A 143,864-nucleotide genomic window follows, 5' to 3' on the forward strand; every position below is an offset into this window, starting at 1 on the left:
GAGAAGTAGAGGAAAAATTGGGGCAAGAAATGAGAATGATGCAAGAAAACCATGAAAAACAAGTCAATGACTTGCTAAAGGAGACCCAAAAAAATACTGAAAAAAATATTGAAGAAAACAACACTTTAAAAAATAGACTAACTCAAATGTCAAAAGAGCTCCAAAAAGCCAATGAGGAGAAGAATGCCTTGAAAGGCAGAATTACCCAAATGGAAAAGGAGGTCCAAAAGACCACTGAAGAAAACACTACCTTAAAAATGAGGTTGGAGCAAGTGGAAGCTAGTAACTTGATGAGAAATCAAGATATTATAAAACAAAACAAAAGGAATGAAAAAATGGAAGACAATGAAGACAATATCAAATATCTCATTGGAAAAACCACTGACCTAGAAAATAGATCCAGGAGAGATAATTTAAAAATTATTGGACTACCTGAAAGCCATGATCAAAAAAAGAGCCTAGATATCATCTCTCAAGAAATTATCGAGGAGAACTGCCCTGATATTCTAGAGCCACAGGGCAAAATAGAAATTGAAAGAATCCATTGATCGCCTCCTCAAATAGATCCCAAAAAGAAATCTCCTAGGAATATTGTCACCAAATTCCTGAGCTCCCAGGTCAAGGAGAAAATACTGCAAGCAGCCAGAAAGAAACAATTTGAATATTGTGGAAAAACAATCAGGATAACAAAGGATCTGGCAGCTTCCACATTAAGGGACCGAAAGGCTTGGAATATGATATTCCGGAGGTTAATGGAGCTAGGATTAAAACCAAGAATCACTTACCCAGCAAAACTGAGTATCATGCTCCAAGGCAAAATATGGATTTTCAATAAAATAGAGGACTTTCAAGCTTTCTCAGTGAAAAGACCAGAGCTGAATAGAAAATTTGACTTTCAAACACAAGAATCAAGAGAAGCATGAAAAGGTAAACAAGAAAGAGAAATCATAAGGGACTTACTAAAGTTGAACTGTTTTGTTTATATTCCTACATAGAAAGATGATGTGTATGATTCATGAGACCTCAATATCATAGTAGCTGAAAGGAATATGTATATATACGTATATATATGTATATATATATATATATGTATATATGTATATATATATATGTGTGTGTGTGTATGTGTGTGTGTGTGTGTGTCTATGTATATATGTAGGTATATATATATATATACATACACACACGCACACACACACAAAGGGCACAGGGTGAGTTGAATATGAAGGGATGGTATCTAAAAAAATAAAATCAATTTAAGGGACAAAAGAGGAATATATTGAGAGAGGGAGAAAGGGAGAGACAGAATGGGGTAAATTATCTCTCATAAAAGTGGTTCTGTAGGAAGGGAAGAGGGGGCAGGTGAGGGGGAATGAGTAAATCTTGCTCTCATCAGATTTGACCTGAGGAGGGAATACCATACACACTCAATTGGGTATCTTACCCCACAGGAAAGAAGGAGGAAGAAGATAAAAAAGGGGGGATGATAGAAGGGAGGGCAGATGGGGGGAGGAGGCAATCAAAAACAAACATTTTTGAAAAGGGACAGGGTCAAGGGAGAAAATTCAATAAAGGGGGATAGGTTAGGAAGGAGCAAAACGTAGTTAATCTTTCACAACATGAGTATTGTGGAAGGCTTTTACATAATGATATGCATGTGGCCTATGTTGAATTGCTTGCCTTCTTAGGGAGGGTGGGTGGGGAGGGAAGAGGGGAGAGAATTTGGAACTCAAAGTTTTAAAAACAGATGTTCAAAAACAACAACAACAACAAAAAAGTTTTTTCATGCAGCTAGGAAATAAGATACACAGTCAATGGGGCATAGAAATTTATCTTGCCCTACAAGAGAAGAAGGGAAAGGGGGATGGGAAGGGAGTGGGGTGACAGATGGGAGGGCTGACTGGGGAACAGGGCAGCCAGAATATATGCCATCTTGGAGTGGGGGGAGGGTAGAAACGGGGAAAAAATTTGTAATTCAAACTTTTGTGAAAATCAATGCTGAAAACTAAATATATTAAATAAATTAAAAAAAAAGATGTCTGCAGAGTCTTGGGTTAGGACGTCCTTAACCCACCTATGTTGAAATTCGGTGCCACCCTCTGGGCCCACAGCCCTTGTCCAGTAAAGGCTAGCAATGTACTTGCCATCTGGCTTTTGTCCGGCCCCCGGCTCCACATGCCAATGTTCTGTTTGCCCTGCTGATGGCATCGTTTGTCTGCCCAGGGTCAGACTCCTGGGACTGCTTAGTCTCTCATCCCTTTATTATTTTCCTATACAAGCCCCTTCCTAAAAGAGGCTCGCTCCTATTTATTCACCCCAACATAATTACAAACTAATGCTCATCGTTCCTGCCCCATGATGTTTGTGCTCTGATCTCTCTTCCTCTTTGCTCCCCACCTTTCTATGACTGTATTTTCTTGCTCTCTCTCTTCTTTTGTTTTTCTATTCTCTGAATCTTGCCTGATAACAAAAGCAACCATTTTTATCCCACATTTCTATGTAGCTTTAAAGCTTACAGAGATGCTTCTTCCCTCCAATCTTGTGAAGGAGGTACTGTGGTACAGGCAACATCACGCCCTTTTTACAGATGAGGAAACTGAGGGGCAAGAGGTTTACATGACAACCCACATACACATCAGACCTCTTGAGCCCCAGGGAACTCAAGGCTCCTTCGGCTGCACCTTGCTGTCCTGTATAACTAATGGGTGATAGGAGAGTAGAAAGACTGAAGGTGGTGGGGAGCTCCACAGTGGGCAAAAAGGCTCATGTGTTCAACAGGAATTTGGGGAGGACCCACTCTGGGTAGAGCATGTAGTTGGGGCAGGGATGGTGAGAACTGGGAGGATTATGAACAGCTCTTGGTATAGGAGTTCTGGGGAGGGAGACATGCCCTGGGGGTTGCGGTGGTCAGGGAGCTTTCTTAGAAAAGATATAAGATCCCCTAAAAAGCTTTTAGAAGAATGGTAGGGGGTAATTCAGGGAGAGGATTGTCAGGGTTTGAACAATGGATAGGGGCAAAAGACAGTCAAGGGTAGATGATAGCATGGAGTTGATGTGGTCAACTATAGGGTTTAGAATATGAAAAGAAGAAAGGGAGACCAGGACGGGGGTGTCAGACTGGGAGAACAGGAAGGAATAGAAAGGCGGGAAGTCACAATGAGGAGGAAGGATAGGTTTAAGAGGAGTGAGGGGGGAAGACAGGAGGTGATGATCAGGAGGGGAATTTCAGAGTTTAGGAGCATGGAGGCAGTGGTTGTGACCAATGGTGAGATGTAAGGTATGATCACCACCGTAGATGTCTGAAATAGAATGGAGATGGGGGCCAGAGTGTTAGAGGAGGCACAGAGTCCCCAGGTATGAGACTGGAGACAAAGACAGTGAGCTGGGTCCAGAAATCTTTGAGAAAGTGAACTGGAGGCCAGTGGATCCTAGCAACAAGAGTCTGGATGGATGACAAAAATGGACAGAGGTCATCTCAAGGAAAGAGAGATTGATGCGTGACGGTGACAAAGGAAGAGTTTGAAGGTAGCTGTGAGAACATAATTCCTCCTCTGGACCTATTGTGTAGGAGGCATGAGTAAAGAAGGAGCCATCGCTGGAGAGAGATTTTGGGATACAGAGGACCCTGGGAGATGGAGTGACAGGATGTTGGGACCTCGACTTGAAGGAGGCTTTGTGTCCCTGGCCTTAGATCTAAAATTGATACTAGAGACTTCGCATCTACCAGAAGGAGAAGTTATGGATACCCTCCAATCTACTAGTTCTTTCCCATGTGGAGGACATGTGCCAATAGGAAAGGTCTTCAGTGGTCGAAAAAGCAGTGAAGTATTGTACAAAAAGAGTCAAGGGGACTCTTCATGTGGCACCGCAGGACTGAGCACATGAGCAAAGGATTGGGGAGAAGGGCTTCTGGGAAGAGGAGCCATGAAAGAGATGGGGCAGGGCATTCGAATAATGCTGGTAATGACTAGGAATTTAGAATCAGTTCCTTAAGGCAAACGTGCTTCAAGTAGAGTGGTGAGAAACTCCTGAGCTTAGCTGGGAATATGGAAACCAGGATGTCCTGGAGGTGCTATGCAGAGTGGAGGGCACTGAGAGATGGGGTACAGACCATGTATGTGGATGTCAGAGCAGATGTTTCCCTCACCCTCCATCCCATCCCATTACCCCCACCCGGTGAAGCAGGCAAGCAGCAAGATGTGTATAATACCTTTGGGAAAATCCCCAACTCCAGCAATGTTTCTTGGGGAATAGAGACTGAAGGGATCATACCCTTGTTTTGCTGTTGTTGTTCAGTCGTGTCTCACTCTCTGTGACCCCATTTGGGATTTTCCTGGCAAAGATCCTGGAGTAGTTTTCTACTTCCCTTCTCAGCTCATTTTACAGATGAGGAAACAGAGGCAAACAGGGTTAAGTGACTTGCCCAGGGTCACACAGCTAGTGTGTGTCTTCCTGACTCCAAGCTGGGCACTTTATCCACTGTGCCACCTAGCTGCCCACACATAGCAGGCACTTAATCAATGCTTCTTGAATTGAATTGAACCAAAGAAAACCAGGGAAGTCGGTGGGTAGAGTTGAGGAGGGAGAGCATTCTGGACATAAGGGGCAGCCAAAGAAAATGCTAGGCAGTGATGCCTTTGTCATATAGCTTCTGTTTGAATTGGCTGATTTGGCAGCCACATTTTTACTGTTGACTCACATTAAACTTTTAGTCCACTAAGACCCCTAGATCATTTTCAGATAGTGGGCTGCTTAGCCGTGCATCTTCTATTGTGGATTTACAAACTTGATTCCAAGATGCTACCTTTTCCCCTATTAAATTTCATCTTGTTAGATTTAGCTCAATGTTTTATCTTGTCATCGTTGTGTTGTGGTGGTTGTTGTCTTGTCAAGGTCTTTTTGGATCCTGACTCCAGATTAGTTAATCCTTCCAGCTGTGAATCATTTGTAAATGTGATGAGTGTACCATCTATGCCTTTATCTGCAGCATTGATAAAATTGTTAAACAGCACAGGGCAAAGTGCAAATCCCTACAACCCTTTCCTGGGAACCCGTTTCCAAGATGACATGGAACCAGAAATAACCACTCTTTGAGACTGGCTGTTCAAACAGTTTCAAATCTATATAATTGTCATCCTGCCATCTTTTCTACAAGAATAGCATGAGAGACTTTCTCAAACACTTAAATCTAGGTAAAATTTATCTATGTCAAGCTCCTCTTTCACGACGAGTTTAGTAACTGTCAAAAAAGGAAATAAAATTGAAGTGGCATGAACTATTCTTGACGAAGCCGTGTTAGTGTCTTGAGATCACCACCTCCTTATGATCTTTAATAATGCATTCTAGGATTTCCCAGGAATTGAAGTCAAACTTACTGGCCTATGTGTACTGCAGACTCCATTCTCTTCTCTTTTTTGACAATTAGAACATGAATCCTTGTCCAGTGCTATCTCATCTGTTCTCCATTATAAGACAGATATTTATGAGACATGTCCCTAAGGCAGATCTCAATCTGCAATATTAGCTCTAGGAACCAACCAACCAACAGGTTACATGGTCATCTACATTTACATCTTTGGCAATCAAAAAAAATGCTCTCTTTTTTTCTTTTGTATTTTTTTTAAAAAAGAAAGGTTTCTTTTGGGGGGAGCAGAGATTTATTGATGATTTTTAATTTTTTTTAAATAAGTTTTTATTAATGTCTTTTTTTTGCATTATTGCAATTATCCCAAGTATCTCTGCTCCCTCTCTCAGAGAGTCAACCTATATAACAAATGGCATTTTTCAAAGAGGAAAAAACTCAGCCAACTGATGGATACATTAAAGAACTCCCAAAACATGTGTGATGTGTAACACCTGTGGGCCTCCCACCTCCATGAAGGGGTCAGTTGGGGGTGTCCTTTCATATCTCTTCATTCGAGTCCAGCATCTTTAAATTTTTGTTACATTCACTTTTGATTTTCTGGTGTATGGTAGTTCTTTTCATTTATATTGTTGTAGTTATTGTGTATGTTGTTTTCTGCATCAGTTCATGTAGATCTGTCCAAGCTTTCTGTATTCATGATGTACATCATTTCTTATTGCATAGTCATATTCCATTAAATTCATGTACCACAGTTTGACCATTCCTCAATTGCTGAACATCTACTTTGTTTCCAATTCTTTGCCATTGCAAAAAGTACTGCTATTGATATTTTGGGGGAAATTTTTTTTCTTATCAATGACTTCCTTGGGGTGTAAGCCCAATAATGGAGTCTCTGGTTCAAAAGGTATGAATATTTTAGTCACTTTATTTACGTGATTCCAAATTGCTTTCCAAAATGGTTGTACAATTTTTATGACTTAACCAACAATATATTATTGTGCCTATCATTCCACAGCCTCTTTAATATTGAGTATTTCAATTTTTTGCATGATTTTGCCAATTTGTAGAGTGTGAAATAAAACCTCAGGGTAGTTTTGATTTGCATTTCTCCTATTATTGCTGATTGGAAGCATTCTTTCATGTGGTCATGGATACTTTGCAATTCCTGTTTTGAGAACTGTTTGTATGTGTCCTTTAACCACTTATTTATTGGAGAATGACTATTAATCTTATATATTATTACTAGTTGTTTCTATATTTTGGATATCAGACCTTTAACAGAGAAATGTGATATAAAATTTCTTTTTCCTACTTGGCCACTTCCCTTCTTATTCTAGGTGCATTAATTTTGTCTGTGCAGAAGTTTCTCATACAATTAAAATGATCTATTTTATCTTTTTGTAATTGCCTGTATCTCTAGTTTAATTAAGAATACATCTATCCATACCTGTGAGAGATCTATTTTTCTATTTTTTTATAGTATTAACTTTAATATTAATGTCACTATCCATTTAGGATGTATTGTGGAATATGGTATAAAATATTTACCTAAGCCTAATTTCTGCCAGCCTGATTTCCAGTTTTCCCTATAGCTTTTATCAAATAAGGAGTGTGTTTTTTCCAGGTAATTTATGTTTTCCCTTTTATCAAACACTAGGATATTGAGTTCCATTATTTCCCTCTGAGCCTCTCATCTAGTCTGTTCCATTGATCTATTTTTTAACCAATACTAGATGGCTTTTGTGGGAAGATTTTATTGCATTATTTGAACCCTGGCTCAAACAATGAGTGAGGCTGAGAAACCAGACCTGTTGCTTAGAAACCAGATTTGTTTAATGTTTATCTCAGGACCTAGGTTATGCGCAAGCTTTCAGATCTGAAGATTGATGTGAGTTTCCTCCCACTACACATCTCAAACAACCCACATATCTTATCTGGCAGTTACTAGCTTCCTTGTTCCTTTGTTTACATCCTATATAATCCACTTGGTGTGGAGCAGACCACCCCTTTTTGGCTCTCCCCTTCTGCCAGACAACTTAATAAACTTCTTTCTAAATTATTTCAGTTCTGGATTTTGTTTTTTCTGCCACATCATTTTGATGACTGGTGCTTTATTAATATAGTCTGAGGTCTGGAAGTTCTATTTCCCCCTTTGCCCCATTTCTTTTTGTCATTTTCCTTGATATTCTAGATGTTTTGTTTTTCAAATTGAATTTTATTATTATTTTAACAAGCTCAAAAGTCTCCCCTTGGTAATTTGATTGGTATGGCATTAAAAGTATAGAACTACTTTGGTAGTGTTGCCATTTTAATTATTTTTGGCATAACCTACCCATGAGGGCTGAATATTTCTCCAGCTATTTAAGTTGTTGGTTATTTCTTTAAGGAGCACTTTGTTATTGAATCTTTACAAGTCTTTTCTGTGCTTTAGTAGGTTGATCCCCAGATATTTCATGCATTTGGTAGTTATTTGGAATGGAATTTCCCTTTCTATTTTTTCTTCTTGAGTTTTGTTATTATTATATAGAAACATTATTGATTTTTAATTTTATTTTTTAGATATCATCCTTTCGTATTCAACTCACCCTGTGCCCTCTGTCTATATATATATATATATATATATATATATATATATATATATATATATATATATATGTGCATATTCCCTTCAACTACCCTAACACTGAGAAAGGTTTCGTCAATTACAAATATCATCTTTCCATGTAGGAATGTAAACAAAACAGTTCAACTTTAGTAAGTCCCTTATGAATTCTCTTTTCTGTTTACCTCTTCATGCTTCACTTGATTCTTATATTTGAAAGTCAAATTTTCTATTCAGCTCTGTTTTTTTTTTCATCAAGAATGCTTGAAAGTCCTCTATTTCATTCAAAATCCATATTTTGCCCTGAAGTATTATACTCAGTTTTGCTGGGTAGGTGATTCTAATGCTTTTAATCCTAGCTCCTTTGACCTCCAGAATATCATATTCCAAGCCCTTCATTCCCTTAATGTAGAAGCTGCTAGATTTTGTGTTATCCTGATTGGAAACACTTTGATTTTTAAAGGTATATTTTGTGACCTGCAACTTTGCTAACGCTATTAAATTATCTCAATTAGTATCTTTGCTGATTCCCTTGGATTTTCCAAGTATTCTGTCATTTAGTCAGCAAATAGAGATGGTTTTTGTCTCCTTTAACTTTCTTTATGCTTTTAATTTCTTTTTCTTGTTTTGCCGCTATTGCTAGCATCTACGACGCTATATCAAATAATTCTGGGGAGTGTGGGCATCTTTGCTTCACTTTCATTTATTAGAGAAGGTTCTAGTATACCCCCTTTCCATATGATGTTTGCTTTTGGTTTTAGGTAGATGATTTTTCTGATACTAAAAAAGGCCCTCTATGGCTATATTTTCTCAGGTTTTTAGCATAAGAGTACTTTGTCAAAGGCTTTTTCTGCATCTGTGGGGATGATCTTGTGGTTTTGGGGTGTTTCAATTTTTTAATATGATTGATTATGTTGATTATTTTCCTAATGTTGAACCAACCTTACATCCATGATATAAATTATACTTAGTTATAATGAATGATTTCTTGGATAAATCTCTATAGTCTGACAGGATTTTGTTTAAGATTTTTGAGTCAATATTCACTAATGATGTTGTCCTATACTCTTCTTTTTGTGTTTTTTCTTTCCCTGGTTTAAGCATTAGGATTATATTTGTTTCATAAAAGGATTCTTATAGGGTGTTTTCTCAATATTTGAGAATAATTTGTGAAATGTGGGTACTAATTGTTCCTGAAAAGTTTGATAGAGTCCTCCTGTGAATCCATCAGGACCAAGAGTTAATTTTTTTGGTGGTTCCTTTAGAACCAAATCTATTTTCTTCTCTAAGACTGGGTTATTTAACATCTCTCTCTGGTCTTCTGATAGTTTGGATATTTTATGTTTTTGAAGGTATTCAATTTCTTTAATATTCTCAGTTTTGTTAGCATATAACTGTGCATTGTATGTTCTGCGTATTCTATTTCTTCTTGCTTTGTTGTGATTTCATCACGCTCATTTACTGTTTTATTGATTTGATTTTCTGCCTTTTTTTTTGGTGGGGGTGGGGAGAAGGGAGCTAGATGGCTGCAGATAGAGTGCTAGTCCTGGAATCAGGAAGATTCATTTTCCTGAGTTCAAATCTAGCCTCATTCATTTATTACTGTGTGATCCTGGGCAAGTCACTTAACCCTGTTTGCCTCAGTTTCCTCATCTGTAAAATGAGCTGGAGAAGGAAATGGCAAACCCTTCCAGTATCTTTGCCAAGAAAACCCCCATTCAGGACCACGAAGAGTTGGATATGACTGAAATGACCCGACAATAAGAAAAAATATAAGATAATATGGTGATAAAGACAAAATTCTTCAGACTCTGCTCTGAAGGAGTTTATATTCTAAGGGTCCTGTTCCAATGTCTCCCATGTCTCATAATCTATACACATCTGGAGCATATAAGTTTAATGTTTATATTGGTTAGTTGTCCATGGTTCCTTTCAGCATAATGTAGTTTCTTTGTTTATCCTTTTTAATCTTTTTTTTTAAAATAGGAAGTCACTTTTATTTGATACGTGATTTACAAAATGTTAGAAAGAATAAAAATGAGATACATTATTTTAATTGCAAACAATTATAGCATTTTCTAAAAAAACCAACAAGATTTTCATGCTTTTCCTCCCAGACTTCTCTTGATGAAGTATCCTACTAACTTCTGTGGTTTCTTTTGATACTCAACAAGCACCTCACGGGAGCTGCTAACCTGATCTTCACGGAGAGGATTTAGCAGAGTAGCAGACACGACAGCAGCTTTGATGCCACTGGCACCACACATGGGTGCAAAGATAGAAGATTCCACCTCAATGTTTCTGATTCCCGCATCATAAGCCGCCTGTAAAAATTCTTGCTTATCCTCATCAGTATATGAGCGGAAAGCACCATCCAGCCGAACCTGACCTTCATAGAAGTCTAAGGGACACATTGTGTTTCCTGTAATAGTATTAAACTCATTCATCTTCTTGGCACAGGCCATTATTTCCTGGTTTAGGTCATCACTGAGCTCCGTACTTTGCACTATGCATTTCCCCAAAACAATTTGTTCAAATTTAGGTTTGAAGCAAGAATCCCTAGCTTTTCTAGTTAGCACCTCTGAACCAGACTCTAGACCTATTCCACCACATACGCCAATGTGAATGACAACAACATTGGAACACTTGGCTTTATACAGTAACTTGATGAGTTCATGTAACATGATTCCAATAGAAGAAACTCCCATACCATGGCTAACTGATAACACAGGTCCAATCTTATACATGGCATAGAAGTCAGTTCCTTCACAAATGTTAGCACGGTCCATGCCAGGTGGTGCAAGCCTCAACTCTTCACCGAGATAGCTAATGAAAGCTTTTATCTGGGCAGGACTTCCTTCAACACATACAAACTTCACATCTCCAAACATGGCCTGTAAATCATGAGTTTTAGTTCCACAATTGAAATGGTAAAGAATATTCTTCATTTCTGTGATATTTGGGTTTGAAAGGTGAATTGAGTGTTCATCTGAACACCGCAGATTTCCAGGCTTCTTTTCCTGAGTTGTCATTTTTTGGCTTCAAGCCGGACCCTCTCTCTGCCTCTTTGGAATTCCTCATCTCCGAGACCCTTTCAAATCTTTTGAATGTTTGATTTTGCTTTGTCAGATAGCATAATTGCAACTCTTGCTTTTTTGGGGTTCACTTGATGCGTAGTAAAATTTCTTTCTGTTCTCTCAGTTTTGTTTTACTTTATTTTATTTTTGTTTTTTGAATTTGTTTCTTTTAAGCAACAGGTTGTAGAGTTTTGTTTTCTTATCTAATCTGCCACTCCTTCATTTTATTAGATTGCTTAATTCATTCACATTTAAATTACCAGAGTTAGGTTTATATTTTCTTCTATTTGTCTTTATTCTTTGTATTCCTTATAGAATTAAAACTTTCAAGGTATCCCTCTCTTATGACCTCCCCCCCTAAGCATTTTCTATCATTGCCTTGTAGAGCTTGCTCTTTGGATTCTCCTTTTCCGTTGTGCCTTACTGCTAGAACTATGTCAGTTCCTGCAGATGACATAGAGATCACTGCCCCATGGCAGGGTATGGGGTTGAGCTTTATTTCAAGCCCAGACACGTCTCCTGCCCCTTTCCCTCTCTTCCTCCACTCTCTGGCAGAGATCTTTTAGAGGACAGAATGTTGCTGCCACATTGGCTGTTGTGGCCTCAGCAAATTTCAACAGCCTAGAGCTCAGACTTCCATGGTCCTACAAAGGCAGAAAGGGGGAGGGGTCAAGGTATGGGGTTGGGATTTGGTGCAAACCTGTGAGTCAGCTAGTATGGCCTTCCTGCCGGTAGCATGGTTAACACTGGGGTAGTGGGTGCTAAGTAAGCTCAGAGTATGTATTAGTGGGTTTTTTTAATCTTCTTTTGAGTTCCTAATATCCTAGACAAGGGATGAGGAACTTCCTGTCTCAAGGCCACATGTGGCCCTCTAGGTCCTTTGACTGAATCCAAACTTCAAAGAACAAATACCCTTAAGAAAAGAATTTGTTCTGTAAAACTTGGACTCAGTCAAAAGGCCGCACCCAAGGACTGAGAAGGCCACATGTGGCTTTGAGGTCGCAGGTTCCTCACCCCTGTCCTAGACCATGGAAGAGAGCTGAAGTTGCTTTATCTTTGGTGCATAGTTTCTGTTTTGGGGAGCTTTTAAAGGTTATGGGGATCATAGAAAATGTCTAATCCTCCATCTTGTTTGTCACATAACCCAGAAGAACAGTTTTTGTTGTTATATCACATTAACTTGTGAACATTTCCCTTTCTCCTCCCTACCTAAGGAACCATCTCTTGTAACAAAGATTAAAAAAAGAAAAGAAAAAAGAAAAAACCTCAACACATCAACCAGGTATGACATTATATGCAACATCCCATATACAAAGTCTTCCATCCCTGCAATGAAGAAAGGGAGAAAACCTTATTTTCTGACATGTAAGCAGTGTGAACATGGTGGGTTTTGGAGGTTTCTCTTTTTGTCCATATAGATTCTGTGTAAACATGAGTCTGTCAAAGTAACTTGCAGGGAGGCAAGAATAGATATCTATGGAGCTTTTTCCTTCCTATCCTTCTCCAAGGGTAGGTTTTGATTTCTGCCAGAAGAAGCAGAAGGCTGAGGCCAGAGGCTGGCCACTCTGTTCTCCTCAGAGAGAGGGAGTACAAGGCTAAAATTATATTTGCTCCCTTAAATATTGTTAGTTTTGGGGAAATTGTTCTGGCCCCAAGCTAGGTATCTATCTATCTATCTATCTCTCTAGCTATCTGTCTGTCTGTCTGTCTTTCTGTCTGTCTGCCTATGTCTATGTCTACGTCTACGTCTACGTCTACGTCTACGTCTAAGTCTGTCTTCAAGGCTTAACTCCCTTCTAACCAAATGAATACATATAGAAAATAGCAAATAAATCCATTTTTCCAAACAAATAGCTAACAGAAATCAAACAAAAAATATTATACTCATACATGTATGCATATATGCAGTTATCCCTTCCACATCATTGGGGATAGGGGAATGGCACCCCCAAGATCTGAAAAATCCATGTAAAATTTTTGGCCCTCCCTTTGTACCAGAGAATAAGTCTGAATTATTATAGTATTAAAAGATAAAATATGTTGATATTATACAACACTATATACATATTTTATACATTTCTGAGTTTCTAAATTTTTTTTTGTATGATCTACTGGCCTTCATGTGTTGTCTCCAGCTTCCACAAAATTCTTCCTAAATTCCCATTTAATTTCTTACGTCGACCTGCGATATACTGAAACCACCATGGGGAAAGTCTAAATGCAGAAGGGATAACTGTATGTATATGTGTGTGTGCATGTGTATGTGTGTATCTGTATTCATCTCTCTCCCCTTCTCTCTGTCTCTGTCTCTTCCTCTCTCTCTCTGAAGAACAGAGTGAATGAGTTTTCCCATCGGGAGAGAGATAACTCAGCTCAACCAAGAGAGTCTCAGATATTACTCAAGGGGAAATTCCCCCAAGTCTCTAGTGCAGTAAACTGGAAATAAGGACATGGCTGAAGGGCTGGCTCCTCTATATGTTGGCATCTTCCCAGAGACTTTCTCTTCTTAGGTTGAAGGGAGGTTGGAACCATGTGTCTTCTCTCATGAAACTAGAAGCCAGAACTCTTCAATGTTTCTTCCCTCTGGCTCTCACCAACTCTCCCCCTCACCCAGGTGTGGATCACTGAGTAATCAATCTCTCCCAATGAGGAAAGTCTCCTCCAAATGGTCCTTTGAATCCAGGGTTACTGATCTCTTGGAAATCCATACATCTCCTCTGCTAGGCTGCCTTAGTTCTAAAAAATGGACCCCTACTCATTTCCAGAACTCTTCTCCTAAACCCAACATATCTGTAATCTTCCATGCTGGAGAATCTTCTGTGCTGGAAACTTTCAGCTCCCATGTTGCTTCTCCCTGCTTGTGACATATCAGACTTGCTTGCTAAGCATCTGGCCTCGACCCATAAAGCCCACCAGACCCCATCAGTATTGTTTAGCCCTTTGGGATCCAGATGTTCCTGCATCCAACCACACATTTGTGTGCCAGGGGTTAAGTTTCTGTTCCATTGTTTCCTCCTCTTTGTGACCCCATTTGGGATTTTTTTTTGGCAAAGATACTGGAGTGATTTGCCACTTCCTTCTCCAGCTCATTTTACAGGTCAGGAAACTGAGGCAAACTGGGTTAAGTGGCTAGTAAGTATCCAAGGCCAGATTTCAGCTCAGGTCTTCCTAACTCCAGGCCCAGTACTTTTTCCACTGTTCCACCTAGCAGCCCCTCTCACTGCATCCTCCTTTTTCCTGTTACAGCCCAAAGATCATCTCCTCTGAGGTTTAGCAGTATCCCTCAAAGACTGACTGAGTCAAACAAGTGACCTCTACCCTGGTGTATCTTTGTCCCTCTGGTGACTATAACAACATAACATAACATAACATAACATAACATAACATAACATAACATAACATAACATAACATAACATAACATAGCATAGCATAACATAATGATATGATATGATATAACATAATATAATAATATGATATGGTATAACATAATATAATACAACAATATAACACAACAGTATAATAATATGATATGATATGGTGTGATATAACATAATGATATGATATGATATAACATAATATAATAATATGATATAATATGATATGGTATAACATAATATAATACAACAATATAACACAACAGTGTAATAATATGATATTATATGGTATGATATGATATATAATATGATATATGACATAATATGATGTCATATATCATATATCATATCATATCATATTGTATCATATCGCATCATAATATTTACTTGGAGCCCTTCCTCTCTTATAGCCTTCATTGCCCGCCTTTATGCCCTCCCTTGTACAAGTTAAAATGCACCTATCACTTTTAGTATTACAGGCTAGCACGCCTCCTGTGTGAAGCCACCCGAGCTTGGACCACGAGACCTCGTGAACAGTGGTGGTATCTTCTCCCCTCACCAGACAGCAAGCTCTGTGATGGCAAAGACTACGGCTCATCTAGATTTTGAGTTGGCCTCAGTGCCTCGGACATTGTTGCTGTTCTGTCGTGTCCAGCTCTTTGTGACCCTGTTGACCATAGCACGCCAATACCGCTCACGGAGTTTTTTTGGGCAAAGATACTAGTGGTTTGCTATTTCCTTCTCCAGTGGTTAAATGACTTACCCGGGTCACACAGCTGAGAAGTGTATGAGGCTGGATTTGAACTTAGGTCTTCCCAACTCCAGGCCCAGTGCTCTATCCTCTGAGCCACCTAGCTGCTCTGGATGTAGTTGGTGCTTAATAAATGTTTCTTGATTGGTCATGTTGAAATTGCAAAGTGGGATTTTCTCTGTGGGGCTTCTGATTTCTTCAGTCTTTCTTCCCCTTCATTGTTTTCACATTTCTTCTTTTCCAACTAGTTCTGTGGAAAGGGGCTGAAAAAACTCATTCATGTACAGGCAATTACAATTGATAAGGCTGAAGGCATTTTCCCTCTTAGGGGTATACGTCCTTTGAGGACACATTGAAGCCTCGTACCAAAGGGATTTACCAGGAACTGTGAGAATGCAAGCATTGTGGAAGCAGGTGGAAGAAGGGTTGGGAGGGGATGGGATGCTGAGGGAGAGAGTCGTTGCAGGCAGCCACCCACTCTATGAGTAAGGTTGGCCCTGGTGATGATGGTGCTACATTCTGGCTCTTCATCACACATCATTTGCATTACTCTGGTAGCAAGAGTATAGTGGACAGAGCACTGGACGTAGAATCAAGAGAGATGTGAGTCCAAATCCAGGCTCTAGAATTTATTAGTTATATGCCTTTGGACAAGTCACACACTTTTCAGTTTCTTTCTTTTTTAGAAAAAATTTTTTTGGTCACATTTTGAGTTCCGAACTGTCTCCCTCCCTGCCTCTCTCTCCAACCCACACTAGAGAAGGCAACAATTTGACATAGATTTTATATATGTATATATATATACACACACATACACATGTATATACATACACGCACATATATGTACATATACACATGTGAGTATGTATATCTGTATATGCATGTGCATATATGTATGTGTACATACATACATACATACATACATACATACATACATACGTAAAACCATACTGTGCATACTTCTATTTACCTCTAGGGGTGGATCCATATTCCATCATGAGTCCTTTGTAGTTGATTTGGGTATTTATAATAACTCAGAGTAACAATCACTCGCAGTTCTTTCGACAATGTTGCTGTTACTGGTATACAATGTTCTCTTGGTTCTGCTCATCCAATGCTTCACTATTTCATGCAAGTCTTTCTCTGTTTTTCCAAAATCACTGAGCTCATCATTTGTCACAGCACAGTGCTATTCCATCACAATCATATACCACAGCTTGTTCAGTCATTCCTCAATTGACTGGCATCCCCACAATTTCCCATTCTTTGCTCACACAAAGAAAGCTGCTATGAATATTCTAGAACATATAGGTTCTTTCCCTTCTTCTGTGATCACCTTGGGAAACAGATCTAATAGCAGTATTGCTGGGTCAAAGGGATACATAGTTTCAGAACTCTTTGGGCATCATTCCAGATTGCTTTTCAAAATGCTTAGATCAGTTCACAGTTCCACCAACAGTGTATTAGTGTCTCAATTTTCTTGTATCTCCTCCAATGTTTGCCATTTTCCCCTTCTACCATTTTAGGCAATTTGATAGGTGTAAGATGATACCTCAAAGTTGTTTTAATTTGCATTTCTCTAATCAATAATGACAGAGAATTTTTTCATGTGATTATATATAGTTTTGATTTCTTCATTGAAAAACTGCTTGTTTGTATCCTTTCATCATTTATCAATTAGGGAATGATTCACATTCTTATAAATTTGACAAAATTCTCCACATATGTGAGATATGAGTCCTTTATATGAGAAATTGTGTAAAAGTCCCCTCCCCCCACTTTTCCCCTTTCCTTATAATCTTGGCTACATTGGTTTTATTTTTACAAAATCTTTTTAGTATAATCAAAATTATCCATTTTATGTCTCACAATGCTCTCTATCACTTGTTTATTCATAAGTTCTTTTCTTATCCGTAAGACTGATAGATAATATTGTTCCATGTTCTTCTAATTTTCTTATATCTCCCTTTATATGTAGGTCATGTATCCATTTTGACTTTACCTTTGTAAATGGTATAAAATTGGCCTATATCCAATTTCTGCCAGATTGCTGTTCCCAACCATTTTTGCCAAATGCTGAATTCTTATCCCCAAAACTTAAATCTTTACATCTGTGAAACACAAGGTTACTATAATCATTTGCTCTTGTCTACATTATGTCTACTCTGTTCCTCTGATCCACCTTTCTATTTCTTAGCCAGTACCACATAGTTTTACTGCCTTATAACATTGTTTAAGAGCTCCTTCCTTTACATTTTTAAAAATTAATTCCTTTTATATTCTTGACCTTTTGTTCTTCCAAATGAATTTTGTTATTTTTTTTCTAGCTCAATAAAATTTTTTCTGTAATTTAATTGGGGTGGCATTGAACAAGTAGGCTAGTTTAGGTAGAATTATCACTTTATATTGGCTCTGCCACCTATTCTCCAACTATTTAAATCTGACTTTATTTCTGTAAAAAGTGTTTTCTAATTATCTTCATGTAGTTCCTGGGTTTGTCTTGGCAGTCATACTCTCAGGGATTTTATACTGCTTACAGTTATTTTAAGTGGGGCATCTCTTACTATCTCTTCTTGTCAGGTTTTATTGGTGATATACAGAAATGCTGATGATTTATGTGGATTTATTTTATATCCTGTTATTTTGCTAAAATGATTAATTGTTCCAACTAACTTATTAGTTGACTCTCTAGGATTTTCCAAGTATACCATCCTACCATCCACAAAAAGATAGTTTTATTACCTCCTTGCTCAATCTGATTTCTTCAATTTTTTTCTCTTATTGCTATTAGTAGCATTTCTGATATAGTAGTGAATAACATTGGTGATAATGAACATTCTTGTTTTACCCCTGATCTTATTGGGAAGGCGTCTAGCTTATCCCCATCACAAATAATGCTTGTGAATGGTTTTAGGTAGATGCTTATCATTTTAAGGAAAAATCCATTTACCGTCTCAATTATCTTGACCTGTAAAACAGGGATAATAATAGGCTTCACTGTCTATCTCTCAGGGTTGTTGGGACTATAAAGTACATTATAAACCTTAAGCTATTATAGAAAGGTGAGCTGTCAGAACAGTTGAACTTTAGCTCTGGCTCTGCTGCTAATTAGCTCTATGACCTGGGACAAGTTATTTACCTTGCCTGCTTCCTTATCGGGTAAATGAAAGGGTTGGACTCCATTAAGGGCTTTCTAACCTTTTTGTGAAGCCCCACTTTTCCATTTCCCACAAGTCTTGGGCTGAGCTTTATTGTACTTTCTCCTTTTTGTCACAGATTCTTCCCAGGTTCAGAATACCCTCAAACTGCTTTGATGTGGTATGCTTAGGTCTGATTTCATGAGGCTTCAGATAGACCAGTCTTAGTCAATTAGCATTTATTAAGCACCTACTATGTACAAGGCAAGGCATTAAGCCAGGTTATGGGGATACAGAGGGAAAAATGAAACAGTCCCTGCCCTTGAAGGTGGGATGGTGACTATCATGCACACACAGAAAAATAGGAGGCAATTTTAAGAGGCTGATGGGTGTAGGGTGGGGTCATGGATAGTTTCACAGCCCCAGAGTAGAACCCTGAAGAAAGATAAGATTTCCAAGAGCTGGAAGATGTGAGTGTCTGTGTGAAGGCATGGAGATGAGTGAATATTCACTCTCCAGAAAGTAGTGTGTGTGAAAAGGAAGCATTATGAAATAAGACCATAAAGGCAGGAAGGTGGAAGCCAGATTGTGGAGGACTTTCAATGACAGGCTAGATTGTGGAGGACTTTCAATGACAGGCTAGGCTACATTTATACTATATCCTAGAGACAACAGGGAGCTAATGAAGATATTTGAACAGGTGAATGGCTTGTTCCTTAGGAAGGTTATTTTTGGAAGCTATGTGTCAGGTGGATTGAATAGAGGACAGCCTAGAAGCAGAAAGACCAATTCAACAGTTAGGTTGATGTTGTAGCCCAGGTAAGAGGGGTTAAGGGAAAGAGATTAGGTTTGGGTACATGGATTTGGGAGTTGTGGGTATAGAAAGATAATCACTAAATTTGTGAGAGGAAATGAGATAAAAACTGATGACAGTGAAAGAAGGAATGTAGAGAGAAAAGGGAAGCCTACAGGAGAACTTTTGGGTCTACCTAGGAGCAGGGAATGAGGCACAGATGATAATTTAGCAAAGAACCTAAGAAAGACGGGTCAGATGGGAGGAGAACCAACAGAGAACAGTCAAACAAGCTAAGGGAGGAAAGAATATCCTGGAGAAAAGGGAACAGAGGATTAGAACTGAGAAAAGGCTGCTGGATTTAGCAGTTAAGACATTGTTGGTAGGTTCAGAAAGTAGTTTCAGTCAAGTAATGAGGTTAGAATTATAGAGTCTAAGGCAGGGGTAGGGAATCTGTGGCCTCAATGCCCCGTGTGGCCCTCTAGGTCCTCAAGTCAAAGGGCCTATTAGAGGGCCACATAGGGCCTCAAGGCCACAGATTTACCAGCCCTAACAGGTGGAGTAGGAGGTGAGGAAGAGGGGGTAGCCAATGTAGTCAACTTGTTTTAGGAGTTTGTCTATGGGGCAGCTAAGTGGCGCAGTGAGTAGAGCACCGGTCCTGGAGTCAGGAGGACCTGAGTTCAAAATATGACCTCAGACACTTGACACACTTACTAGCTGTGTGACCTTGGGCAAGTCACTTAACCCCAATTGCCCTGCCTTCCCCCCTTCCCTACTTCCCCCCTGCTGAATTTCTACCTGTAAGCTAATTGGTTGCAGTTCAAACCTATTGAGACTGGGTGCTGATTAAATCCTGGAAAGAAACTAAGCTTCAGCCCAGCTGGGAGGGACCGTTCCAGGTACTTCTCACTACAGAGACCGCTATACAAACTGCTGAGAAAGGGTGGACTCATTACACCAAGGTAAAAGGACCTGTGGGGGAATCCTAAGAATGGACTATTAAGGACAATTCTGATCCCTTGAAGATTATTCTACACCGGAAGGGAGAGGGACACCAGGAGAGAACGGACTAATAACCTTTGTATTAATATTGTTTCCATTATCTTGTTAATCATTCAGTATATACCAGCTTCAATGAAGGATGGAGGGATTATTCCACTAGTTGAAAATTAGGAATAGTGGGGATAACAGGGACAGTGGCATTTTGTCTCCCCTCCATGGAAGGAGGAGAATAAGTTTACTCAACTGATGGAAGTCATTGCCAGAACTTTTAATGTAACCAATTGTTGGATCTGTGGGGGTCCACAACAATTTGAAAATTGGCCCTGGCTACCTGTACCTCTGAGTCCGGCCTGGATCCTTAGTAATCGGTCTCTTCCATACCAGACCTAATGACCTCTTGTGGTATAAGGCTTATGAGTAAGGGTAATATAGGTCGGAATTTCTGGCACTCGGTAGCTATAGCAAGGTGTCAAGCAGAAAGAAAAACTAGTGGAATACTCCTGGATCCTTATAGACAGTGGGGATGGGATAATGGTTCTTATTTTGGACATTTTGACACTTTTTGGAGTAAAAGTAACAAAACAAGTAGCCCCTGGGTAGAAAAGTGTGAGTGAAGAAGGACAGAGCAGCTGTGGAGGTGCCAATATCGAAGGAATGGAACCCGGTCTTACCAAGGAGGGCCCTTGGGGTTCCAAGATAAGCAATATTATCCCTTTCTTTGGAGCGCTTCCAAAATACACAAGACAGAGCAACCAGCCCTCAAAGGACATTATTGGATTTGTGGCCATACGGCCTATGCCCATCTCCCTTTAAATTGGACAGGGGTGTGCTATGTGGGGTTGGTTAGACGAAGATTTTTCTTTTTAGCAGGACAAGAAGGGAACAAATTGGGAATACGGCTATATGACGATCTAATGCCCCCAAGTGAGAGGTTCAAGCGGGGGATAGGTACTTCCCTAACAGTCACCAGGGATGCCAATGGGTGGGGAGATGAGTGGCCCCCACAAAGAATTGTTCAAAATCTGTGGTAGAGATTATCACCAACCAGACAGCCGAGGCATTGGACCTACTGGCTGATCAGGCCACCCAAACCAGAGAGGCTGTCTTATTATTTGCTAGCAGAAGAGGGAGGTGTTTGTGGGAAACTCAACCTCTCTAGTCGTTGCATAAAAATAGATGATAATGGACGGGCTGTAAAAGAAATTAGTAATAGTATCAGGAAACCAGCACATGTCCCAGTTCAGACATGGACCAGTCTGTTCAATCCTTCTTGGTTTGATTGGTTCAAGGGTTCCTGGTGGAAACAAATTATTGGAGTCTTCCTGCTAGCATTATGCGTTCTATTCTTGTTACCTCTATGTATACCCTGTATTATACAATTGCTTACCAAAACTGCCATTCAGGGTATGGGAGCGGTATATTTTAATGAAGAAGGGAGGGTAAAAATGTTGATTGTAAAAACAGATGATGGAAAAGATGATGAAGAATGTGAATTAATGTTAAGACAAATTGAGAATAGGAGTGAATAAGAAGTGCGGGAGCAAAAATCCGAAAAGGGGAGGGGAAGAAGTTTTATGAGATAATATTATTGAATCATCCCATAGACTAAGGCTGGGATATAAAGTTATATTGTATCTTTGTGGGATAGGGTCCTTAGATGTTCTAAAGTGATATAACAGCAATTAGGTATTGATACAAATAGTGTAATTAATCACTGGAACTAAATCAGAGACATTTTCAGTTTAGGGAAAGGAATTTCAAAGTAAGTCTCTTTAGGAGAGAAGTTGTAGAATAGTTATGTATTGATGGAAAAAGTTAAATGTAGATTTGAATTCATTCCATCATCTACAACATAAAGAGAAAAATTATATGGTTCAATTCTTTCAGATCAGGTATAATTAGAGAAGAATAGAGAAATAGAGGAGAAACTGATGCAAATGTGTCAGAGCAGTAACTTATGATCTTAATGGGAAGATTTTATGAAAAAGGGAGGAAATGCTTGCAAGCTATTTAGAGCTAGCTTTAAGGATGTTCCTGAAGCAATGTGACTTTAGTCACCAACTATTGGAACTTGCCTTTAATGGGACTGTTAACTGACTGTTTTTCTGAGTCTAACTCCAAGTGTGAGTATCAAGGAAGGCTGACCCAAGATGCCAGCAGCCCTGTGGGAGGACAGGCATGAGCCGCAGGTATGATTTCTTGGCAAAGTTGAGGGGGCAACTGTTCAGCATGCGCTGAGGTGGGACTGTCTTGACCTGATGCCTCAACTGAAACCTGGCAGACTAGGCCTGGCTCAATGCAGCTTGCAGTTTGACACAGCCTCTGCCTGGAGTTGACAGGAAGCTGGGGAAAATATGGTCCCCTTACTCTTAAGTCCCTACTCTTTTGGTGGCAAATTTCTATAATCAGAAGGTTTTGTAAATCTATTAAAATAATTGATTATGGAATATGTTAGATTACTCTAGGACTGGGACTAGTGTTAAGTTAGGTTTTTTTCTTGGAAATGGTATGGAGACAATTAGGTCAAGGGCTTGTGAGAATATTTTGATCATCCTCCTGGTGAGGAAATGTTAATGTAAAGCATGTTAAGTAAAGTATGTAGGGAGTTAATGTAAAGTATGAGGAACTAGGTTCTGATGTAAAATTTCTTAAACGTGGCAATTGGCCAAAGTTCCAATTTTGAATTTGTAAAAATGATCAGGGTATAAGGATTAGAAAATTGTGCCAAGGTAACTTTTGTAGGAGAATGGAAAGAAAGCTGGTTCCTACAAGAAGGCAAGAAGAAGATGCTGGAGATGGCTGGAACAAATACCAAGGACCAGAAGACTTCACTGATGTTCCCTGCCAGACAGCTTATGGGAAGAGACTTTTGAATCTTAAAGGAACAATTGCATTATCGTTTTCTTTTGGGTCTCTGTATCTGTATTTACAAAGAGGACTGCCCCCTTTGATTTTTCAATGCATCGATCAATCCTTCCCATATTTAAGGGGGTGATGATTAAGGAAAAAATTCAGATGAGAGAGTAAGGGAGTATTAAAAATGTGGAAACAAAAATTTGAATAAAAGAAGAGGGGGAAATTGTAAGAAATGGGAGGAGGAGTTTTGTTTCCACGGAACTAAAGGTGTGCTTCCCTGCCCTCCCCCACCCCAGCTTTAGCAGAGACCAGGCCTCAAGGTCGGTCAGGTGAGAGGTCAGAGGCTTGTAAGCATGTGCATACTTTTTGAGAAGGCAGTCTGGGGAATTAGAGGCCAAACCCACTTGAACCTGATCAAGCTTATCTAGGGTCTGGTCTTGGTCAAGAATCCAGGCCTACTGATTTGCATCATTTGCATATGTTAAAGAGGGAAAGTAGGGGAAGTAAAAGAATATAGTTTAATCCTAAACTAAGACAAGGAAAATCTAATTAACTTCACTTTTGCTTCTGTATCTTATTATCCTATTTATATAAACTGTATAACCTACGAAAACTATGTAAAAAAACAAAGACTAAACTAACCATGACTCTAGCAGGAGTGGAGGGAATGGTTACCCCTGCTCCTGCAGCTGTATCAGTGTGAGTGTTCCCGTGAGCACTACACCCACTCTCTCAGAGAGCGTAATAAAATGCCTTCCTCTGCCCCCCCCAAAAAAAAATAAAAAGGAGTTTGTCTACGAAAGGGAGATCAGACCTGAGTTTGAATATGACCTCAGACACTAACTGTGTGACCCTAGGCAAGTCATTTGACCTCTGCTTCAGTTTCTTCAACTGTAAAATGGGGATAATAATGACCCCACAAGGTTGTTGTGAGTATCAGATGAGCTATTTGTAAAGGGCTTCTTAGCATAGTACCTGGAACAAAATAAATACTTAATAAATTTTTCCTTCCTTCCCTGCCTGTCTCCTTCCTTCCTTCCTTTCCTCCCTGGCCACCATTTTATTTTCTTTTCAATATTATTTTATTTTATTTTTCAACATTCATTTCCATAAGATTTTGAGTTACAAATTTTTTCTCCCTCCCCCCCTTCAAGCCCAGGATGGCGTACAATCTGACACAGGCTCTAGCTACATATTCATATCAAACATGTTTTCACATTAGTCATGTTGTAAAGAAGAATTAGAACCAATGGGAGGAACCATGAGAAAGAAGAAAAACAAAGGCTATCATGTTTCTTCTTTTCTAGGTCAGCAGTCCCACTTGTTTCAGCTGATCCTCATTTGGTCGGCTGCATTCAAGGCTCTTCATTCGGCGGTGCCTCCCATGAAGGTTATATAGCTGCAATCTTCCTAAAACATGGTTTTAGTTGAACAATGGTACGGAGGAACTCTTAGATCAGCTGGTTCACCGGCCTCTGTGTGCGCATGGGCACACAGGAGGTGGGGAGCAAAAACTCTCACCCTTTGGTCTCATGCCAGAACTTATCTTTGTCCACAGACATGCTGCTGTCCAGTTATGTCTGACTCTTCATGAGCCTGTGGACCCACAGCACTCTAATATTGGCTGTGGGGTTTTCTTGGCAAAGACACTGGAGTGGTTGGCATTTCCTTCTCTAGTGGACAAAGGCAAACGGGGCAGAGGGGAAGGTAAGCAACTTGCTCCATCATACAGCTAGGATGTTTCTGAGGCCAGGTTTGAATTCAGGTCTTCCTGACTCTATGCCTAGACTCAAGCAAACCTGGGGGAAGTGGGAAGGAAAAACTGAAATGGGAGTGGGTGTGGGTCCCTCTGTCTACTCTTTCCCCACCTCCACCCTACATCCCTTCCTAAATTGGGCCCCATTCATTCATTCTGGTCCTAGTTCTTGTGTGGAAGTCTGGTTGTAGGGGAACTGTGTCTCTCTCAACCTAGTGGCTTTAAGAAATATAGTTTCAGCAAAAATCCCAGACTAATAATAATAATATTTATACGGTGCTATGTTCGAGATACTGTGTTAAGCACTGTAACTCAGACACACGCCTGCTATGGGTCAACATGACTAAACAAATTCATGGCTAGCTTAGCAGCCAGCCTTTTAATGATGGGTCTCCTCCACAATTAATCAGCTGGATACTCTTCAGATATCCAATTGTTTCCAAGACCATCCAGGAAGCCTTTCCAACTTAATGGCCTCTCTCAATTGCCTGTACCCTGCTTGCCTGGCCTACCAGAACATAGGGTTGCTTTCTCGCCATGATAGCTGTCAAAGAACATTGGTGGATGATCATAAAAATAACTGACACCTACGGACAGCGTGTTAACATTTGCAAAGAGCTTGGGAGAATTATCTCACTGAAGATGAACACACACTGCTCAAATTATGTCACAGTTAATTTTATCCTGGACACCTGCTACCCCATGGCACATAGGCAGTAATCTGGCCTTTCAGTATTCTCCCAGTGGTGTTATGTGGCACCCAATCATGGTGGTCCCAAGCAGGCTACAGTCTATTACTAATGATGACTTCCTCACGAGAAGTGGTGTGAAAGATATTGAGGGCATGAATGACTGGAAAACATGGGACTGTCATTATAATAAGAGCACGGGTTTAAACATGGATGGCTAGGCTCGGTGCTACAGTGGTAGCCATCAGATCTGAAAAGATCCATTAGGCCTGTAACGTTTTTGATGAATCCCGAGGAAATGATACACAGAAAAGAGGGCAAGTCTAGGTCTTTGGCCAGGAATACCCACACCACACCAGTAATACCAGATCCCCCAAAGCATTCAAGCATAACTTAGGTCTGGCCCCCCCACCCTCTGCCCCTAGCCGAGTGGCCTCCCCTGCAGTCCTTTGCTCTTTTACACAGAAGCCTAAGGCAAGTAATTGGAAATAGAAGAAAGGCAGTGGGCAGTTAAAGAGAGTACTGAGAGATACATGGATGGATCTGGGAAGCATCTCCATAGACCAGACACAATCTGACCTGTTTCTTTTCATTTTTATTTTAATGGAGAAAAAAAAGTGCAAAACCCCATTTTCCAGTGTCAGCTGTGCCCCTCCCCCCCCAGCCCCCGCCCCCCCCTCCCCGACTCCTTCCCCATTACCTGGGGGACAGATAGGCTCCACTTCCCACTTGGCCCCCCACTCCTCTCATGCAACCCCCAAATGGGGTAGGTAAGGATAGAGGTGTTCCCAAAGCATAAGGGCCTGGTGGGGGATTGGGAACTGAAGGGGTGTAGGTCCCATTGTCCACTCTGACCCCCTGCCAGATCTCTAGTCAGTGGCCCCTCACGGCTCTCATTAACCCCATTCTGGCCATTGTCCTGGGTGGGGGGAAGGGCCCCTGGTTTGGGGGAACCTGCCCTTTGCCCTCCCCCCCCCACTCTGCCCCGGGGCCAGCTCGGGGCAATTCTCCTCATTGGGTAGGGGAGGAGGGCTTTCAGGGGAGAGGCTGGCCTCCAAGGAGGGAGGCAGTGGGCAATATCCCCAAGGTTGAAATACCTTAATTAAAGCAGAGTGGGGGAAGGAAGAGGCTTTAAATCTAATAAATTATTAGCGTTTTAGTGTCCGTGGGGGGTGGGGTGGGGGAGGAAGGGTTAGGAGCAGGGGCTGAGCCACCAGGGCCTCCCCCACCCCCCTCACTGGTGGATTTCATTCTCTATGAGACTCTCCACATAGGACTGGAAGTCTGGGTCCGAGAGCTCCTCCTGGGTTATCAGTGTCTCCTCATCGTGCTCTAAGGATAATGGAGGCTCCTCCTTCATACATCTGGAATTCACAGAGGCCCCAGACATCCCAGAGACCCCAGAAACTTCAGAGGTCCTAGAGCCCCCAGACACGCCAGAACCACCGGAGTCCCCAGAATCTCTGTCTTCCTCTGAGTCCTGCAGCACCTGAGCAATGTACTTCTGTGGGGGGTTGGGTGGAGGTGAGAGAGAGAGAGAGAGAGAGAGAGAGAGAGAGAGAGAGAGAGAGAGAGAATGAATGGAGACAGGGGAGGAAGGACAAGGCACCAAGATTAGGTGGAAGCAATATCACTGGATGGAGGGTCTCTAGGGTTAGGGGTGAATCCCGGGAATCTTGTGAAGGCTGGGAGAGACCTTAGACATCACCTAATACAACTACTATAAATGAGGAAAACAGAGGAATAGAGGGTGAGTGACAGGTACTAAGCATCAGAGTCAGGATTTGAAACCAGGTCCTCCGACTCTAATCAAGACAACAAGCATTTAATAAACACTGACTACACGCCAGGCACTGTGTTAAGTGCTGGGGACACAGAGAAAAAGCCAAAGCAAAGCCAGGCCCTGCCCTCAGGGAGCTCATGCTCTTGCCAGTACACTACAGTACCTTTGATAACTCCTCTGTCATTTGTACACCTTTTTAAGGTTCCCAAAGTGTTTCCCTCAAAAACTTTGTGGTCCTTCATGAGAGACGGGGTGACAGCATCCTTCCTCCCTTGACTTGTGGAGGGGGGAATATGGAAAACTGCCATGAATCTCCTATTTCCAACATGACGTGGATTTTCTCTCCTTGTGGGAAATCATGGAATACTGGGCACTTTGTGGAGAAGAGGAGTAGGGGAGACCTCGATGCGGGAGGGAAGAAGGGATACTCACTGCAGATTTGACAGCGGTGCGACTACCATTGATTCTGGAGTCACTGGCATCCCCTGTTTCGGTGTGATCAATCTGGGGGTAGACGGTCAATTGTGAACAATGCGGAGGAACCGCTGAACTCCAGAACTTCCTGGTCTCTGCTGGATCCTCTTTTCTGTTTCCCACCCTGGGCGTCCCAGTTGTTTAGTCCATTGCCCAGAGCATCTTTACCACCTGGCTTCACCAGTCACCCCACAATTTTTCAGAGGCTTAACCTGTAGTTTCTAAGATAGATTTACCCCGATATCCTCTTCCATCTCACCTTGTAGTTGTGGGCACTGAAATATTTGAAGTATCCAAAGCAGAGGTGACAGAGAGAGATGACAATGGTGATGATCAGGACCACAAACGTAAACATAGAAGTGGGGGCCAAGAACCCTGTGGGATTTGGAGAAATGAACAGGGTTGGGGTGGGGAGGGATGTGGCTCCCTCAGCTTTTGTGTAAAGGTCCTCCAGGGCCATCGGCTTGCCTCTATCAAAGCTCTTCCTTCTTTCCTCATATTTCTCCATCCCTTTGAGCCTTCCTTTGTCCCTTAATCTCTTCCCGCAGTGTTTTCCCCACCTTTTCAATGCCATCCCATCCTCTTCTCCCACTGCTTAACTCTCCCCAACTCTATTCTAGGTCAGGAAAAGCTAGATAAATTGAGTGATGGTAGATTTCAACCTCCCACAGGACCCTGGGCTTTTTTCTTTTCCCTTCCCAACTCGCCTGGACAGGTCCAGGGGCTTTATTTAGCTTCCTAACTTTAATGTCTGAAGCCCTCCCCCACCTCCAACTGAGGTGCTGTTCCCACCCTGGTCACCCCATCTCTCCCCAGGCCTCCCTCACCGGCACGCAAGATAGAGAAGAAGAGGAGCCAGAAGAGACAGAGGATGGGTGCCGCCACCACCTGGGTCACAGCCCCAGCATGGATCTTCTTGTCCAGCTTGGCCGGCAGGTATGCATAGTATAAGTTGTATCTGTCCACCAGGTGCTTCAGCAGCATGTACATGAGCCCTAGGGGGACAGGTAGGCCAGTGCCCTGACCTCTGATCTCTAAACAACCCTCCCCCCTCCCCCCCCATTATGGAGCCGAGGCCCAACAGGGCAGCAACCTATCACTGACCCACTAGAGGCATAGTTTACACAGTAATGATTAATGGGCATTTGGAATTACTCACTTTCTGTCTCCCTCCCTCCCCTCTCTGAAATTCTACCATGTGGTCCATTCCTTTAGAGCAGGGGCTTTTAGCTTGGGGTCTGTGAGCTTTTTGTGTTGTTGCTGAAATATTTTGAAAACTGTATTTCAATATAATTGCTTTTCTCTATAACATCTCTATATTACATTTTAAAATTTATGCATTTAAAAACCTGATTCTGAGATGGGGTCTATAGGCTTTATTATATTACCAAAGAGGTCCAGAACACAAAAAAAGTTAAGCAGCACTGATTTGGAGACTGGGCCATTTCTTTAGAATGCAAATGACTCCTGGGTAGTCAGCCAGCACGTTAACTGCATCAGTCTTTTACATTTTAGGATGAATTAACTTATACGATTGGTCTCCTTCCTTAGCTAAACCCAACCAAGTTCCTTGAACGATTAGGAGTTCTAAGTGAAGGGATAAGAACGGAGACATTGCCTAGAGAGGGGAGACTCCAGAGAAGGGACTGGGGCAGATTACAGAGAAGGGTGGCTGGGGTAGGCCAACCATACAAACTATCATTTTGTAGCTGGCTCTGTCCGTGGACCCCTGAAAAGGAACTGAGTTGCAATATACATTGTTAAGGTGATTTGGATAACAGCTCAAGGAAGCCAAGGTTTGGGTGATAGCAGGTAGGAGTGGAACCAATTACAGGCCAACTCTGCCCCACCAATGCCTGGCAGTTCAGAGCAGGGAGGTCTATACAAGGTAGGCAAGGTGTGAAAATCACATGCCCTTTGTACTTAATTCCCATGCTACTACGGGGACTTATCACAAAAAACATCTTTGTACCTTGAGGAGTGTTTTGCCACTAAAAGTATATGCATCCATCCAAAGGATCATTAGAGCATCATTAGTGATTACCCCTGAATGTTGCATCTGAGGTGGCTGCATACCTTGTCCATCCCTAGTGCTGGCTAGCCCAGCCTACCTACAGCATAGACATCTTGGGGACAGTCCCCTGGAGGCTTTAGCTTCAGTATTGTGACTCACCTTCCCTTCAATCCTCTGTCCCTGAGTGCTTTCCCAACTAACCCAAAGGTTCCTCCCCTGGTCCTGAAGGCTCTTTTAAATGTGACTCTGTGTGTGTGTGTGTGTGTGTGTGTGTGTGCGCGCGCGCGCGTGCGCGAGTACACATGCACATGCATGGATGTGTGTGAACACAAGGGCATCTGTGTATGTCCAGATGTATTTGTAGATGTGCCTAAATGGTCTGGTGTGTGAGTACCTCAGAATCTGCCTGTACTTTCTTCACATTGCCCTCCCTCCTCCCCTCCTTTTTCACCTAGAGCCTGCAAAGGGCAGACCTGGGTTGGGCTGTTCTCTCCCCCCACCCACAGGCCAGGTCCCAGACTGAGGCAGAGACCGGGTGGGAGGATCCAGGGGCTCTGTCCTCCCAGCCCAGGGCTCTGTCCACTCGGGGCCAGGCCTGACCTAACCCTCATAGCCCAGCACAATGCTTCCCAGGTTGGGGAGTGGCCCTGGCTAGGGAAGTCCCCCTCAGCAGGGCCCAAGTCCCGGCGCGGCGCTGCCTACCGAAGGGTACGATGATGGGGCAGGTGATGCTGTAGGTCATGACCACCGTGAAGACGCACATCATCCAGGCATAGGCCGCGCCAAACTGGAACTCGTAGGCCTGGTGCTGGGGGGGAGATGGGGCAGGGGTGGGGGAGTGGGTGGCTCAGAGACTTCTGGGGACCCGAGAGGGAGGGAAACAGGACAGGGAGGGACAGGGTATGGAGAGCTGGGAGGCTGGGATGATGGTAAGAAAGCAGGGGAGATGATGGCTACAGGGTGAGGAAAGATGAATGGAGCATGGAAAAGGTGAGGGAGGATAAATAGGGAAGGTAAGTATGGAGGGGGCAGGGGAAGGAGTGATGGAAGTGAGGGAAGATGTTATGGACAAGGGAAGAGGTGACAGGGACTGAAGGAAGATGAATGGGAAGGGAAATGGAGAGTGAAGGAAATGAAGGAGAATGGAGGCAGGAGAAGGAATGGAGGCAGGTGACAGAGGATGTAGAGGGAAAGGAGGACAGGTGATGAGGAGATGGGAAGAGAGGAAGAATGGAAGGACAGGGAGAGTAGAAGACCGAGGGAAAGGAGGCTGAGGGGACAGAGGAACTGGGGATGTGTGTACCGCAGGCGGTTGTGTGAAGAGGTCAGAGTACAAAAGCATGAGAAGGAAAGACAGGCTACCTAGGTTCACCTCCTTAGAAAAAGGACGGAGTGTCCCCTCGTGGGGTAAGAGCAGATGGCTGTCAGTCCTGTTCCCTTGCCCCACTCCCAAGCCTGTCTGCTTCTGTTCTTCCCAATGCCCTCCCTTAGGCCCCTCCTCTCCCCTTGACATCTTCTCCCCCTGCTCTGCTCTCCCACCAGGTGCCCCAGACCAGGGCCTGAGCTGTGTATGGGGAAGGCCCTCACCATACCCGCTTGACGTTGCGCCTTTCGGCGGCGGAGTGAGCGAGGAAGAGGCGGATCATGTATAACAGCAGCCCTGGGATTCGCAGCAGGTCCATGGCATTGCCGATGAAAGCCGAGGCAATGACGTAGTTGACAAAGAAGGCGCCGTTGTCCGGCAGGAACACACACCTGTGGGCACCATTGGTGCTCCACTACCATGCCCAATGGTGAAGGGCACTACAAGGCTCAGTCCCCAATCCACATAGTTGCTGGCTCTTCCTATCCCAGCCTTCAGGAGCACTCTCCTTGCCCCCCTCGCCTGCTCTGCCCTCTTGCTTTGTGCTTCTCCCCCCAGCACCACCCTGCCCTCTGTGTACTCTACACCATATGGGCCCTTTCCCTGAGGAGATGAGGTGTGTAGCCCTACTGTGGGGATCTGATGAATGTCTGCTCATCTAGCTCCAAAGCTAGAATCCTAGCTAACCAAGCAAGGGCAGACATTCTATCTAGAGAGAGCACCACAGTGGGTGCCCCAGAGACCACAGAGCTTGGGTTCTCCCACATCCTAGAGTATGTTTCAGACCAGACACCACCAGACTACCTCTCATGCACACCTCCATCCACAGAGGCCCCCAATGTCCCAAAGCATGTCACCATTCACTGCCCCCCCATAAAACCACTAGTGTACCCCTAGACGCCCCAGAAAGTATGTCCCATAGAGATACAGTGTGTTCACATGGACAATATACAAATAGACACCTCCACATGGAATGTGCTCCACAGACATGCCAAAATATGTTCCATTGAGCACATTCCAACAAGGATCTTGCCCACTGAGAGCAGTGGGGAATGTGGACAATGGACACACCAGAGTGTGTGACCCTAGACAGCCTAACCAAGGCACGTGTGCACAGACACACCCAGGCTGGGCCTCAGAGATTTCTAGTGTGTGTTTCCAATAGACTGTCCATACCATAGACAGTTCAGAGTATGTTCCCAGGGAGGGCCCTCAGACACTCCTGAAGCAGGCATTCCCCCAGACACAGCTCAGAGTGGATTTCAGACTTAGGATGAGATCACTACAGTGTAGGTCCCCAGACACCTAGAGAACGTACCCTCAGAGAGACCACCAGAATGTTTCTACACCCACATATCTGAGTATGTTCCTAGACAGCCTACCTACAGAAACCACCTGAATGTGTACCGTCAGAGATATCCCTAAGTGCGCTGGAGTTTGTCCCTCCTATATTCTCCCACCTTTTGCCTTAATAAATGTTTATTGACTATCTCACCCACAGACACCTCAGGGGATGTGTTCCCACAGACGCTACCAGAATATGAACTCCCAGGTTAACTAGCCCAGATACCCACTACCCAGCGTGGGGTACTCTTAAGAGTGTGGAGGTGCCTTCCAGAGTCTGTGTACCTACAGACGGACACCTCAATGTTGGTCTCAGATTTCCAGGGCATGACACCCCCCTTGACCCCAAGATAACCTATCCATAGAGATCACTAGAATACAAGTTCCTGTCGACACCACAGAGCTTGTGAACAGGGACACCCTCAGAACACGTATCTGTCTGGGGCAGTCTCAGCATTCCCCCTTTCCAGCACCATCCCTGGCCACCCTAAGTAGACCAAGAGTCTATCCCCATAGACACAGCAGTTATAAAGGTCCCCAGACACCTCCAATGAGTAGCAGAGCCTGTCCCCTTGCCGATGCCACTCTCCTATCCCCATAGGAGGCTGTGATTGTTCTGTCATCCCCTCCACCTTCCTTGTCAGCTAGATGTCCCCCCATCACTCCTGTGTGCCCCCCAGGTCACTCACTCAAACCGAATAGCCCCTTCAGCCAAGAACTTCTTGTCGAAGAGCCAGCGGAAAAAGAAGTCCAAGCTGCAGGGAGGACAAGGGGGAGGGTGCTGGTGAGGGGCAGCCCAGGCCCCTTCCCCATTCCCTTTCCTTCACAACTCCCAGGCATCAGCCTCCTTGTCTTCTTCCCTTCCCTTTTGGGGGAGCCCGAGCTGGGAGGCAATAGATCCAGGGGGCAGGTGCCTGACCTCCCTTTGTTCCCTCATCAGGGAGAAGTGGGAAAGGGGAAGTGGGGAGAGGGAGCTCCCTTCCACCCCCACTGTACCCTGCATCCTACCTGGTCAGGCCCAAAGAAGGTAGCAGCAGTACCATGAAGATTAGGAAGGTGTAGCATTTGTGCATGGTTGTTCTGTTTTCTCCAGAGCTGGGTGGGGGGGCAGGAGAATCATCATTGTCAGTCTGGGACAGCAGTGCCCCTGCTCCCCACCCACCTCTCCACTCCTTTCTTTCCTTTGTCTTCAAAGGACTTGAGACTTAGAGCAGGGGACGGACGGACCTAGAAATCCTTTCCTTCTCAGTCCCCACCTCCTTCTTGAAGCCTTTCCTGGTGCCCTAGCTCTTCTCTCTCTCCTCAAAGCATCTTACATTTATTTATCTCTGTATCCGCCTCCATCCTACACCCCTCCCAGGAGAATGTACACTTCTGGAGGATACTTTTTTTCTGTGCTTTGTGTCTCAGGGAGACCTCACTCATGGTCAGTAAACTGAGGAATGTGAAAGAAATAAGGGAAACGATTTGCTTAAGTTGTCCCACAGAAGTGGGACATATAGGATGTGACTGAGCCACACGGCCTTCCCTGCAGGAGAGCGTGTGCCAGGAGGAAGCGGAGCTGAGCCTGGGTATCTCACCGTGTCCAGTGACTCTCCAGGAAGGTAGAGTAGTAGACGATGGTGGGGAGCAGGGCTGAGAAGCACCACAGCAGCAAAGTGGGGAAGAACTGGGTGATGATAGGGTTCTGTGGAAAGGACAAGGGAAAGAGATGAGGTCGTCGTGCCATCCTGGCCTGCTCCACTGTCTCTGTCCAAGCTTCTCCTGCCTCCCGTTAATCAAATGGCTATTCTGGGTGGGAAGCTTTTGAGATTACTATGCAAAATCCTAGGAGAGTATGTGTAGTACGAGCAAGGGGTCTGTGGAATACTGAAGACGGGTAAGCATCCCAGACTGTGGCCTTAAGAAAAGCAACGTGCTCCAAGTCACACAGCTAATCAGCGGCAGAGTTAAGATTGAAATCTAGACCAGCCAATTCCCCAGTTCAGTATGTGCACGAGTGTGTATGCATGTGTGTGTGTGCGCGTGCATGTGCATGCGTGCATGTGTAGTTAGCTCCCAGGAGAACATCCCTTAGGATTGGTGGGAGGGGCACATGAACAAGGGCACTGGATAGATGGTGCAGATGGCAAAAAGAACAGCTGAGCAGGGGGTATTTCATTGCACAGGGGTCTGGAGAGGCTAATAATCACGTGGTGGTAGGACTGAGGCATTTCAAGGCAGGGAGGGGGGACGGAAGAGTTTAGAGCCTGTTTAGTTAGCCTTTGAAAGCAGGCCCAAGATTTTTCTTTTTCCCTTAGTATGCAGCACGGCCCATAGGAAGAAGTACTTAATAAATGATCCCTCTTGAAAGCATGTGGAAATTTTTGAGGGTTCCCAGAGAGAAGGCCATGCACTTGACTAACTTAGAATGACATTTATGATCTAGCTAGACAAGAGGATTACAGGATTTAGAAATAGAAGCACCTTATAGATCATTTAATGCAACCCTTTCATCTTAAAAATGAAGAATCCAGGCCCAGATATTGTACAGTGAGGGCAGCAAGTGGGAGCTAATGTGTTAGGCTCCTGTGTATGTTGGGGACTGGAGAGGAAGGACTGATGTGGAGGGCAGGGAACCTCACATTGAGGAATTCCACAGGCTTGGTGACGTTGAACTTGTCCATCGTGGTGATGATGATGGCAGGTGTGGTGAGGAAGAACAGGAGGATGAAGAGCACCACGTTGATAATCAGGCATCGAAACCACCAGGTGAAGCCACGGATGGAGAGATTCTCCCTGTACATACACGTGTGTGGTGGACATGGAGGGGAAGGAGGCCGTGTCCGAGTCCACTCTCTCCCCTCTCTCAAGTTAGTTCTCTCAGTTTCCTTGCCCTACTGTCCCATGTTCAACTCTAGAGGGTCTGCCTTGTCAGACTCCATATGTCCTCCCTCTTAGCCTCCCCCAACCTTGCCTCTTTAGCAGATCCCCACATATGCACCCAGCCTTCTTCTCTCACCAGTAGATGTTCTGAGGGTCGGGGGCAAAAGATACTGTCCAGTTGGTGATGTTCAGGGAGTCACTGCAGGATGAGCTTCGGGGCTCCCCTTGACATGTACAGCCTTGCCAATTACATGCATTAAAGTCCTTCAGAATACTGTGGAGGGGGAAAAGTAGAATATATAATTTAGGAGTAGAGGGAGATGACATTGGAGAAGAGGGCAGTGGTTACTGAGAGAAAACGAGAAGGGGCTAAAGGTGGTGGGGAAGATGACACTGGGGGAGACAAGACAGAGTTGGAGGGGCAATGGAGGAGAGGTCCTCAGAATGTATACTATGTAGATGGGACGGTGTCTTTAGAAGATGCAGCTGGAGGAAGTTCTGGCAAGGTGACAGAGTGAGTGGCTGGTGGGTGGGATTGTGAGAAATTTGAGGGGCAGGGTGTCCCCTGGGGCTTACAGGGCAGCGATGCTCTCATTGTGGAAGGTCACAAAGGCCATGCCCAGTGGCTTCTGGTTCACTTTCTCCTGCTCCTGCTTATACTCTTCTTTTAGCTTCTGTTCCAATTGTGTGTAGTACTGGATGGCCTCCACCTGGGGGGGGGAGCGGTGGTGGTGGTGGTAAGGAGGTCACAGAGAGAAGAGGCCCAGGGCTTTGAGAGAAAGATAGGTATTCTCGGGTACAGGGTGGGGGAAGAGGTGAGAGGGACTGTGGGGAAAGAGAAGGGCCTCTCTGCACACAAAAAAGCCGTCTCAGACAGGCACTGCAAGTACCACTGCCCCTACTTCACAGAAAAGGCAACTGAGGTTCAGAGACCTCAGGAAGCTTGCCTACGGTCACCCAGTAAAGTCACAGAACCAAGACTCAAACCCATGTCTCATGATGCCAGTATTCTTTCAGTTACACATTGAACTCTCTCTTTTGTCCCTCTCCTATGCTGAGTCTTTAGGACGCTGCGGGGAGGGGGAGGTTATTGGAGCACATGGAAGTTACGTCTGTGTTCTTCCGTTGGCCTCCATGGACTCATGCCTGCCTCTGGGGGTGGGGCGTGTGTGTGTCTGCAGAAGTGCCCATTTCATAGGTGTTTTGGCACTTCTGTGAAGCCAGGTTTTCACTAGGGAGCCCAGGCCTCTGAACACACACCTGTGTCTGGCCGCCGGGCCTCTGAACACACGCCTGTGTATGGCCACTACCGTTTCTCCTGGTTTCCTTTCCCCTTCGGTGCCGCCCTGGGGAGTCCTGCTACCCAGTTCCCTCCCTCTTCCCCTGCCTGACCCTGCCTACCTCTTCACAGCCACGAACAGCACAGCAGCAGAGGTGCCCACAAGGTTTGGGGTTGATCATAGTGGGGACGTTCTCTCTGGCCCGCAGGTTGCTGAAGTATATCCTCCCTCGCTCTGCCTCCTTCCTGTGGGATCCAGGGGACAAAACTACCCATCAATGGTGTGACAGGGCAAGGGCAGCCCCATGATTTTCACTCTGTTACTGCTCCCCATCCCTGAGGGTCCTTTGTCCAGTCTATGTGTGGGGGAGCTCAGTTGGCTCTGAAGGTCACTGGAGCCCTTGTGAAGTCCTCCTCCCTATTTACCTGCCTCTGGACAGGATTATACAGACAGACAGAGAGAAAGGGAATATGCCTTCTTCTTTGGAGCCCTTCAAGAAAGAAGATAATCATGGTCTTCTTAGCGTATCCCCTTGACTCTCTACATGTCAACTCCCAAAGTCTTTCCTGAAGTCTAGCCTGAATTCCTTAAGTAACACCCACAGCTTGTTTTCTTCCAAGATGTTCTGCCCTTAGAAGGGACAGGTAAATGGTGACACCCTTTTTCCTGGGGCCCTCCCTCAGAGAACCACTTACCTCTGATCTTCCAGGGACATCAGTTTGGCGACATTGTAACAAGGCCGGGCCTCAAGCACGGTGCAGTTGGGATATGCCTCCCTACAACATAGTCCCCCATCACCATCTAGGAGGGACACAGCCCTCCACCAGTGTACCCAGCGCGTCTCTGCCCCTCCTCCTGGCCCATGCGCCACACCAGTGTTCCATCTCCAGAGGCAGGAGGGGCGGGAGAGGCCCCAGCACGCACAGAGAGGACAGCAGGGTTGACTCACTCAAAGTGCTTCTTGATATTTTCTGATTCCGCATACTTGGAGATGCCATTGATGAAAAGGGTGCGCTTCACCTGGGGGGAAGGGGGACGTAGAGGAAGAAGGTTCACTCTGCTGGGTTCTACATTTCCAAGGGTGGCAGAACCCTCAGAATGGGAGGTACAGAGTCTAGGCAAGGCCTGAGAATGGCCTGGGGAACAGCTTATGGTGGTGGGGGTGGGTGGTATGAGGGCATGAGGGAAAAGATGGGATCATGCTGCAGGAAATCTGGATTGGAAATGTTTATTTCACAAGGGTTTTCCTGAGGAGATGCTGTTTGTTAGATGAGGTGGAGATGGGGAGAGAGAATAGGAAGAGATAAGAAAAAAGAACATGTAGAAGGAAGAGGCTGCTACAGATGTGGGAGGAAGCAGAAGATGAAGGGGGAACATGGGGGAAGAGGATGGAGAAGACAGAGAAAAGGAAAGGACAAAAAGGAAGAGGAGCAAAGAGAAAGTAGGATAAGAGGTGATTAGAGATGAAGAATGAAAAACTGGGTGGTGTAGATTTGGGGCTGGGGAATGGGAGCAGAGTGTTGGGTGGGATGATATGGGGTTGGCGCGTCTCTTTAATTTCCGCTTACCATGTCGTCTTCTTTATATCGCATCTTGGAGGTATGTCTTCGCATGGTATACACAGTGAGTAGTAGGTACAGAAAGGCGAAAGAGGTGTGCAGCCATAGCAGGTTGTTACTGCAAAAGAAATGGGGATTTGAGGGAGGATATCTAGCTGGGAGCACAGACCCTGTTCCCATATTACCAATCTCTAACCCAGTCTGTGCATTAAATATTTCACTTTGGGATCTCTACATTTCTGACTCTCTTAAAAGGTTTATGAGTTGACCCTTTCTCTCTTCTAACCAAATCCTAGACTTTAGATTCACTGTCTAAAAGGTCCGTCACTAGCGTAGGCCCCCATCACCTTATATTTGGACTGTGGCAGTACAGCCTTCTAGTTGGTCTCCCTATCTCAAATCTCTTGCCACTTTGGTCCACCCTTCACTCTGCTACCAAAATGAGCTTCCTCGAGTGCAGGTCTGACCGTGCCACCCCTCCTATTTAACAAACTCCAGTGGGTCCTTCCAGAGCACCTGCAGGATTTTAAAGCCTTTCCTACTTTTCCAATCTTCTTACACCTTATTCAAGTGGATGGGCCACCTAGCTGTTCCTTTCCCACTGCACACCATCTCCTGGCTCAGGGCATTTTCCCTGGGCCTTCCCCCAGACCTGGAATTCTTTCTTTCCTGGTCTTTGCCTTCTGGCTTCCTTAAAGTTTCAGCTCAAATCCCATCTTCTGCAGAAAGTCTTCCCTTTAATGTCTTTCTTCTAAGATTATCTCTAGTTTATCCTCTCTATATTTTGTTCATATATTGTCTCCCCCATTAGACTATGAGCTCCTTGAGAGCGGAGACTTTTTTTACTTTCTTTGTATCTCCAGTGCTCAGAGGAGTGCCTGGTACACACTAGGCATTTAACAAATGCTTATTCACGTGGCATCCCCTAAGAGGCAGCCTGGTGTAGTAAAGAGTCCTAGAATGAGGAGTCATGAGATTTGGGGATTAGAAGCCTGACTCCATCACATACCAGCTGTCTGACCTGGAAGAAAATCCCTTTATCTACCTGCATCAGAGTTACATCTGTAAAATGGGGAAAATATTTGTACTATGTGCCCTACAGGCTTGTTGTGAGTGTCTCTGGAGAGCTCCCTTCACCCGAGAGCCCAAAGCCTCCCTGCTGGTGACATGTTCTAGGTGAAGCGCTCTCTTCTGATTCGGGTTAAGGCCATCTCCCCCCCTACCCCCCATGGTTGTTCCTCAGATACACACTCTATAGTTTCTTCTCCTGCTCCATTCCCCACTCTTGTTCCCAGCCTCTTCTCTTTACTGAGCAATCTTAACCTTTTCCTGCTCCCACCAATGCATCTCCTTACCCGTTGTCTTATTTCTTTCCTCATCTCCAGGTCACCAGCCACGTACCCACCTCCATCTCCATCCCCCAGCTCCACACTAGTGCACATCTTTCCTTTTGGTTGGTTTCCCCTATGCTCACCTTGAGTCTAGGTTGGCAATGGTGGTTCTCCCAAAGCTGTAGGGGTTGTTTTCTTGGGGTAAAAGGAGAGAGAAGAGGAACAGGAAGCTGTGAGCATCAGGAATTGGCCCATCTCCTGCTGCCCAGCGCTTGGCACACAGTAAGAGTTTAATAAACATTTTTTATTCATTCACTTGTTCATCGTTCATTAATTCAGGTCACTTCCCTCCCCTTCTTTCCCCCCACTGTCCAGCAGGTTGCTTGAGAAATTGATAGGAAGCACACCTTCCCCCCACTGACCAAGCAGGTTCCCTGAGAAGTTGACAGGAAGCACAATGCCCACGGAGAGAACGCCTGCGACCGCAAGCAGCCCAATGATGTGTCGCTGGAATGTCAGGTAGTGTACTGCGTCAGCTCCACATTTGTCCAAGATCTCCTCATCCCTGGGGAGCAGGGTTGCAAAGGGAAGGGAAATAGGGGATGGGGAAGAATACAAAATCAAAATTAATGGAGGGGGGAAGGCCAATGGCCATTCCCTTCTCCTAACCCCTGACCTTCACACCTATATTTTTCCAACTTTCAGACTAGGAAACATCACTCCCCAGCCTCCCTTGTCTCTGCAAAGGGATGCAAGATGGAAGGAAGGCTTAGAGGGTGTGAGATGTGTGTGTGTGTGTGTGTGTGTGTGTGTGTGTGTGTGTGAAGAGAGGAATACAGAAGGAGGTGGGAAAAAGAAGTGGGAATAGAAAAGAAGGATGAATAAGAAAAAAGAAGAGAATGATGAGGGAGGAAAGAGGTATATGTTGATGCCACCTCAAATACCCAGGTCCTTCTAGGTCATCCGCCCCCCTCAACTCCCACGATCTACATTTTCTTCACTTACCCTCAACCGACCACAAGGATCAGACATTAGATCTCACCATTGCTCCCATCCTTCCATCTCAGTCTTGCTAAACTATCCTTTGTCCTCATTGAGACCTCTAGTCTCGCTACACAAACCCTGTTCAATGAGCTTGGCCCTGGCCTCACTTTCCTCTCTTCAGTCATAATCTTCCCGCTAACTACTCCTGCTACACACTCTTCCACTTGACTCCTTGCATATCTTCCAAATCACACACTGGAGTTACTTTTACCATAAGAGTCTCTTCTGATCCTTTGTCTGTCCTGCCACACAGAGTTCACCTGGGCCCTCACTACTGCATGGTAATCCTTCCTTCTTACTTGACTATTACATTGTTTGTTGTACTTGTTCCAAGCAACTGCTTCTCTCTCCAAGTTTCTGGTCATTCCTTCCTTCCTCTCTCCCTTCTGAGAAAATCAAGGTCACCTCTCACCCACTTTCTTTTCTCTGTACACCATTCCCTGTTCTCTAATCTTTAGTTTAGCCTCCTCTGGTGCTTTGGTCCAGCCCTCTAATTGTGCCCTTGATTACCTTTCCTCTGTAAACCTGTCCTTTCAAAAAAAAAAATCATTTCCTCTAGTCTCCTGTCTCAAGGTCACAGCCAAAGGCTGGGGAAAAATCATCTACCCTGGCTGCCTCCCACACATGCCTTCCTTCTCTGGTTTCCATGACACTGTCCTTTTATCTGACTGTTCCTTTTCAGTATTTGCTAAATGAATGAGCCCTTTGTTGGATCATCATCCATGTCCCACCCTCTAGGTGTGAATGTCCTGGGCCCTTTTCTCTTCTTTCTCTATACATTTTTACCCTTAGGAATCTCATCAGCTTTCATGAGTTTAATTATCACCTGTATCTAGGTGGCTCCCCGCCCCCTCCCCCCAAATATGTATGAAAATGACTCTCAAATCTCAACCCCAACTTTTCTCTTGGAATCCAATTCCAAACTACCAACTGCTTAGTGGGCATTTCCACCTGGAAGTACCACTGGCACCTCCAACACGTGTCCAGGACAGACCTCATCGTCCTACACTCCTCTCCACAGCCTTACTTACTCCAAACTCCCCTATTTCTTTTGAAGGTACCACCATCATTTTAATCACCCAGGTTTATAGCCAATCAGTGGCAAAAAGTCTTGTTGATTCTACCTTTCCAACATCTCTTCCTTTTTTCTCCCTCACAGAGACTCTAATATCCTTTATGCCCTTCTCACCCTTCATCTGGACCACTTCAAAGAGATCTGAATGACCTCACTGCTTCTAGTCTTCCCCATCTCCAAACCATCTTCCATACAGCCGCCTAAATAATTTTCCCAAGGCACACGTTTGAGTATGTCACTTCCCTGCTCTAAATACTCTAGTAACTCTCAGGGCCTAGACAGGATGGGGCAAACAGAACAGGCACTTAATAAATGCTTGCTGATTGCCTTTATTTAAACTGGCATTTAAAGCCTTTACATTACTTCCTCCTTCACTTAGTCTACATTCCAGACTAAGTGGTCCATTCCCTGTGCTTTGAATTTGACAGTCCATCACTGAGTCTTCCCAAAGGCTATCTCCCACGGCTGAAAAGCATTCCTTCCTCCCCTCCAACTCTCCAAACACCGTTTCCTTCAGGGCTTCCTTCATGAGGCCTTTTCTGATCTCCCCAGTTGTTCATATTCTTTCCTCAAATTATGTTGTTTTTACTTATTTGTGCATTGCACATCTTACATTCCTCCCAGTACAATGTAAGCTCCTTGAGGGCAGGGGCCAATGCCTAGTAGAGTGCCTTGCAGAAATTAATGTACGTAACAAATGCTTGATAAACTGACTTTAGAAAACAGGAAGGATAGATTGGAATGGGGAGGGTAAAGCAAGGGGAGTAGGGTGGAGGAGAAAAAATAATGATGATAAAGACAGCTGGTACCTCTATAGCACATTAAGATTTGCAAAAGAGAGGAGCAAGAAAGCCTGGAGAGGAAACAATAGGGCAGAAGGGAAAGAAGAGCAGGATAAAAGAGATGGGGCGATGGATGGGGAGTTCCATCGATTCCATCTATCCACCTCCTTTTTGTTCATTCTCCCATTACTCCTATTCAGGCCTGCACCCATCTCACCTGGACTCTCCTTAACAGCTTCCTAGCTGGACTCTTGGCCTCCCATCCCTCCCTTTTCCAATCCACCCATCACACGGACATCAAAGTAATCTTTCTAAGATCTGATTAGGTCACTCTCCTAAACCCTTCTAGTGAGGCTCCTGGGATAAAATACAAATGTCCTGACCCACCCCTTAAGCCACTCTACAGCCTGGCTCCTAATGACTTTTTCAGCCTCATTTCCTGTTACTATACTTCTCCATCTGTGCTCACTATTCTGGCCCACAGTGGGCTACCAGCTGTTTCCCAAACCTGAAGTGTCATCTCTCCCTGCAGGGCATCCTTGGAGGCTGCAGTATGCTCCCCTCTGTCCCCACCTTTCATAATTTTTCTCTTCCTTCAAAGTGAATTCAGGTACCTCTTTCTCCTGCGAAGTCTTCCCTGACCCTTCCAGCTGAAGGTGCGTGCTTTACTTCCATTTTCCTAGAATATATCAACTAGCTTTGTTTTCTATTTTGGTCCTATCACACCTACCTTACGTGCGCTTTTGGCAGGGAGCGTCAACTTTGTATGACCACTGTGCACAGCTTGAACACAGCAGGTGAAGAACGGGAGCAGAATGAGAAGAGAGTAGAGGCACGCAAAGGGAAGAGGAAGAGGGATGAAGAGTGAAGAAGGAGGCAGGACCAGAAAGTGAAGGAGAAAATGAAGTAGGAATGGGAAAAGGCAGAGAAGGTCCCGTTGATGGATCAACAGTACCTTGGAGTGTCAGAAAGGGGCTCTGTCCTTTGGCCCAGGGGTTGGTTGGGAGCCAGCTAACCTCATGAAGATGTTACTTAGTACTGCCTGATTGGCTTTTCTCTCTCTGCATCTCTGACTCTGTCTGTGAGTTGAGTACGCCCGCTTTCTGGTCACATGCTCCTGCCAGCTCAGTAAGTGCTTCTGCCAGCTGACTGCTTCCTCCTTCCAGGTGACTGCTTCCTCCTGCCAACTAAAGGCCTGCTCCTGCCAGCAGAAGTGTCCGTCCTGCCTGTTGGGGTCTTGCCCCTTCCTCTTGAGTAGCTCCTCCTCCCTAATGGCTAGCAACTCCTGCCAGGTGGGTAGGGACTCCTCAAAGCTACGTACTGGCTTCCGCTGGAAGGGCAGTGTTTTCTGCCTGAATGCTCGTCCCTGCCAGCCAGGCAGTAGGTCTTCCCTGTTGTGCAATGGCCCATGCCAATTGGGCAGTAGGTCCTCCCCGATTGGAGGCAGGTCTGTGCTTCCGGGTAGCTGCTTCTGACTGTTGAGTAGCTGCTCCTGTTTGCTGAGCAGCTCCTCCGTGCTTCTGGGGAGCTGTTCCTGCCTGCCGGGCACTCCCTCCTGCCTGCTGGGCACTCCCTCCTGACTGCCGGGCACTCGCTTTTGCCTGTTGGCCACTGGCTCTTGACTGTCGGGCACTTGCTCCTGCCTGCTGGCCACTTGCTCTTGACTGCCAAGCACTTGCTCCTGCCTGCTGGCCACTGGCTCTTGATTGCCGGGCACTCCCTCCTGCCTGTTGGCTACTTGCTCCTGCCTGCTGGACACTTGCTCTTGCCTGCTGGACATTTGCTCCTGACTGCTGGACACTTGCTCTTGCCTGCTGGACACTTGCTCCTGACTGCTGGGCACTTGCTCCTGCCTGCTGGACACTTGCTCCTGACTGCTGGACATTTGCTCCTGACTGCTGGACACTTGCTCTTGCCTGCTGGACACTTGCTCCTGCCTGCTGGACACTTGCTCCTGACTGCTGGGCACTCCCTCCTGCCTGCCGGGCACTCCCTCCTGCCTGTTGGCCACTTGCTCCTGCCTGCTGGACATTTGCTCCTGACTGCTGGACATTTGCTCTTGCCTGCTGGACACTTGCTCCTGACTGCTGGGCACTTGCTCCTGCCTGCTGGACACTTGCTCCTGACTGCTGGGCACTTGCTCCTGCCTGCTGATAAATATGAAGCTGTTCTACTGAACTGTCCTACCATTTTGGCCAGACAGACCTGATGGCTGGGAGGGAGACCTAGATGACAGGATGAGCTGCTGATGATACTGGGCGGGAGGAGGGAGGCAGGGATAAAAGAAATTCCTTTCCCAGGTGATGCCCAGTGAGTTCTAGGAAGGGTCAGGCTGGAGTCCTCAAAGGCTCTAGCTTTGAAACTTTGGACACCAGCTGAGGTCTGTGAGAGGGGAGCCTGAGGCCCCATTATACTTACTTTATCCTGAAGATTGCTGTCAGCCAGGAGCAGAAACCCTGTTTTGGGGGAGGGGAAGGGGCAGAACAAAAGAGATTTGTCACCCGGAGCTGGTTTCCTACCAACCTCGAAAGCAACATTGGCTCTTCCCCTGACCTTTCACCTTCTGCTCCTTCTCTCCTGCACCTCATTCCATCTCCTCTCACCAAGGGACTTCAGTTGACTTTCCATATCTTGAGATTAGTTTCCACTCTGGGTACTATCTAGTGCTTCTGATTCCACATTTCCTAGCTTTGCTTCTCTGACAAAAAGGGCTATGGAGAAAGTCTTAAGATTCTCTCTGGTATTTGTTTTCTGGAAAGGCCTGACCAAGGAGTTGCTGGACTAAGACGTAGATTTAGTTTCAATACCCATGCTCCATCTATGCCCATCTCCCTCTATTTTCCCTGAATAATACCTTTCTAAAGCTAGTAACTCCTCACTTCCAACCTCTGCCCTTGGCCTCATCTTCTCCTGGGACCCTGCTTCACTGCTCTTCTCTGTGGCATCTTTCTCGTCTTCTTCACTAGCTCCCTCCCCGATGCCTACAAACATACTCAAGAGCTTCCCTGTACAAAAAACCCCAAACCCAAAACTTTCCTTGGTTCTGCCACACCTATGAGCTTCTCTTTTTCACTGCTAAGCCCGAAAGAATGGTCTACACTTGGAATCCCCACTTCCTTCTCTATAACCTGACTTCTGCCCCTACTACTGTATTGAAACTTGTCTCCAAGGCCACTATTGGCCTCTTAATTGCCAAACCCAATGGCCTTTTCTCATTTCACATTCTCCTGGATCTTTCTGCAGCATGTGACACTGTGGAATATCCCTTCCTTCAGGATATTCTCTCCTTCAGTCCTTCCACTTCTCTGATAGATCCCTCTGTCTACTCTCTTAATGTAGCCACTCCCCAAAGGCCTTCGTCCTCTTTTTTCTCTCTACCTACCCTTTCTTCTCTTAGCCATCTTATATAATCCCATAGTTTTAGCTCTATGTAGATGATCTTCTAATCTATAAAACTAAATCTCAATATATCTGGACACTCAAGAACCTTAAATTCATGTTCAAAACTGAGCTCAACATATTTCCCCCCAAATCTGTTCCTCATTTTCCGGAATCTCATTACTTTGTCCATTACTCAGGCTCAAAAGAATAAGGTTATTTTTTGCTCCACCCTCTTCAATATCTAATTACTACATCTAGTGAATTCTACCTTAGCAATAGTACTTCTATCTGCTCCTTTCTTTCCACTTTCACAATCTTAGTGAAGAGTCACATGATCACTTGACTGGTTCATTCCACAAGAAATCTTCCACTGTGAGTCTCTTCCCACCTGTATTCCATCCTACACATTAAGTTTTCTAAAAAACAGCTCTGGTTACATCATTCCTAGGCTTAAAAAACTTTGGGTTCCAACCGTGTACTGAATATAACCTAAACTCTCCAGGGAAGCACTGCTCTGCACAGGTGGGCACCAACTTATCTTTCCAACCTTCACCCAATCTATGCTCCACTCAAATTAGTTTCTTTGATGTTCCCTCAGTTTATTTCACCTGTTCTTATCACTCCCTATGCCTGAAAGTCCCCAGGTAGTCTTACTTATCCTTTAAGACCCAATTAAAATACCATGTCCTCCAAAAAGCCTTCCTTCCCTCGACCTGCAGAGGTACCTCTCACACTGTGGTACTCCCCTGTTTATCAACTATCTGTGAGTCAAGTCTCTACTGGATATCCCCACCTTTTGAGCAGGGGCGACATCTTATTTTAATTTGTACTTGACTTGACACCTAGCACAGAGCTTTTCTTGCATGTTTAGTGATTGAATGTGATTAAAGTTAGATTTTGATGCAATTGATGTCTCTTAGGGGTCCAGAAGAAAAAAAGAAAGGGGATCTGAGTGGGTTTGGATCCTATAATGAATGGTGAGAGGGAGTTATTTTGAGGAAAGAGGCTGAGTCCATTGAGTCTAGGTTAAATTTCTAATTCTCTTCCTAAGAGAAACAAAGTAGGTTTCTTGGGATCCCCATGATTGACACTAACAAAAGTCTGTGACACTGTTGCAAAGAACACGGCTTTCTATTAGGCCAAGAAGTAGTTCTTAGCTACTAGTGTTGTATCTCCTATTCACCTCCCTTACATGGGCATACCAGAGGTGAGGAACAGTAGGATGAAGGGCCTAAGAACAGAATCTTTCCCTACAGTCAGACTCCAGGTTAGGGCAGGGGCAGAAAGAAAAAGGATTCCCTGCATTAGATGGATAGTGAGTTCCACTCACCAGCACTGCTAGCTAGGACAAGGGGCAATGATAGGCAATTACCTCAATTAAGTCTTGGCTTGATTCTGACCCATCTGGTTACTTGTGATTTATTCCCTTTTCACACACAGGGAGTTGCACAGTTTGAGACCTAGATATGCTTGACTTATAAACCACTTTGTTGCTATTCCCTTTCTTTCTGGTACCAGGGTCATTTGGACCTCTGGAGTCCTTGCCTACACATTCCTCCTGTCTCTTCCCCTGCACCCCCACAACCAAAACAGCACCAATCTCCAAGGCTGGGGGAGGCTGGTGATTAGGGAGGCAACATGGCATGGAGGAAACAACACTAGATTGGGGGTCAGAGATCCTAAGTTCAAATTCCAAGTTAGTTACTTACTAACCCTGAAACATTGGCCAAGTTTCAGTCCCTAGACACAAGTCTCCTCCTTTGTGAAAGTGGGATAGTTGGGGTGGGAAAGAAGGAAGGGCCGGGTAGATCAAGATGATCTCTTAGATCCCTTCTGACTCTGGAGCCTCTAAGTTGGGGGCTGAGGTATACTGTGAATAGATGGATGGATTAAAGAAACTTTTATTCTATAAAGTAGGGAGATCTCAAGATAGAGCCAGCCTGGTGTTTCCTTTGAGGAGAGAATAAACTTCCCCAAGTTGGGTGCAGCATAGATTGGGAAGGGAAGAAGTACAATGTAAGATGAACTGGTGACAGGCTGAGGAGTTTAGATTTTATTCAATAGATGAGTTATACTCACTTCAGATACACTTCAAGTTAGGCAGCACCTATCCTGTGCTAAGACACTGTATCAGACACTAGGTGGGAATACAAAGTAGAACCGCAAATGGTCCATTGCTCAAAGAGTTTATAGTATAACAGAGGAGCTAAGACATATGTAAAGAAACCGGAATGCTAGTAAAATATAAACCTATAGGGGAGGTCCAAAGTGTTGGAGAGATCTGAAGAGAGAGAGAGTACTTCTGGCCAAGAACCAGCCCCAGGAATAAAAGAACAGAAGGGTTAGGTATAGCTACCTCTCAGAAGACAAGGAGCAGAAGAAAAGTGAATGAAGGAACTAGGAAAACTGAATCCTCACTCTATATGCCACCCAATGAACTCCCTAATTTTTAATGAGACTCTGAAAAACTCACCCTCAATTTCTAAAGTGTTGTATGCTCACTTCTGGGACAGGAGAGGAGGAGAAAAGCTGAGTGATTGTATTCTTGCTCCATGGAATGGTCCAGGAAGAAGAGGAAAACTAGGAATGGGGAAGGAGGAAAGGAAGGTGTGATATGGGATGATAAAACCTCAGTGGACAACAGAATTCCTGGGGCTCAGCTTCTTCCTCTCCCCAAAACATCAGGAGTTCATCTCTGAGGCTTGCCTGTTTTCATCTACTCCCACAATGTCAATTATCACCAGTATGCCGATGACTTTCACATCTACACAGAATTCCCTGATTCTTTGAAGGTTTGTTTATCTACAGGGAGATGGCTCTTGTTCTTTCTTATACATTTCTGAATACCAGTTATCACAGAAACTTGCTATAAAGATTTTTTTCTTCTTCAGTTAATTAGTTTTCCCTTTTAATTTTAAATGCACTGATTATGCAAATTTTATGGAATCAAAATTGTCCATTTTATCTTCCATAATCTGCTGTTTCTTGTTTGAGCATGAACTCTTTCCCTATCCATAGTTGTAACTTATTTCCTTCCTTGCTCTTCTAATTTGCTTATTATGTGGAATTTTATATCTAAGTCATGTATTCATTTTGAGCTTATCTTGGTGTGTGGTATGAGGTGTCAGACTGCTTTTCAGTTTTCCCAGCAGTTTTTCTCATATGATGAGTCTTTTCTCCCACACTATGCTCCTATGGTTGTTTGCTTCCCTAATATATTTATATATATTTGATCTGTCCCACTGACTTTTCTGTTATTTAACCAGTAACAAGTAGTTTTGATGATTATTGTTTTGTCAGTCCCTAGACTCAGTCTCCTCCTCTCTGAAAGTGGGATGGGTGGAGCAGGAAGGAAGGCCTGGTTGGATCAAGATGACGTCTTAGATCCTTTCTGATTCTAGAGCCTCTAAGTTGGGGGCTGAGGCATACTGTGAATAGACAGGTGGACGGAGGGATAATTTGAGGATCTGGAGCTACTAGGCTCCCTTTCCACTTTTCCCCCTTTAAGATTCTTGACCTTTTGCTTGTACAGATAGATGGATTGTTATCATTTTTCTAACTCTATCCTTTGGTGGTTTGAATGGTATGGTACTGAAAAAGTAAATTAATAGTGATAATACTGTAATTTTCATTATGTTGACATGGCCTAATTATGAGCAATAAATATTCCTCCAATTATTTAAGTCTGTCTTTATTTTTGTAAAAAGCCTTTTGTAGTTTATGGCAATACCATTCTAGTAAATAAGACCTCTCACTTCTATATTCCTATTGGTACTTCCCTAGTACAATCTGTTATTACTACCTGTACAGATGACTGTAATACCTTTTTAATAGGTCTTCCCGAATTTTATCAAAAGTTCACATAATTGCCATATTTTTCTTATGCAGACATATAGTTATGCCACTCTTTTGCACAAAAATATTCAGTAGCTCCCTACTGCCTTTCCAAGTAAAATTCAAGCTCCTTTTTTGGTGTTCAAGGCCTTCCACAATCTGTCATCATCCTGTTTTCTTGTCTTCTTTCATATTAATTTTGTCTATGTGTTCTATTGCTCCAGTCAAAATGGTCTTCCCTGTTTCCCAAATATGCCTCATGCTCTCCTACTTCTTCCTCCGCTTTGCCTTTTGAATTCCTCTTCATCTGTCAAAGTCTAATTCAAAAGTCACCTCCTCCATATAAAGCCTTTCCTGGGCCTGTGATAACCTCCCAGATATCACACTGTACCTTATTCTGCAACTCTAATGCACATACCACGTAATATGTGCATTATAGTTATTTGTATTTCTGTTTTAGACAGTAAGATCCATGAAGAGAGAAAGCGAAGTGGCACAATGGATACAAAGCTGGACTTGGAGCCAGGAAGATGAGTGTAATTCCTAACTTAGACATTTACTAGCAGAGTAACCCCAGGTAATTCACTAAATCTCTCTTGGCCTTTGTTTTTCTCATCTATAAAACAGGTATGATAATAGCACCTGCCTCCCAGGTGGCTGTAAAGATCAAGTCAGATAACATGTGAGCCACTCTGTTGTTGTTCAGTTGTATCTGACTCTTCTTGACCCTGTGGACGACACCATCCCCGAGGTTTTCTTGGCAAAGTGGATTATGGCCCAGGGTCACACAGCTAGTAAGTGTCTGAGGCCAGGTCTGAACTCAGGTCTTTCTGACGCCAGGGCCAATGCTCTACCCAAACCTAAAAATGCTATAAAAATGCTAGTTATTATTACTATTATTGTAATAAGGGGAGGAAGCACCTCATTAAATGGTCTATCTCCCCCAATATGAAAACATTATGATATGCACAGAGCAGGAGGTATTTAAGTAAATGTTTGTTGAATCAATGAATACATGTCCAAAATAGAATCATCTTTTCCTAAAATTTGTCCTTTGCAAAATTACATTATGCTCATTATTACATTATGCCATTATGCAACCTAACCCTAACCTAAAGGCATAGATAACAATAGATGGCCTATAGATATGCAGATAACAAATCAATATTAATAGTATATGTATATATGTACCTAATAACATAGCATCTAAATACTTAAAGGAAAAGATAGTCGAATTGAAGGAAGATATAGTAAAACTATAATGGTGTTAATAAGGGGTATCTTAATGTATCCCCTTTGACTTAATTGATTTGGCTAGACCAAATTTAACCAAAAGATAAACAAGAAAGAAGTTAAAAGAATGACTAGAACTTTAAAAAAATTAGAGATGACAGAACTCTGTCATTACTGAAAGGAAAGAGAAAGGAATTTGCATACTGATAAGTATACTAATAACCTTCATAAAAACTGACTATGTATGGGGCATAAAAACCTCACTTAGAAATGCAGAAAAATAGTAATATTCCATACATTATTTAATGATCATGAAACAAAATTATAATGAATAAAGAGCCTTTAAAGAATTTAAAAGCAAGTAGAGACTAAATAACGCAATTCTAAAAAACTAGTGGTTCAAAAAACAAATTATAAAAACATTAGAAAACTTCATTGAAAAATTAAAATAAGATGATAAGCCAAAACTTATGAGAAGCAAAGTCATTCTGAGGAGAAAATGTATATATTTAAACATTTTTATGAACATAAAAGCCAAAGAACAAATTAAGAATTGGGCATACAATTTAAAAATGAACAAAAACAAACATTCACTAAGTAAAAAACCAGAAATTCTGAAAATTAAAGGAGATGAATAAAAGTTGAAAGCAAAAAGGCTACTGAATTGATAAATAAGCCTAGGAGCTGGTTTTTAAAAAATTAATAAGATCAAGAGTTAACGTGATTTTTTAAAGAGAGAAAAACCAAATTGTTTAAATCAAAAATGAAAAAAGAAGAACTTAGAACAACTGTTGAGGAAATAAAGGAAATTATTAAAATTATTTTGTCCAATTATATGCTAACAAACTTGATAACTCAGAGGAAATAGATACTTACAAAAAGGTAAAATGCCCAGATTAACAAAAAAGAAGAAACAGGCCCTTTAAAAAAACTCATCAGAAAAAGAAATTGAAGAAGACAAATGAATTCTCAAAGGAAAAAAACCTCAGGACCACATGGATTCGCAAGTAAATTCTTTAAAACATTCAGAAAACAATTAATTCTAATACTAAATAAACTGTTTTGCAATATTATGAAAGAATGTACCCTTTCCTTAATATAGTAAAGAGGATTTCTCCAAAATCCAAATCCAAATTAAATGTAATGAAGGAAAGTCAGAGACCTTTCCAATGAGACCAGTTTGTAAAGCAAAGATGCTTATTATTGCTACTACTTAATAAAGTGTTAGAAATGCTAAGGCTATAAAAACGTGCATACCCTTTGAGCCAGCAATACCACTTCTAGGGCTGTAACCCAAAGTGATCATACAAGTGGGAAAGGGACCCGTATGTACAAAAACATTTACAGCAGCTCCTTTTGTAGTAGCAAAGAATTGGAAATCAAGGGGGTGCCCATCAATTGGGGAATGGCTGAACAAGCTGTGGTATATGAATGTAATGGAATACTATTGTGCTATAAGAAATGAAGAGCAGACAGACTTCATTATAACCTGGAAAGACTTATATGAACTTGATGCTGAGTGAGCGGAGCAGAACCAGGAGATTACACACAATTACAGACACACGGTCTCTGTGATGACTAACTTTGATAGCATTGGCTCTTCTCAGCAATGCAGGGTTCTAAGATAGCTCCAAAAGATTCATGATGGAAAAAGCTATCCATACCCAGAGAAAGAATTATGGAGTCTGAATTTTGACTGAAGCAAACGATTTGCTCTCCCTTTTTTTTTTTTGTTCATTCCATTGGTTATAATTCTTCTTTACAACCTGACTGTTGTGAAAATAAGTTTAATGTGAAGGTATATGTAGAACCTATATCAGATGATATACCATCTTGGGGGGAAAGGGGAGAGGAGAGGATGGGGGGAGAAACTTGGGAACTCAAAAAACTTGTGGAACTGAGTGTTGTAAACTAAAAATAAAAAACAAATTAAAAAATGAAATGCTAGCAAGAACAGTAAGACAAAAAAAAATTGAGAGAATAAGCAGAAGCAAAAATGATCTCTTTTTGCAGATATGATGTTGTACCCCTAGTTAACTAAAAATTCAATAATAACTTTAGCAGAGTTGTAGGACTTAAGATAAATCCACATAAATTATCATTGGCATTCTCATATATAATCAACAAAATCCAGCAAGAAACGACAGAAAGAGAAATTCATTCAAAATCACTATGGAAGCTATTAATACTTGAGGGGGTATCTATTCAGATTCATATAGAGACTACACGAATCGAACTATAAAACACTCCTTGCAGAAATAAACACAGACCTAAATAATTAGAGAGATATTAATTATATGGGTAGGTCAAGCCAATATAACAGAATGACAATATTACCTATACTCATTTATTTATTCAGTGCTGTACCAAACTCCCCAAAGAGTTATAAATTTTATAGAGCTAGAAAAGATAACAATGAAATTCACACAGAAGAACATAAGATCAAGAATCTCAAGGGTAATACTGAAAAATACAACAACAACAAAAAAAACAAACCAGGAAGGAAGGGGGTCTATCAGTATTGGATCTCAAACTCTACTACAATGCAATAAAAACAGAAATGATTTGGTACTGGCTAAAAAGAAAGAGGTTGATTAGTGGAACAGATTAAATATAAAGAAGCAAACACAACAGAATAGTGTTCAATAAACCCAAAGACCTTAGTTACTGGGGAAGGACTTGCTATTTGACAAAAAATGTTGGGAGAAATCCTGAACATAGGCCAAGGGAAATTAAATCTAGGCCAACACCTCACACCAAGGTTAAGTTCCAAACTGATACATGACCTTAACATAAAAGGTCACATTAGAAACAAATCAGAGAAGGAAGAATTCCCTCTTGGATCTATGGATGAGGAAGAGTTCATGACTAAACAAGTGATAAAGAGGATTGTACAAGATAAAATAGATAACCTCGATTACATTAAGTTAAAAAGTTTTTGCTCAAACAAATCTAATATAGTAAAACTTAAAAGAGAAACAGATAACTAGAAAAAAAAGCTGCAACAAGTTTCTCTAATAAAAGTCTCATTTCTAAGATATAACTCAAAGTTATAAGACTAAGAGTCATTCTCCAATAGGCAAATGGTCAAAGGATATGAGAAGGTAGTTTTCAAAGGCATCTAAAATGTTGGCAATTATACATTTTTTAAACTATTCTAATTCACTAATAATTAGAGAAGAGAAATGCACATTCCAGCAAATCTGAGGTTCTGTCCCACACTTAACAGATTGGCAAGGATGACAAAAGAGGAAAATGTCAAATGTCGGAAGGGTTGTGGCAAAACAGGTACAGTAGTTGGGAGAGCTGGGACTTGGCCCAGCCATTTTAGAAAGCAATTTGGAACAATGCTTGGACAGTTACCAATCTTTGAGCACCCTCTGACACTGCAATACCATTACTAGGTCTATACCTCAAAGAAAGAGGAAATGCATCCATGTGTATAAAATATTTATAGCAGCTCTTTTTATGGTAAGTGAAAACTATGAGTGTGTTGTCAGTGGGGAATGGGTAAATACACTGAAGAATATGTATGTTGTAGAACATTATTGTGCCATAAGAATGATGAAATGGACAATTTCAGAGGAAACTGGGAAGAACTTTATGAACTGATGAAGAACGAAGAGAGCAGAACTAGGACAACAATTTATGGTGATTATAACATGATTGAGGAAAACAACTCTGAAAGACTAGAACTCTGATCGATGTAATGATAAACTATGAATGCAAAAGAATGAAGAAGAAACATGCCATCGACCTCCCGAAAGAGATGCGATGAATCTAAGATTCAGAAAGAGACAGATTCTTGGATGTGGCTAACGTGTGAATTTGTTTTGTTGGACCACATACATATATATTGAGGGACTTGTTTTTCAGGTTTAAAATAAAGTTTAAAAACATTCTGATCTTCTCTCCAACTACTTTATTTCTCCAGGAACTCAGACTGAATATCTTAAAATCTTTGACTCCTCCCTCTTCCCCACATTCCTCTCCCCCTCACCCCATACTCAACAATTGTCAAGTTTTATTCTGTGTTTTCCTTCTCTCCAATCATACTACCACTATCCTAGCTCAGTTACTCATTGCCTCTGACGAACTGTTCTAACAGTGGTCCCCTAGTCTCCAGTTTCTCTCTTTATTCTCAAATCTGTCTCCCTTCACAACACTCCCCAAATCATCTTTGTAACTATCAGCTTGGATAACATTCCCTTGCTCAAAAAGTGATCACTGGCTTCTTACCTTCTCCTGCACGAAAGACAAATTCCTTAGCCTGGCATGTAAAGCCTCCCACCAGCTGATTTTAGTTTACTTTTCCAGTATTACCTGAGCTTGACTGCCAAATGAGTGGAAATTCACCAAATTGACTACATGATGATGGCTCCAGTCTAGATGATGTTTCATAACTACGCAACTTTAGAGATATCTTGGCATCTAACCTGCCACTAACCACCCTGCTTTCCCACCTGGTACTTTCTGGAACAGATCTCTATCCCTGGCTAGCCCCAGCCCATGCTTCAGATCTACTCCAAACATCTTGCCATCTATGCAGCCACCACGTGGATACATCTTTCCCCCTCTGATATCTTACTTTGGAAACAGTAATCAATAATACTATAACTCTGGGAAATGACATGCCAATCAAGTGCCCTTTGGCTCTCCTTATCATCCCTGTGACTCTTCCAAACCAACATTCCCTTCCCTGGGCATCATTCCTCTGTATGGAAAAGCTTCCCTTACTGCAAGGGAAGCTCCTTTAAGAGTTACTGCATCACACCTGTATTTTATCCCCACCACCTAGCCAAGTGCCTGGTACACAGGAAGAGACTAATATATGGTTTTTCATTCACCTAGCACTATTTTCTCATCATATTAGGCTCCGAACAAAAGCTCCCTAATTGAGTCTCCTCGTCTCACCTTTGCTCCTGCAAACCTGGGACGGATTTCCTCTATCTCCAAGCCTGTTGAGATCCTTTCTTTCCTTCAAGATCCTCCTCAGGTGATGTCTTCTAGCTTCCCCTGATCTCCTTAGATGGATGTGAATTTTCTCTCTCTCTCTTCTAGAATTTCTCTGAGCACTTTGTATAGCCTTAAGTCCTTGGTACTTAACACTTAATTATTTATTAGTGTGCATGTTATCCCCCCTTGCCCAACAGATGATAAGCTCCTTGAGAGAAGGAACTATGCCTCATTTCATTTTTATTTTGTAGCCCCAAAGCCTAGCAAAGCACCCATGCATGAGGGAAAAGCTTAATAAGCATCTGTTGAATTGCTCTGTCAGACCTCTGTAAGGTAACCTTGAGTAACCTTGTCAGGGGTGAGGAGGCTTTTGGACACTGGGTGGGCCACTGCCACACCAGATGCTCTTATTGGCTACCATCTCCTGGTCAAGGATGGTGACTAATTATAAGGATGTTACTGAGGAGGGAGAGAGCCATGAACTAAGGATGCCATCTGGCTGGTGGGGCATGTTCCTTGGTGGTTTCCTGTCCTGTTTGTTTTTTCCCTGTTGGGGAAGAAGCAGCAGAAGCCTGAGCTCTTAGGGGAGGAGGGTGCCTAGTCAGCTCAGGGAAGCCTGCCCAAGGAAGGATCAAGTTGGAGCTCCTAAAGACTCTCTAGAACCACCCACCTTTGGGGAAGAAAGGAAAAGGTAGAGGGTAGAAGCCATTTGTAGGGAACTCAGCCTGAAATGGATGGGTCATTAGACAGGGATTGGAAGTATTTGTTAACACAGAACTTTCTGTTGCACGTTGAAGCCGTGGTGCAATGGGAAAAGCACTGAATGAAGAGTCAATCTACCTGGGCTCCGGTCTAGGACTGGCAGCAAGGGGTTTCTTCATTTGTCTGGGCCTCTGTCTCCTCATCCGACAAACAGAGGGGCTAGGCTAGAGGGTTTTTATGGGGTAATGGGGCTGGACCTTTGCCTTTCTGTGCCTTACAACTGAAGATGAGATTGCTGGTCACCACTGTTCATGGTGGGGAAAGCGGAAATGAGAAGGTCACTTACATTGTCTCTCTGTTCAAAGTCCACGGAGCTGGAGACAGAAGTGAGGCGCTCGTAGCGGTCATGGCTGTCTGCCTGCATTGCCGAGGACATACTGAAAGGTGGGGGTTGGGGATGGGGGGGAGAAAAGGGTTAGAGAAGAGATGCTTGATGACCCCTCACCACCTGGGACAGGAGGGAGGATGCTACTACACCATAGCTCTGTGGGCCAAGGAAGGCACAGGGCAACAGAGAAAGGCAAAGCAGGGATGTGGGGTGAAAGACAGGGATGGGGTGATTCCTCATCCCATTTTCCCATTTCTGTCTCCTCTTTCTCAAGGAGGCGTGGGGATGCCTAGTACAGGATTGTGAACACAGTAAATACTCAATCAGTGCTGCATGAATGAAGAGAATGGGGGTGGTTAGAAGGAAAGAGGGTAGGGGGAAGTCTGGGAGGTGGTTAGAACAGGGCAGGGGCTGTCCTTGAGGAAGATGACGGGCATGAGATGAGGCCAGGGCAAGGACTAGAGTGTAAGTCTAGTTGGAGTCAAATGAGTAAGCCAAGTTGTAATAATTTTGCGGTTGTTTAGTCATTCTAGTTGTGTCCGACTCCGTGACCCCATTTGGGGTTTTATTGGCAAAAATACTGGAGTGGTTTGCCATTTCCTTCTCCAGCTCATTTTACAGATGAGGAAACTGAGGCAAACAGGGTTAAGTGACTTGCCCAGGGTCACACAGCTAGTAAGTGTCTGAGGCTGGATTTGAACTCAGGAAGAGAAGTCTTCTTGACTCCAGGTCCAGCACCACCTAGCTACCAAGTGGTAATAACTTTCTACTTAGTGCTCACAGACTCCCTTTTTCACAACCACCCTATGAGGTAGGAAGTTTCAAGCATCATTAACCTCTTTTTACAGATGAGAACGCTAAGGCCCAGAGAAGTTAAGTGACTTGCCTATCACTATATGGTTAGTAAATGGAAGAGCTGGAATAGTGGAGAGAGTGTTGTGCTAGGAGTCAGGACACCACAGTTCTAATTCTAACTCTCTGTGATTTGAGCTGCCTTTTTCCCCAGGGTCTCAGTTTCCTTATTCGTAAAAGGAGGGGGTAGAGCTCCCTCTGATCCCTCAGGCCCTTCCCAGCTCTTAGAAATAGAAGCTGTCTTGGGAAAACAAAGGTGCCTAAAGCCTTCTGAAGCCTGGAAAGGGGAAGAGCCAGGCCAAACATCCAAACGACTTTCGGCTCTGCTGTGTCACCTCTCCTCTGGGGTAATCCTTCTTTAGCAATACCATTTTCTCATCTGTCAGAGGTGAGGAATGGACTAACTGAGCTCTAAGATCCTTTCTAGCTTTGGCACTACCGAGAGATTACAGAAGAAATGTCCATACATTTATCCCCACCTCACAGGGCTGATGTGAGAAAAGCACTTTTTAAACTTGTGAGAGTGCTACATAAATGTGAGTTGTATGATTATATACATGAGCTGTGAGTATGGGGAATGCAACACTAAGAGATCTGTGTTCTAACGGAGAGACAGGTCAGATGTGAAAGAACTAGAGAGAGCAGAGGAACAGTACTAGACCTGGAGTTAGGAGAGACCTGTGTTCAAATCCCAGCTCTAACACTTACTAGCTGTATGAGCATGGCCAAGTCATTTAACATCTTTGAACCTCAGTTTTCACATCTGCAAAATGGGAATAATACTGTTTGTACTACCCATGTCACACGGTGGTTGTGAGAGCAGCTTAAGAGACATACATCTGTATCTATCTTTATCTACATGTGTGTAGTGGGGCTGGGGGGGCGGGATATTCTGGTCATTGGTCCAGGAGAGAAGGCAGCTGAGCCGACCTCTGCACGACATCTGTTGGTCCTGACTAGCATTAAGGGCCTGAATGGGGCAGCCTCCAGATAGCTGCACTGCAGTGTGAGGAGCTGCCCAGCAGGGGGCAGTGGTACCGCCCTCACGAGAAACTGCAGGCTTTGTTAGCTTGTAAAAGGACCCTGCTCAACGAAACTCTTCTGTCAAGTCCCTTCTCCCCTGGTCCTGAGTCTGATGGGAGGGGAGCCAGCTCCCAGTTCCTATACTGTAGGGGGGGTGTTTGGGGGAGACATCTGCAGAACTGGCCCTTTACCCCCTTATTCCCCTTCCCCCACCCAGTAGTAGTAGCAGCAGCAGCAGGAGCAGCAACAGCGGCAGCAGAAGCAAGTTCTATCCTGCAAACAGAGACCGAGGCGAGAGGGGCAGGGCCAGGATAGGGGCTGGGAGGAGGGTAGGAGCCGGTGCTCCTTGGACAGTTCTGATCCTGCAGCTGGGGGAAGGCAGACTTCCTGGCCACCAGGCCAAAGGAAGTTAGGAGGGAACCCTGGAATCTAAAGAGGAGGGACTTGGGGGAAGGGAGCCACAGGGAACCTCTTTCTTGTCTCTGCAGTTGAGGGTGAGTTTGAGTGTATTCACTCCAGGAGAGTGATGATATCTAGCGGATCCTCTTTTTTTTATTCTCCCTAATAAAAAATCTAGAAGATCGCCCCAGCCCCAGCCTTGTAATCTTTTTGATGCTCAATTCTGGGATTGGGTAGGTGGTGAGCGTGTGCGTGTGTGTATGTGTGTGTGTGTGCGTGTGCAGAAAACCCAGAGACAAGTTGAGGAACTCTCTGCTTTGCAAAGCACACCGCCTGAGTTAATCCCGAAACCACCACGAGACTGCAGAGAGACAAACTGCAAAAGAAAACATCAAAGTGGCAAGAGATGAGAAGTGAGAAAGCGAGGGAGCAAGGGAAGATGATTTGCAGGGGAAAGAGAGGGGCTGATGCCCCACGTACTATTCCTGCTCCACTCGGTCTCTCTGCTGGCGTCGCAGCCTGAGGACAGAGAATAGAGAGCGTTAAGGCCTGCAGGTGAGGGACTGGCAGCATCCTTTCCATGCCCCTCCTCCCCCTGCTAAGTACTACCTTCTAACTGAAGATCACTTCTTACTGTAGTACTTTCACCCAAGACCCTAAAGCACATGCCCCTATCCAAAAAAAAACCAAGAGAGATATGGGAGGGGTGGGAGAACAGTCACACTCATGCGGAAAAGAGAAAATGAGGGGACCTCGAGTGGGGAACGGCATAAGTTTAGAAAATAGGGGTAACTTTTGTCTCTGTCTCCCCCCTCCCCCCTCCTCCATCCTTACCTGTCAACATCGGTAACCAAGGCCAGTCGTCCATAGTCCCAGGCCACCTTGCGCAGGACAGAGAACAGGAACAGCAACAACTGGTGCAAAGGATATAGGGAAGAGATTGGCAAAACCAGGGGTTCTGCACATCCTCTATATGGAAAGGACAGTGTTGATAATTTAGGGGTTTTAGAGTTTAGAGTAAGTGGGAGGTCCAGATAAGAAGGGGTCTGAGGCCAGAGATGTGAGCTGGGTATATTATTAGCAGGTCAGGGAAGGAATGGGGGGGATCCCTTAGTTACATGTGAACAGGAAGGCTGGGGCTTTTGTTAGGAGGTCTGCAGCTGGAATAGGTATTTCTGTATTGGTGAAGGGTGGTGATAGAACTATATGCATCCCTGATGATGCTCTGGGGTTGGAGCTAGGGGAGGTCTCCATGGTGGAGACTGGAGGGAGTCTGAGCACTCACAAGAAAGCATAGGAAATCAAGTGCAAGTACTGTAGGAATTCCCCCAAAAGGCAGCCCTTGGAGTACGGTGCTTCTGATCCGGGCTTTGTAACAGTAATCCTTGGTTTCCGAATTGTTGACTGTCGAGTCGCCCAGCGTAAAGGGCATCGTGGCTGCTACTGCAGCATCGTCCTCCTGTAATGAGAGAAGAAAAGGGTCAGCTGAAGGTCTTAGGGTTCACCTCCTTCCAGCCCCATGGCCCTTGGGGGCAGCAGAAGTGAAAAGAAAGGGGTGCCTTTAGTCCTCAGTCTAGAAAAACCAGTGGATTGGTATAGGCAGACTAAGGAACTCTGGGAATGGGAAGATCTGGCCAGGGACAAGGACTTGTTGGGGGCACAGTGTCCTCCTGAGATGCTAAGTCTGCCCCACCCTAAGCCCCAGAGAACTGGGTTCAGAGTAGCTTCCCTCTTTCTCTCCCCCTTGACAAGATCAGGACTCAAGCTCCTTGCTGTCCAGATCTCATTTCCTTCTCCTTCTAATTCCTTCCCACCCCCCATCTCCTAAGGCCTAGACTCTTGCTAGAAGCAGGATAAGAAAGAGCTGAACTGGGCTCCCAAGTAGCTGCAAGGGGGATGGATGGTAATGTTAAGTGGAGCGGGTAGGGGGTGCTGTATTAAACCTGTAGAACGATACAAAGAGAGTCAGGGCAGGCTATCTGTCTTGTTCGCACTAAAGGGTATCATTTCTCTACTAAGTTCCTCTTCATCAGATCATGGAGGTGATTGGGTTTGAAGGCTGTGACAATGTAGCTAGAACTCTGGAGGCTCATGCTAAGCTATTAAGGCTTCAAGTACTGCCTAACCATGGCTTTCATATACGTGTACTTAAGAGAGGTTCACTATTTGGAGGGCTGACCATTAAGCAATTAATAACACTGGCCAGCAGATCCAGAGAAGACCATTAAAGAATGAAGGCGGTTCACTCCATCTGCAAGGGTGCAGAGTGTAGTCACTTTCATGAAAAATGGGTATCATTATAGACCAGCTGTTACATGAAAAACGAAGGGATTGAAAAGACCGCTTTTAGCTCTAAAATTTCTTATTGATTCACTTATCCAATAAATATTTACTGAGCACCTACAAATATTCAAGATAGTGTTAGGTACTGTAACACATTTAAATGGCATTGACAAAAATGGATCATTAGCCTAACTTGATACTTCCTCAGGTTTCTTGCTTCACCCCCCCCCCCAAATCTCTGTTAAGGAAGGGTGGGGAGTGTAGGTTTCAATATGGATTTCTGGGTCTGGTTCACCAGAGTACCTCTATGCATGGTCATAGAGATGGAGGGGCTCTGGTAATGTACTAAGTCCTGGGACCTATTTTTTCTTCCCCCCTCTCTTCTCAGTCCAGTTTCTCAAGCATGCCCCTGCTGAGTATGTTTCCTACATAGGGGCCACAAAGAAAATCACAGAATTGTAGTTTCAAGGCATTTCAACTACTTAGTCCAACCCATACCAGAAGAATCTTCACCACAACATACCTAAATGCCTCTGCCTAAAGACCTCCACTGAGGAAGAACCCAGCACCCCGGAATAAGCCATTCCACCTACGAACAGACCTAAATGTTAGGAAGGATTTTTGAATATCACGTAAAAATTTGTGTCCTTGTTTACTTAGCCGCTCACCGGCTGCTGACGTTCAGGCTGTTTACAATTCTTTGCAATCACATACAGTGCTGCTATGTATTTAAAAAGAGAATGGTCTTTATCCTGTTTTAGGATATATTTCCAATAATATGATTACTGAATAAACAGCTAGGATTATTCTTATGAAGATCTTTATTTCTTAAGAAACTTAAAAAAAATTCTTTTCTTCCTGCCGTTTTCTCTCCATCTAGCCCATACAGACTACAATTCCCGGAATGCTAAGCTTCTTTCAAAGAGCAGGGCTGTCTGGGAATGCCACACCCTCTACTAAGCTGCACTATTGGTGGACCACAGGGGAGTGGGAGGTTTTAAGCTTTACCCTCCCCAATAATGCCCTCGGAGGGTGGGAGGGGGCTCACTGCCGAGGAGACAATAAAATGACACCTCCCCCCACTCCCACACCCCCCCCCCCTTTTTGTTTTACTCCGGAGGCCTGGCTTCACCTCTGTTATTTATAGACCTTCCTAAGCTCCCTCTGGGGAGTACGTTAGGGTGGGGCAGATAGTACCCCTATCCTAAGAGAAAGAGCCTGGCCAATCCCTGGCCTAGACACCTGGGCTCTAGGAGAGCCTGGGGAATGGGAGGCAGCAGCTGCAGGCTAGTCCCCAAGGGGTGAGGGGTGGAGGGGGCGTCAACCAAGGCTAGGAAAAACCCTCTGGAGACCAAAGTAGCAGTTTCTTTGCTCTTCCTCCTCCCTCCCCACACTTACTCACTTGCTAGCTTCCCAAGAGGGGTCTCTCAGAGTAGACGAGGAAGACTGCCGGGGGCCTGGGGACAGGAACCGCCTAGACTGAGGCCAAACAACAAATGCAGGGGCGTGGCAGAGACTGAGAGAGAAGGCAGCCTCTTCCCACTTACCCTAGACATGACTCAGTGGGATTCCCAGCCCTCTCACCCCGAACCCTTGTCTTTCCCTGGGGGTTGCCCATATGTAGAGGGCAAGAGATCTCCCTGATCTAACAAACTGGGGGTTATAATAGAGGGGGGAGTGGTAATGTATAGAATCATGAAAAATCAAATAGTTGAAATCACTCTCATTTTAAAGAGTAATAAAGCAAGCAGCAGAGTAAGGAAGGGTTTGGTGTGGGATCACACAGGCAGTAAGAGGTAGAACAGAAATTCAAACTCCAAATTCAGGATTTTTTCCACCATACCATACAGGGAAATTTAAGAAGGAAGTAGAAGGGGGAGCCAGTTAACAGAGACCATATGGATGGCACATGGGTGTGTGTATCTGTGTAAATAGGTGAGACGACCTCCCCCTTCCCAGTGCCTAGGTAAAAGCCATGTGCATTTAAGGGCAATTAACAAATGCTCACTGAATTACAGAACAACTGCTTTGAGCGTCCAGGTATGTAATGCCAGTCCTGGTGTGAAGACACCATTAATCATGGCCTGTCTCTCAGGTAGGTGCATCTCTATCTCTACTGGGTTGTATACGTGTTATGAACCTGGGTATGTAAACAGAAGTACCCGGGAGACTATAACTTTAAGTTAGGGGTACAATGTAGGTTCAAAGTCCCTCTCCATCTTGAAACCATCCCCAGAAGTTGTTGCAATACCCCTCTTCTCCTGCACCAAAGGCACATTGTGAGGTCAAGATATAAAGACAAATCCCCCTCAAGCTCGAGTTTCCTGTCTCCCTTCCATTTCAGGGGAGCCTGGCAGTTTTTATGACACTGCCTACTCCCATATCCCCATGGGCAAGGAATCTTCATGACCTAACCACTCAACCAGGGTGAGCAGGTAAGAGTCATGCCAGCTGCTCTGTTAGTTCAAGGAACTGAAATTGAAAAGGAGCTCTGCTGGAGTGCTGCTCTAGCTATGGTCAATGGAAGCAGAGGAAATGAGCAGAAGGAAGAGAAAAATGGCACAGGTGATGGTGGGGGGCTAATAGGGAGAGGAACAGGTTTTATGCAGTTTAAGGTTCTGAAGAGCACTGGAGAAGGATAGAATAGTTCACCTTTATATAGCGCTGTATAGTTTATAAAGAACTTTATATACACGATTTCATTTGATATTCCCAATGACCCAGTGACTAGGAAGATCTCCAAGTTCCCTCTTATCTAGCTCTAAGTCCTACGGTCCCCAGTTGGTGTTGTAGCTATTATTATCTGCATCTTACAGAAGAGAAGAGCTAGGTGTAGAATGGTTAAATGACCTGCCCAAAGTAAAACAGCTGGTAAAGAGCAAAACTAGGAAGCTTTGTCTTCTGATAGCCAAATCGGTCTAATTTTCATTACGGCACAATGCTTCTACAAGAGCCAGAGTGGAATTCTTGCTGTTCAAGCAACTTTCCTCCTGGTACTGGGATGCCAGCGGTGTTAAGATATTCCCCTAGTTTGACTGAGATGCTTCATTTGAGTTGGCAAAGGGTTTATTTTCAGGCCAATTCAGGGTTTCGCTACTGTAAGGTGACAATGGGTTAAAGGAGAGTGTTACAGCTTAAAGTTTATTATTGTAGAAATTGTAATTTAGGACTTGTAATTACAGTCAGATAGCATATTCCATCAGAAAGATGCTTTGGTTGGTGGATAGGAGACCAGGGCTGTAGTTTTAGCTAGATGACTCTGTGACCTTGGACAAATCCCTAACCCTCTCTAATGCTCAGTCTTTCTGTTGATAATACAGAGATGTTAACATCTCTGCCTTGGGCAGAAATATCCTAGTAAGGATAAAACGTTAAGAATGGGCCTGAAAAGTAAACATAATGTAAGACTGAAAAAGACTGTCTATTATCAAAGTAACTTCAAGGGAGGACAGAATAAGCATTTTATATAGCATCTACTATGTGCCAGGAGTTGTGCTTTACAAATATCATCCCATTTGATCCTCACAACAACACTTCCAAGTAGGATCTGTTACCAACCCTATTTTACAGTTTAGGAAACTGAGGCAAACAGATAAAGTGACTTGTCTAGGGTCACAGAGTTAGTGTGACCAAATCTAAACTCAGGTCTTCCTGACTCTAGGCCCAGTTCTTTATTCACTGTACCCATTAGCTGCCTTGAGGACTGGTGGTTGGTGGTGATGGTATCGAGTTCAAGTTTCTGTAGACCTTCCAGTTCTCCCTCTGGAAGATATCTTTTCTCAACCTCCAAATTCTCTGTATCTTCTGGGACTTCAGGGATAACCCAGTTGGTACACACATCTATCAAGTGTGGCCATCCATGACTCAGGGTTTATTTGCTTTGAGGGTAAACTTCTCCCACCAGGAAGTCCTCCCTGGGTTTAAATTGCAGGCCACTGCAAGTTTTAACCATAGAAAAAAACAAGCAGCCAAAGAGACTGAGACTGGTGTCCCAGCTCTACCATAGACAAACCCTGCTACCTGGGTCACATCACTTTCTAGATCTGAGTTTCCACATCTATAAAACTAGTGTGTGTGTGTGTGTGTGTGAAAGAGCGAGAGTGAGAGAGAGTGAGACACTAAACGATCTCTAATCTTTTTTTCTAGTTTTTGCTTTCTTAAGAGAAACTCTGGCACAACAGGGACTTGTTTTTGTCAGGTTGTTTAGTGGAGGAAAGGGCTGGTAAAAAAAAATAAAAACAACCAACCAACACAAAACCAGCAGGCTTTATTTTGGGGTGCTTAAGTTAAGATAGTTATGATTAAGCTTATTTTGAAAATGTGATTTAGGGTCTTTCCCGTGCTATTGTTTTTGGGGGGTTGCTGTGATGGTGGGGCTGCTCAGGGCCAGAGTGGAAGGCAGCGTGCTATAACGAAAAGAGTTTTGGACTGGGAACCACAAGACCTGGGCTCTAGTGTTGGTTCTGCCACTAATTAGCTGGGTGACCTTGGCCAAGTCACTTTGCTTTATCTGTCTTCTCATCTGTGAAAATGAGTGTTGGGCTAGAATAATGATCTTAAAAGTCTCTTCTAGCACTGAATGGCATCCTGTGTTTCTATGACCTAAGAGGGTATACAAGAGGGGGATGCCAATCTATCTATCACTTACTCTCTACCCATCAGAGAAAGACAAGCTGAACTACAGGTCCCAGCATGCAATACTTTGGGCATGCCAGGGCCTGGACTCTCATGCCACCCCAGTGCCCTGGAGGGCAGCTGTGCCAACCTTTTCTTTCCACTCAGGGTAGGGAGGAGAGGGAAGGCAGTGTTCCTCAGCAGTCGGAGAGACACTCCCTACTCCAGTACCTCAGTCAGTGTTCCTGTAACCCTCTGAGTCGGCATCAGTACCCTTTCCCTAGTAGGCAGAAGCAAGGGTACCACCCTCCCCCCAAAAAATATACACACATGTACTCTTTCTGGGCTACTGGAGGAAGCAGAATTGTGGCTAGACATCCCCTGTGGATGCCAGGCCTCTGCCCACAACGACCCAGGCAGGTGGCAGCGCCAAGGACAGCCAGGCTCCCACTTCCCCCACCCCCCACTGACCTCTCTCTCCATTCTCTGACACCCCGTTGGCCTCCAAGCAAGACAAGGGGCAGTAGCCTATCCTTATTAAATCCCTACCCCCAGGCAGAAAAGGAGTGCCTTGGAGGTGTCCTTGTTCCCCTTAGGCCCAGGCTCCGAACTAGCCCCGGTCCAGCCTAGATCTTCGCACAGCCTTCGCCACCAAGTCTTGGGCCAGAACCGTGAATAAGCCTGCATTGTGCTGGTGTGGAAGGACACTCACGACGAGCGCGCACACAGACACACACTCAACTCCCCTCCACACCCCCCACCTGGATCTATCGATCACCCCGTCCCCCCACTCCCTGGCTCAGTCACCCCCGATCTGGGCCGGGGGACACAGAGGAGTCATACCGCAGCCCGGGGCCCAGCGCAGGGAAAGATTCCACTCGTGTGTGTGTGTGGGTTTGTGTGCTCGCTCGCTCGTGTGTTTGTGTCTGGGGGGGCCGCGGTAAAATCCACGGAGTCTATCAGATCCTGCGACACTGTTCCTCCTCTCTCCACTCCGCAAACAACAAAAAAACCCCAACAAAAACCCCCCAAAACAACAACAAAAAACAACCCCAAACCACCAAACTAAAGAGGGGGAGGGGGAGACAACAACATCTGGATCCCCGTAAAAAGGGAGGGCGGGGGGAGGAGAACGGAACCCTGGAGGGCGCATCGTCGGGGAGGGGGCACACACCTGGACTAGGCAGGTGGGCGAAGAGGGAGGGTGGGAGCACCCAGAACAGCGGGATGCCCTGAGGACGGGGGCTGGTTACAGTGCGGGGTACAATGGGATCCCGGGTGGGGGCCGGGAGTTTTTTTGGGGGGGGGGGTCAACATAATTAGGCTCTCTGGTTTTAGACTAGGGAGGATTTTCGGCGATAGGGGATAGAGGCGCGGGGAGGGGTCGCCTACTCACCCTCGGGCGCAGACTCGGCTCCCGCTCCGAGGCTCGGGTCGGGGCTCGGGGCCGGGGTGGGCGGGGGCGGGGGGAGGGGGGTGTCGCTGGGCGGCTCGGGCTCCGGGCTCCAGAGGCGGCCGCGGCTCCCGGCTGGGGGAGGAGGGAGGCGGGAGGAGGGAGGGAGGGATTGGGTAGGAGGAGGAAGAGGGGCGGGGAGAGAGAGAAGTTAAGGGGGGGGAATAGGAGGGAGGCGGGGGAAGGGAGGGGGGAAGCAGGAGGGGGCGAGGCCGCGTCGCCGCCGACCGCCCGGGTCCACCCCCTAACGCACACATGGCGAATGCACGCACGTACGTACGCAGGCGTGGAACGGGGCCCGGGACACCCTAGTGCGCAAGCGCTCTGCAAAGGCCGTGGGGGCGGGGCAGGGGGCGCTGTGGAGTCGAGGTGCTGGAGCTGGTGGGGGCGGGGCAAAGCGCGCGTTTAACCTCCGGGTCCCGAGGTTTTCTGTAACGCGGCGGTGAGAGCGGTAATGGCGGGGAGAGTTTTAAAAAAAAAGTTTTTCTTTCTTCTTGCATTCCTCCACCTAGTAGAGGCAACGAGGAAGGGAACTCAGCGTGGTGTAAATGCCGAGGTCCTGGTTAGGGGGAATAGGGCCAGGGGAACAAGGGGTCCTGGTTAGGGCAGAAGGAGCAGGGGATGTTGGGGGAGGGGGAGGTCCTAGGATGGTGGGGGAGGGGTCCTGGTTATGGGGAGGAGCAGGGGATGGTGGGGGAGGGGTCCTGGGGTTGGAGTAAAGGCAGGGCAGAGAATGAGGGGGGAAAAGGTCCCGATTTAGGGGGAAGGGCTTCTTGCGGGAAGAGTAGGGGACAAATGAGGGAGAGCTAGCTCCCGGATGATGCGGGAGAGGTCCCGTGTAGGAAAGGGTGTAGGATGAGTGTCCTGATGCTCTGCACCCCCATATCTACATCTCTTTAATGTATCTTTACGGTTTTTCTTCTACCCTCCCATCTGGGAAATGGTGGTGGTGGGGAACTGGCTGAGCTGGGCCACATCAGCCAGCGCTTGCCCATAGTTCTGCCTCCTTGCCCCAGACCCGTGGCCGCCGTTCCTCTTGTTCGGAGAGGATGAGCACTCACCTGCCTTGGCTAGGAATGAGCGGCGGCGTTGCTCCCTGCGTGCTTGTGGATCGGTGGGTCTGGCAGTAGTTAAGGCATTGAGAGTGGCAGTGCATCGGCCTTCCTTTCCTTCTGCGCTTGTGGCTTCAGGCTGTCACGGCTCTGAGGCTGCTGCTATCCCTCTTTCCAGGCAGTGTGGTTTCTTTCCCCTCCTCTTCTCCCTCTCTCCCTCCCCAACTCTTGATTTTGAGATGCCTCTTGTTTATTTATGTCCTTGTCCAGTACGCTTATGGAATAGGGAGTGAGTCCTTTGCTTTAACTTCATTCCCCTTGACGGACAAATTAAGTCCTTGGACTGCAGTTATTTCTTTGCATTCTTATTTCACTAAAGATATAGAATTTTATCTGCCAGGAACTAAAATGGTTGGGACGTTCCTATGAAAAAGACTGGGAAGCCCCAATTTGTTCATCAAATCCAGAAAACCGTAGAACTGCCCTGACCCTATCCCCATCCCTTTTGAAGTTTGGTGGAAGAAGCTTTAGGACTAGTGGAAGTACTACTTTCCACAGCAATTGATAACTGGTTTGTGTATTTTGAAAATGTAAATAGCTTCAAGTATTTAGAACTTTGCAAACCTTACAAGCATCATATAAATGCCAACTATTGTTACTATAGTAAATTTCAGCCTGAAAGTTCCATAGGGGTCAACATTTATTTGACAAATATTTATTAGAACATATTGGGCAATTATGGAAGGAACCCTAGAGTTGGTCTGGGCCCACTTTTGCCACTGACCACTCTGAGCCTGTTTTTTTTTTTCCTTTGAGGAGAATAACATATGTACTTCCTGCTGAGGAGCGGAGATCAAGTGAGACAGTAAAGTACTTTGTCACCATAAGGCATGCTTTGTGAATGTAAGTTATTGTTGCGAACAGAGTTAGCGATATTAGAAGTATAACCCTAACCATGCTGGGCTGTACCAGTTAAACAGTTTGACTTATCCTGGTGATCTTTTGAACCCAAGTGTAAGATTTACATTTCTCTCCATTAAATTTTATCTTGTTTAATTTAGCCCAGGGTTCTAACCTTTTAAGGACATTTTTTGATTCTTATTCAATCAATTAGCTGACTCCCAGCATTGAAGTCATCTGCAGATTGATAATAATCTTTGTCTTTATCTGAGTCAATGGTAATTGCTAAATAGGGCAGGGCCTAAGAGAAACCCTAAAGGGAGACTGTGGTATAATAGAAAGAGTACTGGATTAGAAGTCAGAGGACTTGGGTTTCAAATTCCAGTGCTTCTGCTTGCTATTGTATAACCTGAAGCAAGTCATGTCCCTTCTGTGGGCCTCAGTTTCTACATCCTTAAATTAAAGGAGTTGGACTAGATGATCTCTGAGGTCTCTTCCTTTTCTGAATACATGATCCTATATGATGTCTCCTTAGTGTCTATTTTCTATCAGTTGATCCTTTAAGTGTTTGCTTCCTTTTAGAGTTGCGGTATGTCAGTGTCTCAGTCTTTTGATTTTTTTTTTTCCCCATCAGTAGATTGTGATATGAAACTTAAATGTTTGGTTTGTTGCCCACTGGAGGCATTGTTCAAATATCTTGTCAAAAAATACTGGCTATTAGAGAAGCAGTGAGAAGTAGTGGCAAGATCCCTGAACTTGGACTCAGAAAATAGGGATTGAATCCTGGCTCTAATACTTACATACCTGTGGCCTTGCCAAATCATTTAACTCCAAGCCTATTTCCTGAGCTCCAAAATTGGGGTAGTAATACTTGGGTTGCATACCTTCCAGGTTGTGATGAGAAAAGCTTTTGTTAACCCTAGAGTGTGTTATATAAATGTGCATTGATCATTACCTGGCCATAGAATATGTAGCAAGGTATACTAGGGGTAGCAGGAAAAGATCTGAGCTTTATCCATGGTAGCTTATAGTCTCATAGAAAAGGTAACACTTTTCAGCAGAAAAAAATATGTGTAAGCCTATTGAGGGGTAGGGTGGGTGTGAGGTTATTCTAGGGGGTTAGAAAGTTGGCTAATTAGGGAAAACTCCCTCCTGGCGTAGCTCTGATTGAAAAGAAGGCAAGTCACTATCTACCCAAGGTATGCCTGTTGGTATTTGAATGGTGCCTGTGTTTGTTAGTTCTGCATTCTTGTAGTTGTCCTGGATGGAGGGAATTGTTTACATTCGAAGCAGTCTGGAAGATTTTTCTTTGAGGAATTTCTCTATATACCTGTATGGCCATCTTTTGGTGGGAGTTTTCTGAGTACAAAATCTTGCAGTGTCCTGTGCATTTTATGATTGTGAAAGCTTGTGCCAGTCCAACAAAATGGCTGGGAAGTAGGCTAAAGGCTCCAACTAACCCTGAGTTCTTTAAAGAAAATGTAGTTAATATTGGTTGTGAATCAGTCGATCAGCAAACATTTAGAAATTGCCTCCTGTGTGCCAGGTACTGTTGCGAATTTGAAATGTATTGTTAATTCTTAGATTATAAACATTTTGTATCTATGCTGCTTTCTTTTTTTGGGTAATATAATTTGAGATCTGTGATGTGTTGTTAATGCAAATATTACTGTCTTCATGTTACAGATCAGGAAACTGAGGCTCAGAGATGACTTGACTTACAGCTATTAAAGCAGCACACCTAGGACTCTAACCTAGATCTTGAGGGAGTACATGAGAGGCAGTGTGGTGTAGTGAGAAGAGCACTGGAGTTAGAAGGCCTGAGTTAGAGTCCTGGTTCTGACCCCAGGATGTGGCTATGGATAAGTCACTTAACATCCTTGAGCCTTGGTTTCCTCAGTTGTACACTGTGACTTATACACTCCTGTGTTGTGAAGAAAACGTTTTGCAGACTTCAAACTGCTCTTTGAATATTATTGTGATCCACATCATAATGTTTTCAAGTAGGGGAATAGCTCAGTGAGTCTGGAGGGAAACCAAGGAGAGAAAGCATTAAGAGAGAAAAGCACCTGTGGTCAGGGCTTCTCAGAGAATCAGGAACCAACATAAGAGGTATCTGAGAGTATATTTGATATTCAAAGTTTCCCTTACTTTGGATGGACACTGAACCTCTGTTACTTCAGTTGAGTTTTAAGGGATGGATAGGAATTCTATGGGCAGAGACTGCATTCTAGGAGTATGGAAGTCTCAGTAAAGATACAGAGCTGGGGGCGCAGAGAGTGGGGAATGGTGAGTGGTTCTGCTTGGCAGGAGCATAAAATGTGTGGGGTGATAGGAGATGTAAAGCTGGAAAAATAGGATGGTTTCAGATTTTGTAGATCCTCCAGTTCCAGACAAAACAGAAATAGGCAGTAAAGAGGGACTGAAATCTTTTGAATAGATGAGTGGCATGACCAAATTTACCTTCCAAGAAATCGTCTGGCTTCCATTCGAAGGATAGACTGGAGGTAGTAAGACTTATAATAATGTTATTACAACAGTCAGGTAGGTGGTAATGATCCTTTATGGAGTTGGAGCTGTTGGGATAGAGAGGAGGGGATGGGAGAAATGTTGTGGAAGTGGATTTGGATAGGATTTTTGTAACTTACTGGATATGGTAGATTAAGGAGAGAGGAGTCCAAGATAAGGTTTTGAACAAGGCTCATTGGATTAATGGTGGTGACATTAATAGAAGTAGGATTACTAGATCGTATACTTGGAGCTGGAAAGGACCTCAGTCCTCTTATTTTATAGATGAAGAAACTGGGACTCAGAGTGGATATGACTACCCAAGGTCACACTGGTAAGAAGTAGAGCTGGAATTCCAATCCAGGTATTCTGACTCCAAATTGGTTCTTTTCACTTTATTACGATACTTACTAGAAAAGTTTGCTAGGATTCAGAGCTTAAGAACACCTCAGAGATACCTTAAGTAAGATACTTCCTCACATTATAGATGAAGAAAATGAGACCCAGAGATACAATTAGTAACTCGTCCAAGGTCACGGTGAGATTCAAGCCCAGGTCTTCTGAATACAAACTTGATGCACTTTTCACTGCAGGAGGAGGAACAAGTTCAGGAGAAATGTAATCTTGATTTTGCACTTGAGTTTGAAGTACTGATGGTACAGCTCAGGTCAGAGGCCTTAGAGCTCACTCAGGTCAGGTCTGGAAATACAGATTTCAGAATCATCTAAGTAAAGGTGATATTGAAACCAAGGGAGCTTCTTACAGGGGTTGGTAGCCTGTTCTGGGTTTTAACTCTTCTTGGGTCATTGCTTAGTTTTTTTTTTTCATGTTTAACAAGTACAAACCAGCGTGCCAAAGAGGAATCCAATTTAGCGCTAAGAAATGTTGTAGGTCAGACATTAGAGTCTCTTATTAAGGAAGCTGCCAAATAGCATACTTATTGTAAATTATTCATTGGTGAAACGAGGTTCAGATTAGGGAATAACTTCTTCAAAAATCATGTAGGGCTCTAAGGAGATTGGGAGTACAGTACTTTTTTAGCTCCTCTTTAACCTTAAAAACATTATTAAGGCTAAGCGATTCTGAATCATTGTATTGATCCACGAGCAAAAGAAGAGAAGGGAGTGGGGGTAGGATGGGATGTCAGTAAAATTCAACATTAAAAATTTCTTTTAAGTGAATTTTTATTGAGACCTTTTGTTTTTACATGGCCTAAATTTCTCCCTGTATCTTTCTTCCTCCTTCCTTTCAGAGAACTATCCCATATGGCAAAGAATTCTTTTAAAAATGAAAAAAAGAGGAAGAGTTTGAAACAGTCAGCAAAAACAGTTATTGAAAAAAATCTGAATATATGGAATGTTCTGCACTTGTGGACCTCTAGCCTCCCACCCTTTTCTTCCTCCTGCAAAGGCTTTAGAGGAGATGTCTTCTCATATCTCTTCTTTGGGACCAAGCTTATTCGTTGAATTTTCACAACATTCTTTTTCAGTTGTGTGTTTTTGACAAATATTTATTAAGTACTACCATATGTAAAGCATTATAAAGCCACCATTTCTGGGCAAGGAGCTGCTGCCCCCCCATCCCCATTTTAAATACTCCTGCAGTCTGCTAATTTTATACTGCTACTCTTGACTAGGAAGGGTTTTCCAAATTGAAACATCAATTTGAGTTTGCTATCCATGGAAGGCTTGAGTCTAGAGTGTGGGTTGTGGGAGTGGTGGTGTCTGTGCCTCATTCCAGCTAAATTCATGCTTTCTCAGCCTGAGGCTTCTTTCTTGTCTAGGGTTTAATGCTGTCTCTTCCCTTCCCCTAGCCTTTCTTCTCTCTCAGCCCAGCACTTCTCTAAGATCTTCCCAATTCTCCAAATGCTCCTATTAATTAGTTCCTCTCACAGGTACTAACTCCTTGCCTTTTGGTTAGCCTTGTGCATGTACTTTGTAGAACCAGGTGTTTCTGTAGTGAAATGGCCTCTTCCATTTATAATCACTTTATTCACATCTTTGGAGAACATTCCCAAAGGGGCTGCCAGTATTTTTAACACTAGCGTTGCAGTTTGCTCTGGATAAGTACTTAAGAAATATATGTTTGAATAAATTAGCTTACATGCTCCACTTTAAATTTTTGAAGGATTTTTTTGTGGCTTGTGTTGCAAAGACTTTTTGACAAAACTTTTTGCTAATTTGTAAGTACAGCTTGGTTTTAGGATATGGGAAATATGGGATTGAGATTTGGGGCTGGCGTGTAAATAAGTAAAATCCACAGTCACCAATTTCCCATTTCCCGTTATCATAATTTTGACACTCAGTTTTTTGGAATTGCAAAGAAAGGGCAATGAAAGCAAAGCGCTGTAAAGTATTGGGTCTTTTGTTTTTTGATGAAGAAACCAAAAAGCCAGTTGGAGAAGCATAATAGAGTCACACTTTGGGCCTCCTGGCTCATTGAGAATCCAATATTGATTGAATACTTACTGAGTTCCAGGTACTTTGCTAGGCACTAGGAATACAAAGATAAAGAATGAAATAACCCTTCTTTTGAAGGAGGTTTTATTCTGTTGGGGGAGACATGTGCATAAATAAGTAGAAAGGATAAATGCAAACTAGTTAAATAAAGGGTAGTTACAGGAAGAGGGCACTTGCAGTTTAGGAATCAGGAAAGTCTTGGTGTAGGAGAAGGTGCCTGAGTGTGTCTTGAAGGAAGTGAGAGATTCTGAAAAGGAAATGTACTTCATTTTGGGACTGTGGACAGGCTCCTGTATCTGCAGACAAAGAACCTTGCTTTGAATCTCTGCTCTACCACCTACTGTCTTGGTTAAGTCACTTCATATCTTTGGACCTCATTTATAGAGTACGTTTGGACTTGATGACTTCTTTTTAAAATAATATTTAATTTATTTTCAGTTTTCAACATTCATTTCCATAAGTTTTAAGTTTTTTCCCCATCCCTTTCCCCTCCCTCCCCAAGATGGCATGCAATCCGACATGGGCTCTGCCCATACATTCCTATAAACACATTTTCACATTAGTCATGTTGTGTAGAAGATTATAATGAATGGGAGAATCCATGAGAAAGAAGACAAAACGAAAGAGAAAAGAGTCTGCTTCCCTCTGCATTATGACTCCATAGATCTTTCTCTGGATGTGGATGGCATTTTCCATCATGAGTCCTTTGGAATTGTTTTAGGTCCTTGCATTGTTGAGAAGAGCTAAGTCCATCAAAGTCAGTCATGGCACACTGTGGCTGTTACTGTATACAATGTTCTCCTGGTTCTGCTTACTTCACTCAGCATTGGTTCATATAAGTCTTTCCAGGTTTTCCCAGACTTGATGATGTCTGAGGCCCCTTCAAGCTCTTAAATCTATGAACCTCATGAGGCTTTACAAAATGAGTATTCTTAGTTATACCCTGTGTCCTGAGTTTGGTTTGGAATATGTGATACTGTAAGTGTAACTAAAAGGATTAAAACCTTGAATATACAATACCTTGCCCATAGGTGTTTCATTTTTCCTTTGTAGATGATGTTGAGAAAAAATTTTCAACTAACTGTAAGTCATAGGATTAAGAGCTAAAAGGGATGGATCTTAGAAGTCATCTGGCCCAATCTCTCTCATTTAATAGATGAAGAAACAGGTTTATTTTGCATGACTACACTGTGTAATGGTTGCCTTCTCAGTGGATGCGGGGGGAGGGGACGGCGTGGACCAAGAGGAGGGAGAGAATTTGGAACTCAATTTAAAAAAAATGAATGATTTAAAAGAAGAAAAAAAAAAACAGGCGAAGCGACTCATCCAAGTAACACAGGTATTTCAGCAGAGCTGGAATTCAGACCAAAATCTCTTGAGTCTAAATCCAGTTTTCTTTCTATATCATATTCCTTTCCTCTCCTCCATGTGTGTGTGCGTGTGTGTGTAAGCTTGAGGAGATAACTTTCCTTTTCATATAGTGAAGGGAAAAAAAGCAGATTTAGGGGGCTGAGCATGTAAAAAAGATGAAAGAACTTGTTTATAGATAATCAGAATTGGGCTTGTTTGCTGGTGCTATGAGAAAACAAGTTTAGTGACTGGGAGACCCATCACTTTTAATTTCAGCTTTTGACCATCTACCTTGTGATAGTAGATAGGGCAGCTAGTGATGGTAGAGATGTGCAAAGTTTTTTTCTCCTCTTGAGGCTTTTCTTTAAATAAGATAATATATCTGTGTCCTGCAAAGAACTATTTTTCAAAAGAGAAAGAGTTTGCTTGTTTCATGCCAGTTGTGTGTGTTGGTGTTTAAATAAATGTTTGTGGCAGAAGCAGCATTTTAACATCATTATCAAGAAGAACTTCATAAAATGATTGTTGAATGTGAAAAAAGCTTGTTACTAGGGATGATGTATGGCTTTTATTTTTTTTTTAAGTTTGTTTTTATTGATTTGAAATGGTTTAGTTCAGTATATGCCAATAGGTATTGGGAAGACCTGAGTGATGGCTAAAAATGTCTCATTCTGAGATAAAAATAATCTGCTTAGGAGGAAAAGATCCTGTTTGTAAATCACCTATGCTGATGAGTCTAGACCAGGGCTGTCCAGCCTTAGGTTTTTATTGAAACAATTGACAATATATTTTGATTTGCCACTTCAGTGTGAGCTTCTTTACTTAAGCATTTATGTAAATTTCTATGCTTCTAGGCGGGCCGCATAAATCGCACTGCCCGGCTACATGCCTTGGATAGCCCTGGTCTAGACAGTTGCTTTCTTTCTGGGTCTAGCAGGGTATGTTAATATTTCTTTTCCTGGGGAATAGGGGATAACCTTAGAGCATCTTGATCTCTGGGAATTTTTCTAACTCTCTTCTCTTTTCCAGCCCCCATTAATTTTATTAGTACCTATCAGTTGGAAAAAAAGTCTCTTGAGGAGATGGTAGAAACCCTAAGATGGTACTAATAGATTACCTTTTTTTTACCAGAAAGTCTTATGCTTGTAAAAGTCTTTGTATGTGGACTGTATGGAAAGAGGTTTGTTATACTTCAGTGCCTATGTAGGGATATCTTTGGACAGTTTCTTGGTTGGTTTGCAAATATTTGGTAATTATTCCAGTTTTCCATTGAATAGGAGAGGTACAGTTTCCTTATCTCCTGTTTTCTTATTGCCAGTGTATTTAAAATAGCATGTTCATCTTACTTGTTGACCTAGAGTGCTTCCTGGAGTCTTTGGGGATCTAGAGGATGTATAAAGAACTTAAGAATAATCTTTGACTTAAAAACAGTAGCGAGGGCAGACTGTGTTGTCTTATCTTACCTAGGTTAATTCTTGAAGTTAGAGAACCAGTGGAACATTCAATCATCTTTTAACTACAGGCTAATAATAACTCACTTGGGTAATTCTTGCTGTTGTTCCCCACATAGCTGTAAGGAGTCTTCCATTAACTAGGATGAAAAAGATATTCGTGTGTTGAATAAGTTTATTTCATATAGTTTGGGGATATGGGGTGAATTCTGTTTCATATTCTAGTGTAGATTAGGAGGTGGTTTAAACAAATACCCTGGGCACAGAAGTTACATTACTAGGACTCTTTAAAGTGAGAAGTAAATACCATCTGGCTCATCTTTCTGTGTAAACACATTTTTTTGAGAAACAAAATATTATATAGATTGAAGTAAGTTTGAAGTCGCTTCCAAGTCACTTGTTATGTAATTATAGAGTCAATTTTAATCTCCACTGTTATAACCTAATTTCAGCTCTCCCATTTAGATACGGTTTGTGGAATTAGGGAATTTTATACAATTGAGGAATGTTAGTGCTAGAAAAGACATTAGAGGTCATCTATTCCTACCCGTATATTTTGCATATGAAAAAACAAACCTGAAGAGGTGAGTATAGTGTCCAACACCTTACCAAGGAAGAGGGCTTCTTTAGGACTTTCAGGTGGTGCATTGGGCTGATGACTTTACTGGAGAGTCAGGAAGACCTAATCCAGCCTCAGATACTTAATAACTGTTTGTCCCTGGGCAAGTAACTTAACTTCTCAGTGTCTCACTTTCCTCATCTGCAGAATGGACATAATGGCACCTACCTCCCAGAGTTGTTGTGAAACTCTAATGAAATAACAGGTAAAATGCTTTGTAAACATTAAAGTGCTAAATAAATGGTAGCCATTGTTGTTGGCTCAAGCCACACAACCAGTAAAAGGAAAGTATTACCAGGTAGATGACCATAGATTATAGAGCTGTGGCTGTTGTTTAGCACGGGCCTGATTTCAGGATCAGAAAATATATTTTTTAAAAATAAGTTTTTATTGATGTCTTCTGTTTCTTCCATCACCACAGTCATCTCAGGTATCTCTCTCCTTTTCCCTTCAAGAAAGCCCTCCCCCTTATAACAAATGGTATTTTTTAAAGAGAAACAATAATCAGCACAACTGGTTCATACAGTGAGAAAGCATGAAAACATGTGAAATATATAATACCTGTGGACCGCCCACTCTGTGAAGGGGTAGGTCGTGGACGTCCTCTTATATCTCTTCGTTTTAATCCTGCTTGATCTTTATAATTTTGCTACATTAACTTAGGATTTTCTGGCATACGGTAGTTCTTTCCATTTATATTGTAATTACCGTGTATGTTGCTTTCTTGGCTCTGCATCAGTTCATGTAGATCTTTCCATGCTTCTCTGTTTATTACATAGGGGTATAGAGGTGTTCAAGGAACACTAGTACCTCTGGTGTGAGGGTTACCAAGCCCTTTTCAGGGTTGCTTTCTACCTTTGGTATCCAACTGATCACCCAGTTCTCACCGGTGGCTCCAAGACGCTATAGCACGTACAGCAGTCACACCCCGGTAAACTGTTTCGGTAGGCAGGCTAAACCAGGTTGAGGGTAACCTACAGGCCTTAAACCTGTCCGGTGAGTTAGGGGGTTGTCTGCCCCAGGCATGCAAAGACTTCCCCCAGCAGAGTGGGTGGATGAAAACAGTTTGTTTCAACAGCCATGAAGGTGACTGGAGCAGGTGCTCTAGAGCACCTAGAGCTTGGTTAGATGTTAAAGATGCAAGGGTCTTCCACTGCATCCTGAGCCATCGCCAGTTGTCTTGACTTTTTTCCTGCCACTGAAGGCCCTGTCACAGCAGGCGAGCATCCAGGCCCAGAGGCGCCTGGCTCAAGAAGCTTGGGACAGTACCCCCTGTAACCCAGGAGCAGAACTAAACTTTCAAAGTCACATAGTATGTAGGAAAATGAACAAAAACAACAAAGAACCCTGACCATACAAAGCTACTATGGCAACAGGGAAGATTAAAACACCAATTTAGAAGAGAACAACAATGTCAAAACACCTACGTGCAAAGTCTCAAAGAGAAATATAAATTGGATTCAGGCCCCAAAAGAACTGGAAGAGCTCATAAGGCATTTTAAAAATCAAATAAGAGGTAGAAGAAAAATTAGGGAAAGAAATGAGTGACGCAGGAGAGTCATGAAAAAAGAGTCAATAGCTTGGGAAGAAAAGCACAAAACAATGGAAAATGATGTACAAAAATTCACTGAAGAAAACAACTCTTAAAAAGTAGATTTAGACCAAATGGAAAAAGAGGTACAAAAGCTAATTGAAGAAAATAACTCCTTAAAGATTATAGTTGGGCAAGTGGAAGCTAATTACTCCATGAAAAAGAAGAAAATGTGAAATATCTCATTGGAAAAACAGCTGACCTGGAAAAAGGTACAGGAGAGATCATTTAAGATTATTGGACTACCTGAAAGCCATAATCAAAAAAAGAGTCTAGACAGCATCTTTCAAGAAATTATTAAGGTAAATGAGATCCAAGAATGAGAGGGTAAAGTAGTAATTGAAAGAGATCCCAAAATGAAAACTCCCAGGAACATTATAGCCAAATTCCTTTTTATTTGAAGATCTTCCTCCTGATTCTTTGTAGAATTTGTTTCTTATTTGAATTATTAAATTTAACCACCATGTGTCTTGGAGTTTACTGCTTTGAGTTGTTTTTCTGGAGGTGATCCATGAATTCTTTCAGTTGTTATTTCATTTTCTGTGTTCCGAAGTTCTGGGTAGTTGTCTTGTATCATTTCTTTCTTGATGGTGTTCAGGTTTTTTGCCTCATCATGGTCTTCTGGGATACTGATGATCCTTAGGTTGTCTCTACTAATCCTATCTTTGAGATCAGTATGTTTGGCCTAAATTAGTGACCATGTTTTTTTTTAGTTATATTGCTTTTTGCTTCTCTCTTCTATATAGTCCTTTGCTTCTGTGTATTTGCATTCACAGTCCACTCTCTCTTTTGTTTCTTTGGTGCGACTTGCCATGGCAGATTGCAATTTTTTTATTCTGACCATTATTTTACTGTGTAGGCCATAAATTCTGCTTAAATTCTTAAATTCTAATTTTTTTAACCACTCAGTAACAGGATGTTGTGGTTCCATGTTCTCTTCATGTTCCACAGGGTTCTCTGTCTCACCAAGTTTTGGATTATTTTCCTTTGTTGTTCAGTATTTATTCATAGATGCCTGAATTTGTTTGCCATATTTCCTTCTGTTGTTAATGTTTTCCTTGTTGATTTATCTGCTTATGTTCAGGGTCTTTAAGTTTTCTTCGTCCTGAGATATTTGGTAATTTTTGTTTTGGTTTTTTGCTCTTGTATTTTCTCCTATTGTTCACTCTCTGATTCCCTCCCCTCTAATGTGGTTTTCTGAGGTGGTTTCCCTGGAGGTTGGATCTCAAAGTGACTCAGCTTCTTCCCTCCCTGTGCAATTCACGGTCACTAGCTTAGATCTCTGCCCCAATTGACTTTTGGTGGGACAGATGGATGCCCAGTTCTTTCCCTCAGGGTTAGTAGGTACACACCACACACACACACACACACACACCCATTTCTTCTGTTCCTCAGTTCTCTGCAGGGAGGCAGGGTGTGGAATGGAGCTCTATTTCAAGCCCAGACCTAGACTGCTCCTTTCCTGCTGTTCCTCTGGTCTCTCACTGCTCACTAAAGCACTGGCTATCTGTCATGTCCTGCATTAAGCAGTCTGGCTGTTTGATCTCCATGGTACTAGAAGGAAGGAGGCAGGGACTGGAGTGTGGGTTTGGGTTTTGTTGCCAGCTCATGTATTGGGTCCTTTGGTTTTGCTGCAAGCCCATGTCCTCATGTGGGCTTGTACAGCCTCCCTTATGACAGTGTGGTGGTGGTGGTGGGGAAGGTGAGGAAGCTCAGGTTAGGTGTCAGTTTCTCTTTTTTTTCTTTGATTTTTAAAAAACCTTTTGGATTCCAGGCATACTAGACCAGGGGGACAGCTGAACTTGCTTTTTATTTGGTATATAACTTTTCTGTTTTGGAGAGGTTGAGGACATCAGAGAAAATGTCTAGTCTTCCATCTTGTTGGTCACATGACCCAGCAGTCTCCAGAAAGTATGCTTTTGATGAGAGTTTGCAAAAGAAATATCTTTGTCATTCTATGTCTCCTGAATTTCCTGGTACCTCTCATTGCTAATGCCTTCCCTTTGAGACTGGCTGTAATATACTGTGTGTGTGTGTGTGTGTGTGTGTGTGTGTGTGTAAAATGTACATAATTGTTTACATGTCATCCCTCCCATTACAGTGTGAGCTTCTTGATCTTTCTATCCTCAGATTTTAGCACAACTCCTGGCACGTAGTAGGTGCTTAATATATGAGTCTTGTTGAATTTTTTTTTTCAGAAAATGTTTCTGAAAAGTTTAGTTTAGACTCAAATCTTGGATTGGGCCTACCATCATCGTGGTAGTACTTCTTTCATATGTATAGCACTTTACAGTTTATAAAGGACTTTCCTGATAAACCCTATGGAGTAGGTATTCCTCCCATCATCACCTTATTAAAACCTTATTTGGTGAATTGCTTTGTGATTATGCACTTAGGCTACATATAGAATACGTGGGCCAGAGATGTAAAATTTTAAAATATTTTTAAGCCATGAGAAGACCCTCTTCTGTCACTGCCTTCCGTTGTCCCCTTCCCTCTCTATTCCCCCCAAAATATATTTTAGACATTTTTGTGGGAAAGTGGGAACCTATGTAATATTCGTTTGAATACTTTCCGTTTGTTTATGGCTCTTCAGCAGCTAGTTTCTGTCATCTCTAAAATCTTTAGACTAAAATCTATCCTAAGCCATTTGAGCAAGCAGGATATTAAGCTCCTATTTCCTAATCTCTCTAGGAATAAGTGGATGCTACTGCTACTGTTCTCTCAACTCCTAGTCCTTTGAGGCCTGCATGGGAGGGCAGGAACATTTCTGCTGAATTTCTAGATCAAAAAAGTAATCTTCTTCACTTAGAGAAAGTGCTCAAGCAAAAAGCCCCCAAGTCTCTCTTTCTTCCATTGTGAAAATGGCCATGCCTTTTGAGACAGAAATATATCTATCTTGCTCTTGTGTTTTAGAGTTGTACACTTTCATACTGAGTGGCCGTAGTGTGCTAGAATTATACTGCCCTGATATTTTAGATAGTTTGATACAGAAATCTTCCTACTTTCTCATTTTTAGATAGTGCTTTGGGGGAGTAAATAGTTTGGTGGTGGTAGATGAGCACCTTCTTTCGAATATCTCAAATATTTTATTCTAAAAAATTTCATAACAACCCCAAACTGCAATTTTTTAGGGAGAAATCTCTTTGGGGGAAAAACCTACACTTCCTCCTCCTGCTCATGCACTAGGATGCAGGTACTTTGTTAGGACAGCATGTAGTCTATGACTAAGCAGATACGGACATGGGTGCAGAAATACTTTAGTTGGTATGATGCTTTACCTGGAGAAATGGGGCCTGTTTCATTGCAAAATGAAAGTCAAACATGGTATACATTTCTTGAATGAAGCCCTGTAGCTGTGCCTTGAGATAAGTGATTTCTTGTCTGGAGGGTGCAGGTGGCTCTGGAGTCACAAGATTTCAGTGTGAAATTTGACTCTGCCTCTTTAAATACCTGTGTAACTCTTGGGCAAGCCTTTCTAATCTCTCTGAGCCTTAGTTTCATCGTCTGTAAAATGAAGAAGTTAGATTAGGTGGCATCTGGTTCCTTTCAGCTCCAAATTTTTACTCTTACGATGCAGTGCTTGATCACTTTCCCACTCCCTCTTCCATTGTGTACAACAGACTCATTCAAAAATCTAGTATGTTTTTAGTTATAAGGTGGTTATGTTAACAGTGAATAAAGATGGACTTGCTCTTTTTGAGGGCATGGGATCATTCAGTTCCTAAATCAGACTGCCTGAATAAAGAAGTAATTGGAGCTGTTTAATTAATAGGATTGGGTTGGATTTGTATGCAGAGGCCTTAATCTCCAGATGGTCCTGAAGATGTATTGAAGGGCAATTCTCTAACCTGATCAATTAACTAATATTTACTTTGTCAGTTATAGAAGAGATATGAAGAGTTAATAATAGGTGACATTTTAGTAGTACTTTAATATTTAAGAAGAGAAACTTTATGGAAATGTTGAAGTAGAGGCATCTGTTCTCTTTTTCTAGAAAAAGGTGGTATCAGGGGTGTTAGAGGCTTCCTGGATGAGGTTTGAGCTGGATAGGAGTGAGATAGGTTGAGAAAAGGGGTTTGAAGAACAAGTAGGAAAGAGGGGTTATAGCAAATGGCTGAAGATGGGAGGCTTATGGCCCAATTTTTTGTTTGTGCAAAGGTCTGAAGTAGTGGATTCAGTCATGCCCTCAAACCAGTTTGATCTAATTCCAGTTTGTGGGAGTCCCAAGGGCTCACTTGTAGTTCTTGGGCTAAATGTAAACATCTTGAGTATTCATTTGAAGTGTTGGACTTGTGGAGAATGTTGTAGTGCTCTAGGGAGAGGAATGTGGGTGGTGATATATTAACCCTAAATCTCTCTTAGTAGCTGCTTCTATCCTTCCTCCCAGGTTTTGCCTGGAGTTGTGAGTGAGTGCTTTAAAACAGTCAGCTGGGAAATTGTCCCAGAGTTGTGATAATGACTGTGCATGATCTGCATCAGATCATGTTTCTTTTTTTTTTCTAAGTAATTAATGTTTTTCATTTTATTGCAGACCATGTTTCAAGACATTGAATTTTTTTTTAAGAGGAAGATTTGAATAATTTGTTTCAATTATAATTTTTGGTTAAAAGCAGCTCCAAGCTCTTGCCACAGAACTAACCCTGTGAATCATCCTCAAAATTGAATTTGGACAATAAAATTGTAAAGAAAGAAACTTGTTTTGGAATAAAGTAGATCATCCTCCCTAGGTCTTTAGTCTACATTTTAGCTGACAGTGCAAACATTGGGATGAGTAAAATGCATGTCTGCTGTCAGAGTGGAAACTGGTTTGGCTTCTGCAACATGAATGATTTAACATTTGGAATAAGATTCATATTTGAATTTTAAACAGCTATGATAGTTCTGAGAGTTAAACTAAGAGAAATGGCAGTCTCTTACAAAAGTGTGCCAATTCCCTGTCAGATAAGTTCTAGAAACTGAGATGCTTTTATGTAGCACTTGATTTTCCTATCATTACTCTCAGAATGAAGATTTCTGCTTCTTGAGCTATTTCAGGGTGTTTCTTACAGGCTCTTTGGAAAAAAAAATCAGAGTGGTAAGAGCTATGGATTTGGGGTCAGAGTATGCGGGTTGAAATCCCGGCTCTCCCAAATGTCTTATCTGTGTGACTTTTGGCAAGTCATTTGAACTACTTTGGGGCTCAGTAACCTCTTCTCTAAAGCAAGGATGTTGCATAAATGGCTTTTAAAAGCCTTTTTTGCTCTGCATAAGCTGTTTCCTTTAGGAATATGAGAGAGTGAGATTAGGAATTGGGGAGGGGGAAGGGGATTTAGTACTTAGTAAATATTTATTGAGTGCTCAGGTAGGTATCACTTTGGAGGTAAATGGTGATTGTTTTTCACCCACATTAATAAAATCTTATCTATAGTGCTTTGAACTTGCGGGGAGAAAGAGGTTATGTGTAAAGACTGTAGCAGTGGAAACGTGGATGTTTATTCACCTGAATTCTTGAACTCTCTGTCAGTGGTAGAGTTTTCTGGTGGTAAAATAAGCCTGGGCCTTTGTTGGACACTTGTAGGGATTTCCTGTCATCCCAGACCTAAACAATGACATAGGTGAGGAAGGAAGAAGAGGCACCATTGCTGTATGTGATCAGTGTTGCTATGTTGAATGCTGTGAGGCAGCTGGGCCAAGCCTCGTGAAGGTCCAGGGCTAGCTCGTACAGAATGTGGTCTTTGGAAGGGCCATTTTGTTCTGCCCTCCCTGTATTTTATTTTGTTCCATGCAACTAAACAAGACATGTACTGTCCTGTTTTATTTTTTAAATAAAATTTTTTATTGATTTTTTTGGTTTGTTTTTATGTGTCCATTTCTACTATCTTGCCAGAGAGCCGTCCCTCATAATAACAGAAAAGGAAGAAATGGGAGGAAAAGTTCTGCAAAACCTAGCCAACGAATGTCTGAAGTCTGACACTATCCACCCTTCTGGGCCCCCACCTCTGGAGTGGGGGAGATGGCTTCTCATTTCGCTTTGTGGCCGAGGTTGATTATTATAGTTTTGCAACATGGAGATTCAGTTGTTTGTTGTTGTTACTCTTCCCATTTACATTGTAGTCATCAAACATATTTTTTTCTTAGTGTGGCTTACTTCACTTTGTATCCATTTGTATAAGACTTCCCATGTTTAGTGTTAGTCATGTTAATTGTTTCTTACACACAGTAACAGTCCATTACATTACTGTGCTACAGTTAATTTAGCCATTTTAGTCATTGAGCCACTATCTTGTTTCAAATTCTTAGCTACCACAAAAACTTCTATAAATATTTTGGTATATGTGAGATCTTTGTTTTTGTCATCTTGTTTGCTTTTTTTTTTTTTAATATATTTTCTCTGCCCTCCTGAGTGCTTTCAGCTTATTTAGCTTGCAGTGGCACATACTTAGTCAAGATATGCCAATAATTTAGTTGGTCTTTTCAGGTTATGCCCCTATTTGAGAGTTCATCTTAAGTGTCCAGTATTTACTATTTAGTTGGTGACTTTGCAGGCAAAATTAGCTTCTTAGCACCTAATTTTCCTAGGACAAGGAGAAAATGGCATTGCTTTGATTTTTCTTCTTCAGAGGATGTCGTAAGAGGAAGCCAGTGATTACAGAATGCAATCGGATTTATTTTAAAAATTCTTACTTTTTTTCCTTTTCTGAAAAATATAAGCAAATGGATAATTACAATAATTTGTATCTGATTAGTTCTTCAAAGTTTTAAAAGCACTTTGACATGAATTATCAGTTTTTGTTTTAAAGAACTGGCTTGTGACCTGTAAGTAGATTACTATCTTCCAAGGTGCTCCCTCCCAGGCTTTTGCTGGCGTGTTCTTACAGAATGTGGGATGGCAGTGAAAGGAGGAGGGGTGACTTAGCTCTGTTCGCTTTTCCTCGCCTAGGTTCAGAGATTGAGTAGACAGGCTTTTGCAAGTTTCTGAGGGGTATAAGTGAAAGATGGACCTGTAAGTTTACTTTGTGCCATTTGTTTTATTTCCCTTAAATACCTAGTAAAGCTTTTTGACCCAAACTGTGTCTCCTTGTGATAGTCTGGCTGCCCATTTAGAGTTCCTGGTGATTGTGGGAATTAGGTGGTGAAAAGTGCCCTTTGGAGGAGTTAACTTGGGGTTCACTTGAGGAAAGCTATAGTTGCTGCTACTTCGACTTCCTAGCTCTTGCATTTAGGGGAAGGGGTGACATGACAACAAACAGGTTAGTTGCAACATTTGGATGCCGTTATTTAGATAACCATTGTTGGATAATTCTTCTCTTCAGGTGAGGTCCAGTTCTAAGAAAGGCATAGAAATATTTAAGACTTCAGGGGTATTTACAGTATTCCTTTCTGGAAATTGGTAATTGGTCTCACACTAGGTATATACCTGATAGCTTTTTATCTGCAAGTGGTGTAACTCTGAAAACAACCAAGGAATACTTGTTTCCTGCTGGATTCATTTGAGTTTTGGTAGCAGCTTTGCCTATGGCAAACAAAATAGAGGAACGTTCCTGTCTCCCCAACCCTGTGGCTAGAATATAAAGTCAGGGACTCTGGGTGGCAGGGTAATAGCAGGAACTTGGGAAACATCTTTTCATCCATAACTTCTTTAGATATTGAGCATTGTACCAATTAAGTGGATAATATGCATGTACTGAGAGTGCTGCCTCTCTGTCCTTTCCTTCATCTCTAACCTCTGTCCCTAGTCCTTTCTCACAGTGTAAACAAGCTATTAGTAAAAACTGTGTCTTACAAATAAATCTGTTTTCTTCGGCAGGATTTCATTCCAGAATTCCTATGGCTCTTTCTACTGGGCCTTGGGGGTCCCTTCTAAACCCTGTCAGCAGAGCACTAAGCCAGCGCTACTTCAGGTAATTCTTTCGTTCTGCCTGGCCACTCCTTTGCAGGTGTGGGAGATTTATTCATGTGCAATATTGCATATATTGTCAGATTTTTTTTTAATGTAGTGATCAGTTTTGCTGAATTTTTTCCTTTCCTTTTTTTCTTTCTTTTTAAAAAATAATTACGGAGGGGATAGGAGAAGGATACAGGGGAAATTTATGCAATGTAAAGTTAAAGATATCAGTAAAATGTCTTTTTAAAAACTAAGAAAAATATTTTATTGATACCTTTTGCCTTTACATCACAATCATTTCCTACCCCATCTGCAGATTGAACCCTTCCTGGTGACAGGAAAACAATTCAGCAAAAATATTTGCTGTAGAAACTTACCTACTTTTATAAAATATACTGTCTTAGTATGCCTCTGCCATGAGGGAGGAATTTTGTTTTAGTACTTCTCCTGGACCTTCATCATTTCCCCCTGCCCCTCAATTACTCAGTTTAATTTCCTTTTAGAGATCTGTTGTTGTCATTGTGTATGGTGTTCTCTTGATTCTACTTTCTTTGTTCTGTATCACTTTCTACAGATCTTCCTCTTTCTCTGGATACCTTTCACTTTTTTTGTTTACCGTACAATAATATCCCATTGTATTTGTATGTCATTGTGTCATAGTTTTTCAGCCATTCCTCAATCGATGGGCAGACACATACACAAATTACCTTTGTTTCTGTCTTTGACTTCATTGAGGTATATATGTAGTAGGACCATAATCTAATAGGGTTAGGTTAATTTTTCCCAAGACTTGATTAGCCCAGGGGACCAAGACTCAAGCTGCATCTCCTCAGCCAATCAAAAGCCCTAGGGACAATTTTGTTGCCTTTCAGGGAAAAACTAGCTTAACCAGTATTTCCTAGGGAAAGAGGGAGTGGAGGGCACCCCTGGTAGAGAGTGGTTCTGTTGCAGGGAAGATGCCCAGTAAAAGGATTCGCTAGGTCAAAGGCTATGGAAAGTTTAATCACTAATCTACAGAATTTCAAATTGAAGTGCAGAATGGTTGGGCCACTTCAACCCTAGTAATGTTCTCTCTTCCCTTCCTAGAATCCCTCCCTTCCCATCTTTTGTAATCTTTAGATAACTACTTTTAAAAAAATGGTGCGTTGTTATTTTCCCATCACTGTCATTTCTTAATAAATTTGCTTCTGTCATAGACTCCCTATCTAATAATAGAGAAGCAATTAGGGTAAAGCTGACATATCAGTTGTCTGCAGCACTCTACATCCGTTGTCTTTTTCTGATCCCTCAACTTTTAGTACCTTCCCTCCTATACTACCTTGTCTTTAACTACTTTGCACATATTTATATATATTAATTTTCTATCCATGCTGTATTTATTTTTCTATGTCCTTTTCTCCTCCATTAGGCTATAAACTCATTGTGAGTAGGGATTGTTTTACTTCTTTGTATCTCTAGTCCTAGAGCAGTGCCTGGCACATAGTAAGTGTTTAATAAGTATTTGTTGGTTGATTTGATTGTTACTTCTCTATTGAGAAGAGGGGAATAGTTTTATTAGCCCTCTGGAATCAGGATTGGTCCTTACATTAATCTGAATTCTAATGTCTTCTGTGTTGTTTTTCTTTACATCATTGTGGTCATTGTCCTACATTTGTCCTAATTCTATATTTTGAAAAATATATTTTTATTTATTTTATTAAATAGTTCTCAGTTATGTGTAAAAGATTTTTTAAAAAATGTTCTTCTTTTTGTTCTTAGTTCATATGAGTCTTCCCAGGCTCCCCTGAATTGTTCATATTTGTCATCTTTTAATGACCATTTCTTAATAGTGCTGCACAGTAATATTCCATTACATTTATGAACCACAATTTGTTCAGCCATTCCTCAGTGAATGGGCACTTATTCATTTGTCAGATTGATCTTCCTTAAGTGCAGGTTTGACCACGTCACCTTTGTATTCAGTAAACTCCAGTGGCTTTCTTTTTCCTCTAGGATCACATGTAAATTTCTTTGCCTTTTGAAGCTCTTCATAACCTAGTTCCTTCCTACCTTTGCAGGCTTCTTACACCCACTGCATCCAGGGCCATCTCCAGTTGTCCTGATCTATATCTTGCCATTGGACACAGATGGCTCTGGAAGAGAAGTGAGGCTGGTGACTTTGCACAGCCCTCCCTCACTTCAATCCAGTTCACATGCAAGTCATGGCATCACCTTCTTGATGTCATGGTCTTCTGTTTCTTGCCCATGACACATCATCTCAATTTGCCCATTTTCGCTGTCTGTCCTCTGTGCCTGGAACTCTTTTCCTCTTCATCTCTACCTACAGGCTTCCCTGGTTTCCTTCAATTTTTGTGAGAAGCCTTTCTCAGTCCTTTTCAATCTTAGTGCCTTTCTTCTAAAATGATCTGTTCCAGTTAAAAATGTTGTTTGTACGTTGCTTCCCCAATTAGATTATGAGCTCTCTGAGAGCAAGGCCTGCCTTGTGCTTTGCTTAGCCCAGTGCGTGGCACATAGTAGGTGCCTAATAAATGTTTTTTGACTGACCAACCTGCTTTATTATCATAAAAAGTGCTTCTATGAATATTTTTATACAAATGGGACTTTTTTCTCTGTCTTTGATCTCTTTGAGGCATCTGCTATCTAACAGTAGGATCTCTGGGTAAAATGTTTTGAACATCTTAACTCACTTTTCTTTAATAATTCTATGTTTTTAAAAATATATTTTTATTTATTTTATTAAATAGTTCCCAATTATGTGTAAATGATTTTTTTTAACAACATTTAAAAATTTTGAGTTCCAAATTCTCTCCCTTCTCCTCTTACCCCTTCTTCTTGTTGTTGCTATTGCTTGTCCTTCATTCTCGAAGAGGACCATGGCATCAGGGTGGTGATGCCATGACATGCAAGTGAATTGGATTTAAGTAAGGGAGGGCTATGCAAAGTCACCAGCCTCACTTTCTCCTCTGGAGCCACCTGGGTCCACTGGTGAGACATAGACAGGATGACTGGAAATGGCCCTGAATGCAGTGGGAGACCTTGGCCTTTTTAAGATAAGGTCTTTAACTGGTCTTAGTAAGACTGAGACAATGCCCATTCAGTGATCAAGGCCAGGTAAGACGTGAGGCAGAGAATGGCCTCTTTACCTACCCAAAAACCAAATCCGGCTGGGAGGGAAAGACCCCCCAGGGTTTCTGGCCAAAACAGAAACAATTGCTCTTTACATTCACTCTGAGCCAATCAGAACCCAAACAGTGACTAAGTGGGGCTTGGCCTAGGACCTGTTGTTGGCCAATCAATGAGAACCAGAGTGATTTGTCTTTAAGACAATTAAAAATTTGAAAAAAAAAAAGTGGGATCCAAATTTACATTCCTTTGGGCAGAGCATAGGTAAGGCTATGATGCCCTATATGGACAGAGGTAATGGAAAGAGAAACAAAAAAATAGAGAGGGAGAAAAAGAAAGAAAGAAAGCTGCATTGCCCAATTAGCCAGTTCCAATTGGATCACTGGTGGGACAGTTCTTTTCCACTCACGGATGTGGTTGTCTTTCATTCTTCAAGAGGACCATGACATCAGGGAGGAGATGACATGACATGCAAGTGAATTGGATTGAAGTGAGGGAGGGCTGTGCAAAGTCACCAGCCTCACTCTCTCCTCCAGAGCCATCTGGGTCCTGTGGCGAGATATAGATCAGGACAATTGGAGATGTCTCTCTTCCTACCCTAACCACTTCTTCAGAAAGAGGCACTTATATTTCAGTTATACATGTGAGGTCATGCCAAACATTTCCATATTAGCCATGCTACAAAAGAAAATAAAACAATAAAAAGTTTTAAAAAAAAAGTGAGCTTGGGGCAGCTAGGTGGTGCAGTGAATAGAGCATGGGCCCTGGAGTCAGAAGGACGTGAGTTCAAATCCAGCCTTAGATACTTGACACACTTACTAGCTGTGTGACCTTGGGCAAAGTCACTTAAACCCAATTGCCCTGCCTTCTCCCCTCAAAAAAAAAAGTGTGCTTCAGTCTGCATTCAGAGTTCATCAGTTTTTTCTCTGGAGGTAGATAGCTTTTTTTTTTTTTTGTCATAGGTTCTTTGGAATTGTCTTGAGTCATTGTCTTGATCAGAGGAGCTGGGGGAGGGGAGGTTTGTACTCGAAGCCACATGTAGCCCTCTGGGCCCTTAAGTGGGGTCCTTTGATTGAATCCAAACTTCACAGAACAAATCCCTTCAATAAAAGGATTTGTTATGTAAAACATAAAGGCCATACCCAAGGACCTCAAAAGCCACATGTGGCCTTGAGGCCTCAGGTTCCTCCCCCCTGCCCTAAGCCTTTCCCAGTTATCTTCCTTCCAATATTGCTGTTGCTGTGTACGATGCTTTTCTGGTTCTGCTCAGTTCACATAGCATGAATTTATACAAATCTTCCCAGGTTTTTCTGAAAGCCTCCTGCTTGTTATTTCTTACAGCACAGTAGTATTCCATCACAATCATATACCACAGCTTATTCAGCCATTCTCCGATTGATGGGCATCCTCTCAATTTCCAGTTCTTTATTATCACAAAGAGAGTTGCCATAAATATTTTGTGTATGAATAAGTCTTTTTTCCTTTTCTTTGATCTCTTTGGGATACAGACCTAGTAGTGGTTTTGCTGGACCAAAGGTATGCAGTTTTGTAGCCCTTTGGGCATAGTTCCAAATTGTTTTCCAGAATGGCTGGACTAGTTTATGACTCCACCAACCAAGCATTAGTGCCCCAATTTTTCCACATCTCGTCCAGCATTTGTCATTTTCCTCTTCTGTCATGTTAGTCAATTTGATATATCCTTTGGTTGTTTATCAACTTTGGCTCAGCTCCCTATATATTTGAGAAATGAGGCCTTTATCAGAGAAACTTGCATTTTTTTTTCTGTTTCCTCTTTTCCTTCTGATTTTGACTGCATTAGTTTTGATTGTGCAAATGCTTTTTAATTTTGCGTAATCAAAGTGATCTATTTTACTTCCTGTAATCTTCTCTGTCCCTTGTTTGGTTATAAACTCTTCCCTTATTCATAGATTTGACAGGTAAGTTTCTCATAATTTACTTGTGATATCATCCATTTTGACCTTATGTTGGTATATAGTATGAGATGTTGGTCTGTGTATGCCTTGTTTCTGTCAAACTGCTTTCTAGTTTTCCCAGCAATTCTTGTAAAATGGTGACTTCTTACCCCAAAAGCTGGGGTCTTTGGATTTGTTAAACACTAAATTACTATGGCCATTTACTACTCAATATTGTGTACCTAGTGTATTCCCCTGATCTACCACTCTGTTTCTTAGCCAGTACCAGATTGTTTTGATGATTACTGCTTTGTAATAAGTTTGAAATCTGGAACTGCTAGACTGCTTCCCTTTTCATTAATGATACTAGTAATTTGGTTTTCTTTTTTTTTTTAAATCAAATTAACCAGTGGTTTATCTACAGGGTGTTCCTAAAAGGACAACTAGGCAAAAATGCATATTTTCAAGAAATGAAATGATTGACATTTTCAACATTTTATTTAATTGGAATATTAAAAGATAACATCTTCAATGTGATTTCCATCATTTGGGATGCAAAGGTTGATGCACTTTGTAAGATTCACGTGAACTCAATGCAGTAACTCCACATTGCTGTCAATTTTAGCACATTTACTATGCGTTTATGCATTCAATCAAGCGTGTTGCATCTGTGATTTTCATTGAGTACACCTTCTTCTCCTTTAGCATACCCCAGGAAAAGAAATCGCAGAACAGCACAGAGTCTTCGGTGAAATGGTTAATGAGATGTTAATGAGATTTCCTGTGTGTCCAGACTTTAGGGACACCCTGTGTTTTGTGGTTTGTTTTTTCATAACACCAGCTCCCAATTTTATTTGTTAGTTCAGTGGGTTTTTTATTTTCAATTTTTATTAATCTCCTTTCATTTTCAGGATTTCCATTTTGTGTTTAATTGGAATTTTTATTTTTTTAGTTTGTTTTTTTCCAGTTGCAAGCCTGATTCATTGATCTTTCTCTTAGTGATGTGTGCATTTAGAGATACAAATTTTCCTGTAACCACTATGCATCCCATAAATTTTGGAATGTTGTCTCATTGTTGTCATTCTCCGATTATTTCTATGATTTGCGACACACTCATCCTTTAGGATTAGATTATTTAATTTCCATTTTTTTAAATCTGTGCTTCCATGGCCCTTTATTAAATGTAATTTTTATTGCATTATTGTTTGAAAATGGTGCTTTTAATTTCTCTGCTTTTCTATATTTAGTTGTGAGGCTTTTATGCTCTAATGCATGGTTAGTTTTGGTATAGGTTCCATATCCCGCTGAGAAAAAGATGTATTCCTTTCTATTCTCATTCAGTTTTCTCCAGAGGTCTAGCATATCTAATTTTTCTAAAATTCTGTTCATTTCCTTAATTTCTTTCTCATTTTTTTTGTTAGATTTATCTAGTTCTGAAAGGGACAAGTTGAGGTCCTCCACTAATATGGTTTTACTATCTATTTCCTCCTGTAATTTGTTTAACTTTTTCTTTAATAATTTGGATGCTATGCCATTTGGTGCATGTATTTTTAGTACTGATGTTACTTCTTTGTCTCTGGTTGCTTTTAGCAAGATGTAGTTTCCTTGCTTCTCCTTTTAATTAGGTTTGTTTTTGATTTTTGGGGCAGCTTGGTAGCATAGTGGATGGGATGCTGGGCATGGAGTCATCTTCCTGAGTTCATATCTAGCCTCAGGCACTTAGGAGCTCTGTGACCCTGAGTAAGTCACTTAACCTTGTTTCAGTTTCCTCATTTGTAAAATGAGCTGGAGAAGGAAGTGGCAAACCACTTAAGTATCTTTGCCAAGAAAAGCCCAAATGGGGTCATGAAGAGTCAGACATGACTGAAAAACAACTGAAGATTTTTGCTTTTGCTTGTCTGACACCATGAATGCTACTGCTCCCTTTTTTTAAAACTTCATCTAAAGCATAATAGATTCTGCTCCAGCCTCTTGTATGTGTCTCTGTTTCAAGTGTGTTTCTTGTTAACGACATACAGTTGGATGCTGATTTTTAATCCATTCTGCTTTCTACTTTTATCTTCATAGGTGAGCTTATCCCATTCACATTCACAGTTATGATTACTAACACTACATTGCCCTCCATCCTTTTTTTTTCAGTTTATCGTTCTTTCTTTCTCTCTTCATCCTGTTCCTATTCTAAAGTCTGTTTTGTGTTTGATCACTGTCTTCTTTGATCTGCCCTCCCTACTGTCATCTCCTCCTCTCCCCCAACCCCACCCCTCATCCACTTACCCTCCTATGTCCTTGTTGGGTAAGATAGATATCTATTACCAGTTGCGTACTTATGTATATTCCCTCTTTGAACCAATTTAGGTGTGAAGAGGGTTTAAGTATTGCCTTTCCCACAACCCCCCTTTCCATTTTATTCATTCTTCTTCTCGCTTATCCCTTTTACCAGGCCATCTCTCTTTCTCACCTATCCATTTTTTTATGTCGTCCCATCATAATTGACTCACTCCCACACTCTTTTTCTATGTTGAATCCTTCCAACTGCCCTAATAATGATAAGTTCTTGGGAAGACACGTGTCATCTTCACATATAGAAAGGTACACAGTTTAACCTTATGGAATACCTTTTGATTTCTCTTTCATGTTTACCTTTTTATGCTTTTCTTTAGTCTTGTATTTGAAAATCAGATATTCTATTCAGCCCTACTCTTTTCATCAGGGATGTTTGAAAATCCTCTATTTCATTAATTATCCATTTTTTTCCACTTGAAGGACTATATTCAGTTTTTCTGGGTACGTTATTCTGGGTTGTAATCCTTGCTCTTTTTGCCTTCTGGAATATCATATTCCAGTCCTTCTGCTTCCTTAATGTGGTAGCTGCTAAATCTTGTGTAATCCTGACTGTTGCTTCACAGTATTTGAATGGTTTATTTCTTATTGTTTTAAATATTTTCTCTTTGGTCTGGTTGCTCTGGAATTTGGCCATAATATTCCTGAAAGTTTTCATTTTGAGATCTCCTTAAGGTAGTGATTGGTGGATTCTTTCAATTTCTAGTTTGCCCTCTGGATTTAGGATATCAGGCCTATTTTTCTTGATAATTTCTTGAAACATGTGTCTATATTCCTTCTTTGATCATGACTTTTAGGTAATCCAGTAATTCTTAAATGATCTCTCCTGGATGTCTTTTCCAATTCATTTTTTTCCTCCAATAAGATATTTCAAATTTCCTTCAGTTTTTTTTCATTCTTTTGATTTTGTTTTATTTCTTGATGTTCCATGGAGTCATTAGCTTCCACTTACCCAAATCTGAGTTTTAAGGAATTATTTTCTTCAGTGAGTTTTTGTACCCCTTTTTCTATTTGGCCAATTCTGTTTTTTAAGGTGTTATTTTTTGTGTTTCTTTTACCAAGCTGTTAATTGTCTTTTCATTGTTTTCTTACTTTCATTTTTCTGCCTATTTTTTTCTCTTCTACTCTTATTTGAATTTGAAAATAATTTTTTAGCTCTTCCAGGAATTCTTGTTGAGCTTGTGTCCAATTCACATTTCTCTTTGAGGCTTTGCTTGTAGCTGTTCTGACTTCATGGATTTCTTTTAAGTTTGTGTTTTGATCTTCCCTGTCACCATAGTAGCTTTTTATGACTTTTGTTGTTGTTGTTGTGTTCTCATTTTTCCACTTTATTTCTTGATTTGGAACTTTATGTTATGTTATGTTCTCTTTTCGAAGGGGCGGGGGTAGGGCTCTATCTTAAGGTTCAGGCTTTTTTAAACTGCTGTTTTCAGAGTTAGTTTGGAGGTTTTGGAATGTTTTGGTGCTTCCAACATGGGCTGATCTGGGGAGAGGTATGGTCACTGCTTTCTTGGTCTGCACTCTGGTCTTTAATCAGTAAGGGCCCCAATCCCTTGGGATTGGAATCAGTGTTCCTCAGGATCCCTGATCCCTTGGGGCTAGAAGTGATTCTGCTCCTCAGGGCTTCCATTGCCTCTCCTCTCCACCCCTGAACTGTGAATGAAAATGCCCCTCTTCACCCTTGAACTGTGATCCAGAAGTTGGTATTGTAACAAACGAAAAAACCCTGAGAGACAATAATTCTGTGTAATCAGTAATCAACTTATTAATTAGGCTAGCTAATAACCAACTCCCAATGGAGATAGTGAATGCCTTAAATACCTTTGTAAAAGGGAATGCCCCTGATAAGTGAAAATCAACCCCGATTGGTGGACATTTAATGAGGAGGTGGGCTAGAAGTCTTTAGCTCCTCCTGCTGAGAATGTGGCTTGATCAAAAGACTCAACTGTTTCCAACAATCTGGACAGGGGAATCTATCTCCATCCAGTCCACTCTGGTTGGTTTTCTCCTTCATGAGCTGGGTTACCCAAAACTCTAATGGAGGGGTACTAGGACAGGGGCTGTTCTTGGGACAAGAACTCAACCCAGAACTGGATTCTAAAAAGAAGTAAGGTCCCCTAGTTGAGTGGGGTGTGGCCCACAATCAAAAAAGCATGGTCCCCAAGGGTTAGAGGTAATCTCAATCAGCCATGGCCTTTAAAGGCTGACCTTCCACAGGAGCTGGTCCTCAAATGAGGAAATAAAGGAGAAAAAGCCTAGATCCCCAGATAGTAATTGATTATTAATATAATAGTAAAATAACTTCTCTCATTCCCCCCTTTGATTCTTTTAAGGGACATAGTCTCCTCAATGAATCACTGAGGCAAATTGGATGAAGTGACTTGCCCAGGGTCACACAGCTAGTAAGTGTCTGAGGCCGGATTTGAACTCAGGAAGGTGATTCTTCATGACTCCAGGCTAGGCTTTCTATCTACTGTACCACCTAGCTGCAGTGACACCTGTGTTGTTTTGGGCTAGAAGAATGTCTTACTCTGACCTCACATTGTCTGTCTTTCCAGGATTTGATTTGAAAAGTTATTTTAAAGTTGTTTGGAAGGGAATGTTGGAAGAGCTCAGCTGAGTGCTTCTTTACTCCACCATCTTGGCTTGATTCCTCCATATTGTTTTAGAAGATCAATTGGATGAATTCTCAGCTCCACCAATAGTTAGAATGAGCTTACCTTTCCCCAGCCCCTCCAACATTGACTGTTTTTTTTTTTTAATCTTTTCTGTTTACCAGGTATGAGAAAAATTTTTGGTTGTTTTAATTTGAACTTCTCTTAATATCAATTTTGAGTATTTTTTCATATGCTTGTTATGAGTGTTTTATTTTTTACATTACTGTCTTGTTCTTAAAAAGCATATAGTTCCCACTGTATCCCTGCATCCTTTCCCCACCAGAGAGGCGTCCCTTATAAAAAGAAGAAAAGCGAAGAAAAAACAGTTTAACAAAACTCACGATTGTATCAAAAAAGTCTAATTCTGTAAGTAGTTCTTCACATCCAGGCTCTCCCACCCCTTTATGAGAAGTGGGGGAAGTGTCTTCTCATGTCTTTTCTTGGTGGTAAAAGCAGCATTTAGTTTCAGTTGGTGGTGGTTCTGTCCATTTTCATCATGCATATTGTTTTCTTGGCTCAACTTAGCTCCCTTTGTATCAGTTCATATGTCTTTCCATGCTTCTCTATATTTATCATATTTCTGTTCCTACACTACATTCATGAACTGCACTTGAGCCTTTCCCCAGTCATTGGCCAATTACTTTTGCTTCCAGTTTTGTACTATAACATAAAAGTGCTGCAATGAATATTTTTGTATAAATGCACCATTCCTTCTGGCTTTTTTAACCTTTTCTGTGGTATATGCCTAATAGTGGGATCACTGGATGAAAAGGTACGAGCATGTTAGTCATTTTACTCTAATAATGCAAAATTGTTTTTGTGCCCAGTTGGATGAATTCAGAACTCAGAAATGGTGCACAAGTGTGCCTTTTCACAGTCCCTTCAACATTGACTATTCCTGCTTCTTTGCCAGTTTGGTGGGTGTGAGACAAACCTTAGATGCTTTGATTTGTATTTCATATTAGTGCTTTGAAGTATCTTTTTTTTTATCATATGGTTGTTGACATTTTTTTCACTGCCTCATATCCTTTGACCATTTGTCCATGAGATTTTTATAGGATTTTTGATGCAACTATTTTCCCTTCAGGTAATTTTTCAACTGAATACATAAGGATGTTTTCCTTTGAGCATTCCTTTAAATTCAAGAACTTCAGCAGGTTTAATTTTTTCTTGCTAGAAATCTTCAGGCTTCTGTTAGAAACTTAGCTATTTGGAACTCAGCAGAGGTGTAGGAATGAGGTGAGTTTATGGGTAGGAGAATAGGTGAGAATATTGAAGGTCTGAAGAAGGATGGTGAATATTGGATTGAGCTGGATGGTTGGGGTTAGAGGTGAGGGCGGCATAGGAAGGAAGCCAAGTTCAGATACCAGGCTGAACTAGAGTTTGATCAGCTCAAGATGATGCTGGTATATTGAGGATCTTGATTTTATGATCAGGGGTATAGATCATAGCACCTCTGTGATTTGAAAAAAAAATTTGAGAGCTGCTATGGCCAACTGTCTCCTTCACACTTAGCTGTCTTGGTCCTCACCCAAGTCTGTGCTTGGGTAAACGTAGTCGGTACTGGCCAGCACTTAACACTGTGTTAGCATAGCCTTTGAGAACCCAGGGTCATCTTCATGTCATGAGGAAGTATGAGAGGAGTGCTGTAGTGGTAGGGTCGTGATGGAAATGATCATGAAAATAGTTGCCATTTGTCTAGCAGTTAAGGTTTACAAAGCACTTTACATCCATTATTCCATTGAATAGATAATGCTAATATGTGAATGGCAGTTGGGTATGTGACATTGAGCTGGAGAGGTAGTGGTAGAGGGATTTTATTTGGGAGCATTTATTGCTGGAGTTGAGTATACAATAGAAGTTCTGTACTCAATCATTCACATTTCTAAAACATTTTAAGTTTCTAAAGTGTCTGTTTTCCAAGAACCCTGTGAGGCCGATTATTTATTTATCATGAAACCTGCCTTGCTTTATTCAGAAGTATTGGTGAGTGGGGCTTGGTGTTTTACAGTCACCTGGGGACTTTTTCCAGACCTCTTCTTTCCCTCTACTCTGCCCCCCACCCCCAATACTGTTTTCCTTCTTGCCTACTTCACAGTGTTGTCTTGAGGAAAACACTTTATAAACTTGAAAAAGCTATATAAAAGAGCTATTATTATTACAAAAAAGTAGAAATTGGGAAGAAAAGGTGAAGAACCGTATGTGAACATACTCTCCTCTGGCATGAGATTCAGTGTTTGGTTTTTTTTAGTACATCCATCGTCTCATTTAATAGTTAATAAGTGAATGAGAGAAGGGCTCATGAAATTGGACTGAGAGGAGATGGTACAGTAACAGGAATGCAATTTGAGAGCATGCACTGCTGAAATGACTGAAAAACTGGCAACCTAATTGAGGAGCTAGTGAACTTAAAGAGTCCAAGTTCTTTATTGTATTAGGAATATCTACTTTGCTGGTGCTTCAAGGTTGCCTATTGGTGCACTTTCTCCCAGGCTGAGGTCAGTGATTTCAGTACTCAATGGGGATCTTAGAAGTCATGTCAATGGGTGAGGAAACTAAGGTACAGAGAAGTTATGCCACTTGCTTAGTCACATAGATAAGTTTCAGGAGCTCAAGGCTCATGATCAAGGATTCTGATTCCAAGTCTGCAGCTGCTGTGTAGCAAAGGTATGAGAAGTGACGGTGTCTAGAGGAATCCCTCTAAGGGTTGGCATTTGGAAGAGAGAGTGTAGACTTTTCTCTAAAGTGATAGATCTTAGCAATTTGGTTGGGAAGTTTTTCAGGGTAATTTTACTTTTTTTAGTTCTTTAAAATTTGATCTCAGGAAAGGAAGTCTTTGAAATTGGACTGGACTGAAGACACTTTACAATAGACAAGTCTGGTTCATTTTAAAACTAATCTAAAGGCATTGCTGAGTTCCTTAGCTGGAGAGCTTTTTCTCACCTCTAACAAGTTGGGACTTTGAACATTGAACAGAGGACTTTAGATTGTTGGACTAAAGTGACTTCGGTATTGACATGTAAGAGAAAAAGAATGGCCTAGTAGGTAGAGAATGGGCATCAGAGTCAGGAAGACTTGAGTTCAAATCCTACCTCTGACATATTTGGCAAGTCATCCTCTCAGTGCCCCAACCCACTCTCTTAAGACTAGGTTACAGAGAAGGTACAGAGCTTCATAGGTAGCAGGAGTTTCTGTACCAGTGCAGGAAGTTTTCTCTACCAGTGAAATCATAGGTTAGTATCTCCCCACTCCCACCCCCACCCACCACACACCCTAGATCAAGCAAATAGAGGCAGCATGGTACAGTGGATAGGATTTTGACCATGGAGTCAGAAAGACCCAGGTTCAAATCCTGCCTTTGACATTTTTTAGCTGTGTGACTAAGTTTGGAGGTAGAACTTTCCAATCCCTACACTGTGAGCATGAACAAAGAGGTGCTAGTATATACCTTCTGGTCACAAACTGAATCTTTCTTTTAGTCTTCGGGGGAAAATCGGGGTTGAATTATGAACCAGGGAATTTATTGCTAATATGCAGCCTTCACCTTGGGACCGCCTAGATCAGTTAGTAATGAGTAAGACCGTCAGGCTTCCGAGGATTGCTTCTTGGAAGACGGTGTCTAATTTTACATTGTTTTCTCCCCTCTTTCCAGCACCTCAGAGGCCCTTGGAGCAATACAGAAGATGACGAGAGTGCGTGTGGTAGACAATAGTGCCCTAGGGAACACCGCATACCACCGCCCCCCGCGGTGCATCCACGTCTACAATAAGACTGGCGTGGGCAAGGTGGGAGACCGGATCCTGCTGGCCATCAGGGGGCAGAAGAAGAAGGCCCTCATTGTGGGGCACCGAATGCCTGGGCCCCGAATGACACCGAGGTTCGATTCAAACAACGTAGTCCTCATCGAGGACAATGGCAACCCAGTGGGTACCCGCATCAAGGTACCAATTCCCACGAGTCTCCGGCGGCTGGAAGGCGAGTATTCCAAAGTGCTTGCCATCGCCCAGACCTTCGTATGAGAGGCCAGGGACTCTGACTGCAGGAGGTGCTCTTGGAGGGAGACAATTCACAGAGCAGTCCCCAACTAAGAATAGGACTTGGGGAAAAGGGAGCATTTTCCCCTTCTTCCTTCTTCCCCCAGGAGGGAGGGAGAAGCAAATTCTGTGAAGTAATAAAAATATTTTATGTATATTTTCTTTGACACTTTTTAGCCACGTGGCACTATATAATGGTCTCCTTGGGATTTCCTGGGGCATGCCTTAGTTTTGTATCTTGCTCATTCAGGAAGTCTGTCCCCGGGGGTATCCTTGGCCTTGAACTTTATTCAGGGAACCTCCGGGTGTTTTGAAGAATAGTATCCCCTTCCTTCCTTCCTTCCTTTGTATTTTGAGCCTTTGGGGGGTCTCATAGGAGCAGTAGCCATTTTGCTTTGCAGTATTTGAGCACAGGTGAGGAGGAGCAGTCTAATTAGTTCATTTATTGCATCCTTCGCGAAAGTGTGGTGTCACCCTTGTAGCGGCTGCTGCTAAGCAGGCTCTCCATTTATTGTTCTCCGAACTGGTTTAAGGAGGTCTGTGGGGAAGTGGAAGAGATGGTGTATCCTAGAGTGGAGGAAAGGTCACCTGGGTTGCTCTCAGCCTGGTCCCTGAAGCACACGCCCATGTGTGCTCTAGTCCCCTGCATTTGAGTTCCAGCTGGCCTCCGGCTTTGAGGGTGGTGGTTCTAGGCCCAGGGCAGCTGTATCCTTCCCAGGGAGGACTGCTGCCCTGCAGCTACCACCTTATTTCTTGGAGCTATCACTCATAACTTCCTCTTGTCCTTTACGTCGGCTGGAAGTATTTTTTACCCTCATATACTCATCGTGTTCAGACTTAGCATTTCATGCCCCTTTGTTTTCTCCACCCTGTCTTCTTCCTTCAGCTTGGTTTGGTAATAACTGATGTTGAGGCTTTCCAAAGCCAGTCTGAATAACTCTTGTCCCTTTCTCTGACTTCCCATGAACTCAGCCTCCTCTCCCAAGGTTTTCTTTGCTGACCTCACGGCGGCTGTGGTTTCAGCAGGATAGGGCAGCCGGAGCCCTTTCCCCATCGGTGACGCAGTCGCCTGTAATACACAGCCCAGAATAGCCTCAGCTTTGCTTTTCTTCCAGCTGTCCTATCACTTTGCAAACTGGAATCTAATTTGCTGTCCACTTTCCCTATGCTTGCTCTTAGCTGGTACAGCTTTCTCTTGCCCATGAAATATTTATAATTGCAGATTGTGTTTCTTGGTGTTTATAAACTTGCCCTTTTTTTCCCCTCCATCGCTTGAAGATGTGTATCTTATCCTCTAATCTTCCTAGGTATATCCATGTTATTGCTGTCTCCTTGAAGCTATACTCAGCTGTTCCCACAATTGGAATCTCCCTTTCAGGTCACCCCCAAAGTCTGATGCTGGTTACCTTAGTGAGTGAGAACAGAGAGCTCTAAAACTGTGCCAGGATCATGGGCTTGACCCTTGGATGGGCACTAACTGCATCACCACAGCGCTTGAGCTTTCCTCGGGCTGCTTTGGTTCAGAGAGCCATGATGGAGATTACCTGTTGCCCTAATACATGCTTTGCATAGATCCTTTATTTTTCTTTTCTTTAAAAAACCTGTAGATACATTTTATTTTGCCATAGACACTTCCCAACAAACAGCCAAGCAAATCTCACAAAGTAAACTCCTTGAAAAGAAGCTCATTTATCAGTGGCTAACAGAAAGAAGAGATGTGTCCTTTGACTTTGACAGTGTGCTGTTTACCCTGACCATTGAATTTGACCAGAATTTTGTTGCCTTCTAGTGTTGGCTTTATTCACATTGTTGTGGTCATTGTGTCTGTTGTTCTTTTATCCTGGCTTGCACCACTGCACCTAGGTTACCTAGTGCCTTTTAAAGTTTTTCATGTTCATCATTAATCATCGTTCCTTTTTTTTGAGGGGGGAAGGCAGGGCAGTTGGGCTTAAGTGACTTACCCAAGGTCACACAGCTAGTAAGCATGTCACGTGTCTGAGGTCAGATTTGAACTTGGGTCCTCCTGACTCCAGGGTTGGTGCTTTACTCACTGGGCCACCTAGCTGTCCCAATCATCATTCCTTAAGGCATAGTAATAAACCATATTCTCATACACCATAATTTATTTTTCTGTTTCCATCGTCCTTGGGCACATTCTGTTTCTAGCCTTTAGTTATCACAACTAATGCTTTTACGCAATTCCTTTTGGCTCTGCTTCTTGCCATAGCTGTGCCAGTAGAAGAGTGACCCTCAGCAGTTCAATGTAGCCAGCCTTATAAAGCCTCCACTCTGTGCCTGGTGTGGAGATAATAGAGCTGAAAGCTGGCAAGCCCTTTGCCCTTAAGGACACTCTACTGGGAAGGAGGTGGGGCGCAACATGTACACAAGTATATGTCATGATAAAGGCAAAGAAAAGATCTAGACAAAGTTCTCTTAAGAAAATTTCAGGAGGGAGACTTTCTGTTGTAGGAAATTGGGAAGGGCCTCCGGGAGGAGGTGACATTCAAACTGGACCTCGAAGGATAAAGATGGTATCAATATGTAGACAGAAATGTGTAAAGAAAGGGTATACGTATTAGTGAGGAGGGCTGGTGAGATGAGATGACTCCTAGTCCAGTTTTGGTGGAACGCAAAGTATATGAAGTAGGGAGTAATGAGAATTGAGACAGGAAAAGGAGGTTGGAGCCAGGTTGTGAAGCCCTTTTATTCTATCTAGACAGAAGGATTCCTTTATTCTGTTGGCAATAGTGAGTCACAGAAGGTTTTCTTAGCAGTGGAATGAGACACCAATGAGAAAGTGAGGTCCATCAGGGTAGAGGGAGACCACGGTGCAGTAGAATGTGTAAGGTAAGAGTAATTGAGGGTCACAAGTCCTGGATTTGAATCTCAGGCCTGCCACTTATAATGACTGTGAGGGAAACTCACTTCAATCTCTGCCTCATTTTCCTCCTTTGTGAAAGTGGGGTGGGGATAAATTATACCTGTAGTATTTTTAAGGGCAGCTAGGCAGTGCAGTGGATAGAGCACTGAGCTTGGAATCAGGAACTCCCATCTTCAGGAGTTCAAATATGCCATCAGACACTTAGCAGCTGTGTGACCTTAGGCAAGTCACTTAACCCTGTTTGCTTCAGTTCCTCATCTGTAAAATGAGCTGCTGGAGAAGGAAATGGCAAACCACTCCACTTTCTCTGCCAAGAAAACCCCAAATGGGGTCACAGAGTCGGACATGACTGAACAACAAAAGTATTTTTAGGTCATGGAGTTTTTGTGAGGATCAGATGAGGTAATTAATGTGTGTTAACTATTTGCAAATTCTAATTCACCAACTGTGAGTTTTTAGTAATAGTAGTAATAATATTCATTTGCTGAGCCCAAGAATAGATAGCTGTTAGAATGAACATAGTATTTTTCTTTTAAAAAATAAAATTTTATTACTGTTTTAAAAAATTATCTCATTTCCCTGTGACTGACATCCTTTCCCTAATTCTTTGGAGTAGAAACAACTATAGTTAAGTGCAGTAGACCAACACTTTGGCCATGTCTGACAGTGTAAACATGGTATTTTTCTAACTGTTCATCTGGGTGTCTTAATTAAGTCACACTACCTGTCTTAAAAACACCTTGTGTGTGAGCTGAGCTCTCAGCCTCGTATTCTTGTGTCCTGTACTTTCTTAGCCCTTCTCCTGACGCTGACTCTTGTCCTGTCCTTGCTTGAGCTATTGTGAATTCTTATTTTCCACTTAAAGTTGTATGACATTGGAATCAGCTGCTTTGCTGGAATCCAGATCTGTCCTAGCAGCTTTTCCTCCCACTAATTTTGATTTTGTGGTTTTTATTCCTTTGCACCATCCTGGTGCTTATTGATCGTGGTTCATTTCTCAGCATGGGGACTGATTTTCTCTCCACATTGTTTTTCTGAGCATTTTCCCAATTCTCTTGGACTTTCAGTTGGCAAAGGGGTTGACAGATTTGTTTCTCCATTTTCATCATCATACAAGGTTTCAATGATTCCCAGTAATTCCCAACCTTAGTTGGAGTTTCATACCCTGGAGTTATAATAAGAGGCTCTCCCTTTACATATAGTGTCTTCTGAGCTGCCTTGGGATAGATATCTTCTGATGAGCTTGAACATTGAGTCCTCTGAAGTGGTTGTATGTATTTGAATGTTTGTTCTTTGTTTTTTTTCCTCTTTTTCTTATCTTTATCATTCATTTAAAACAAATTCAAGTTTCAAATTCTCTCCTCTTTCCTCTCCCCCATCCATTGAGAAGGCAAGTAATATGATACCAATTATGCATGCAAAGTGTATTCCCATATTAGCCATGTTGCAAAAAAACAAAACAAAACCTAATAATAAAAAGCAAGAAACATAAAGAAAGTGTAAAAAGTATGCTTCAGTCTCTATTCAGAATTCATCAGATCTCTTTCTGAAATCCAATTCTGAAATTGCATTCTTCGAAGTGCAAATATTTGCATGCAATATGATTCCAGCCCAATGGAAGTATGCCCTGTGAATTGGAATACATATGACTACAGTAGGAGATTCATTGTTCGCACTAATCAAGACCTAACTGAATTAGCCAGTTTTACAGCTGAGGGAACTAAGGCTCACAACTTTTAAGAGGTCCAGGTGCCACAATGACTGGTGAGACTTAGAATTGAATGCTGGTCTTCTGACTTGAGCCGCATTGTTCTTTCCATTAACATTCTTTATTTGATGGGTTTCCATGGTCAAAGCATCCCTCACCAAGAAGCCACCCTACTAGTGATAAGCCTCTCCTACTTAGCTAACTAAGCTGGTTCTCTGAAGCAGATTTGGTCTGTCACTGGGAGCATAGTCGAAGTCTTTCCAGCCCTTAGAATCTTCCAAAGCTTGTACTCCATGGGCATGGCCTTGGAGAAGCCAGAGTCTCCTTTATACCATTATCAGGGTCAAATTTATGACACTTTTCCTCAGTAAAAATGCCCATATCATCTGTGTATGACTGCTTTTTGAAATGTGAATTAAAGTTAATTTTTGTTTTGAGATTTTGTGATACCACCTCCAGAGATGACTAGGACACCCTCTGGTACTGTGAAAGCAGGATTGCAATCTGTTTCAAACTAAATATGGCACATGCCAAATATAGCCACCATTGGGTGACTGAAGACCTGATTATCTAGTTTAAATGCTGGTCATTTGTGTTCTACTTCTGTGCACCCTCACCTTTAGACTTTAACACCTTCACCAGAAAGTGGATTGGGGTGGGGGTGGGTAGTGGGGAGTGTGGGGGTCAGCATGGTATAGCGGAAGGAGCACTGGATTAGGAGTCCAAAACGCCTGGGTTCTAGTCTTAACTCTGCTGCTAATTTGCTGTCTGGTTTTAAGCAATTTACTTTCCCTTTCTAGGCTTCAGTCTCTGAAAAAATGAGGATATTGGGATTAAATAAACTCTGAGATATCTGCCAGTTCTAATATTCAAGGATTTTAAGATTTCAAATTGGCCAGTTTCATCTGACTACCCTCCATCTGTGACAGTGACACCTTCTGACCCTCTGTCTGGAAGATATTCAGTTGCTATCATTTTCCAGTAGTGGAGATGGGTTATACTGGTGCATACACACACATCCAGTCAGATCCCTTTGTGACTATAACATGCATTTCCACCATGACTGGACTTAGCTACTGGTATAACCCAAGACACTGGAAGAGTTTTTCTTTGTATGTTGGCCTCATTAGCATCCTTTTCCTCACCAGCTGAGCTAATTAATTAGCCTTTTAAAATTTCAGCTTTGGTTAAAAGGTTTGGTGCAGAAGAAGACTGAAACTGAATTCAAATGAAGTTCTTGGTTTGCCTGTGTGTGGATTTCAGTTGTCTAGGCTTAACTCCTAACAAATGATTTGGAGCTTGTTATATATTTCTACAATGAATTTCCTGAAGATCCTTTGCTGTATAACATCTGTGTGTAGAACTTCTTTTTAGAATTAGTATAGAACTCTTTGGTCTTTTAGTATGGAACGCAGTCAACATTGCTATTGTTTAAAAAAAATGTTAATTGTGTTTTAACTTCCATTGAAAAATACACATATTCAAGTATATAAACAAGTACATGAGAAGAGACCCCCCCCAAAATGATCACGAAAGATGAAACAAGCAGCGCCTCCCCCAAGAGATTGTAAATGATTGTAATAAGTACCTGTTTGCCTGTTGTTTTTCCCCCCAATTAGCCAGATTACAAAAACAAAACAAGACAAAAAACAAAAATAAATAGGATTATGTTTTTCATCATGAGTCCTTTGGAATTGTCTTAGATCATTGTATTGATCAGAATAGCTAAATCCTTCATGGTTGAACATTGTTACAATATTGCTGTGTACAATGTTTTCCTGGGTCTTCTTCCTTCACTTTTGTATCAGTTCATATAAATCTTCTAGGTTTTTCTGAAACCATCCCCCTCCCCCCCGTCATTTCGTATAGCACAGTAATATTCCATCACAATCATACCACAACTTGTTCAGCCGTTCCTCAATTGATGAGCATCCCCTCAATTTCCAGATCCTTGCTGCCACAAAAAGAGCTGCTATAAAGATTTTTGTACAAGTAGGTCTTATTCCTTCTTATTTGATCTCTTTGGGATTCAGACCTAGTAGTGGTATTGCTGGGTCAAAGAGTATGCACAATTTTATAGCCCATTGAGTATAGTTTCAAATTTTAACACTGGAATCTTCATGGACTCAGTTCTTTTTCCCCCCTAGCTTCTCCTCAGATGTAAACGATCACTTTTGTCTGTTCCTTAACTTGATTTTAAACAGGCATCTGAATATTGTAAAAAAAAAATACTCAGTTATTTGAACTCTAAGGCTAAAATCAAATTGGAAATGAACTTCTTGTTTTCCATGTGTGTGATTCTTTGAGCTGGGGCTTCTACCTACAAGCTAGTGGGAGCTGCACTGTTTGTGGGAGCAGCTAAATCTTTGGCCTGGTTGAGGAGGTGGATTGTTAACCCCTCTTGCTGCTATAAATGTACTTACCTTTTTAGCTGTTCTTTCTCCCTTTTGTTGTCATAGGGAAAAGACTCTAGTTGTGTTTTCTCCCTTTCCTTTCCTTACTCCAGATCAGGGACAAACAGGTAATTCATTTCTAGGACCCTGAAAGACCCTGTTTACTTTGTTAACTTTTTGAGAAGGGGAGGAAGGGAGGAGAGAAGGAGGAAGTATAGGAGCATGGTGTCCTGGAGCCATCTCATAGACAGAATGAGTGGGCCTTTTGTTTTCTTTAATGATAAAGGGGTGAGTCTTCAGGAAGGTAGCAGACTGGACTTAGTCTGGAAGACCTGAGTTCAAATTCTGCTTTGTACACTTACTAGCTATGTGATCCTGACAAGTTGTATATCCTCCTTCTGCCTTAGTTTTCCTTATCCCCAAGATGGGGAGAGTATCAGTAATACCTTGGTATATTGGTTTTGTGAGGCTCTGGTGAGGTAGTGCACGAAGAGCTATGTAAATGTCAGCTACTATTATTATTAAATACATTTTCTTACTTGGTCACCATTTCTACAGATATTTGGTTCTCATTGTGACCAAGGGCATGGGTTTTCTTTGGCTGGCTAGAGGTAAGGTACAGTCTGTGATGGGGAACAGTTTTTTCAATCCAAAGCTATGCCATTAATTACCATGTAACTGTGGACAAGTGACTTCCCCTATGTGAGACGAGAAATTTGGACTTAAGTAATATCTGAGATCTCTCTAGCTCTAAATCCTAGGAATACTTTTCTGGGGCTCCAGATGCACTAGGACAGGGGTGGGGAACCGGTGGCCTTGAGGTAGCATTAAGACTAAGGTGTGGTGTCTGTGGTGTGTGGGAGGGCTGGGTTTGACTTGGCTTTTTATTGCCTCTGTCATGCCATGATCTGAAATCACCTCTCCCTATCCTAGCTAATTAGAACTTGTCCTTGATGGAAGAGGAGGGTTTTAATAGGTACAGATAAGAAGGAAGTACATTCTTAGTTTGTGCAAACATACGGAGATAACAGATAGGTCCAGATCAAAGAACAGCTAGTAATCAAATTTTTCTTTAGTGTGGAGTGTGTGAAGGTTAATAATATGAAATAAACCTAGAAAGGTGGACTGGCACCTGATTGTGGAAGGCTTTAAACACTAGTAAGGAATTTCATGTTCAGAAAATCCATGTGCGCTTTCTTAGAGTGAAACTATTAAAGTCATACAACTTTTCAGTTCACCTTCTCTTCATGTTACACAGAGAAAGGCTTTGATGCCTTCTTTTTCTAAAACCAACATAATGGAGAGAGCGTTGAACCCTAATTTAGGTGCTAGTCCTCATTCTGCTGTTAACTAATAATGACCTTGGCCACTACCAAGTCAGTACCCCAGTCTGAGCCTCAGTTTCTTAAGCTGACATTCAGTGCTTCTAAGGAGCTTAACAAGTGGAGTATTCTAGTAGAAAATTCCCTGTAGTAAGAGTTCTTTTTTTTTTTTAGCAATACTTTCATTCTATTTGAATTTTTTTTCTTTGCAGGGAAAACATGCATTTTACAGTATCCATAAACACCTCAATATGTTTACACTGATTTGTGAACTCTGTACATTATGGAATGTTGGAATATTCATCAGACCCAATGCAATATGCAACAACAGGAAAAAAGGACATTTTATGCTTAAAAATACTCATAGCAGCAGCTTTTGAAAGATGTTTTTATTAAATCAAGTCATTGCGCTTGGTCATTTTATTGCTACAGCAAAACAAGGCCATTTTATTATTGTTAACACCTTTCATTTCTAATTTTAACTGATTGTCTTACTCTGCTCATCCATTGTAAGTTTTCATGTGGACAAAACGTTTAAAAATAATTCGGAGCACATTGTGAGTAACAATCCTTAAACTGGGGTCTTTGAACCTTTTTTTTAAGAAAATATTTTGATAACTGTTTCAGTATAGTTCCTTTCCTTTGAAATGCTACATGTTTTATTTCTTGCATTTAAAAACATTATTTTGAGAATGTAATTTGATTTCTTCCAAGAAGCAAGAAACAAGTAAGAGAAATTTCCCATCCTTCAGGGAACTTGTCATTGTCTCAACAACAAACATTTGTTACACGTTTTCTATGAAGAAGAGTACTGTATTAGGTTTGAGTGAAATAGTTAGAAAAACAGAACAGCCCTGAGGGGTAGGGTCCCCCAAGTGATGTGTGATGGATTTCAAATTTTTAAAAAATATTTTGTTAACTGTATTTCAGTCCAATTGCTTTCCTTGATAGCCCTATGTATTTTATTTTGTGCATTTAAAAACATTATGAGAAGAGCTCCATGGGTTTCACGAGACTGCCAGAGAGGGTCTCAAAAAAGAGAGGTAAGAACTCCTGGCCTAGACAGCTTCTATTTTAGGTTTAAGGACTTTGCCAGTAATGTGTTATACTATCCTAGTTAGTCACTTTAGCTTTCCTGGTTTCATTTTATTTGTGAGGTACATTCATTCAGCAAACAAATATTAAGGTCCTACTATAGGACACTATGCTAGGTCTCAAAGAGATAGTTGATGAGACACGATCCCTACCCTTGTGGAGCTTAAGACATAAGCACAGACAGATATCCATAGTACACAACATTATGTGATTTGAGTGTCAGAATGCTGCCAAAGTATTGTGTGAAGTATGAGGGGAGAGAAGATGGGTACCAACTGGGAGAATCTGGGGAAGCCTTCATGGAGGAGGTGAAGGGCAAGATAACATAATCATTCCCCTGCGGTGCACCTTTCAGATGGTTGGGATTATGAAATGTCAAATGCCTTCCTGTTTATTTCTTTAAGTAAAAAATCCCACACACAATGGTGGTAAATCCATGAAGAAAATGGCAGAATGGTGGTGAGGATAGGGGATAACTGAGTTGTTACAAGAGGGTTGTAAGGCAGCAGGGCAGGGATTCCTCCCAGAGATTTGTGGGGATAGTCAGTGTTGTTGGAATTGAGAGAAAGAAGAGGCTAACTCAGTGCCTGGGGTCACTGGCACAGGTGGGAGGGAGGATACTATTCCAGGCTATATTAAGGAGCAAGAGCAGAAGCGAGGCCAAGTCCCACTTCCGTTCCCATTGAACTTTCTTCCTTTTGTACTCCAGGGAATGGGGAAAACACTTTTGTGACCAGAGAGTAATGTGAATCCTCACCGAGATCATGTGAAAAGGTTACAAACTTTGGACTTAGTTGGCATTTCAGTGGTGAAAACAGCCTCGGCCTCTTTGGAAGATTCATTCCCATCAGTCTGTCTTGTGCCTGCTGGTTGCTCTTTCTTGGGGTCGCCCATGGAATTTTGAGCTGGAAGTTGTCTTAAAGGTTGTTTCATCTAGCCTCCTCATTTTATGATCGTGGAAACTGAGGCCAGGAAGGAAGTTCCAGTTTACCCAAGGTCACGCAGAAAGGAAGTAAGCAGCGGAGCTAGGGACTTCAATCCATGTCCTTATAGTAGCAATTTAGAGTCGAAGAGCTTTCCCACCCATTCATAGGTCATGTGACCTGCTTATGTCACAGGAAGCCTAAGTCACATGTGGTGGGAGGAGCTTCCTGACAGGAAAAGGAAGTTATGTCACAGGAAATGCAGAGGGAGAGAGCGTGAGCGAGCCAATATGGCTGCAAATGGCCGCCATTGTGATAGAGCTGAACAGGCTGATTTAGTCTACCATGAGTTTGTTTGGGGGAGACCCCAGCAGGGGGTCGAGAGGTTTTGGGACGGCGAGGCTCCATGTCGTGATATTGCGTATGGGATGTTTTCCTGCTCTGATAGACTGGCTAAATGGCTTGTGGGACGTGGTTCCCTGGTGTCTGAATAAATGGTTTACCTCTTCTGCCTTCTCCGTGGAGAGTCTCGTATACCTTGCAATACAGAACCGCACAGGCATGTTGACAGTTTTCATCTACATTGTTATTACTGCCTTGCTGATCCCATCCTCTGAATCCAAATGCAGTTCTTTTTTGCCACTGTTCTGATCATCCTTACACTTGAACCAGTATAGCCAGCTGATTAGGCAGCTTCTGTGTGCCAGTGTAACAACAGTGCTATGTGCTGCCACTGTGGCCGTGTAAGACCAATGACACCAGCACACAGGAGGGCTGCTGGCACAGGTTCTTTGATCTGCTTTTATAAGGAAAATAACTTTAAGGGGTTTACAGTCTCACTTTAATTAAACATACATGTATCATTCACTTAGTTCAAGGGAAAAAACCAGCACCCTGAACTTGAGAGAAAACACAAACAAATTACAAGCAGAAATTATGTAAACAAAGCAAAATAACACAGATCAGCAGACAGGCTTCTAGTGGGCTGTCCAAGAGATTACATACGTAGTTACCAGAGAGAGAAGCATCAATATCTGGGTTTTTCAAAGCCTGGGGCTGGGGGGGTGGGGTGGGGAGGCTCCTTAACATCTGGTCAAATCACAGGATGCTCTTCCAGTGGGTAAGCCCCAAGCAAAATGCTAACATCATAGTATACATACACTTCTTCAGGGTCAGAGAGCGTCACAAACATGCAACCCAAACCCATGTGACCTAAGCCTTCCCATGACTTAAGCAGGTCATGGACCCAACTCTTGATTCAATCAGAGACTCTTGATTGAAACAAAGGCAAGGCTCAAAGGTACTTGATTGCCTTAGTGCTGAGAAGCGCTCCAAAACAAAAGATAACAAAAGTCCCATTTTACTTGTCATTGCAGCTAGGCACTGGATTAGGGTTTAGAGAAGATGCAAAGTAGGACAAAACATAGTCCTAGCCTTCAGAGAACTCCCCGAAGGGAATTATTATATTAATATTATTTTAATAACATATTATTACATGTTATGTGATAATATAATACTGTTATTTAAGTCTACTTGCACCCATGGAGTATGTATCTTTTTTTTTTGATCATTTAAGCTGTCTTTGTGTTTTTTTGTTCCTCTAGTTATCTTGGTGAAGTGGATAGAGTACCAAAATGGAATCAGGAAAACCTGGGTTCACATCCTGCCTCTGACATTTAGTAGCTAATTGTGGGTGATGATACTTAACATCTTGAATCCCCAGTTTCCTCATCTGTAAAATGGGGCTGATACCACTGTACCTTTCTCACTAGCTGGATGTGGGGCTCAAATGATAGAATGTATTTAGTGTGCTTTGCAAACTTAAAAGCACTATAGAAACATCCTGGAATCTTATTTATGAATTAATGAAAAGTATTATTAGGCAGTTCCTATGTGTCAAACACTGTGCTAAGCCTGGAGATAGAAATGAAAACGCAAGTCAGTCTGCCCTTAAGGAATTTATATTCCATGGGGGACATGGCACAAACAGGGGAGTAGTGACTAGGGAAGAGGGTCTCTGTGTGGGAAACCTCATGGATGGTGAGTAATTGGTCAGTCCATTGACATACCTCTTTCTGAGGCAGTAGTAGTGTTGTTGGGATGGTAGTTCTTGGAACAAAAGGTAGAAAGGAGGCACAAAAAGGCTGGGTTGAAGATGAGAAGGCCTGGTCCCAGGGAGTGAAGAGTACGTGGCTTAGCTTTTCCCTGTGTTCTGGTCCAGAAGGTGGAGCAGCAACAAGAGTTGCAGAGTGAAAAATGGTTCTGATGAAGGTGAAGATGCATGATGTGCCCAGACATTTAAATTCATATAAATATAGTTGTGGTAGACACAAACTATTTTTAAACTCAAAGAACAAAAAGTGTTTCGTGAACCCTAAGGGAAAAATACAATAAGGTACCCGCAACGGACTTCCAATCAATACTGGCTAATATAATAGCTCATGTTTCTTAGGCTGTGTGGCCCGGGGTTGGTGTGAGACCTAGTGTCAAGGTTAGAGCCTTTGAAGGGAGGGCCTAGAGTATCAGAGTTTGGAAGCGACTCTGGAGATGGTCTAGTCCAGCCTCTCTGTTTCACCTCTGAAGAAACTCAGGCCCCACAATAGGAAGTCACTTAGACAAGGTCACTGGTCATCGAATCATCGATTTAAAATTGGAAGGGATTTTAAAGGTCATCTAGAATAATTCCATCATTGTATTCAGGAAACTGAGGCCCAGGGAAGATGAGGGACTTGTGGAATGTAAGCTCTTTGAGGACAAGGACTGTTTTTTTTGTTTTGTTTTGTTTTGTATCCCCAGTGCCTGGCACATAGTAAGCCTTTAATGAATGATCTTTTGTTATGCAGAGGCTTATGTACAGTGTTATTTGGTGTAGATTCATAGCTTTCAGGAATATTAGAGCTAGAATGCTACTTTTGACTCATCTAGTCCAACCTCTTTATTTTACAGGTGGGGAAATTATGCTGGATTTTTCCATGGTCATTTTTCTTCAGCACAGGCATAGTTACTTGCACATTTTTTGGTTGTTGAGTTGTTTTAGTCATGTCCAACTCTGCGTGACCCCATTCGGGGTTTTCTTGGCAAAGACATTGGAATGGTTTGTCATTTCCTTCTCCAGCTCATTTTACAGGTGAGGAAACTGAGGCAAACAGGCTGAAATGATTTGCTCAGGGTCACACAGCTAGTAAGTATCTGAGGCCAGATTTGAACTCTTGAAGATAAGTCGATTCTAAGCCCAGTGCTCTATTCACTGCTGCCACCTAGCTGCTCACCACATAGCAGATGATTAAATAGTATTTGTTGAATTAACAATCATGTTTTAAGGTCTATAGCACACTTAACATTTTGTTGTTTGTCCCTCGAAATAACCCTGTAAGTTAGACATTATTCTATTTTATAGATGAGAAAACTTAGACTTGGGTTAAGTTGCTTGCCTAGAGTCATACACAGCTAGTAAGTGTCAGAGGTAGTGGTATTTGGACCCACGCCTTCCTGATTCCAAGTTCAACCCTCTTCCTGCTTTACCTGTTGCCCTGAATTGATCTGATCCTGTGCCACCTCTGCTCAGAAATCATAAGCGGCTCCCAGATAAAGTTCATATTTATTTTCCTAACTTTCAGGACCTTCCACGATCCAGTACGATCTTTCCATCATTCCAACCTTATATTCCCCCCTCTTTATACTCTGTGTACTACAGCAAAAATGGACTGCTTCAAGCCTGGAATGTTCTCCCTCTTTGTCCTCTCAATTCCTTCCCATTCTTCTTATTTTAAAAAACATTATAATCTTTTATTTTTTCCAGTTACATGTAAGAAACAATTTTTAACATTCTTTTTTAAAAAAGAATTTGAGCTCCAAAGTCTCTCTCACCCTCCCTCTCCCTCTTTGAGAAGGCAAGCAGTTTGATATAGGTTATATATGTGCAGTCATGCAAAACATCTGCCTGTCCTTTAAAGCCCAAGTCAAATCCATGAAGTTTTCCCTGATTTCCTAAGTTGTTCGTGTCTTTCATCTCACACCTCAAAGGGCCCTATATTTTCCAGGTCTTTTGTGTGCTTACTAGGTAATATTATATATTATAGTGACATATTTGTTTCTTATTTCCCCATCCCTGCCTGTAAGTATTAGGATGGCAGGGACTGTGTCTGATAGAGCCTGGGGATCTCTCCCAGGCTTAATACATTTCTCAGTACACAGCAGGGAGGGTGGATGTTGAATCTCAGCTTCCTTCAAATACAATAGAATATTGAGATCATTCATCAGTAGGTGAAAGGGACATCAGAGGCTATCAATTCTAGTCTCCTTATTTTACAGATGAGGAAATGGAGGCCCAAAGAGGTGATAACCTTTATCCAAGGTAACACAGATTGTCTCAGAGGCGGATATGAGCCCAGGTGCTCTGACTCCACAGTCAGTGTTCTTTCCACTTTACCATGATTTTTCCTGCACAACATTAGCTATCCAGCTCTGACATTTCTAGACCAAGCATAGAGATGTAAGGATCGTTCAAAGTCCCCAGAAATCCTGGGTTTCAGCTGTTTCTAATTCCCTTCCAGTTCACTTTACAAAGGAGTGCCCAAAGCCCATTCATAGTCCCATCCTGATTTCTTTTGAGAGCTGACCTTATGAACAAATCTCGTTCTCTAGTCCCAAAATTTGTGCCTAAAGGGCAACTCTGTTTACATGGCCTTCTACAGAACATCTGATAAACGCTTGTTGATTGACTTTTAAAAATATCAACTCATTGGCTAGCTTAGATTTTAAAAAGACGTGTAGAAAGTAAATGGAAGATATGGCAGATGGCAAGTGTGATTATCCTCTGAATTCTCCCCCAGTTCTAGATCTCTGATTCTCTCAGTACAAACCGAGTGGCCAAGTCTTGCCAGAAGAATGTCAGGAGTGCCATTGCTTGAATGAATTCAGTGGTGACAAGTGCCAAGGACAACAAAACAGGGATTTTTTTCAAGCTATGTTAGAAGAAACGATGATCAAAAGAAGGATAAGACTCACAGCCCAGAGGGTGGAAGGATGATACCATGTAGAGGAGATTCTTCTGTTTTCTCTGTCAAAGAGGATAGTCTTCAGACTGAGAATGATAGAATAAAAACGTTAATGGAGAGCTGACACCAAATAGAATATAAATGAAGAGATGAGAGCGCCTGGCCATCTCTTGTGAGTTTATCCCCAGACTCAGAAGAGTTGCATCTTGGATCTCAGGGTAATAACATATAAATGTGTATGTGTGTATAGCATAGAGGTGTCACTTTATATACAACAACCCTGGAAGGTAAGTATAATATTTTACCCCCATTTTACAGATGAGGGAACTAAGTCTCATAAAAGTGAAATAATAAGCCTATTGTCCCAAGCTAGTAAAGCACCAGATGACGGATTGAATGAAGATACTTTCCACTGCCCCATATTGCCTTTTCAGGGCACTGCCAGCTATTTTTGCTGAATCACCAAGTGATCTTTGAAAAATTATTGAGAATAGGAAGAGGTTGGGGCAGCTAGGTGGCACAGTGAGTAGAGCACCGGCCCTGGAGTCAGGAGGACCGGAGTTCAAATGCGGTCTCAACACTTGACACACTTGCTAGCTGTGTGACCTTGGGCAAGTCACTTAACCCCCATTGCCCTGCCTTGCCCCTCAAAACAACAACAACAAAAATAAAGAATAGGAAGAGGTACTGGAGGACTAGAAACAGGCAAATGGCTCAGTTTTCAAAAATGGGAAGAAGAGGAGTCATCTTCAAACTAGAAGCTTGATTTTGATTCCTGGCAAAATTCTAGAATCTGTTATTCAAGGAATGGTTTGTGGGTATCGAGGAAGAGAATACAGTCCCTAAGAGCCAGCATGGCTTCATCAAGGATGGGCGCTGCCTGCCTAACCTCATTTCCATCTTTAGAAAGCCTTCTTAATCGGCAGGCCAGGTGTGTGCGTAGACATAGCATATCTGGATAGCTTGTATTATACATGTGGACAAGATGGGGCTAGATTCAGAACTGGTTGTATGAATGGAACCAAATTAATTTGGTTATTTGGTCATCAATGGGACAAAGGGACACTGTGTAACATAGTGGAAGGACTTCCAGACTTGAACTCAAAAGGAAACTGGGTTGATTCTTGCCTTTAGCTGTGTGACTGTGGACAAATTACTTCCTTCTCTGAGCCTTATTTTCAACCTCTGTAAAATGAGGATGATGATGTTGTAAAAATCAAATGAGACAGTATATGTAAAGTAGTTTGCTAATGTTAAAACATGTGTAAATGTTTAATTATAATTTGAGAGGCCAAGACAGTGCCTAGGAGCCATTTTATTATTTTTCTTCCAAGTGAAAATTTTGGTTTTATTTTTTCCCAATTATAGATAATAACAATTGTTAACATTTATTTTTTTTTAAATGTTGAGTTCCAAATTCTCTTTTCCGCCTGCTTCCTGGAGGAGGCAAGCAGTTTGATATAGATTATACATGTACAGTCATGCAAAGCATTTCCATATTAGCCATATTAGGAAGGAAAATACTGACCAAAGACAAAAACAAAACTCAAGAAAAATAATGCTTAAAAAAGTATGCTTTGATCTGTATTCAGACTCCATCAGTTCTTTCTCTGGAGGTGGATAGCCTTTTTCCTAAGTCCTTTGGATTGTCTTGGATCGTTGGATTGCTCCAAATAGCTAAGTCATTCACAGTTGATCATGATACAATATTGCTACTACTGTGTATAATGGATCTGCTTACTTCACTTTGTATCAGTTCATATAAGTCTTTGGGGACTTATCTGAAAACACAGGAGTGTTTAATTATAGCTGGAGGGTACACTACAGTGCCAGGGGCAGGTCTCTGGGACATCTCACTAAAGACCTGTCTTTGACCTGCTCATTTGAATATTTGGGCAACTTTCAGGGAAGACCGTAGTATGATTCTGCAGTGAAGGAAGAATCAGAACAAAAGGGAAAAACCATTAGAAAGAAAAAAGAACAAAAACGTGAAAATAGGCTGCTTCGATCTGCATGTGTTATGCTGCTATTTTTTAATCAGTGATTTGGATAAAGGCATAGTTGACGTAACTAGCAAATTTTTGTACATCGAGGAAGGAAAATTACTCGATGATTGAGGGTCCAAAGAGATCTGGACAGGTTAGAAAAATGAACCAGACTTAATAAGGTGAAATTTAATTTGAAATACATGTAAATTGGCACAGTGGATAGAGCACTGGCCCTGGAGTCAAGAGGACCTGAGTTCAAATGCAGCCTCAGACACTTAATAGCTATCTAACCCCCCGGCAAGTCACCCCTGATTGCCTCTCAAAAAAAAAAAAGTAATCTTAACAGTTGAGATTATAAAAACATCAGTTGCACAAGTATAGAATGGGGGGAGCTGTGTCTGGACAACAATAATTTGTGTGAAAAGGGTCTGGACATTTTAGTGAGCTTTTTCAGCTTAATTGTGACGTGGAGCACTCCCTGCCTTGGCATGATATTCAGGACTATGGAAAATGATGCTCCTGTTCCACTGTACCATAGTCAGGTGACATCCCGGAGGATTGTGGTAGTTTTGGGTGCTGTTTTAGGTGAGTTTTGGATAAAATGGAGAATGAGCAGAGGAGGACAATTCTGTTGGTGAAGCGCCTTGGGTTTTTACTCTGTGAAGACTCACTGAAGGAACTGGAAGTGTTTAGTTTGAAGGAGAGACTTATCAGAAATAGGGTAGTTGTTATGAGGAGTTGAAAGGTGGATTTTTTTCTGTTTAATCACAGAAGCCAAAACTGGGAGCAGTGAGTAGAAGTGGCACATTGAAGCTCTGCTTCAGGAAAATCTTAATGATTAGAAGTACCCAAGGTGGGTGGAGCCGGCTGCCTCCAGAGGTAATAGATGCCCCACCACTAAAAAAATCTTCAGTGGCCCCTTGAGGATGTTCTTGAGGGGATTCCTTTTCAGTTACAGATTAGACTAGATGCTTTCTAAGGGTCTCATCTAGCCCTGAAAATTGGCAGCAAGGGAAAACTGGGTTCCCCCCTTCAGACAAATACCTCTTCCCCAAATCCCCATTATTATTAATGCGCCACCATTCTCCACACCTCAGAGGCTCACTGCTGTTGGCATTTTTTTTTCTTGTCTCATATTTTTTCCCTACTTCAAGTTTGTCACCAAACCCTGCCTGCTCTTCCTTAGCACTGAAGAGCTCTCTCAGTTCCACAGCCACCAATCCCCTGCTTGGATGACTGCAGCAGCCTAAATGAGCTACCTCCTCTCTTCCTCCATCACTTCCCCCCACCCCCCAGTTTGTCCTTCACTCGGCAGCTGAGTCATCCTCCTTAAGCATCATTTGGATTGGATCGTCAAAATCCCACATCAACTCTTAGTGACCACTTAATATGCCGTATTCAAACTCTGTGACGTTAGCCATCCATGTTTCCCATTAATAAAAACCTCCTTCAAGGAGAGTTACTCACCCAGGTAATTAAAGTAATCAGCTCCATTTTAGAGATGAAGAAATTCAGAGAAGATCAGTGACTTTTTCAAGGTCACCTAGCTAGTAAGTGGCAGAGCTAGGATTTAGCCAGATCTGCCCCCATGTCTAGAAGACTCTCCGTTATGGTCATGTTTCGTTGCCTTGGCTCACAAGATCACAGATTGAGAGCTGGAAAGGAACCTCAGCAGCCGCCGAATCTAACCAGCTCGTCTTACAAATGAGCAAACCCAGGCCCAGATAAGTGACTTGCCCAAAGTCACTTAATGGCAGAGGTGGGATTTGAACTCAGGTCTTCCTTTTACCACTTTCACTGCCTGTTTGCCTCCCCCCCAGCTCCCCTCCCCAACTGTGGGCTTTAGTTTGTGTGAGCCATTTGACCTGGAGCTTCTTAAGGAACCATATCTCCTCCTTCCTCTGAATCTCCTTATCGAAACAAGCTTATTATATATGGCACTGCACATAAATATGCACTGAACATAAACCCATTTCCTGAACACATTCCTTTCTGCCCCCTGGTGGCATGGCTGGGCAGTGAGTCACTCCTAAAGAAGAAGTCTTCAGGTTCCCGTCTCTGATGTATCTGCAGTGAACCAATTTAAAGTCAACAAATGGCATGACTTCGGGTCCCAGGTGTTCTGGATTTTTACAAGTTTGGGATAGATATAGTCCCTTTTGTTGTTGTTCAGTCCTGTCTGACTCTTTGTAACCCCATTTGGGGTTGAGGAAACTGAGGCAAACAGGGTAAAGTGACTTGCCCAGGGTCACACAGCTAGTAAGTATCTTGAGACCAGGTTTAAACTCAGGAAGATGAGTCTTCCTGACTCTGGGCCCAGCAGCCTGTTCACTGCACCACCTAGCTGCTCTTGCCCACCTGCTGCCCCCCCACCCCCATAGTCCCTACCATCCAGAACTTCAGTTCCCTAGAGGTCTAATGGAAAGTGTGGTGTAGGTTGTCTCTGTTTTTACAACGAAGTATATGCATCACTGGGAACTTGTCAGAAAATCAGTTGGTAAATTGGTAGCTGGATCGACATGGTGAATAGAGCAGTGGGCTTAGAAACTGGAAGACCTGCATTCAAATTCTCCCTCAGATGCTTAACAAGCTGTGTGACCCTAGACAAATCACTTCACTTTCCCCACTTATAATATGGATTAATGGTAGTGACTACCTCTGAGGGTAGTTGTGAGGATCTAATGAGATAATGTATGTGAAATGCTTTGCAAACCTTAAGAGAGCTGTGTAAATGCTAGGCTGTTATTGTTGTTATGAGGACAACTTCAAGTGCTGTCCTGTAGAGATAGGGGCTGTTATTATGCGAAAGCATTTTGTGTGTCCTTGTGCTCATCCCTTGGAACATGGCCAGCATCAGTGATGGAAACCCTTGAATGAGAGAGTAAAGGGGAGAAGGACTGATCATACCAGGAGACTGAGGATGAAAACGCCACCTATCTCCTGACAGGTGATAGACTCAAGGTGCCTAATGGGACACAGATAGGATATGTAGGGATTTGTTTGGCTTGACTACTCAATTTGTTAAAATAGGGTTTTGTTTTGTTTTGTTTTTTCATTTGAGAGAGCGTGGGAGGAAAAAGGGGGCTAGTAATAAAAATGCAGAAAAAAAGTCATTGAATTATTTTTAAAGAATTCACAGATTGGAACAAAGGGAAGGCCGGAATGAAATGCAGACAAGCAGGACAGTTTTGAAAGCTTGTTGAATTTATATAAGAGGAAATGCAAGCTTTTCCTTAATAGTGATTTGCAGTTTCATGTATCCTCTCTTTCTCTTCTACTGTTCATTTTATTTTGTATTAAATTCAGAATTGAAAAATAAAGGTCATAAAATCAGAGGATGGTAGAGTTGGAAGAGCTTTGAGCTGATCTCATTTGAAGCCCTCATTTAGCATGGTGAGTTCACTGAGAGCAAGGCAGTGTCAAAAGAATGGACCAGTGATGTTGAGGAGCAGCCGGGTGATACGGTGGGTAGAATTCTGGGCTTGAAGTCAGAAAGATTCATCTTCCTGAGTTCAAATGTGGCATCAGATAACTTCCTAGTCGTATGACCCTAGGCCACTCACTTCACCCTGTTTGCCTCGGTTTCCTTATCTGTAAAACAAGCTGGAGAAGGAAATGGCAAACCGCTCCAGTATCTTTGCCAAGAAAACCCCAAATGGGGTCACGGAGAGTCAGATGCAACTGAAGTGACTGAACAACGACGAAAATTATGTTGAGCATGTGAAAAGTGAAAACTGGTTCTGTAAGTGAGTAGATTGGCTTGGATGGGCGCATCAGTCCTGCAGAATGGGCGAATACGTAATGTGAACCTTAAGTACTCAGTAGAAGAAGGTAGGAAGTGATTTTAAGGAAAGGAACATGAGGGATAATAGCTTCCTAGAAGATGTGGAGTTTGAGCTTTACTGAATGGGAAGGATGGGGAAGGACAGCAGAGAGGACAGACACGGTGGTACTAATCTGACTACGACAGTATTATTTGTTTTGGTGTTTGGGAGTAACTTGGTATTGGTGGAGAACAGTTCATATCTCCCCTTTTTATAGATGGTGAACCTGAGGTCACGGGCTAAGGCATGGGTCGTTCAGTCATTTCAGTCCTGTCTGACTCTTCTTCATGACCCCACTTGGGGTTGGCAAAGATACCGGAGTGGTTTGTCATAGCCTTCTCCGGTTCACTTTACAGGCGAGGAGACTGAGGCAAACAGGGTTAAATGACTCGCCCAGAGTCACATAGCTAAAGTGTCTGAGGCCAGATTTGGACTCAGGAAGATGAGTCTTCCTGACTCCAGGCCTGGCACTCTATCCACTATGCCACCTAAACTGTCCTCCAAGAGATAAGTCTCATAAGGAAACTAAGGAACTGGGATTAGCCTGTCTGGAGAAGAGAAGTTTGAAGGGGTATTAGCTATCTTCAAGGCTGAAGGATTATTCCTTATTAGTTCAATTCGATCCAACACATTTATCAAAGATTTGCTGTATGTCATGCCCTGTGCCAGGTGCTGTACATGCAAGGTGAAACAAAACAATCCTTGTCCTTAATGAACTTAAATCTTACTCGGGGAAACAACTTATACCCAAATAGGGATGTACAGAACATGGAGGATAAATAGAAAGTGATTTGTTGGGCTGGTGAGAGTGCTAATGACCGGGGAGACTGAGAAAGGCCTCTTGTGGGGGGTGGTACCTAACGAAGGAAGCTATGCATTCTACCAGGAAGCAGTTAGAAGGGAGAACATTCCAGGATGACCGGGGAGACTGAGAAAGGCCTCTTGTGGGGGGTGGTACCTAACGAAGGAAGCTATGCATTCTACCAGGAGGCAGTTAGAAGGGAGAACATTCCAGGATGACCGGGGAGACTGAGAAAGGCCTCTTGTGGGGGGTGGTACCTAACGAAGGAAGCTATGCATTCTACCAGGAGGCAGTTAGAAGGGAGAACATTCCAGGTATGTACAGGAGCAGAGTGAGAGGAGGTGAAACATCAGTACAGGGAATGGCGGGTAGACCTTTTTGACTGGAATATAGTGTGTGTGTGAGGTGGAATAATAAGAACTCAGTCCGGAAAGATGGGTGGGAGCCATATTCTAAAAGAATCTAAATGCCAAAGAGAGGAGTCTGTTTTTTATCCTAGAGGCAATGGGAAGCACTGAATTATTAATATCAGTAATACTTTGAATTTATTTCATTTAATATTTTTGTCTGCCCCTGTAATTTCACTGGTGTGGGCGAGGAAATGTCTAGATGTTCTACATTAGTGTTCACTCAGAGTGATGGTGTCAAACTCAGGTAGAACCCTGCAGCTGCCTGTTGACTTAGAAAACCAATCACTAACATTATCTATGTTCTATTGTATTTTTACTTATTTTGTTAAATATTTCCCAATTATATTTTCATCTGGTTTGGTTGTACTACAGTGCTGTGATTTGGTGACCCAGAGAAGAACCTGGAGCTCTTTGAGGTAAATGACTTCCCCAGGGACACTGAGCCAGTTTGTTTCAGGACTTCCTCGCTCTGAGGACAGCCCTGTGGCATGCTATGTCTGCAAACATTTTCACCCCACCACTTTACAGAGGAAGAAACTGGAGCTTCAAGAAATGGCACTATCCACTATGACACACTGCCTATCTTTTATATAGATAGACCCTTACATTTCTATAATCCTTATTATAAGAGAGGACACTACCTCATTGTTTTTCATCTCTTTCAATGGAACAACGATTTATTAGCATCCCTCCATCAGGGCAGATCACGACCCATCCACACCTTCTCTGCTGTTCCTGTCCACATCACTTCCATGTCTGAGAGAAAAATCAGAGGCCATCTAGTCTGGGCTCCTCACTTTAGAGATGAGGAAACTGAGGTCTGGGAAGGCTAAGTGACAAAGGCACAGGTAGATTAGGCAGGATTTGAACCTAGGTCCTCTGACTCTAATGCCACTGGCCCCTTTCCATAAAGCACCGCATAGTGGAGGTTTTAACCAGTGCTTCCTCTGCTTTTTCTAATGTTTCTTGGTTTAGAGGGGCAGCAGGTTGTCCATTTGTTGTCTCTTATTCTTAAATGACTTATCATACATGACCTCGATGTCTTTAATGCCATTTCCCAAATCAGTCAGTCAACAAGTGTTTATTATATGTCAGACACTAGGGATACAACTACAAAGCATGAAACAATTCCTATTCTTCTCACAAAGAGCTTACAACCTAATGTTAATGGTAATATGGTCATTGGCAGTATGCTTGTTGGTAATGATACTTAACGCCATCCATTCACTGCCCTTTGGATTACATACCTAGTGCCTTTGCCTACAAGACTACCTCCCGTCTACTCTGTATGTATCTTGTATGTACTGATGTGTGTGTGTATATATATGCATACAGACACACATACACATACACGCATACACACACATATATAACAAGGTTTAGGAGACACCAGGGGATATATACACACACATAGACACAGGTACATATATACACATACACCAGGATATCTATCTTTCTGTTCACACAGACACATACACGAACACCAGGATATATGTGTGTGTGTATGTGTGTGTGTGTGTGTGTGTGAAGAGCTCATTCAAAACTGATTCAGTTGTAAGGCTTACAATGTATGTGTGGAGATATGTGTGCGTATATGTGTATATATACACATATATACATATATATCTCCACACATATGTGTATGCACATATACCAGGATATACACACACCAGGAGGTGTGTGTGTATTTAGCTCATTCAAAACTGATTAAATTCTAAGGCTTGCAATGTGTGTGTAGAGATATGTATAGAAATTTCCACATACACATACGTATATACAGTTAGTCCTCAACTTTTGCAGAGTTATGTTCCTAGAAAATGGCAGAAAAGTATAAAACATGAATTTTGATATGTTGAACCTATGGGAAATAGGGGGTAAGGTTCTCACAATCACCAAAAACTATTCTTTCACTAGAGAGTGCTGAAAGTACCCTTTTTTGCATATAATTCTTTATTACAAAACATTAATTTTGATAACATGTACTTCTCCTAACATAGTAATCATGAGATAACCTATAAAGTGCAGTACACAAAATGAAATTAGTAACATGCAGAACATTTTTTCTCACTAGCTATTCCCTAGAATTCTGTGACCTTTTGTGCTAACATCTCAATTAAAAAAAAAACCCACATTTATTTCACATAATACTATGCTGCTGTAAACCTCCCTAGCTTGGCCTTCCTCTGAAAACCAAGGGAGAGGTTGCTAGGACCTTAGTCATTGCTGTTGGAAGACTCGAGATTGGTGAGGTCTTGGCAGCTCCTCTGACACTCTGAATGCTCGGGGAGGCTCTTTATTGTACAATACTAGGGTGAACAAGACCAGGGAAGTGCCTAGCAGGATGTCAGCCTCTTCATAAACTTGCATGCATCATTCTGCCCATTTTTTTCCTATATTGCATATAGCTGCAAATGTGCTCATTTGCCAATGTGAAGGTGAAAATGAGGTCATTAATCACGTGAATGCCTGAAGTCGTGAAAGTTAAACATGTTAATGTTGAGGACTGACGACATAGCCACCCAGATACATATAGATATATACGTGCATGTGTCTACGTATGTATATGTGTGCATCCCAATGTCTCCCAAACCTTGTATTATGCATATATACACACACAAGTATATATACACATGCCTATAACTGCATTAAGTTAAATACATATAGATGCATATATGTGAATGTTAGCCTTTTCTCTGTATCCCAAGATCTTAGCACAGTGGCTGGCACATAGTAAGCACTAAATAAATACTTAGTGGTTGATTGCTTGAGATCCAGGTGTATGTATCCTTAGGACAAAATAAACAGAAGCAGGAGAAATGGAATTCTGCTGTTAGGATTTTGATAATAGTAGATTTGAGAGATACTGGGATGTGTATTGAGTCTGTAAAAAATGTCTCCTAGGAATCTTTTAAAGATGGAGTAGATAACCTGTTTTCTCTCTGGGCCAGGTGACTGACAATGGATCAGCTTACCCATCATCCTTGAGGATTCCATGGTTGCGGTTTTCTGATTTCTGTGCTCACATCACCATCTAGTGGCCATCTGCGCACTCACTTCACTCTTTGTCTCTTATGGTAGGAGACCTTGGTGGTTGTCAATCACTAGGCTTCAGAGGAAGCCCCACCATAGGCCCTGGTGCAGTGGAGATGATTACAGAAGAAACAGGTCTCCTAGGCATCGCTGCATGTGCGTCAGTGGTGATGGGAGGGAAGTTGTCTCAGGGGAGAATTAGCTCATTCAAACTGACTCAATTGTAAGGTTTGCAATGGATAATAGAATTTATTACTGGAAGTGACCTTGAAGTCATCCAATGACTAGAATCTAGTCCAGCTGACTCATTTTTCAGATGAGGAAACTTGAGAACCAGGGGAACTAAGTGACTTGACCAAAATTGCCCAGGTAGGAAATAGCAGAGCCTTCAGAGACTCAAATCCGGGTCCTCTGACTACAAAGCCAGTGTGCTTTCCACTCCTTCATGCTGTCTCCTCATGGGGCTTTCATCCACTGGTTGCCTAAGGTTTTGCCTATGGCCCAAGAGAAATCCAGGCTCAGGGTGCACCCTGCTGTGTAGCAGGAAGTTCCAGGGGTTGTGGGGAGAGAGAGTTTACCAGGAGCTAAATGTTTTTTCCTGTCAGTTGCAGAACCACAGAATTTGACAGTTGGAAGGTACTTTGGCACCGTTGAGTCCAGGGGTGGGGAACCTGCAGCCTCAAGGCCCAAGGTTCCCCACCCCTGATCTAGTTTAAGCCGTCCCCCCCCAAAGTCCCCACTCTGACATGCTCAAAGACAACCAGCGAGGGCGACGCTGCCACCTTCAAAGATAGTCTATGCCACTTTTAGATAGTTCTAATTGTTAGAATGTTTTCCCCAACATCGAGCCTGAATTTGCCTCTTTGGAACCACCATTCTGCCCAGTTTTCCTTCCTCTTTTGGGAGAGGGGGAAGCAGAAGAACTTCCTCTATGACTATTCTCCCTATCCTGGCACCACTGGGGCATTGAAGCAGGCAGCAGTGTGAGAAAGCATGTTTTAACCTCTCTGCAGTTACTGATTCTGGCCCTGAGTGAGACATAACTTCTGCTCTTGGGGGCTGTTTGACATCAGATGCAGCACCGCTCAGCAGGAGAGGGCCAGGGAACGGATGACTCTTGAGGGGATCAAGACCAAGACTAGGAACTGCCACATGTCTGTACTCGTTCCTTTAAAAACCATTATTCTTCTGCATGGATAGAAGGCTTTCAGTGGTTTGGCAGATCTACTGTAAAAGAAAATAGAAGAAAGGCTAGGAAGGAAGTAGAACTTCTCCCAGTCCATATGTTCTGCATGACTTCACGCGTACAATTGACATCATATTGCTTTCCTTCTCATTGGGTGAGGAAGGGAGGGAGAGAATTTAGAACTCAAAATTTAAAAAGAAAATGATGCGAAACTGTTCCAGTCTTATTGGCAGACACCAAAACTCATGGAGGTCAGGAGATTAACTTAAGGTCACAAAGCTATTGTCCATATCATAGGGTTCTTCATTCTCCTTGCACCCACATCATTCCTCTACATATGTCTTGATGATTTGTTCACTGTATTTCTCTTATCCACCTGTGTTTTGTCTTTTTGATTGGAAGCTTTTTCACTGTGTTCTAGAACTCAGGACAGCATATTAAGTAGGTTCAGGATATAGCCTTAGGACTTTCCCTCCACCCTAGGACTCTCTCCTCTTTAATTCCACCTCCCCTAACCCCATTTCCCTACAGTCTGCCTGACTCTGTGACCACATCAGCCACCCCTGTGGTCCAGAGCCACTTTTGTGGCATGTTGGATAGATGCCTTCAGATCCATAAGGGACAGATAATCATCACCCACAAGACATGCGTAGAGGAATAAGGACCTTAGCAGGTTCAGGGTGTGGGCTAGGGCTCAGAGGATCCAGGTCACAGGTTGATTCAGGGCATATCTGACCAGCTTGGTTTTGCATGGGAACAAAACTCTTCAGAAATAATAGATTGTTCCTCCTGAACCTAGCAAAAAGTCTGACAAAAAGTCCTCTGGATCAAAGGGGCTTGGGTGGGAGATAGTGAATTCATTGCTCACTGCTAACTCTAATGGCTAAAGAGCACATATTCCATTGATCTCTGCATCTGTCTACACACAGTGGGACACAGGATGGGGCCCGTGACATCCCTCTTAGAAGGCTTCTCCTTAGCACTTCTAGGGGTTCCAAAGAGCTGTTGAGGGAAGAAGGTTAGGGAGGAGATGCTAGAGGCAGTGGGGATTAATGCCAGGTGAAGAGAGTTTAGGGAGACTTCCTGGCCCAGGTAAGCTTTGAGTAGCGTCTGAAAGGAGAGGAAGGGCCAGTGGTTGTATGCTGGGGGTCCTCCATTAGTCAGTCAGGAGCCATAGCGAGCAGGGGTTGATGTGCACTCAGTTCCTTTGGTATCTGAACCTTTTGTAGTCATGTCTCACTTCCCAGATTTAAGTGGTGTAGCAGACAGAGGGCCAGACCCAAGTTCAAAGTGGCCTCCCAGGGTTGTTGTGAGGACCGGGTGAGATAGAGTGTATACATAAGTGCTCAGCACAGTACCTGGCACACAGTAAGCACTGTATAAATGCTACTGCTGCTACGACTATTACTGCTGCTACTGCTACTACTGTGGCATGTGTAGCACAGCATCAGAACCTGTGGGAGATAGAAGAATTAATGGAACATTAGTCCTGGTCCTCAAGAAGGTCTCTCCAGTGGGGGAGGGGGAATGTGTTACATCCAGAGATAACCGTAATACACACATAAATTATGATAAATGCCTTATAGAAATGTGAAGTGCTTGAGGGGAAGGGGGCTCAGTGGGCTTTATGGAGAAACTGGGTCTCGAAGGATGGGTAGGATTATAACAGGATTGAGGCGGCTACATGGCCCAGTGGATAGCGTGCTGGGCCTGGAATCAAAAAGACCCAAGTTCAAATCTAACCTTCGACATTTATTTGCTGTGTGACCCTGGGCAAGTCACTTAACCCTGTTTGCCTCAGTTTCCTCATCTGTAAAATGAGCTGGAGAAGGACATGACAAACCGCTCCAGTATCCTTGCCAAGAAAACCCCACATGGGGTCATGAAGAGTCAGACGCAACTTAACGACTTAGCAACAATGATAGGAAGGTGTTCAAGACATACAGAATTGGATCACAGACACAGATGGGGAAGACATGAGACTTGTACCGGAAATGTCAAGTGATACCATTTGATTGGAGCATTGAATGGAGAGGAGGCTGGAAAGGAAGGTGCTGCCAGGTTGTGAGAGGCCTTTAACCTTTGGAGTCATGTGATTTCCCTGAGACTTAAAGGGGAGAGCCCAGCACGTGGCATTCTTCACCAGTATGCAGTGCTGGTAATATGACAGGTGGCTTGTCTTCCATACCTGCCACTCTGGTCTGCGGACGTACGGAGGTGACGGCAACCAAGGTACTCTAAGCACATTCTCTGCAACTTTCTTTCTAACCAGAGGCATGACAAGTGGAACAAGAACGGAGAAGGATGTGTAATAGGCCCGAGAGCACTGTTTGCTTAATGACTGTTCAAGATTCAACTATGTGTCAGATACAGAGAGGCTGTGGGTAGGCTGGAGGTTGGGAGTGCAGACGAGGAAGGACAATGGTGGCACTCACCCACAGCCAGGGCAGGCGCTGCTGCTGCAGTCTGAGCAGAGGGACAGGGCTCCAAAAGAGCTCCCCAGTCAAACCCCAAATTCTTCCTTCTGCTGTGTCATCCTGCCTGAAAAAGTCACCAGCGAGAGATTCATTTGGGTTAACAGTTGTTTTATTCTAGTGGTTCAGTAGACCAGAGCTCTCTGTTCCCTACTGCCTGTACGACCTTGGACAAGTCCCCCTTCCTGGACCTCAGGACTAGATGGCCTCTGGGATGACTTCCGGCTCTTTATCTGTATGATGCTAGGAGATATTGTCTACTTTGTGCAAGATGTAATTCTGGGCACTGGAAATGTAAGAATGAAAAGTCACCATGTTTGAAAAGCTCTTATTTTTCAGGACTGGCAAAAAAAAAGAATTAAGAATTAATGGGTACCCAGACATAGGAATGGGGAATGGAAAAATATAATGAACCCACGTAGTATTGGGGTGGGGGACAAACCTTCTGAGTGTCCCTGAATGTGGCACTACCTCCAAGTGCCTACGTGTGTTCACAGCCAATGCCCCATGGCATGACCTAGTACAGTTTTGTTTGTTTGTTTGTTTTATAGAAGAAAAACCTGCTGTCCAGAGAGGGAGAGGGATTTATTCAGGTCATACAGGTAGTAAGGGCCAGAGAGGGGATCACTTCCTATTGTTTCCCCATTGTGTCCTACTGCAGGGTGAGGGCGATGCGCATGCTATCTCCCTCCCCAATTTATACAAAACTGAAATTTGATTTCAATCAATGCCAAGAGAAAAGAGTGTGAAAACCCATCCAGTCTTCGGAGTCTGTATCCAGCCTGAACCTGAGAGTCCAGAGGGTGAACAGCAATCATTGATTCTCGCCCTGCATTGGTCTGTCTCTCACAGCTGGCTAGCCTCACTGAACCCTAGGTTTCCAGGGACAAAGTTTGGCGGGGGGGGGGGACACGATCGAGAGGAGCTTGACATTTTTGAGACACGCCACTTACTCAAAGCTGTGTGGCCTCACACAAATCACTTCCTCTCTGGGCCTTGGTGTGTACTCTGTACAATGAGGGTGTTGCACTACATAATCCGTGAGATCTCTTCCCACCCTGTGAGCTGGATGGTATTATCTCCATTTTACAGGGGGGGAAATTGAGACACAGAGCGGTTAAAATGTGACTTGCAGGATTTACCCCGAGAATCACAACTAGGGAGTATCTGAGGCAGAATTCGAACTCGGGTGTCCCCATTTCCAAGTCTATCACTCCATCCATTGCATCCCACTCACTGCTGATACTTTTCTGGGGGCTTTCCTCTCCCCTTGCCCCATTCTTTTTCCAGGTTTTTGGCAATACTTCATATAACCTCTCCTCGTTGGTTTACGTAGATAAGAGCTGGTTTCTGGCTCTAGATTGGGGATAGGGTCTGGGCTGCTGGAAAGTTAGGATGTAGGCAATAAATTCCAGCTGGAATGAGGCTAGGAAGGCTTCCTGGCAGAGATGAGTTTTAAGTTTAAGTAGAGGAAGGATCATAGGAGCATAGGGATGTTAGAGATTGTCTGTCTAGCCCCCTCATTTTACACGTGAGAAACTGAGGCCCAGAGAGGTATGTGTTTTGCTCAGAGTCATATAGCTAAATTGGTGTCTGAGGCAGGATCTGAACTAGGGTCTTCCTGACTCTGAGGCCATCATTCTATCCACTTAGGTTCTTCTAATGAAGAAAGACAAGATTTGGAAGGGATAAAGAGCTGGTGGTCTATGTCAGGGGACTTCAGCTAGCTAACTACTGATTGAGCTCAGGCTATATGACCCTGTTGGACTCAGTCAATGGGCTATTGTTACTGTGCTCCATTCCCTAAGACTTGGAGAGAGGGCACATGGCGGGGGAATCAAGCTGGCTTCCACCCGGAGAAAGCACCCATCTTAACCACCCCCTTTCTTCTCATTTAAATACTGTGATGTTGTTGGTGTGGGGATTTCCTCCACCAGTCTGTATCTCGATCCCTCTGTGCTCTGGAGTAGATGACCCTGGGATCCAGCCTGGCAGGTTGCAGAACCTTGCTCTGCTTAGCTGGGGTGGTCCTTGGTCAGGAAACAGAGAGGTCGTGAATGGACCTGTATAGAAGACCTCTCCATCTTGGTGGGACTTGTTAGAGCTTATGCTCTACTGAGAACCAGGGTAACCTCTCTGGAGAATATGGCATGTGAGGAAGACTTGAATGGAAGAAGCCACTCCTAACTGACCAGAAATCCTTGTGCCCCCTACCCCAGTCATCAAAGGGCATGTTTCCCATGAAGAGAGGAAAGGCCAGGGCAAGGCGGGCATGGGGAGTGATTTTGGGGCATGGGTAGGGAAGGGAGAGAAGGGAGAGGGGCTACTCCACAGTCTTAGTCTCTGGATCTACCCTTCATTATCCTTTTATTTTCCTAGAAACCGATAGTCTAGTTGGAAGCATGGTACAGCTAAAGGGGCACTGGCCTTGGCAACAGAGGATCTGGGTTCAAAATCCACCTCTGATGCTTACTATCAGGGTGACTTTGGGCAAGTCACTTAACCTCCCTGCATCTTAGTTTCCTAATCTTTAGAACTGGTGGGGGGTGTTGAACTAGATAGCCTTTGAGGTCCTTTCTAGCTTTGGATCTATGACCCTACTTATGGGTGGCCAAGAAGAGAAGGCCAAAGGACTGTTACCCCGTCTTAGGATTCTGGACTTAAAGCTGTAAATGACCTTAGAAGTTAATTAGTCCACTCTTTTCATTTTATATAAAAGTCAACAGACCCAGAGTTAAGTGACTTGCTCAAGGTCACACACATGGCAAATGGCAGAGCTGAGATTTGAACCCAGGTCCTTTGATGCCAGAGTTAGTGCCCTTTCCATTGTAGCATCAAGACTTCACTGGCATAACCCTGTCTCTCTCATCTTTGATGGACTTCCTAGCTCCTAGGGTCCCCTGCGGAGTGGGGAATTATCCTGGGTAAACTGTAATTACCAAACAGAATGCTCAGTGCCTTGGCCCCATCAGGGCCCAGGGATCTCGTAGGATCTGAGATTTAGGGCTGGGAGGGACCTTAGAAATTTATGTTTAACCTTTATGTTAAAGAGGAGGAAACTTAGGCCCAGAGAAATTAAGTGACTTACCTAAAGTCACAAAGGTTCAGACCCTGGTCAGCTGTCTCCAAATCAAGTGTTCTTTCCACGGTGACATATCCTTTCCTGTCTTTGCTGGTGGGTCCCTGGACCTGCCATGCACCCGTCAGAGACACCCTCAAGCCCTTTGACCTTTGATCAGGTGCTTGTCTGATTCTCTCCACCTGCCTCCTGCCAAAACAGTTTGGGATTAGGGAGGCAGTCTGGTACAGCAGAAAGAACACTGATTCTGGACTCGCGATCTGGGTTCAAATCCTGCTTCTTGTATTTAAATACTTGTGTCGCTGTGGGCAAGTGACAGCCTCCTTAAGCTTCAGGATCTTCACCAGTAAAATATAGGGGTTGAGGGAGCCTTAAAGTTGGAAGAGACCTTAGAAGTCAGTGTAGCCCTTTCGTTTTATAGAGGCAACTGTAGCATAACGAATACGGTGCTAAGTCTGGAGTTAGGAGGACTTGGATTCAAATCAGATCCTTACTATCTGTGTGACCTTGTGCAAGTAATTTAACTTCTGTCTGTCTCAGTTTCCTCCACTGTCAAATGAGGATGATCATAGCACTTACCTTGCAGGGTCATTGTGAGGATCAACTGAAATAATATTTGTAAAGCCTTTAGCACGGTGCCTGACACTTAACAAGTGCCACATAAATTCTAGCTGTTATTCTTGTTGGTCCGATTTAAATACTGGGGTGTCGTTGGTGTGGGTACTTCCCCCACCAGTCTGTATCAAATGAGATAATGTATGTAAAGTACATTCCAGGCGGCCACCAGGTGGTGCAGTGGATAGAGTGCAGGGCCTGGAGTTGGGAAGACCTGAGTTCAAATCCAGCCTCAAACACTTAGTAGCTGGGTGACCCTGGGCGAGTCACTTAGTCCTGTTTGCCTCAGTTTTCTCATTTGTAAAATGAGCTGGAGAAGGAAATGGTAAATCATTTCAGTATCTTTGCCAAGAAAACCCCAAATGGGGTCACAAAGACCTGGACGTGACTGAAATGACTGAACGACAAAATTATTATTCTCTATTTCAATAGATAGAGAAGGGATCTTAGATGAGGAAAGGGTGTGTGTGTGTGTGTGTGTGTGTGTGTGTGTGTGTGTGTGTGTGTTCCCTATGGTCCTTTATCCTCTGTCATGCAGGGGACTGGCCAGCAGAGGGTAGCATTTCTCGAGAAATGGGAGTCCAGCCCCTGAGGTAGTCACTGGAGAACAAGGAACACGTGAATGTCAGGGGGAGATCGACGCTGTGAAGAAGGGGACACGGTCATGCCCTTCTCTCCTGTCAGCGCCCTTCCGGTCCCCTCCCTTCCCTAGTGAAGGAGGGCCACCTGCCCTGGAAGCGTCAGTGGAAAGGAGTTGGGTTTCCCAGTGCCAAGGAGAGCTGAGTGGGGAGCGTGCCAGCATCCTTCTGACATCCTAACAACCTCAATGCCCCTTCTCTAGCTGGGGGTGCGTAGCATGGCTGGCAGGGCCAGGAGGCCGTGAGGCCCCATCTCTGCCTGCACTTGGTACTATATCGTATTCCAAGATTCCAAGATTATTACATCTGGATAGCATGAGCTGGAAGCATCTATATGTGAACGAGGTGATCTCATTTTATCCGGAACCCAAGCTGTACAAATGCTCCAGGCTTGAAACTTGGATCACATACAAATAGGGAAACTGAGGCCAAGGGGGAGAGTGACTTGCCTAAGGTCATCCAGGTTATTAATAGGTAGAAATCAGTCAATCTGTGAACATTTCCTGAGTTCCAGAGGCCCACCAGCAGGGACAGGGCAGAGCAGAGGCAGTGTGTTAGCTGTGGTGGTGGTGAGACAATGGATTTGGAGGGAGCATTTATTAAGCCCCTAATGAGTGCCAAGAGCTGGGGAACATAACATGAAGAAAACAGTGAAAGCCTCTGCCTTTAGGAAGTCAAGACTCGGACCAAAGCCTCTCTGAGTCCAATGGCAGGGCTATTTCCATTATAACACAATTCATTTTAGAGGTCGTCCGGGCCAGCTACTTTATTTTATAGACGAGGCCCAGAAAAGTTAGACTAATTGCTTTCTAAGGTCCCTTCCAGCTTTGTCTAGGCTCTTCAGAGTACCTGGAAAGAAAGGAGGATTGAAGGCCTTTACCTCCTCTCACCATTTCCCAGACCGCCAGAACCAGGATCATAGAGCTAGAAGGAACCTCAAAGGCCATCTAGTCTAGCCCTGTCATTTTACAAATGGGTCCAGGAAGGTTGTGACTTGCCCAAGGTCACACCTATGGAGGTGGGCTCAGTGATTTATTTTTTCATTTTTTCTTATTTCTCTGTTCCTGCTTGTCTTTACCCCATCTCACCCCAACCAGCCTAGCGCTTGAAACTGGGAACCGTCTCCTCATTCCTATCAGATTGGGTGCTTTACCCCGTTTAAGGACTACAACTTGTCTTCCCTCTGGAACTCTCTGTAACATCCAGCAGAGGGCTCAGTGATATTCCTGTAGTATGGGGCTACCCTTTATCTTCTTTTTGGAGGCAGAGTGAGGACCACTGTGTCTGTTGGGCCAGTCACTTTCCCCCGTGGGCTTCAGCATTCTCATCTGTAAAACAAGGGCCTTGGGATGTCCAGAGTGTCTGTTGTAGCCATGAGGTGACTGACTGTTACCTCCCTCCCTCTCTCTGGCTCAGGGATCTTTGAAATTCAATCCTCCTCCCTCCCCCATGACCCAGCTTCCTCATGAGCCAGTGGCATTTTGAAGGCACAGGTGAGATGGTTCTCACTGCCCTTTTGGTAAATGCCAGGCAGCTGGGACTGGGTACAGGTTGAACCCATAGCCAAGCCCCTGCAGCTGTTGGCGCTGAGCCTGGGGCATGGGGTAAAGGAGTCCTTGGGGATAGTGGAGTGGGGTGGGGTGGGGCAGCACAGGACAAAGCTGCTCTTGCTTCAGTGATTCCCACTGAAAAGACAGGGTGGTGTGCCGGGGGAAGCTCTGGATGACCTGGGCACAAAGCCTGGCCCTTGGCACACTCTAGGTGTAAAGACCTGGGCAAATCTCTTTTTTTTCTGAGTCTCAGTTTCTTTATCTGTAAAACAAAGATCATATTGCTTACCTTAAAGGGTTTTTTTTTTATGAAGAAAGAGCTACATAAATGTAAGTGATTTGCCCAAGGTCACACAGGGAGCAAGAGGCACAGCCATGGTTTGAACCCTGATCCTCTCTCTAAATTCAGCTCTCTTTCCACCATATCATACTATCTCCCACACTATTTATTAAGCACCTACTATGTTCCAGGCACTGTGTCTCCAGACTCTGAAGCTACAAAGACCAAACCCTACCCCCAGTCCAAAAAATTCAAAACAAAACATGGCAGTCCCTGCCTTCAAGGAGTTTATATTCTTTCAGGACTTCTTAGTTTCTGTGGTATATCTAGAAGGGTAAGTAGAATCTGGAAAACCCCTCAGTATGTTGCTACAGTGGTGCTGCCACATCATGCGTAATCTAACCCGAGAGTACCAGTATTTTCCCTTTCCTGAACAACTGTGTCCCCTAGGGCCTGTCCTTGTCAGTCAATAGGTGGGCACTTAGCGTTGTCTTTAACCCCTGATTTTATTTCTGTTTAGATAGAAAAATATTTAAACACCTAGGAGGTGCCCATATGGTCATCTTGCCCTCTCGCAGGGCAAAGGTAGAATAAGCAGGATAATAGGGGCATAGGATTTAAAGCTGGAAGGGGCCTTGGAGAACCTCTAGTCCAAATCTCTCATTTTACAGATGGGGAAACTGAGGCTGAGACAATGGGAGATCACACAAATAGTAGGCGGCAAAGATTGGAAGCCAACACCTTCCACTCCAAGACCACTGCTTTTTGTTTTTTCACTCCAGGCATCCTCCCCACGCTGTTTTTGGTGGGGTTCTCCTGAGCTTTGGTTGCCAAAACTCGAATAGGTTGATAGATTTAGAGCTGAGAGGCACCTATTTGATCATTTAGTTCAGCCCCTTAATAAGATAGATGAGGAGAATGCGGACCAGAGAAGGTCATACATACAGTACTGTACGGTAGAATCTGAACCCCAAATCAGCGTTCTTCACTATCCCAAGTAGCCCCTATGCCTGGGTTTTGGGTAGGGAAGACAGTTTCCTTCTGAACCGTGGTGGAAATGGGTTTTTATTGCACATCTCAGACAGAAAGTTGTGGATTTTATGATCTCTCAACACTCCTACCCCCTGGCCCCCCTCCATCATGATTTTGGCCATTTAATTCTGGGATCTGTGGCAATGTTGCTTTTCCTGAATATACAAATCCTACATCAGAGGACAGGAATGGAAGAGGATCTGAGGACCCTGGAGCCCTCCAGACCACCACACCCAGCTCCCACTGGGGAGGCCACGGAGACAATTCCAGGATTTGGAGTCAAAGCTGGGCTCTGCCAATGTATGGACTTGTGGTTTAACCTCCTGACCTCAATTTCCGCATCTGTAAAATGAGGTGGCTGGACTAAATAACTTCTAAGTTTCTAGCTCTGAATCTAGGAACCTGCTCTATCTCCTTCCTGCCATGAGTCTAGTGAAAAATCACTTAGTCTGTACTGGGCCCTGGCAAGACTTAGGGTTTATTTGGAGGCTTCTTTAGACCTCAAAGCACTTTCACTATTCCCTCCAAGATAACCTGTGCATAAAGTGATCTACCCGAATTCCTCATTCAAACTCAGCATCCAGCCACGCAAACTTGTCTCTGTCCCTCATCTATCCCTTGTTCTTACTTTTTACGCAACTTGTTTCCCCTGCTTGGAGTACCTTCCCTTCTCTAACTTTGTCCATGTTCCCTTTTCCTGGCCAGCATTCTTCTAGATCTTTCCCAAACTTGCCCCAACCTGCACTGTCTATCCCTAGCAATGATGTCCATAGAGTGGACCCCAAGGTCGAATAGGTAGTAGGTCTTAGAACCAGGACCTCTGATTTCATGCTTTGTCCACTACATCACATGGATGAATGTTCCCTTGAATCCTTCCTTTTCCCAAGGCTGTGTGGGGGCAGTGGTTGAGTTCCGTGTCCTACGTGGCCTAGTCCTGCCAGCTGATCACCAGTCACTGATGTTTCCTTTCTGAAGGTTACGTACGTGTCTTGCCAGGCGTCCGCTGTGTTATCAGAGCCAAGGGGTGGGTGTGGGAAGGGGCACGGGGTACATACTCTTCCCGTAACCACATCCCCAAAGGGGACGACGTGCAGGTCCTCATGATGCCCCAGGGGAGTGGACGTGTCTTACTAGCTGTAGCTAGGAACGGTCCGGGTGGCACGGAGGCACTGTCCCCTGATAAGGGGCCTGAGAGGGGCACGGTGCCCAGGCTCTACTTTTCCACAGGATGGCTCTCTGTACCTAGTGCCTTACCCACACAATTTAGAGCTTAATTACATACTGTGTGCCTGATGTAGTGGAAAGAACACTGGCTGTTAGAATCACAAGAACTGGGTTCCAGTCGCTGCCCTGCTATTAACCTATGTGACCTTGGACAAATTCCATCTCTCTAGGCCTCAGTTTCCGCTTGTGTAAACTGAAGTGGTTAAAGTGAATGATCTCTCATGTCCTTTCCAGCCCTGAATCCTAGACCCTCCCGGGAAGCTCATTGCGTGTGTAAGTCTTAGCTCCTAGTAGGCTGTAAATTCCTTCAAGAGAGTAGCCATGTGTTATATACCTCCTGCATTCCCTCAGTCCTGCTCTCACAGTTTTGGGGGGACATACTAAACATTTACTATGTCAGGGGACACTTACTGAACTGGATGAAGATTCCTGTTCTCTCTCTCTTCCTCTCTTTCTCTCCCCTACCCCCAACACTGAATCTTAGGATCATAGTTTTGAAGCTGGGTTAGGGGGTGCTATCTTAGAAGGTCATTTAGTTCAACCCTTTCATTTCAGGAAAATTAAGTTTCCAAAGAAGGAAAGTGACTTTCTTAAGAGCACCTAGCTAGTAAGTGTTAGAGCCAGGATTCACCTCCAGTTCTGACTCCAAAAACCAGTGTTCTTTACACCTTTTTGCATCCTGCTCACTCTCATTCGGGTCTTATAAAGGTGTCTGAATATACACAAAGACAGAAATGTAAATGGAAAGAATGCCCCCCCCCAAAAAAACCCCAAAATGAAACAAAACAAAAAACTGAACTTTGTGTAGTTATAATGACAAAGTTTACTCTTGGAGTGGAGCTGTGAAAATGTAGCTCCCTCCCTTCTTTGTAAAAGCGAGGGGCTTGGGGTGTGGAGTGTTAGACATGGTAGATGTATTGATTGGCTTTCTTAAACCGATCTTTTCCTCTTTCTTCGAAATCTTTGTCACGAGGGATAGCTCACTTCGTAGGGGAGAAGGAAGAAAATGTTCTAAAATGAAGGTGATGTGAAAGCAAGATATCAATTGAAATAGGATTAAAAATAAATATGGGACTCAGTTGCCTCAGCTGTAAAAATGGGGAGTGGGGAAGAGGGGAGAGTTGGGCCAGCGATCTCAAAGATCTGCTCCAGCTCTAACACTCTACTCCTTACTCGTCCTCCTCTTCATCCTTGGAATCTTCCATCTACAAGGAGAGGAAGTGTACCATAGTCAAAAGATCCCTAGATTTGAAGTCAAAGGAGACCTGAGTTTAAATCCTCTTTCTGTTTTTTAGTGCCTGTGTGATCTTGGACAAGTCACTTCCCCATTGTGGGACCTAGTTTCCCCATCTGTCAAATGATATAGTTGACCTCTGTTTCTCTTCAGCTTTAAATCTTTTTTTTTAAACTTGTACCAGGCAGACTAATCATATAGTCATCTGGGCTGAACAATGCAAAGAGAGCGTGATAGATGAAGACAGTCCTTTTGTATGTGTAGGGTGATTTATGGGGGGTGACTAGCGAGGGATGTATCAGTTTAGGGAGCTCAGTGATTGAGTTGGTTTGAGGGGGAGAGAGACACGGAGGATGAGACCAGCTCTCCTCCCATCAGTTAGGCTGTTTTCCCGAAGGAGCTGTTGTTGGTATCACTCAGGGGTCCTTCCTACTGCATGGAAGGCAGCTTAGCCACCTGGCCCTTCTCTCTGCCCTTCAGTTCCCTCCTGTGCATTTGGAGAGCAAGGATTTTTTATATTTGCATTTTAGTTACATTTATTTACTTCTCTTTGTATCCCCAGCACTTGGCACAGTGCTTTGCACATAGTAAATGCTTACTAATTGTTTTTTCATTCATTCATACATCCAAAAGGGAGAATACCACTCCTTCTCTAGAAGGGAAAAACAGGCACAGATCGGGGGGGGGGGGGCAGTGATTAGGAGGAGGAAGGTGAGCCTTCAGAGGAGGGGTACAGTAGCATGGAAATGTTTGGGATATTGTTTGTAAGATCGCAGGTTTAGAACCGGAAGGGACCTTAACTTGAAAGTTACTGACTCCACCCCTCTAATTTTACAGATGAAGAAATTGAGGCCTAGAGAAGTTAAGTGACTTGCCTAGGATAATACAGCTAGTGAATGTCTGAAGTGGGATTCGAACCCGGGTCTTCCTAACTCCTTGCTCTTAGCTAGCTTCTCCTAGGAGCTCTTCTGAACAACTTGCTCCCTGTAGACTTTAGGGGCAAGTGTGGGGCTGGGGGTGAGGACAATGGCTACCCATCCGTTAGCCATCTTTTTCAGAGACTGTGAGAATAGAAGTGGTGACAATGAATATCCCTGTTACACCCCTGAATATTTTGGAAAGGATTCTAGTTTGTCTCTGTTACAACGTAGCTCTTGGTTTTAGATACATACTATTTATCATTTTAAGGAAAGGATGTGAACAGGCAGTTCTCAAGGGAAAAAACTCAGGCTATCTATAGTCATATGAAAAAATGTTCCAAATTATTACTAATTGGAGAAATGCAAATTAAAACAATTCTTAGCAGAGTGGTAAAGACGACAAAAATTTAAAAACGAAAGTGATTAACGTTGGAGGGGCTGTGGGAAAACAGGCACAAAGGTTGGAAGAATTGTGAATGGGTACAACCATTCCGGAGAGTTACCAAACAGTGCATGCCCTTTGACCCAGCTAGACCACTGTTAAACCAGTACCCAAAAGAGCTCTATGAAAAAGGGAAAAGTCCTTTATGTACAAAAGTATTTATAGCAACTCTTTTGTGGAAACCATGAGGAGCCCCCAAGTTGCATAGTTGAATAAACTGTGGTGTCCGAATATGGTAGAACACTATTGTGCTGTGAGAAATGAGGATAGAGATCATTTCAAAGTGACTCAGGAAGATTTGATATGAAATGATATACGGCAAAGTCAGCAGGCCCAGAAGGACAATTTATACTATATCATATAAAAGTGAACAATGTTGAGGACTTTTATAAACTAACGAAGAATGAATGAGCAGAACCAGGAGAACAATTTGTGGGATGAGAACCATTTTCGATTAGAGAAAACTGATAAAGAAAATATGTAGCCATTACAGAGAGGAGAGGTTTGGGACGTGGAATGAGACATAGATGTACTGCCATTGTGGAGATTTCTTTTGCTTGACTGTGCATATTTGTTGCAAAAATTGGTTTTTTTCCTTTACTTTTTTTTCGAGAGAGGGGGCGAGTAAATAAGTTTCTGTTAATTTAAAAGAATAGAGGAGTAGGGGGTGCCAAGGTATAAAATGTTGCATGCACTTTCATATGAGGTCGCTGTGTTCTTAGTTTTGCTTAACTGGTTTTTTTTTTTTAACTTTTTTCCTTTACTGTTTTTATAACTTTTTTTTTTACTTTATTATAACAGACTTTTCAAGAAGTGAAAGTAATGTATAAATGTATGTAATCTAGTAAGTAAAATATGTATATTTATATACATGTAGGTATATACATTTATATACACGTATATTGCATCTGTAATATAAAAATAAAACGTGTCAATAAAACTAAAAGTGACCCTGCAAAAATAGCACACAAAGATTGTAAGAATAGGCAGGTGGGACCCTAGTTCTCACCCTCCCCTCTCTCATCTCTGTGTCTTTGTCTGGAATGGACACCTCTTTTGAAAACCCACCCAGGTTCCACCTCCATGAAGTTTTTCCTGATCTCCTTCCTCTCAAGTGATTTCTTCCTCTTCAAATATGGCTAATCTCTCCCCTAATATACTTACCTCACTCTTTCTTGTGTCGTATTTTTTCACACACCGCCAGCTCCCTGAGAGCCGGGCCTGTTATATCTTTGTTTTCTGCTCAACATATTGCGTGCACACAGTAAATGTTTGATCAAGGTTTGTTGAATGAATGAGTGAGTGAATGAGTGGATGGGTGAATAAGTAAGACTTTGCAGCCTTCCTTCCCTTACACTTGACTTAGGGCTGTAAGGTCCAAAGCCTAGCCTTATGCAAAGCAACATAGTACAATGAAGAGACCCCTGGATCTGGAGCTGGAGAACATGGGTTCAAATCCCATCTCAGCCACTTACTACCTGTTTAGTTTTGGACAAATTATTTAACTTCTCTGGGCCTTGGGTTAGACTAGATGATCTCTCAGATGCCTTCAAGCTCTAAAGCTTAGGATTCTTTAGGAGGAAATGGGAACTTTGTCTGGGAGACAAGGGGAGGAAGCCTGTCTCATTCCATCTTTCTGGGGAAGGAGGAAGAGGAAAGCAATAGTAACCTCAGTCTCTGGACCTACTTGCCCTGTGGGCTGGCCTTCTCCATGAGGGTTGGAGACAGCTTAGAGGACTTGATTCCACCTCCCCAGCTGGTAACCTCTTTCTTGGCTCCAACCTGTGGTTCCCTGAAGATAATCACCTGTAATATTGGGGATGGCAGAACCCCTCCTCCTCCTCCAAAAAGGATTAACAGCCTGCTGTCTCTCCCACCCCCCACTCTACACTGCCTTTGTTGTTAGGAGTATTACATTCCACAGCTGTAAATGAGCCTGCTGCCAGGAGAGATTATTGAGGCCTTAGGGAGAAGCAGCTTGTCTTAATAAGCTGGGGTCTCCCTGGGAGCCAGCACGTAGCTCTTTCCCACCGTGGCCAGTTGGCCCTCCCACCTAGCCCCACACCCTCGCCTTCCAGGTTGGGCCAACACTCCCAGAATCAGAGAGAAAGAGGTGGAAGGAACCTCAACAGCCATCCAGTCCAACCCATACCTGAAAGGAAACCCTGCTCTAATACACTCTGCAAGTGGTCACCCAGCCTCTGCTTGAAGACTTTTAACTGAGGTGGTTTGGGGAGGGTTGGCTACTCCTCAAGGCAGCCCCTTCTACTTCAGGATGGCTGTAACTGGGAGGTTTTTTTTTTTTTCTGATGCCTTTGCAACCTTTACCCATGGCTCCTGGTTCTCACCCTTCAGGTCCAAGTGGAACAAGTGAGAGATACTTCAAGAAATATCAGCAACTGACCTGTTGAGAAAGAGTTCTTCACCTTCAGATATTAGAAGAAAGCTATCATCTCCCGCCCTTCCCCAATCTTCTCCTCTTTATACTAGACACCCCCAGGTCCTTCACCTGGTCCTC

General features: G+C 42.9%; 3 protein-coding genes across 7 annotated transcripts; 1 reads left to right on the forward strand and 2 right to left on the reverse strand.

Moving 5' to 3' along the window:
• Positions 1-10,066: 10,066 nt before the first annotated feature.
• LOC118856069 (uridine phosphorylase 1-like) lies at positions 10,067-10,999 on the reverse strand. Its single transcript, XM_036766126.1, has one exon. The coding sequence runs from the start codon at positions 10,997-10,999 to the stop codon at positions 10,067-10,069; it is 933 nt and encodes a 310-aa protein (XP_036622021.1).
• A 14,978-nt stretch (positions 11,000-25,977) lies between these two features.
• On the reverse strand, positions 25,978-67,686 carry TMEM63B (transmembrane protein 63B). 3 transcript variants are annotated; one of them, XM_036765788.1, is made up of 24 exons: positions 67,379-67,525; positions 60,371-60,544; positions 59,920-59,999; positions 59,566-59,604; positions 56,770-56,860; positions 44,736-44,773; positions 39,839-39,981; positions 39,560-39,611; positions 38,095-38,203; positions 37,476-37,546; positions 37,222-37,302; positions 36,648-36,771; positions 35,823-35,956; positions 35,383-35,520; positions 35,006-35,159; positions 33,962-34,068; positions 33,390-33,476; positions 33,071-33,136; positions 31,267-31,429; positions 30,377-30,482; positions 28,488-28,655; positions 27,920-28,035; positions 27,619-27,690; positions 25,978-26,907 (listed from the first exon to the last, which is right to left on the reverse strand). In XM_036765788.1, exons 2-24 carry the CDS (start codon positions 60,515-60,517, stop codon positions 26,638-26,640), a joined length of 2,556 nt encoding a protein of 851 aa, XP_036621683.1. In that variant the 5' UTR covers positions 60,518-60,544; positions 67,379-67,525; the 3' UTR covers positions 25,978-26,637. The 3 variants fall into 3 exon arrangements, with proteins under 3 accessions (XP_036621683.1, XP_036621685.1, XP_036621684.1); XM_036765790.1 differs by lacking the exon at positions 59,566-59,604 and having other exon boundaries at positions 67,379-67,686; XM_036765789.1 differs by lacking the exon at positions 59,566-59,604 and having other exon boundaries at positions 26,006-26,907; positions 39,824-39,981; positions 67,379-67,502.
• Positions 67,687-67,806: 120 nt separating this feature from the next.
• Positions 67,807-106,551, forward strand: MRPL14 (mitochondrial ribosomal protein L14). Of its 3 annotated transcripts, none has more exons than XM_036765791.1 (3): positions 67,807-67,886; positions 87,155-87,248; positions 100,918-101,451. In XM_036765791.1, the coding sequence occupies exons 2-3, from the start codon at positions 87,175-87,177 to the stop codon at positions 101,282-101,284; spliced, it is 441 nt and encodes a 146-aa protein (XP_036621686.1). In that variant the 5' UTR covers positions 67,807-67,886; positions 87,155-87,174; the 3' UTR covers positions 101,285-101,451. The 3 variants fall into 3 exon arrangements, with proteins under 3 accessions (XP_036621686.1, XP_036621687.1, XP_036621688.1); XM_036765792.1 differs by having other exon boundaries at positions 67,814-67,877; positions 100,918-106,551; XM_036765793.1 differs by lacking the exon at positions 87,155-87,248 and having other exon boundaries at positions 67,830-67,886; positions 100,918-101,446.
• Positions 106,552-143,864: the final 37,313 nt, after the last annotated feature.

This window comes from Trichosurus vulpecula, chromosome 7, assembly GCF_011100635.1.
Source record: "Trichosurus vulpecula isolate mTriVul1 chromosome 7, mTriVul1.pri, whole genome shotgun sequence".
Lineage (NCBI taxonomy): Eukaryota > Metazoa > Chordata > Mammalia > Diprotodontia > Phalangeridae > Trichosurus > Trichosurus vulpecula.

Bases quoted from the DNA above. Each gene is read 5' to 3' on its own strand.
- LOC118856069 (XM_036766126.1), bottom strand. From the start codon at position 10,999: ATGACAACTCAGGAAAAGAAGCCTGGAAATCTGCGGTGTTCAGATGAA.
- TMEM63B (XM_036765788.1), bottom strand. From the start codon at position 60,517: ATGCCCTTTACGCTGGGCGACTCGACAGTCAACAATTCGGAAACCAAG. The intron at 60,000-60,370 runs GTGAGTGCTCAG...CCTTTGCACCAG, and splicing joins TTGATTTCCTATGCTTTCTT to TTGTTGCTGTTCCTGTTCTC. The intron at 35,521-35,822 runs GTAAGCCCCAGG...CCCCCTCCACAG, and splicing joins AATGAGAGCATCGCTGCCCT to TATTCTGAAGGACTTTAATG.
- MRPL14 (XM_036765791.1), top strand. From the start codon at position 87,175: ATGGCTCTTTCTACTGGGCCTTGGGGGTCCCTTCTAAACCCTGTCAGC. The intron at 87,249-100,917 runs GTAATTCTTTCG...CCCTCTTTCCAG, and splicing joins CTAAGCCAGCGCTACTTCAG to CACCTCAGAGGCCCTTGGAG.